Genomic DNA, 101,177 nt, shown 5'->3' with positions numbered 1-101,177 from the left:
AACTGCCCATGCTTTGGCTAGAATTTGTGAACCAATCTCAAACTTCTATAAAACACGGTCTTGTTTTCTGAGCTTAAGAATCTAAAGGGCTGGGAACATAGCTTGTTGGTAGAGCACTTGCCTACCATGTATGTCTAAGGCCTTAAATTCAATCCCTAATAATCTCTTCAGGGTTATCCAGGGTGGGGGAAACCAGTGAACACACATTTGTTTATCGTACAAGTTTTCTGCCCCAGAAAGGAAGAGACCCATAAAACATGCATCAGTGATATCCTTGATAACGATGTCCAAGGGGGGAAAGACAAGCAGTCAGAGGGAGGATTCCTCACCTAGTGTACTTTCTGTTGTTATTTGTCCAGGCAGACATCTCTTGGTCGGCACCCTGCCCAGATCGGGGTGCCTGCCATCCTGAATGCTTTAAGCAATGACAACAGACGTTTCCTGAAGGCCAGACACTCCCGACCTTAACCTGCCCTCGCCTGACGCTTCCGGCCGGCGGCTCAGAGCAGGTGAGTCCCGCGCCCGCCCCGCACGGCGCCTGCGGGAACGGGCGGAACCGAGGGCGGCGGCTGCGGGCTTGGCCTAGCCGCAGTCCCCATAGCCTCCCAGGCCACCCGCCCTCCGAGCCCCGGCGGCCAGCCCCGCAGCTGTACCGGAGCGAGCGGAGGCAGCTCACAGCCGAGATGCGGGGCTGGGGGCAGGGCGCGGGGTAGGTGACTTTATCCCGCCTCTGTTGCCCTGCCCAGGGGAGCAATGACATCACGTGGCTCTTTCCACGCGCCGACACAAAGAGCGGCTGCGAGAGGCCTCGGCCAGGGAGGCCGGCGGCCGCCGCTGCCTCTCAGGGCTCCAGGGTCCCTCCAGCCCGTCCCTCCGCCCGCTGTCCGCGCCCTTCTGCCATCACCGTCGCCCGCGTCCCCCGCGCACCGCTGAGCCCGCCCGGGCGCTGGCCCCTTCCCATGCGGGCTGCGAGGGCCCTGGGAGGGGCGCCCGGAGGCAGCCGCGCAGCATGCACTGGGGGGTTGGCTTTGCCTCGTCCAGGCCGTGTGTGGTGGACCTGAGCTGGAACCAGAGCATCTCCTTCTTCGGCTGGTGGGCCGGGTCCGAGGAGCCCTTCTCCTTTTATGGGGACATCATCGCTTTCCCTTTGCAGGATTACGGAGGGATCATGACAGGGCTGGGCTCGGATCCCTGGTGGAAGAAAACCCTTTATTTGACCGGGGGAGCTTTGCTGGCCGCGGCTGCGTATCTGCTCCACGAACTCCTGGTCATTAGGTGAGCCGCAGAGAGGGCCCCCGCACGCGGGTGCCCACAGAGGCACCTGGCCCGGGCAGGGCTAGCGCGAAGGGGAGTCCGGGGCCAGCCCCTCCACCCTGCCACCCAAAGGTCCAAGCGTCCTCTCATCTTCCCTCTAAGGGTTTCATGGTCACCTGGCCACTTGTGAGGGGCCGTTTAGAGTTGATGGGAGAATTAAATTGGAAGGGGAAAGCATTTGCCTTCTAGCATTTCGATGCTGAAAGCAAAGTGCTGTGAGTCACTAGTGTGATGGATCAAAACAATCTGTTAGAGCCCATAGGAAGATTCTAACTGCAATCAGTGCATTTGCAACAATAGAATGAAGGTGTGTAGGAACACGAAGGTACACTTTTATAAACGCCTAATTGGTTTATGGGCAATAATGCTGGGATACTAAGTATTAACCTCGTCTTAAAAGGTTAGTTCTCCCTTACTTCTCTCTAAATGTCAGCACCATTAAGAGGCTGCAGTTGCAGAAGCTTTGGAACCTTCAGTCGCTGTGAAAGATGCTTTGGCGAAGTGTAGCCCTGTTCAGTTTTGGTGCAGCCTTAACCTGCTCACCTGCCTATCTGGTATGGAACTGCAAGCGCTTTCTGGTTTAAATGCCATTGTTGTGTGAGCATTGTTCTGAGATCTGAGGGCAGCAGTAGCACATGGGGTACTTGACATAACAGGGAGTCTCCCCGAGCTGTAAACAGTTTCATGGCTGCCTGCTGCAGCAGAATGTGTACAGGGCAGACTTGAGACTTAAAACAAATGGAGACCCCTGCTGTTGGTACTGCGAGTCCCATAGATCTTTAGTGGAGTAGGTGATACCACAGGGTACGGAGACAGCCTTTGGTTAACTGATATGTCCGTTTGTGAAATTTCCATGCATTTGGGGCTGCAGTCACTGGAGATTATTGGAGGCAGAACAGTTTTCAGTAGTTTCCCTTATGCCTAGTATTTTCTGAAGGGACAAGGATGTGTTATCACCACATTTTCCGGGGATATGGTGAGTGGGATATAGTGAAGAGAGGTGCCTAGGTCTAGAGGTTATAAAGTGGCTGGTGACATCCAATGGGCTTGCAAGAACTCCAGTAGGACACTGTGATAGCCCTACAGTAGTCACTACTACAGTAGTCACATCAAACCATGCATTTGATGGTTCTGATAAAGTAAGGAACCAGCTAGGACAGAGAAAATGTGTTGGCGTTCATATTATTTAGCCACAATGGAAGACAGAAGTTTGTTTTAAGTTTGATACATCTCATTTAGCTCATTGCCTTGAATCTACTTGAACCAAATACCAAATTTTTAAAGTGAAATATCTCCAAGATTACTCCCCATTTGTGCCAATCTTAGAGGTTTCAGTCCACATAAACAACTCCCACATGGCCTCTGCAGTGTTTCGAACAGTAGCTAGTTGTTTCTGGGTTGTATCCAAAGCCCGTGAAGACTGTTCCTGTACCATGTGGCTGTCCAGAATTTTTCCAATTTGTGGAGAGTGAAGGATTCATGTGGCTGAATTCAAAATGTGACTTAGATGACCTTGCATAAAAAATGGGGCCTTAGGAGATCACTTTGGAATAGACCACACCCTGGAAGCTCTGGATCCTGGACACTCTTCTGCCCAGGCTAGGTCCTTCTCTGTCAAGGCGACCAGAAGCCTCAGCTCTGGATACTGTATCGAGATGTTTTAAGACCCGTGTTCTTTTCCTTTTGTTTCTTGACAAATGAATTGATAAACCTTATTATAATACATTCTGAAAGAAGGCTGCCCAAGTTTTGGGAACTTAGTAGGACTGTGTGTGTGTGTGTGTGTATGTGTGTGTGTGTGTGTGTGTGTGTGTGTGTGTGTGTGTGTGTGTGTTTCCAAGTATCTTTAACGACTGCCACTAAAGAGTAGAAGGAAGTTAAGTAACCTGCCTAAGATCATGTGGAAACAGGAGTAAGACTGAGGTTCCAAAGTGGAGCCTGGCTGCTTGTGAGAAAGTGCTCACTTTGAGGTGTTGTTGGGGGAGACAGGAGGAGGACAGGGACACTTCCTAGGAAGACAGGCCTGTGGCCAACACACAACTTTCTGCCAGCTTTCAAGAGCAGAGAGCTAAGGAGCAGACAGGAGCACCAAAGACAGGCTTCAGATGGTAAAAGATAAGAAAACTTCCACTTGCTACGAAGTTTAAGCTTCAAGTATCTGTACAGTTTAGGCAGAAAAACAAATCAAAATCTGAAATGTGGGGGAAGGAAATATAGCGCAAAATTTCCCCACTGTCTAAGTTCATTGGCGACTGTCAACTCTTCCCTGCCCTGCCTGGAATTTCTGCAGCCCAGGCTAACCTTGATCTATGACTTTATCTCATGAGAAAATGAAGTTGTCAGGCTACTTAAGAAGTCTAATTAATTAGTATAACCAGTGCAGGTATTTTTAGGGGGAAACATGGGTGCTTGTCTGGGGTATTATTTTGTGTGTTTGTATTTTCTCTACTGTTATATTTTTAAATAATTATTGCCTTAACCCTTTGTTTCCCCTAAGTGGAGATGGCCTGGCATCTATATTAAATTCACTCACATATCTGGATATTTGCTTGTAAAGTGAATAACTAAATAATGACTTCATTCCCCAGAGCTCATTTGTGCTTTGGGTATTCTAGCCGAAGGGTCCCTATCTGATCGCCATGGCTGATTCATTGCCTATTATAGAGGCATGATCATCTGTATAGAACAGGGGCAGGACCGAGTTAGTGTCTTGTTAGGTTATCCAGCTGGGCCTCTGCAGGTGTTCTTTCAAATCTCATTCTAAGGTCATTGTAAAATAAAACGCACAGGAAGCAACTCATGTGATCCAGACCCTAATCAAGGGGAAGGGTCCTGATGCATAGAAGGAGGCCTCCAGAATCAGATTATCTGGCTTCAAATTTGCTTCTGTGTTTAGCCATCCATGTACCTTTGATGCTAGCAAGTTCTTATTTAGTACAGAGTGGAAATAATAACAGTAGTCTTCCTTATCCAGTTGACTTGATGTTAACACATATGAACTACTTAGGATAGTTTGTCATATGGGCATTCAGTACACTAACTAGCTGAGTCAAACGGGTCGTATTAATAAAATTAACCAAGGAATCACCAACTTTCTTTTCTTTGAACTCTTGGGATCTGGAGTTATTTCAAACTTGATATATAACATTTAAAAAAAATTGTACTAGGGATTGGACCCAGTGCTTCACCTGTGGAAGCCAAGTAGCCTACCACAGAGCTATATCCTCACCTCACTCCACTTTGGGCATGAGTTGCCTAGGCTGGCCTTGAACTTGCAGTTTTCTTGCCTATGCCTTCTGAATAGTTGGGATTTGCTGCCAGGCTTGACCTGACAGACTTAATCTGAAATTGGTGTTCCTTGGGCAAGTTAAATTCTGACTTTCAAGTTTTCTGTCAGCTATAAAATGTCAGTGTGGTGTTCCCAATTTAAACTTTAACAATGCTAACTTTAGAGTGGGATTATCTGAATTAAGTGGGTTGATATAAGTGGTGTCTATAGTCATTGGCATATGTTGGCACCTCACCAGCATCTATGTTGACTATGAGAGACCTAAGTGAACCTTTAGAATTTGCCTCTTCTGGCCAGCAGAGCAGCGGACTTCATATTTATCTCATTTCAGGTCTTAAACTTTTGCCTTGTTAATTTACACAAAAACACCACTTTGTGATGTGACTTATTTTACTGGGCAATGTTTCGAATTGTAGAGTTTGTGTTGTCTAGTCACAGTCAAAGCCTTTGTTTTATTATAAATATTTTTAACTTTTGGGGCTTGTAATTTCAGAATGAGTCATTGTGAGTTCTTTAAATTGACTAGGTCCTTGGTTGGTAGACCTCAAGAGAACTTGTTTTACGAAGTGGAGATGCTGAAGCTAATGAGCACTGTGGTGAAGATGACAAGCCATTCCGGCTTGGCCAGATGGAGGTGTAGAATTAAACTGAAATTTGGAGAGGGAAGTAGAAGCTTAGGGAGGGTCAAGACCTGAGAATGGAGTTTATATGACTGGGAAAAGCTAGGCAGACAAAAGGACGGAAATTTTAGTAGGTTTCTGAGGAGTTTATTAGCCAAATTGGGAAGATTTTGCAAGTGAGCAAGACCATATCTTGTTGTGTAAGAATGTTTACAGATATTATTTTATTTAAACTAAATGTTTACAGATATTATTTTATTTAATCCTTGTGATTATCAATATATAAAAAGAACCTGAATGTTTAGTTTCATATTCCCTTTAGGTGTGCATCCTGCCACAGCAGACCGATTTGGTTATCTCCTAATCTTATTGAGAAGGGTATGTTTCAAAGTGTTGTATAAGGCAGGCATAGAGGCACTGCCCAGGTTCTGCAATGTTCTAGCAATGTGACTTTCTCTGTACCCAGGATTCTCTTTAGTTCAGGCAGTCCATAAAAGTGTGATCCTTCTGTTTCAGCCTCCTGAGAGCTAGTTAAAGGCCTGAAGTACCATGCTCACCTTTTAGTATTCGTATCAAATGTATATATATATATATATATATATATATATATATATATATTTCATAAGGCTGTTTTGAAGACTAAATGAGATACCCATGGAATCATAATGGTGCAGAATCAGGTGGAACACATAGTAAGCACAAAATGCCTGTTACAAAAATACCCCTCTTGCACAAAGGAAGCAAGCTGATTTGTAGTTACTTCCCAGAGCCACTGGATTATAGTCACTTCAGAGTTTGTAATGTCCTCCTGCTTGTCCACTATGCTTCTGTTCTCTAAGTACTGGATAAGGTATGACCTGTCACACACACTACTGATTATTCATAGAGGACTACAACCCTACAGGGTCCCTTTGAGGCCCCAAGGCAACAGAAAGCTAACGTGCAGGCTGTCGTTTACTTCTGTTTTGGTTTTGACAGGAAACAACAAGAGCTTGACTCCAAGGATGCTATTATTTTACATCAGTTTGCAAGACCTAACAATGGTGTCCCCAGCTTATCTCCCTTCTGTTTGAAAATGGAAACCTACCTGAGAATGGCTGACCTACCCTATCAGGTACTTGTTTGCAAATACGTTTTATTCTTATGGTCTCAATATCACATAGAGGGGGGTGTAGTTAAAGTCACACAAATGGATGTCAGAGTTGAAGACAGTACATAGTCTTTAGTAAGAGAAAGGTACTTGATTCCAGAGTCTATGGGTTTCTTTGTACATAAGTTTTAATGAAGGAATCATAGTATTTCTTTGAATGTATCCTTTGGTTGGAGGTTTGGGTAGTCTTACTGGGCAGCTGGTGAGAAATGTGAGCGTGCTACTTCCTGCTGAGACTTTTTCTTTTTAAAAATAATTTTTACTTAAATTAAAAACAGTCTTATTTTACATACCTATCCCAGTTCCCTCTCCCGCCTGTCCTCCCATGCCCCGCACCAATTTCTCATTCCACCCCCAATTCACTCCCAGGGAGGGTGAGGCCTCCCATGGGGGATCATCAAAGTCTGTTGTAGCAGATGCAACAGCCTAGGCCCTCCCCATGTGTCTAGGCTGAGAGAGTAGCCCCCCTTGAGGTATGGGCTCCCAAAGCCCATTCGTGCACTAGGGATAAATACTGGTTACCCAGGCCTCCCAACTGACACCCTCATTCAGAGGGCCTTGTTCGGTCCTATCCTGGTTCCCCAGCTCTCAGATTGGGGTCCTTGAGCCAGTTGTGGTGGTGCATGCTGGTAGGATTTGCTGAAGGAGGCAGAGGCAGGAGGATGATGAGTTGGAGGCCAGCCTGGGACTTTTCTTTTAGGTTTTCATTTATCATTTTGTCCTCCATGAATGTGAGGTTAGAGAGCACAATAGGAACTGGGTGAATATTTAAAAAAAAAAAGATTGGCAGTACTAAAGATTGAAGTCAGTGCCTCACTGTACTAGACAAGGGTTCTACCACTTACCTGTAGCTCTGGCCTTTGAATATATTTTTGAATTTTTCTATGTTTTGCTTAAATAGCTTTCAAGGGAGTAGCTGTTTATTTCAGCATTCATGAAACAAAGGATGTTAGAGCAATGCTCAGTGGTTAAGATCCCTGGGACTCCTGTAGAGGATCCTGGTTGGGTTCCCAACACCTACATGGTGGTTTATGACCATATGTAATTCCAGTTACAGGGGATCCCATGTCCTCTCTGACCTCAGGCATCAAGGCAAGCATGTGGCACACATAAACATAAAGGCAAATGACTGACAAATAAAGTAAATAAGTCTCAAAAAGCAATTCAAGGAAAAAGAAGGAAAAAGAAACACACATACCCATATATACATGCATACACATAGACGGACACTCATATGTAAGAAGTGATTGCATTTTCACCCCATGAAAAAGGAAAATAAGCCAAAATTTTAATGATAACTAATTACTGAAGTTTAGATTATTGGATACATATAAACATTTCCCCCAATATGGGCTGGAGAGATGGCTCAGGGGTTAAGAGCACTGACTGTTCTTCCAGAGGTTCTGAGTTCAATTCCTAGAACCACATGGTGGCTCACAACCATCTGCAATGTGATATGGTGCCCTCTTCTGGCACGCACTGTATACATGATAGATAAATAAATAAATCTTAAAAAAATTTTCCCCAATATAAGAATAAGCATTATGCCATAAAAAAGAATAAACAGAAGTATGTATTTGAAGGTATCCATTTTTCCCTCAGTAATGCTGGAGGCAGCTAACACATCTGATGTATTTTTTGTTGTTCTCATTTCTCTATGTAGCTTTCAATTTTTCCCTTATGTTTTCCTTTTTAACAAGTTCTAGCTGTATGGAAATTCACCAAAGCTTTGTTTCTATAATTGGTTTTGATATTATGGCCATAGAAAATAGTCTCTGTGACATCAAGTCCTTCAGTTTACTGAGACTTTATTCAAGTGTATGGTTATTATGTTTTAAATGGTGGCAAATAATTAATCTTGTCAGTATGGAGCTGTCTGTGTGTTTACTTGCTTGAAGATATTTAATGTGTTATTTAGCACTTCAATTTTGCTTTTTTAAAATGGCTTGCCTGTTAGTTTCTGAACTGGGTGAAGTGTTCATGTCTTTGTTGATTGGTCTCTTTTTGTGTTATATGAGGACTGTAATACTATTTATATGTTTGAGGTTATGCTATTAGGTACATATACTACAAAGGATCACATTAAAATGTTTTAATTTTCAAAGTACAGTGTCCTCTGGTTCTTTTTAAACTCTTTCAGTATGAGTTCTTATGTGTCTTATGTCTTTTTAACATTTTTTTTTCGGTTTTTTGAGAGAGGGTTTTTTCTGTGGCTTTGGAGGCTGTCCTGGAACTAGCTCTTGTAGACCAGGCTGGTCTCGAACTTACAGAGATCCACCTGCCTCTGCCTCCCGAGTGCTGGGATAAAAGGTGTGCGCCACCAATGCCCGGCAACTTTTTTGAATTTTTATAAATCTATTTTATTTCTAGCTTATTAGGTAAATGCTGTATTCTCATACCTGCTTTTACCAATATTTTATTTTGGTTGATGTGTGAAATTGATGAAGCAAATGAAACCCCACAAAGGTGCATAGTGTAGAAACAGAGAGGCTGGTTTGGGTTTTGATGTTGTTTTAGTTAGTGGTTTGTTGGGTTGTAAGTGTAACATTTTCTTACACATGTGTAATTATACTTTGCCTAATTTCACAGTTCTCATACTCTCTTGATGGTTCAGGTCTTCACCCCAAATAGTCTCCTTTTCCAGTCACGCAAGTTCCATTACCCTTTTTCTCCAACGATTTGCTTCAGATCTCTTCCCCTCTTGTGGTCCTTGTGGATGGAAATTTCTGTCCTGCCCAGTCCCACAGCTGTTTAGCCCCCAAATAAACACACAGAGGCTTATATTAATTATAAACTAATTAGTCTATTGGCTCAGGCTTCTTATTAGCTAGCTCTTTCTTAATTATTAACCCATTTCTATCTCCATGTAGTCTTGGCTTACCGGTGATGTCCAGGCCTCTTGCTTCCTTGGAAGCTACATAGAGTCTCCTCACTCTGCCTACTACCTTTCTCTATCCCTGTTTGGATTTCCCACCTGCCTAAATCCTGCCTGTCCATTGGCTGAAACAGTTTTATTCATCAACCAACAAGAGAAACATATATTCAGAGCATGTGGAAGGACCTCCCCCATCAGCTCTTTCTAGTCTTATGGCACAACAGTTGCATGCATATGTATAAAGTTAAATCTAGATTTTTGCATATGAAAGAAAATGTGGACTTGGTGTTTCCGAGTCTGGTGTGTTTCTCTTACCACAGTGATCTCCAGTTCAATCCATTTTCCAGTAACTGACGTAATTTTATTCTTCTTTATGGCTGAGTGAAACTCCACTGTGTATGTAGGACACATTTTCTTTATTCATTCACATATTGTCAGACACTTAGGCTGGTTTCTTGATTTGGCTGTTGGGAACAGTGCTGCATTAAACAAAACATACAAATGTTGATTTTGATTCCTTCAGCTATATCTCCAGAAGTGGTATAGCTGGCTCATATGGTAGCTTTTTTTTTGAGAAACCTTTATTCTGCATATTGGCTGCACCAATTTATATTCACACCAGCAGTGCCTAAGTGTTGTTCTTTCTCTGTATTTTTTTTTTAACCCGGCAATTGTTATCATTTGTTATCTCGAGAGAGCCACTCTGACTGGAGTGAGATGGACTGTGTGCTTTTTTAAATTCTGGGGAAAATAATGATCAATATTCTTAACATATTTCCTTTAATAATCTTCCCTGCTTGTTTCCTGTTGGCTGGATCTCTGCTTTTATTACCCCTGTCTCTGTGCTGTACTGTAATTCTCTGCTTCTATGTGGAACTTTCCTCTTGTTGAGCTTCCATTGCAACGGAACATTCTGGTTTTGCAACCATTTTTTTTAAGTTTTATTTTTTTTAATATTTAAGTATGCCTGCCTGTGTGTCTGGGAGTATGCACATGTGCTTGCAGGTGCTCATGGAGGCAACAGGGGATTCTTTCAAGTTGGAGTTACAAGTAGTTGTGATCTGTCCAATGTGGGTGGTGGGAATCACACTTGGGTTCTCTGAGAGAGCAGTAAGTATACCCTTAACTGTTGAGCCATCTCTCCAGCTCCTCATTGTGTTTTTCCTCTGTTGTGTTCTTTCTTTTTAAGATGGTTTCCCTGTGTTGCCTTGGTTGGCTTTTCCTCTTGCCTCTACTTCCCAAGTACAGGTGTGTACCTTCATCGTTCCTGCCAACTGTTGACTAAAGTTGACTTTTATCTTTTCTTAAAAAGTGTGTCTCCTCCGTCAATTTTCTTAATTTCTCCCTTTATCTGTGGGAGGATATTTATTGTGCTATCTAAAAGCATTTTGTCTATCCCAGGATTTCTGCTTCATGCTACCTGTATTCATCATGTTTCCTTTCTCTTGTGGTGGTCGTTCTTCTCAGAGGTCTAGTGTTTTGTTTTTAGATCTCCTATGCTTTCCTGTCCAGGGATTTGTACTGTACAGGGACTAAAGTCCTCTCCATGGTCCTCAGGCTTCACTTCCAGTGTGCTACTTATTTGCACATCCTGTCTTTCCATCTCTTTGGCTTTCTTTTTCTCACCTATTGACAACTTAAATGAATAGTAAATGAGCACCCCTGTCCTTTCCCACAGTTTCACTTATGGCTATTATTTGGCCTCCTTTGCTTAAGCTCTCTTTTTATATTCTTTTAGAAACATGTTTTGGATACATCTTTTGAAAGTACTGTGCAGAAATCATGGCACTTCACTTAAATATGCTTTAATATGCATATTTCCCAAATAAAGACAGTTTTTCTACAAAACTACAATATACATTAGAGACATGGATTTTTCTCATTGTGTTATAGTTTTCGAAAGGTAGTCAAATTATTTCAAATGTAGCCAGTGGGAGGTGTCTGGTGGTAGTTCTGGAGTGTGTTGAGTATTTACTTACTCCTTACATAGTGAATAGCAACCTTGTTAATGAACTGCTTACCCAGGGTTTAGGAGGCCAGGCTGTCACAGAGGATGGGGCAAGGGATTCCTATAAATGCTGGCGACTGTGCAGAGTGATCCAGTTGGGTGGGGAAGTTGAAACAGGAGCCAGGGAAAGACCAAAAAGATAACCAGTGAGGCTGGCAGGTGGCAGCTGCTGAATGTTGTGAGTGTAGATTGCCATTGGAATTTGTTTCTAGTGAGAGGAGGGTCCTGGGGTCTGCCAAGGGCCTATGTATGTGAGACAAGTGATCTACCACTGAGTCACAGCCTCAGCTTTTAAATTTTGTTTTGTTTGTTTTCATGTGTGCATGTGTGCTGTGCCTGTGCATGTGTATGAGTGTTGGGATGTGTGTGTGTGTGCCAGTGCAGGGGTGTGTATTTGGAGGCCCAAGGTTGATAATGAGAATCTTCCTTCATTGCTCTTCTATCTTATTCACTGAGGCAGGGTCTCTCAATCAAACCCAGAGCTTGCTGATTTGGCTAGGCTCACTCACCAGCTTGCTTTGGGATCCTGTCTCCATCTCCAAGGCGGGAATTACAGGTGCGCTACCATGTCCACCCAGCATTTACATGAGCTCTGGGAATATGAATTTCTGATCTTCTTGGTTGCATGGGAAGCACTTTAAATTGTTTCAGTTTTTGAGACAAGGCCTTATTGTGTAGCCCAGACTGGCCTTGAACTCAACTATGTCATCAAAGCTGACCCTGGATTTAAAGTGGTCCTCCTGCCTCAACCTTCTGAATGCAGGGATACAAGCCTATGCTACCATGATTATTTACCACTTGATGATTTTGAGGAAGAATACTTGCCCTCATTTGCATTGTAAAGAGTTCCTTCTGATGGCATTGTTGAAGCTAGACTATATCTGAAGCAATAAATCTGGAAGGGATATGTTAGGAGGGTACCAGTGCAGCAAGAGAAATCAGAAGCAGAGGCTGTGTTATGTGGTGAGTTTACATCTCTAGAATACAAGTTACATGAATGTCAGGTGTAACTTTCAGAGATGTGTGTAATGAGTCTTTTTCTGTCCCACCAGCCAACTCCCAAATAATGACACAGAGACTTACTTTTTTTAATATTATAATCTCACAAATGAATTTTTATTTTTTTATGCATCACTAGCACAGAGATTTACTTTTTAAAACTATTTATTTATTTATTTATTTATTTATTTATTTTGTATACAGTGTTCTGTCTTCATGTACACCTGCAGGCTAGAAGAGGGCACCAGATCTCATTACAGATGGTTGTGAGCCACCATGTGGTTGCTGGGAATTGAACTCAGGAACTCTGGAAGAGCAATCAGTGCTCTTAACCTCTGAGCCATCTGTCCAGCCCAACACAGAGACTTATATTAATTACGAAAGCTCAGTCTTTAGCTTAGACTTGTCTCAAGTAGTTCTTATAACTTAAATTAACCCATTTATATTAACCTATGTTTTGCCATGTGGTGTTACCTCTCTTTTATCTCGTACCTCCTGTTTCCTCTGAGTCTGGCCGGTGACTCTGCCTTTCTTTTTCCCAGAGTCCTCTCTGTCCCTGGAAGTCCTACCTAACCTTTTTCTGCCTAGCTATCGGCCATTCAGCTCTTTATTAAACCAATCAGAAGATGCCTTGGCAAAAACACATTTTCACAGTGTAAACTAATATCCTGCAACAGATGTGTGACATTTCTTTTAGTTAGCATTAGGGGAATGTCCAGGTAGTGGCCATGTATGATTGTGCAAGTTGTTTACTGTAGAGCAGTATATGACCAAAGGTTTTTGGCATAGAGTATACTACTAGAGGAGGTTCCATTTTCTAAATTATGCATAGACAATCTAGATTTAGTTATCCCTCATTTTCAGGCTAGGCTTGAAATTAATTGATAATTAAATTAAATGATGAAAACTGTGTATTATCATTTGATAATAAGCAATGAGATAAAGTATCAAGACTACGAACAGAGACCAGTTTACCCAAGGTAGTGGTATGTGGCACTTAACTACTTCACACTCTACTTTTGAGCCTTCTGAGAAGGTGAGACCACCTACCAATTTGAGAAGTTCAGGACCCTGAAACTCAGCTGAAGCTTGTGGGCACAAAAGGATGCCTTCCCTGTCACCATAACCCTGTGATCTCACTGAGATCTCAGAAGCAGGGCATATTCCAGTGTATACCATACACAATTTGCAAGAAGGGCAATGCCTAGACAAAGATTTGCCTTAGAGAGATGACATCTTCTGTTGTTAGCCATTGAGGTAACATTCCCCACTGGCTTCTGGGAAAGGCACATACAAATCTTAGTGTGACTTAGGCAAAAGCAAGTTGAATGATTTAAAAATACATATTTATCTATTTATTTCGTGTATGGGTGTTTTGCCTGTTTTTATGTCTGTGGACCGTGTATGTGTGTGCCTGGTGCTTATAGAGGTCAGAAAAGGGCATTAGATCCCCTGGGATTAGAGTTACAGATGGTTGTGAGATGTCAGATCCCAGAGAGTTCTGGGAATTGAACCCAGGTCCTCTGGAAGAGCAGCTAGTATTTTTAACCACTGAGCCATGTCTCCAGTCACAACATGATGATTTTTTAATACAATAATTTTTATTCATTCTTCAAGAATTTCACAAATGATTACAATGTAGTTGGATCATATACATGATTTTTTAATACAGTAATTTTATGAATTCTTTAAGAATTTCTCACACATGCTTACAATGTAGTTGGATCATATTCACCCTTAGCTCTTCCCCTCTCACTTCTCCCAGATCTACCTTTGCACTCCCTTCAATCTTTATGTCTTTTATAAAAAAATAACACACTGAATCCAATTTGTTTGGCCCCATTTACTCATGGGGGTGGAGTCACCCACTGGAACATGGTCAACTTCCCAGGGGCTACATGCTTAAAGAAAACTACTCTTCCTCTCCTAGCAGCCATCTCCTGTGGCTTCTTCTGTCCTCTTCTCCAACTATGATGTTGTTGACTGGCTTGTCTTATACAGGTCCTACGCAGACAACCACAGCTGGGGTGCATTAGTGAGTGAGGTAGCCCTATGATGTCTAGAAGACTCTGTTTTACTCTGGTCTTCTCCAACATTCCGGTCTTAATCCCAGTGTCCACCCTCCCCCAAATAACAAAAACCCCAATATTTTTTTCTGAAATTTTTGAAGTTTTAGGATTCCTAGAGAGAGTTGACTGCTCTAGAAAACTATACACCTTTGCAAAAAGGTGTCTTCTTGTCTAGGGTTGGGTCTGAATGTTGCCTTGGTTTTAATTTGGTTTCTCTAGCAGAGAAGGTGGGTAGCTGCTAGCCTTTGCAGCAGGGTTGTCATTGTCAGGCCTGAGAAGGAAGAAACATCTATAAATTTTTAAATAGAGGGGGGGAGTAAAAAATAATATTTGCCATTCATGAAGTTCAGATTTCAGTGTCCTGACTTTTTTTGGAAGCAGCAAAATTTGTTCACTTGTGACCGGTGCTGGCTCTTCTGCCTCTGCTGTAGTGTCGAGCTGTTAGTAGAGACTTTAATACCACATGGCTTTTTGTAGGAAGATTTTGCTGACCTCTAGAGATGCAGATATTCAGGACTGATATATTCCAAATTTTATCTAATACTGTCTTCCCTTAAAAAAAAGCCCACAAATTAGATGGCCAAAATGTTTTGCACATGTTCAACTGTAAATTTTGATAACTATTTTCTTTTTTAACCACGTGAGTACTTATGCAAGCATTGTCACAATCAAGAGTGAAAGTGTCAACCAGATGGTGGTGCACACCTGTAATCTTAGCACTTAGGGCTAGAAGCAGAAGGATCAGGAGTTCGAGGCTAGTCTTAACTACGTGGTGAATCCTAGGCTAGCCTGGACCGCATAAGACTGTCTCAAAACAAAATACAGTGAGAAGATCCATTTTCTTCTAAAAATTTCATGTGCCTCTTTGAAATTCACTTCCTACCATCCTTCATTGTCCTCAACAACTATGGATAGACTTTATGTCACCAGAAATTAGTTTATACTTTCTAGAGTTAAAAAAAAGAATTTACATTGTACTTCTGTATATGTGCTGGGCTGGAACTCACTATTGTAGAGCAGACTGGCCTCAAACTCACAGAAATCTGTCTACTTCTGCCTCCCTAGGGCTAGAGTTAAAGGTGTGCACCTCCACGCCCAGCATGTGTGTGTCTGTTCGTGTGTGGCATGTAGAAGTCATAGACTGTTGTTGTTTTTTTCCTCTATTGCTATCTTAATTTTCAAGATATGGTCTCTTACTGACCTTGGAGCTTGTCTTTGCCACTGTCCTACTGCTGTGAAGAGACACCATGACCATGGCAGCTCTTACAAAAGAAAGTGTTTAACTGGGGCTTGGATATGGTGTCAGAAGTTTAGTTCATGATCATCATGGCAGGACGTAGGCAGACATGGTGTTGGAGCAATAGCTGTGAACTTTACATCCTGATCCCTGGGCAGCAGGGGGAGAGAAAGAGGAGAGAGAGAGAGAGAGAGAGAGAGAGAGAGAGAGAGAGAGAGAGAGAGAGAGAGAGAGGGAGGCAGGGCCTAGAAGGCTTTTGAAACCCCCAATGACACACAACCTCCAACAAGGCCACACCTCCTAATCTTTCTCAAAGTGTCCCACTAACTGGGGACCAAGCATTCAAACACATGATCCCCATTCAAACCACCACAGAGCTCATAATTTTGGCCAGGCAGGCTGGCCAGCAAGCCCCAGTGTCCTGCTTCTCTTTCCCTCCCCAGTGCTCACAGATGCCTGTTCCACTTGTGGCTTTTCATGCGGATTTTGCGGCTTGAACTCAGGTCCTCCTGCTTGCAATGCAGGTACTTTAGTGACTGAGCTGTCCTCCCAGCTCTCTGTAGTCCTTTTAAGTCTGGCAATTCTACTCAGGCTATCACTGTCTAGTTTATCCACATTATTGGTGTATAAATAGTTGATTCTCCTCTTTTCTTCTTCCTGGAGTGATAATCCATTGTATATTTGTAGACTTGTTTGTTAATTTACCTCGGAATAATGATTTTCCTGTTTTGATAATTAAAAGCTGTGCATGAATTTTTAAAATATTTATTTTATTTTTATTCATTTGTATGTACATTGAGTTACAGGACCTGCTTTAGCCTCAGGTCCTCTGGAAGAACACTACCTTTTCTTAACCACAGAGCCGTCTCCAGCTCTGGCTTTTGTGTACATGTCTTTGCATGGCTACATGCTCTCTGGCTCTCACCCGTCGTAGGAGTGAAATGGCCAGATTAGAAGAAAGTTGTAGGGGCTGGAGAGGTGGATTTTTAATTAAGAGAACACCTCCCTTCCAGAGGCTCCTGGTTCAGTTCCCAGCACCCACATGAAAGCTCACAACTGCCTGTAATTCCAGTTCCAGGGATCTGATGACCTCTTTTGGCTTCTATTGGCACCAGGCATGCACAGCGCAGACATACATGTAGGCAAACACTTATATACATACAATAATAAGTACTTTTTTCTTTTTAAGAAGAGAGGTGGGTGTTTAGCTTAAGTCACTGTCAGAAGGTTTGAAGTGGTCATTTAACATCCCCACCATGTTTTTTGAGTACCAGTTTCCTCAGAGGTGCTAACATTTGCCATTATCTAAGTGTTTGCATGATTTATTTGCACAAAGTATGAGAAAGAGTTTGTGACAATCATATTAATTTAGGTTGTGTAGTCTGCACGACGGTGGATTCAGTTCTAACAATCAACTTTGAGGTTTAAGTGACTATATTTATTGAGAAATGTGGTTGAAGACATGAAATTCTCCAGAATCCTCTTCTCTCATGTGGTCTTGGTCTTTACTTTATATACATTGGAGAACACATGTTACTGTAATGTTAACTATAAATTGTGTGGCTTGATTTGCCTACTTCCTTCTGGGGTCAAGATATTCTGAGATACTGTGCCCTCCTAACATGCTTATAGATCAAAATATAGCTGGTCTGAACAGATTCTGGGTACCACCCCTAGGCTACAAATCAAAACTGGGAGCCTGCTGAATTTCCTTTAGGAGACACTGCAGTTGAGTCTGTTGTAAGTTCTTTTTAAACCTTGGAATGATAATTTAGGGGACTACTTGCTTATAGTGTAGTGACAATAAGCATCATTCAGATGCAACACATTAGATTTCAAGTGAGTTCTTTGGATACTGAGTTGGTACAAGCTTCTTTGTGGTTTATTTTCACTCTTTTGCTATTTGTGGGTAGTTTACACATTAAAGCTAGTTTTTCCCATTTTGAACCCACCCCTTCTCTCTCCTACTCCTTGCATCAGTGTCCCTTAACTCCCCTAATCCAGATAGAATTTGAATTCATGATAGAACCTATGGGAATAAATTAACACTTTGATATTCAGCAAAAGACTCCTTTTCTCCCCTTCTAGAGTAATGATCTTAAAGAGTTAATATGCTGAGTTCATTTGAGTAAATAATATGGACATAAGTACTCATGTGTTGGAATGTTTGTTTCTGCTAATCAGTGAAATTTATACATACATTGCTTTTCTCTTTTTTTTTAAAAAAAATACTATTTAGAACTATTTTGGTGGAAAGCTCTCTGCTCAAGGGAAAATGCCTTGGATTGAATATAATAATGAGAAAGTGTCTGGCACAGAATTCATAATTGACTTTCTGGAAGAGAAACTTGGAGTGAACTTAAACAAAAACCTTGGCCCTCATGAAAGAGCTGTCTCAAGAGCCGTGACCAAGATGGTGGAAGAACACTTCTACTGGTGAGTCCTTGCTGTGTTGTACTCTCCTAGTCAGCCAAAATTCTCTTGAGCCTTCTGACACACACCTTCTCAATTTTTTTTGTGAAGTTTTACTCACCTTTCTCAAAGGTTTTATTAGAAACAACTTTGATTTAGGGTCAAAATTCAGTCTGTTGTCTCCAAGTACTCTAGACCAGGACACCACAGGCCTTCTCAAGAGTCCATCTTTCACAGTCAACTCTGCCAAAGAGCCTGGAAATTTATAAGCAGACTGCATTCCAGCAAAACTATCTTGCAAACTGAAACTTGGATTTCCTTTATAATAACACAATCTTCCTTTGTTGTTTTCCCAAACACACACACACACACACACACACACACACACCCTTCATAGCTCACATGCTGCAATTTGCTGGATTTTAGGTAAGGGGGATATTTCAATTTGTGGGGCTCATTAGTATAAACTTCTGAATGAAAGTGCTGGACAGTGGTGGTGCACGTCTTTAATCCCAGCACTCAGGAGGCAGAGGCAGGTGGATCTCTGAGTTTGAGACCAGCCTGGTCTACAGAGTAAGTCCTAGAACAGCCAGGGATACACAGATAAACTCTGTCTAAAGGGAAAAAGGAAGAAGAGAGGAGGAAAAAGAAAGAAAGAAAGAAAGAAAGAAAGAGAAAGGAAGAAAGAAAGAAAGAAAGGAAGGAAGGAAGGAAGGAAGGAAGGAAGGAAGGAAGGAAGGACAGCAGACACCAGAGGAAGGCATGGAAGGCTATGTAGAGATTGGATTCCTCAGTGTAATCAATTACACATTTGTGAGATTATGTCACCTTTCCTCAGACAGCATTCTGCCCTGATTTCTGCATTCATAGTTCATAGTCCCCAAATTTGAAGTATCACATAAGTTTGAAGCATCACACAGTTGGGTTGACCAGTTGCTCTGTTTTGCTTTGCTAGCCCCAAAGCTGCTTCAGCACCATGTGAGTTAATCACATTTGGCTAGTCTTACTTTGCAAACCTATTTGTCTTGTGGGCTTTTCCCTCTTACATCTATTTTCTGGTGTTTCTACCTAGAAACAAAAATAATATATATATATATATATATATATATATATATATATATATATATATATATTAGAGATGCTAGGGAGTCTCTTCCAAATATTTGCAGACTTTACTTTGTCTCCAATATTTAATTAAACATCATTAATCCCACTTTATTAGCATTGGTGTTTCTTGGTTAGATGTTGGCCCGGGAGCTTTTTCTAACCACTTCCTCCCACAGGGGCCATCTACTCATAGGAATGAATGTGAGCTTCTTCCTCATTGGCTCACTGTTTCATCCATTTGCCCTCTTTATAAATGGAAAACTGGATGTTCCCATCTCCGAGATTTTAAGTGGCCCTCTATTTTTTCTTCCTATGTTTGATTTTTTAACTGTTTATTCTGGGGGCTGACCAGCATTCCACATCCTCTCCCTACCTCACTATAAAGATGAAGGAGGGCCGACTAAGGAAGTGCCATATGGGACAGTATAGACATATCAGTGTGGAAGAGTGTTTGCAGGAACCCAGGTACTTTCCATGTCATGCTGCTGGAGATGCCAGGTCTCTGCTTCATCACAGTGGGCATTAAGATGCATGACTGTCTGGCTCACTTGGCTTCTGGGAAAGGCTCGTGGAAAGGATCCCATCTCATTTGTTTGCCAGGTTTCAGACTCAGCTCTGCAGTGGCAGAGGAAAATGTCCTGGGCCACTGACTGTCAAATTACCATTTGACAGAGTTCTACTACTTTTATTCCCTGGTAGAAGCTCTCAGACAGTGCATTTCTGCCCTTCTTTTCAGTATCCCTCTGCTAACGTGGGAGGGAGGGCAGGCTGTGGATGTGAATGAGAGGAGCAGGAAGAAGACTGTTAATTTCCAAGAGCTTACTTTACTTGGGTGGTACATAGCCTCCTTAAAGGCTAGTATTGTCCCTCTAACTCACTTTCCATTAGGGAGTGAGCACTTTGATTTACAATATATATTCATTCTAGTAGCAAAAGGAAAATAAATCTTTGTCCTGTTTTTTCTCCTCCCCTCTCCCCTTCTGCAGAGACCCCCCCCCCACATCTACTAGGGAGCTTCATATCCCCACTCTCACAAGAATACTAAGGCAATGCCTCCCAGGACTGACTCTTCCCTTGGACTCTTCTCCTGTCCTGCTCTTCCCATCCCAGAGAGCAGAATGGAAGTGGCCCCAGGATAGGACCTGCCTCAGTGTACAGTAGTTTTCTGTGAGGTTCTCTTACATGTTAATAAGCATTGGGCTCCTAGTTTATGACTGTATTTACAGTGCTGGGAGGAAAAAGTCAGTAAACCCTCAGTGCTTGGCTCAGTTATTTGATGATCTGAGGTTTTTTTTTTTTGTTGTTGTTGTTGGTTTTGTTTGTTTGCTTGTTTTTGTATATTTTATTTTGGCCTGAAATTTTAAAAATGCTTGGGTACAATTTTCTGCAAGGCAGAGGTTTTGGAAAGCTGGCACTATTATGTATGTTGTGCCCCAGCCACAAGGATCCCCAAAGAGACCAGGGAGACAGACCACTGATACAAATGCATAAGGTTTATTACATTGTTTATCCTACACGGAGGGAGGGACCTCAGTGTAGCAAGCTCACGCAGCAGCCTCCAGAGGGGGTGAAGTTCCCTGTGTACTGTTGGGCTTTAAAGGCAAAAGTTACAGGATTACATCAGTAGGTATGGGTTGGTTTTTGATTGGTTGACATTTGGGGAACAATTAAGAAATTTCTCAAAGTTTTATTTTGGCATATTTTGAAATACCTGTGTATCAGGTATTCTCATTGGTCAGTGCTGAGATGGAACATTCTGTGTTTGTCTTGTAACTTGTAGGTGGCCTGTTGTTCATAGATACCAATAGTTTTCAGAACTGTATCCTGGAGACTATCAGGCAGGTTTTGGTCTCCCCTGGAGTTTCTTTTGTGGCCAAACAGTTCCCAGGAACCAAGTACCTAGGAGGTGTGTGTGTGTGGGGTCTGGAGTTTCTTTGTGTTTAGTTTTGACCCTAGGCTCCAGAAGGCCAGAGGGTCTGGAGTTTCCTTGTGTCAGAGGCCTACATGTCTTTTCTGTAGCCTGTCATGGCTGCTAAAGCAGGGGCCTGAGTGAGGGTCTGGTCCCTTTATTTTTAAATTATTAGAAGTGGAGCCTTTGAGTTTAGTTTTCCCCTTTCAATGTAACACAACATAATTTCGAAGCTCTGTTTTAGGTCTATTCAGATAAGCACAGTCAGCTGTAAAGTTGTTTTTCTTGTGCTTGGAATCTATATAATTATATCCCACTTGCATTATAAAAGCTATTATTGAAGATGAAGAAGCTGTTTTTTTCTTTCTTATCTCCTTTGTTTTATACTGAGTGCTTAAGTTAGATCCAATGCTTGGAAACTGGTATAAGAGGTTTCCTGAGACAGGGAATCAAATTACAAGAAAGAAATTGATTTTTTAATACCCATGCTTATTCAGTGATGCATACTGCCCCCTTGTGGCCATCAGTCAAGACCTTAAAGCGTCTTCTAACCCTATATAGTGAGTGCAACACTCAACATTTTCAATGATACAAATGTGCTTCTATGTTCCCATAATTTGTAAGTTTTAAGTTTCATTTTTGGGGGCACTGATATTGAAGCCAGGGTCATGTGAATGCTGGACAAGCACTCCAGTACTGAAGGCCATTTCCATTCTAAGCTTGGCTTTTGATATAATTTCAGTATTTCAGGGAGATGGGGAACTTTCATGAGACGGTTTACAGGAAGGTGTGTGAAAGCCCGAATGTGATGGCTGATTGCAATGGCACAGATTCATCCCACATTTCCTCTTTCTTATCTAGTGTTAGATTACGAAGAGCTCCTGTTTGGGAGGCTGGTGAAATTTGATGGTAGTTAGAGAAATACATCATAAGTTCCTACCCCTTTAAAATTGAATATAAATAAAAGACAGCAATGCCATAGCCCCATGGAGAGAGAGATGCTTCTTTTGAGATAGGGTCTCACTGTGTTATCTTGGCCAGCTGGGAACTCAGAGAGATCCTCCCACCCCTGCCTTCTGAGTGTTGGAATTAAAAGCTGTGTCACCATGCCTGGCAGTGAAAGACATCTTATGGCTTGGAAGGCCATGCTCTCAGATTCAACACTTTTTGCTTTCTGTATGCTGGTGTTCATTTATGTCTTGGGTCTGACTTCATGTTAGGGTATGGTGGGGATATAGCAGGCATACGATATTAGGTTTGATTCAGTACTAAAAATCAAATCAAATCAAAACAAAACAAACCCCTTTTGCCATATTCCTTCCCTCCACCCTGACTTTTTGGCCTCCTTGACATGAGATCTGTTATGTAGTCTAGTGAGTTATGTAAACTCACAATCCATCTGCCTCAGCTTCCTGGGTACTGGGATTACAGGTGTGGGCAATGACTCTTGACTTTTCACCTATTTTCTTGGTTTCCTTTAGAAATGTTTGAGCAAGTTTTAAATTTTTAAATCTTTGACCCCATTTTTGTCGGCAAGATTATACACATTAGTTGTGATTAGGAAAATGAGTATTTTAACTTTCTGAAATAGATTTTCACATGATAAATTACTTTAATTGCTTATGCTAGTCTACTTTCCCAATTGGCCCCTCTTGCTGATTCCAGTTAATAATTCATGACACTTTGTGCACTGGGCTTCTTCCCAGTGAAGATAAAGGTGCCATGAGCTCCTGAAGACACCAGTGGCGGCCACTTCATCTTCTTCCATGGATCCTTCTCTCTGTTTTTCTAAGTACATTTCATCCCTTAGAAACATCACATAGACAGCACTGGTTCACTGTCAAGTTGTTTTTCATTCAGTCAGCAATTCATTCTTTAGCAAATGAAGTCAATGACAACTAGTGTACAGATGGGTCTCAGACTGGAGAGAGCCTTTATGGACAAAGTCTTCCTTAAGCCTTTATGATTGGCATTGCTGGGGGAGAGTTTGAGGAACTGAGGGAAGGTAGTAAGCACCTACTGATGAGATGAAGGCAAGGATCCCAGAGGAAGTGGTAGCATGATAGAGTCAAGGACAACTGGAGTGGCAGGTGAAGGAGCTGATGGTAAGGATGATTGGGATGTTCAGGTAGAGGTAGCAGTGTCTGTAAATACTTGGAGCCAAGAAAGAGATGTTTGGGGAGTGTCTCAGTCCATCTAGGCTCCTGTCACTGAATAGCAATCTAGGTAATTTAGAAGCTTATATCTCACTAGTCATGGAAACCACTAAGCCTGAGGCAAAAGGTTTTAGTGTTTAGTGAGGGCCTGCTTTCTGGCTCACAGATAACCATCTTCTTAGTGTAAGGTCACATGACAGAAAGGATACAGAAACTCTATGGGGTCATTTTTATAAGGGCAGTAATCTCTCTCTCGAGGGCTCTGCTCATGACTTAGGAACACTGAAGGCCCTGTTTCCTAATGCCGCCATAAAATGGTTTTAATATAAGAAATTTGGGAACATGAATGCTCAGTCTGTAGTGGGGACAGGAGGTTCATGTACTTTTGTACAGCTAATATGAAGGGTTTATGGGAGGCCAAACTGAGAGATGGAGACTGGGAAGGACCAGCCATGGTGAGGGCGCAGGGGGTTCTGACATTGCAAAATGATGTATTCTACAAATGTGTTGGTCTGTGAGCATAGGCTGGACGAACCTGGGTGGGGGCCATGAAGACAATGCCCTGGGACTCCTGAAGAGTGACTCCTGGGATGCTTACAAGGGTGAGGTGAAACAAGCAATGAGTTCAATTTTGGAAATGTAGTTTGCATTTCCTTTAGTTTCTCCATGGGTCTCAGGACAGAGGTCTGGGTTAGGTATGGATTTGGTCATTATTTTGAACTGCTGGGTATGAATTAGATCAGCTCATGATTGTAGACTAAGTAGGTATGAAAATAGAAGAAAAATAAACAGATAAGTCTTTAGACCATGGGAGAGGTGGAAGGGAAAACAGATACATGAGCCGAAGGGGAGTTCCCAGAGAGGCTAATAGTGCCAGATACTGTAGGGTTGTGAGAGCTAAGTTTAGTGAAGAGGGGCTGGAGGGCATATAGCAAAATTCTGACTGCTGGATTGGATGAGAGTTGTTTGGGTGGAGTGATGGGATGGAATCTCTCACCATTTCTGGAATCCTAATTGAGAGGTTTCCTTGGCTGTAATAACATGGAAACACAAAATATTACATCCTCGGCCTGTCATAGCTGAGATGAGAGTATGTGATCCACACATTATCTTTTCTTTTGACACTTTTGACACTTTGTTGGAGTTGATCCCAAAAGAGCCTGGGTGGTCCTTATTTGACACTAGTCTGTAATATTGGGGAGAGTAGAGAAGCAAATAAATTGAATGCAGAGAGGGGCTAGGGAGATATTTAGCCACTACAGTGCTTGCAAGGCCTTGCAGGTGTGAGGATCTGAGTTTGATTTACGTATCCCATGTTTTTAGAAATGATGAGTTGGGGACTGGAGAGATGGTTTAGTGGTTAAGACTGCTTGCTGTTCTTCCAGAGGACCTGAATTCTGTTCCTAGCATACACCACAAGCAACTAACAACCACCTGTAACTCCAGCTACAGGGGATCTGACACCCTCTTCTGGTCTCTTGGGGCACATGCACATATGGAGTGTACTGCCCCCCACCCCTGACTCCCCCCAAAACCATGTGTGGTGGTGGTAACACACTTGTAATCTTGGTGCTGGGAACACAGGGGCAGGCATGGCTCTGGGGTTTACTGGCCAGCTAGCCTAGCTACATTTGGTGAGTTCTAGGTCAGTAAAAACCTGACTGAAAAACACTGTGGATTGCCTAACACGTGCTTGTCTGACCTTGTCTTGGTCACTAGGAGGTCAGATGCCTGCCTCGTGGCAAGGAACCAATCAGAAGTTAGCTGGTGGTGTTATGCTTTATGGCTCTGGGTGTGCTTTATGGACAAGTGCACAGCAATGACACGAAGAGCATAGCAACCACCTTGGGAGGGCCTATGGGCCATAACAACCAGTTGACAATCAACACAGGGCAAGCCCTCCAAGCCTGGAGGCACACCAATCCTGAACCTGTGGGTACCCCTAGACACTCCCCTTATGCTGCCCTATAAGATCTCTATGCAGACGCTTCGAGCCGTCTTTCCTAACCATACACCTTGGTGGGTGGATGAAAGACCCGAGCTAACATGGGGTTAGCAACATGGGGTTAGCTAACATGGGTTTAACAACTACAATAAAACCTCATGCTGTTTGCATCAAAAAAAAAAAGAAGAAGAAGAAGAAGAAAAAAAGAAAAAACACTGTGGGCAGAGCCTGATCAACCTCTAGCTTCCACACTCAAGTGCATATATGTGCTCTTGTGCCCTCATAACATGTTTACTTGTGTACATAGTGAACATACACTGTGGGCAGGCACACACATGTACACACATACTCGCACGCACACACACACACATCCACACACACATCCATACTTGCACACACACATGCATACACACACACACGCACACACACACATTCACACACACTTGGGCACAGATACATACACACATGAATACACACACACTCACATATGCATAAACACACACATAGACACACATGCATATATACTCATGCACACACAGACACAATACACACACACACACACACACACACACACACACACACACACACAGCAGGAAAGGGGAGAAAGACAAGTTTGTAAGACTAAGCTGCAGAGTTCTGAATGAGCACAGTTTTTCTTTTTCTGTGCCCTTCATTTAAGCTGCTCTTGCAGGGTAAGAACCTCACACCCTCGGCTATCACTGCTGAACTGTGTGGTGCAGACAGCTACTTGCTACTCTGTACCCTCTGTCGTCTCCTCACTTTCTGCACATGTCCACATGTATATTTCCTGCTATGGAGAGGAAAGAGAAGTTAATCATGAGGCAGGAATCTTAACCTCTTTGTACCCCTCTATCCTTTATAAGTCCTGTATTCCCTCCATCTTGGAAAATGAGATGTCTCTCCTCTCCATACCTTCTTCCAGCCTTACTTTCTTATCTTCTAATTTGTCTTCAAACTATGGTTTCCCTAACATTGTCCTCATTCTAGAACTTTTCTTAGATGATCTCATTCACCCTCACAGCTTTAAAACTTGCTAACAAGTCCCTGCCTGCCAGTTCTCCATGGAAAGTCTAAACTCTTCTCGTGAGTTCTTTCTACTTTCTGAATATCTTCAGTTGGCTGGCTCCTTGGAACCTTCAAAGGTTACTGGTTAACCTACCTTTCATTCTCCAAATCCATTCCACTGTGTTCGATCTAGCACCGATTAGCGAAACCTGTTCAAATGCTTAGCCAGGGAGAAACACCCACTTTCTCCCTCACTGGTTACTGGACTCTTCTACCCCAGTATTTCTCCATGCACCATGTGACACCTCTCTGTCACGGTCTAGTCAACACACCATTTCTTGTCTGTCTCACTCAGCCTGTCTCTTAGCCAGCCTGCCTGCCAGCATTGCCACAGGTCTGATTATGTTTCTTGTCTGGTTGAAATTTTCCAGTGCCTAACCATTTCATTTGGAATTAAGTGATTCAGCCTGGCCCTTGGCCTGCAGTGATCTGCTCTATAGTGCTCTTCCACCTTGGGTCTTACAAGCTTTTCACATGCATCCTGGAGCCTGCCATACTCCTGGACTTCTTGTAGGTCCAGGAGGCCAGTGTCATCAGGCAGGCACTTCTTGAGCTCCTCCCTGTTCCTCCTCCGGTTATGCCTAACTTGTGTGTCTGCCTGACACACATCTTCTCTCTTGTTATGTGCACTTTTTAGCGTAGAGTTGCACATTCCTCATCCTTGTGCTTTAGGTGCCCCCTCTTTTTGTTGTTTCCTGTTTTAATCTCAGGATTAATTTAGGATTAACCTTTCTCCTAAAGCCGTTGGCTTTTCAGAGCATCAAAGGCTGTGTAACCCAGTTGTTGTGAATTTAGATGATGTACAACTAGAATCTCATTATTCTGATGGAATAATTATTGCAGGTATAAAAAAGAGAGCACATTCACACTTATATAGAATTCAGTGGAATAAGTGTGAGATATTTCACATCAAAAGACCCATCACCTGCACCGTCTACGAACAAATATTGCTGTGATGTTCTTTTTCCTGTTTTCAGCAAAATTCATTTCTTCACTTTGAAGTACTTTATTTTGAGAGATTTATGAACACACACACACACACACACACACACACACACACACACACACAGCTTTCTACAAGAATTGTAGCTATTTTTTTTAAAAGATAACAGGGAAGAGTTCAATATGACTGTAGTATGGAGAATGCATTAAAATGAGGACTTTTAAGAGAAATTCAGGAATGATTAAATCTTTAGGTAAATCTATTTCTTGTATATTTTCATTTTTTAGTGGATAGGACCCCAACAGAGCATAGCTAAATACAAATGCTATAAATTTCAGGGCATTTTTTTTGGTGGTTCTGGAGATGGATGCCAGGGCCACACATGCATTTATAAAACAACATTTCTTTGTAGCTACAACTTACTGTCATTCTTTGTTTTTTTTCTAATAATTGTTTTTACATTTCTGACTTTTAAGAGACCATATCAACCCACATCAGGGATAGAGATGATGATCAATACAATTTTTTTAATATGAAGAAAAATTAAAATATTTCATGTGTATACTCTCACAGCTGTATTCTTCTCAGAAGGAACCCTTTACTTTATATTTAATAACTTTGTTAGTTATAAAAAACACCTTTTAGATTGTACATGTTTCTAAATCAAGTAAGGAAAAGCATAGGCATTGTAGCTGATAGGTTGCTTTACTGTTTACATGTGCCCTGTGGGAACACTGTGCATTTGCCACAAGTGCCACCGGTGGGAAAAGTGACTCCACAGTTTCTTGGATGAATGCTTAAAATCCTTGGAAACAACCTGAGGAAGAGAGTTGGTTTTCTGGAGAGCAAATAACTTACATATTCACAGCATATAATTTATGACATATAGACATAGAGAGGTATACCTTCTCCCTAACCTTTGTCCAAAAGACAAAAAAGTGTCTTAAAAAACAACCTAACCCTTTTCATCATGAAATGTGAAACACACGCACTATACAAAACAGAAACACAGAACTTAGCACCAAGCAGCTGCCGGAGGAGCCATCCTTAAGCTCCAGAAGGGAATGATGCTCTCTCCCTGCTTTCTACCGCCACTGCATGCAACCTAGAGCACTTGCCAGCTCAGCCGAAAAGCTACAGTTTGTTTCTGTGAGACAGCATAAGATAAAGAGCAGAGGAGTCTGAGGGCAGGTGCCTGGGAAGACTTGGTTAAACAGGAACATGGGATTCCATCGTTCTCTCAAAGTTTGTAAGTCTAGACGCCCACCAGAGCCGTTGCGGTAACACCCGTTGCTCAGGCTAAACACTGCAATTATTTTTCAGTTCTGAACGATGCTTTTGAAAGTGACTGCAGAGCTCCCCGTCTCTGATGCACGGTAGTAACTTGTTTCCACACAATTCCAGGACATTAGCTTATTGCCAGTGGGTGGACAATGTCAATGAGACCCGGAAGATGCTGTCTCTTAGTGGTGGTCCCTTCAGTAACCTGCTCAGGTGGGTCGTGTGCCACGTAACAAAAGGAATTGTGAAGCGGGAGATGCACGGCCACGGCATTGGCCGCTTCTCGGAGGAAGAGATTTACATGCTGATGGAGAAGGACATGCGGTCCTTAGCAGGGCTTTTGGGTAATGTATCACACCTTCTATATTTTCTGTGCTTACTGTTGCATGACAAATAAAGTGCTGCTGGTTTGCAAGCTTAACTTGGTTGGTTGGGGTTTTTGCTCCTGCATGTAGGTGTTGCTGTTGGTTTTCTGTCCCAGCTGGCCCTGCCAACCTTGGGCCCCAAAGACACTATATTAATTATAAAGCTGTTGGCTGATGACTAGGGCTTTTTATTGGCTAGCTCTGTCTTAATTACTACCCCTTTTCTATTAATCTAAGTATTTCCACATGGTCTTATCTTACCGGAGAAGAGTCCAGACCTGTTACTCCTTACATGGTGCCTGTTTTGGCAGGCCCTCTCTGCCTACCTTTCCCAGAATTCTCCTTGTCTCCTCCTCCCTCCTATCTTCCATTGGCCAGACAGTGTTTTATTCATCAACCAATAAGAGAAACATATACAGAAGGACATTCCCCCCATCATGTCCTCTAGTTTCCAGGGTAACCTCTGGTATTAGGTTTTAGTGTAGTTACAGAACACGTGGAGCACACTTCAGCATCAGGACCTGGCATTTCCCAATGTGCTGTGAGGATAGGGTAATTCTGAACCAGGAACCTCTTCTATTTATAAATGGCTCAGGCTGGTTGTGAGCACATCTGCCAGTATAGTTAGACTTGGTGATAGCCCAGCTTCTGCCTGTTTGTGTGTGTGTGTGTGTGTGTGTGTGTGTGTGTGTGTGTGTGTGTGTGTGTGCTGGCACTTGCCATCTTCTTATACCTTTCTTTTGGTGTGTATCCTTAGTTTTTTTCCTTCTAGTGTGTTTTATCCCAGATTTTGCATTTATTGCACACTGTAGGTTAAGTTGTGTCTGGGAGCTCTTTAGAGACATAGCATCTTAAATGTCCATGGGCTATCGAGGATGGACTTATTCTATTTACTGGCTGGCCACAGATAGCCCTGGGCTGCTGTGGTTCTCCACTGGGTGAGCGTGATTCTTGGCTATGACAGTTCAAATCGAGGCTGTTCAGAGTAAGGGCCTAGATGTGAACCGGTGTCCTCTAATATGGAGCAACTAAAGGGACCAAGTCCTCAATGGGACTTCTGGTTTTATTTTCAGAAGTTCTTTTTGTTCACCAGCCCTCCAGTGGGGGCACAGTTATTTCCAGGTCTGTCACCATCCTAATCTTAGGGTGTGTTAGATTCCTTGCCCCCATGAGAAAGTGGGGTGTGGGGCTTGTTTGTTGAAACATACCGATGCCTTATAAGTGGAGACTCTATGGGCATACCCTCTTTGGCAGAATCATCTACATTGACCGCTCTTTATTGTTCCACATTCCAGATAACTTGCTGGACCAGGAGTCCTCCCTTGAACTCCATTTGATGCCTTGCTCTGGGATCTGTGGGCTATTGACCTCAGGTGACCAGCCCTTAGTTTCATACTTCTTCCTTAACAGTGTCTATGTATCTGAGTCACTCTGCTTCCTCTCTATCTTATGCTGTAGGTAGCCTCAGCAAGTAAGGAGTTGGGTCCCAGAGTTATTATGGCAAAGATTATGCCAGTAAAAGCCTCTTAACAGTTGAACGGCATTGTCTTCTTGATGAGGGATGTCCTTCTGTATGTTTTTCTTATTGGTTAATGAATAAAACACTGTTTGGCTAATGGCCAGGCAGGAAGGATAGGCAGGGCTACCAGACTCAAGGAGAATTCTGGGAGAGGTAGACAGAGAGAGCCCACCAGAAACAGATGCATGTAGCCTGCCAAAGGTCCAGTCAATCTCTGGTAAGCTAAGACAACAGGGAAATACGTAGATTAATAGAAATGGATTAATAATTAAGACAGAGCTAGCCAGTTAGAAGCCTAAACAACCGGCCAACAGTTTTTGCTTGGTGTGTTTATTTGGGGCTGAGAAGGAAGGCAGACCTGGAGGGACAAGAAAACTTTGCAACAACTTTTTTTTTAATTATATTTTTAGTTCTTTTTGGTTTTTTGAGAAAGGGTTTCTTTGTAGCTTTGGAGCCTGTCCTAGAAGTTTCTCTGTAGACCAGGGTGGCCTCAAACTCAGAGATCTGCCTGCCTCTGCCTCTCGAGTGCTGGGACTAAAGGTGTGCGCCCCCACCGCCTAGTTTAATATTTGTAAATTTTAAGTCAGGTGCTGTTCTGAGTACCATGATGGATTCTCTTGGTCCTGCTCTGTCTAGGCCAGGACACTTATGAATCGTCTCTGTGTAGCAAGTCCACAACACAGCTTCTGCTTACTGCCACCTAGTAGCAACAGATGCACTGCTGGGAGGTGTTGCAGTAATCTTTATTTTACATCATTGCAGAAGTTGCACTTAACATAACTTCATTAGAAATATAGAAAATATCAATGTTTTCTAGGAAAATGTGTTTGGGAAAATGTGTTTGTTTTTTAAAAGTTCTGACTTTTAAATTTATCAATTATATAAGTTTGGAAAGGTTCAGAAAAGTACAGAGAAGGAAAATAAGTCAAAATAGTTTTGTAACCTGTTGCTAACCAAAGTTACCATTTGATGTCTAACTTTTAAATACTTTTATACATAATTCTGGATCATGTATATGTGTACATGCATTATTAAATTTTCTGTACAATGTGGCTACATGCCTGGTACCATACTTGATTCAGGAAAAACTTACCAGACAGATTTTGATTTGCCTACTGCTTGTCTTACACTTTTGTTCTGTTAGTTTCAAGTCACAGATACATTCAAAAAACAAACAGAAAATAAGAGAGCATGAGAATAATACTTGAGATCCCCTGCTGTGGGCATTAGGCATGCAATTAAAGTAAAAAAAAGACCATGGAACCCAGGACAAAGTCATATAACACGACCCATTCAATAGATGAGGAAATTGAAGCCTACTACAGAGATTAAGTAACTTTCCAAAAGCCACACAGTCAAGTAGAAGTGAGCTGGGGATCAAATCTGGAATATCAGGCTTAAGACATTATTTTCAATGGGCTAAGTCCAAAACCCTGATTGAAGTCATGAGGGAATAAAGAAAGGTCAGACACATAATAGAGGAAAGCTGAGGTTGGGTGGTGTGGCCTCTCTGATGCAGAAACTGCAGCGCCCCCAAGCTCAGTGTGTTTATTATATAGAGTTGAATAAGGAGTCAGGGTTATGGCATACAGCAGAGTCAAGGACACGGGGTCAAGGTAATCATGGTAGGACCAGTCTCTGTGGGGAAGCAGCCTCAGGCTGTAAATATTGAGTGAGGAGACAAAGTTACAGTAGACATTTTCTACACACAGTATCAATATCCACACACAAACCAGGAGGGAAGTCTTGGCCGTGACCACATTAACAACACACATTCCCTCAGGACTTCACTGGCTCCCTACTATCCAACTATGACCCCACATTTCCTCATGAATTGTGTTAAAGTGAATTTTTATTATGTCAGGCTGGCATCTTTAGAAAATTTTCTGAAGTAGACAGAGCTTGGACTATCAAATTAAGAAGTGGTCTCCAAAGTCATGTTTAAGAATGTTCTATTTGCCCACTCCTAGAAGTGGACTATGGAATGATTTCTGGTTGTCTGGGAACGCAGCTCTGTTGCAGAGCATTTGTCCAGTGTAAGACCGTGGGCTCCACCTCCAGGGCTGCAAACAAAACAAAGAAAACAAATATGAATATATCTGCAAACTGAGGTTGTATCCTTTCTCTGAGGGCATGCTTTTAAGAGCCTGCTCAGATAAGAGCCAAATGATAAATGTGACTTAAAAATGGAAGTGAGAAAGGCTGATTTCCAGAAAGCCTCACTTAATAAAAAATTTATTGTGCATTTTCTAGTGTGAAGTATTTCTTTTGAATACGAAAATAGCTCAGGGTTTCTTTGGTCTTCAGTCCTTGTTGACATCAGGTTGGCACATTTGTAAGAACTACATGTATTGGCTATTTTAGTATGTATCTGTGATCTTGATTATTTAATGAGTGGTAAATGATGCAAAGCAGTGAGTTCTGTTAGAGGCAGCTTCCTGTCACCTACCTAAGCATATGTAGTTATAATGTGGTACAGTTTTACAAAATTGCTATGTGGTGTTGTGGGTAAAAGGAATCATTTAACTCTGTTTTTCAAGTAAACAGACACTTGGCTGGTCACTTAGTTCAGGATTAAATCATATATAGAAGATCAAATATTAAATATTCTCAAAGAACAACATAGAAAAGCATGTATAATGAGAAATAGAAAATCCCTAGCCCTTGTGGGCTAACCACCACCTTACCTTGTGGTTCTCAGACTTTCCCAGTTGCAAGACTGCATTTTGATGCTTTTGAAAATAGATTTCATGGTGTTGACCACAGCTAAGTATTACTATGAAATGTGGAGGTGGTCAGTGTGCGTGTGTGTGTGTGTGTGTGTGTGTGTGTGTGTGTGTGTGTGTGTGCATGGAAGAGGCAAAGGAGTGGCTTGAAATAGGCTTTAGTTTCTTCTCTAGAATTTCTACTGGCTTCTAAGGCTGGGAATTGGATTTGGTGACCATCCGTCTGACTGCCATATGTGTCTCTGATTATGATGAAGCATTTAGACTATTCAATTATAGTGCCTCTTTGCTGTTAATTGGACATCTATAGGTCCTGGGTGGGGAAAATACCATAATTTCATTTGACCAGAGATGAGTAATTGATAAATGGAGTTTGTTTGGGAGATGGAATCACATATAGGGAGAATAATGAAATTAAGTTTCAGATATTGGGAGCAGCACTGCATAGGTGGTGGTTAATGGTGACTGCACACAGTTATCAGGCGGCCAAGAATAACCCTAGGATTTCTAGATCTAAGAATTAATTATAAGCAAAATGTTAAATTTGTGAATCTGCTTTTTTTCTACGCGCAGTTTGTTCTCAAACTCATTTGTAGCAGAGTCTGGCCTTGAATTCCTCATCCTTTTGCCTCAGAGTCCTGAGTGTTGAGATTACTGGCAAGTGCTATCATGGACAGATTAAATTATGGATACATTTAAAGGATGGGGACAAAAAGAGTAACAGAATCTAATGCCCCTAGAAGACACATGTCCATGGCTAGAAACAAAGTAGGAGAATGTACTTGTAAACATAATTCAGAGCTGTTTCTTTTATCAAAGAGACATGCACTGACCAGCATGCAGAGATCTTTGTGAAGGTCTTGAGAGTCAGTGATGAAAGAGTCTGGTAGAGCTCCGAGTTATCAGGGCTTCCATGAGAAATAAATATTGTTGGTAAGCATATATAAAATCACATACTTGTGAGGGGTGCCTCCATGAAGAATAGGATGCAAAGAGGGCAGGTTTCAGGGAAAGTGATTATGGACAAGGTATGGTCATTCCTGGAGATTTCTGGGGGCACGGGGAGGGTGACATTTAAACTGAATGCTGAAACATAAGCCAGAGTTAGGCAAGCATGTGTGTATGGAAGGAGGGCAGGGCTATTTTGGTGAATTGAATAGCATGTGTATGGAAGGAGGGCAGGGCTATGTTGGTGAATTGAATAGCATGGAATAAGAGAGGAACATCATGCCATCACAGAGCCTTCATCCAAAAGCTGATGGAAGCAGAAGCAGAGATTCACAGCCAAGCACTGAGTCGAACTCGTGGATTCCAGTTGTAGAGAGGGAAGAGTGATGAGCAAAGGGGTCAAGACCATGCTGGAAAACTCCATAGAAATGGCTGACCTGAGCAAGTGGGAGCTCATGTAACCCAGATTGACAGCTGGGGAACCAGCATAGGACCGAACCAGGCCCCCTGAATGTGGGTGTCAGTTGTGGGGCCTGGGCAGTTTATGGGACTTCTGATAGTGGAATCAGTATTTATCCCTAGTGCATGGACTTTGGGAGCCCATTCCTTATGGAGGGATACTCTCTCAGCCTAGATACATGGGGGAGGACCTACGCCCTGCCCCAAATGATGTGACAGACTTTGATGATCCCCCATGGGAAGCCTTACCCTCCTTGGGGAGTGGATGGGGGATGGGATGAGGGGGTGGTGAAGGACATGGGAAGACAAGAAGAATAGGGAACTGGGATTGGTATGTAAAATAAGATTTTTTTAATTTAAATAAAAAATTATTAAAAAAATAAGAAAGGAATGTCCTGTAGAAACATCTAGAAATCAAATGCAGCTGTGAACATTCAAAGACTGAAAAGGTGGCTGGTGTGCTAGAAACTTTACAAGAGAGGAGGGTAGTAGGCTGAGGTAGGCAGGGGCTGAGAGTATGCAGGTGTTATGCCACATAGGTAATTTTTGTGCTTCTTGTCTGAGAGCAAAGGAGACCGGGAGGAACTTAAAGTGGAGAGATGGGGACTGATGGGATGGCTCAGCAGAGAAAGGCAGCTGTTCCGAAGCCTGAGGAGATGATTGTGAGCTGCAGGACCCCCCTGGTGGAAGGAGAAAACCAACTCTTAAAATATTCCTTGACCTCTTTACATGTGTGTTGACACAAGTACCCACACATATTCATGCGAAGAGAGAAAATTTTTAAAAAAATACGAAAAAATAAAGTAGGAATGGAGCATACCGTGTTTTGTGTGTGTGTGTGTGTGTGTGTGTGTGTGTGTGTGTGTGTGTGTGTGTGTGTGTAGAAGAGGGTTGTTACTGTCCAGGAAAGGTAAGGGGTGTTAGGACTGCAAACAAGGTGGTTTAGTTGGGCAGTCAGTCATGGATTATGGCTGAGCTTAGAGACAGAACTGGGAAAGCTAGTTATTTGTGGAGGGAAGTGGTAGTGGTACAGGGTGATAAGGAATAACCAACGTATAGACATGAATGTAAAGGAAAAAGCAGTTGTTCACAGAGCCAGTGTTAGAGGAGAGGAATGTAGGCAATTTTTCTATCCCACCAGACAGCTACCAAATAACCACATGGAAACTTAATATTAATTATGAAAGCTTGGTCTATAGCTTAGGCTTGATTTTTAGCTAGCTCTTATAATTTAAATGAACCTATTTCTATTAATTTACTTTCTGCCTTGTGGCATTATTACCTTTACTCTGTCCATGTTGCTTTCCTGCTTCCTCCATGTCTGGCTGGTGACTCTGCCTTTTTCTTCCCAGCATCTGCTTTGCCCAAAAAATCCTGCATAGCTATTGGCTGTTCAGCTTTTTCTTAAACAAAACAGAATTGTATATGCTCACAGTGCACAAAAAGATTATTCCATGACAGGGGATTGGTGATTTTAGGTGTGGGTGTGCTGCGTCTGAGGCAGATACTTGAATAGAGATGAAGTATGCGGTGAAGGGAACTTGTTAGTGGATAAAAGGTGAAACATTTATCAAGTTGTATCAGAGCAGTTGTGTAACTTTAAATACATGCAATTCTGATTTCATGTGATGCAGATGGACAGGTTGGTAGATACAGTAGTGAGTGCTGTTCGGTCACACACACCTACAGAAACGATTGTTGAGCTGCAGTGTGTACATCTATGCGAGGAGGTAGGGATGAGTGGCCCAAGTGTGTGAGATAGCTTTAAGAGGTGAAGGATGCACTTCAGAGTTGGGAGACCCATATGAAAGAGGAATCCTGGAAGATTTGGTTGATTCCAATCTCAGTATGCCCCCAGTGTCAAGGGAACACTAACAACTTAGTCTGGTTGGCTGAGAGACAAGCTGGCTCAAAGTGAGTGATGTGTCTGCTTGAAAGCATCTTGACAGCTGAGGAAGGATCTTGCCATCCCACCTGGTGGGATGACCCCAGGTGATCTTGCCAGTTCTGACGGCTCCATGGTTTAATGTTTGTCCTCTGAGGAAGAAGAAAGTTGTCTTCCATGGAGGTCAGAAGACAGCTTTTGGGAGGTGGTCCTCACCTTCCTCCTGGCTGAGGGAGGTCACCCATGTTTTTGTCACCACCAGGCAGCCAGCCAGCTTCAGGCTAGCTGGACACGGAGCCTCCAGCCGATTCTCCAGGGGTGCAGTGCAGCTTGTCAGATTCTGTGACAAGAGCTTTCACTCGCCAAGCCGTCTCCCTGGCCCCTGAATTTTCTTCTTTTAGCTTTTTTTTTTTTTCTCAAAGGATTTTTATTTGGACAACTGAAAATTTTCGACTTTTAAATAAAAGTTTTGATCAATATATACTAATTATGCAAGCTTATGAGGTACAATGTGATTTTTTAAAAATGAGCCTCACATGTTCTTGAGCTTATGTTGCTCCTGAGCTTGCTTCCTCAGTAGCCAAGATAATAGCTTGTACTGCTGTACCCATATGTATATGTATATATATATATATTTAAAATTTATTTATTTTTATTACATATACAGTGTTGTTTGTATATTTGCCTGCACACCAGAAGAGGGCACCAGATCTCATGAGAGATGGTTGTGAGCCACCATGTGGTTGCTGAGAATTGAACTCAGGACCTCTGAGCAGTCCAGTGCTCTTAACCTCTGAACCATCTCTCCAGCCCCCCCATGTATATATTTTTAGACATAGTGTATTTTATACTTGTTTTTTCTATTCTATTTTTTTATTTGAATTACATGACAATCCCAGTTCCCTTCTCCCTTCCATTTATTCTATTTTTTAAAAATATATTTAAATTTTATTTTATGTGTATATGTGTAACCCTGCATGAACTCCTATGTATTTGTGAATGCAGGTGCCTGCAGAGGCCAGAAGAGGTGTCAGTTCCCCTTGAACTGCATAATGTATGGGTGCCGGGAACCAAACTGGATCTTTGCAAGAGCAGTAAGTTCTCTTGACTGCTCAGCCACCTCTTCAGCCCCCTTTCTGCATGTCAAGCAAACAGTACTTCATAGAAAGAAATACCTGTGCTACCTTCACATTAGGCCTTTATGCCTTGGCTGGCCACCGCTTGGAACGCATTGTTCCCAGTGAACATGATGGAGAAAGCCTCACCGCTGTTCTCCATGGGCCTTCTGTTTTGGAGAACATTTGGAACCTGCTTTATGAAACATTGCTTTAGGATTCCAGAACATTCCCTTTAGTATTTCTCCCTTTACTTGGCTCTTTCAGTCAGATGGATGTGCGTAATTACTTCTCCATCTTCACTATACCTTGTTCAGCTGAGGCAGCATGTAAGGTTCAGAGAGGCTGAGAAATGGGCGTGGGCCATTCAGCTGTCGACAGTGACATCCTGTGGTCTGGAGGGGTTGTTAAAATCACACGTAAGATAAGAAAAGCGTTGGTGAGGCCCTAGTTTCTCCTTGTTAATTGAACTCTACTGGAGCTTAGTTTGTCAAAGGACCACACTGGAAATCTGTGGCTAATGATTGAAGGGCAAAGGATTTGCTCAGATATGCTTTTTACATATCGACCACTGACTGTAAATTGGGTGCTGCCCTCTAGTGGAAAGGCTGCTACATCATATACTTCACAAAATCCTAACTTCTCATTCCAGACTTTCAAAGGGGGACAGGGGGAAGGGAGATAGCCGAGATAGCCTGATACAGACCCTGATCAGGCCCCATTTGTGCGCTTGAGGAGACAACAGAATTGGAACCTCATTTTGTGGTTTATATTCTCCTCCCCTGCCTCCTCTTTTCCTCCCTTTCCTTTTGTTGTTCTTCAGACAGGGTCTTGCTTTGTATTCCAGGCTGACCTTGAACTTGTAAAGTTTCTAGAATGTCCTTGAACCCATAGCCACCATTCTGCTTCAACCTCTTGAATACTGGGATAACAGGCTTCTTCCACCCCTCCCCTCTTGTCCACTTTTCTTGTTTGTATTTCAGTTAGTAACAATATGTCCGTGTGAAAAATAAGTTGATACACAGTATGCACACCGATATTTGATTTTAGAAGAACAAAACTAAATATGAATAAATACCGAGTTCCTAGAAATCTTTGTAATTATTAGTAATACAGATTATTTGATATAATTACGACAGACTTTATTTTATTTTGGAGCATTCTAGCTTTTTCTTTCTTAGAGAATAGGCTTAACTTTGTGTTTACATTTTGGGGTTCAATTCCTAAATAAGTCCACTTGTAGGACCTTGTAAACTATCAGCTTTAAAAACCTGTTTTTGGGCCAGGCAAGGTAGCACACGCCTTTAACCCTACTGCTGGGGAGGCAGAGCCAGATAGATCGCTGTGAATTTGAGGACAGCCTGATCTGCATAGGGAGCTCCAAGCCAACCAGGGCTACACAGTGCTCTGAAAACACACACACACACACACACACACACACACACACACACACACGCCTCCCAAAAAACAAACAAAAGAACCCAAAAATCTCCCAAAACAAAACAAAACAAAAACCCCCCAAACCAAAAATGTTACTGGTGTACATACTTTAGGTTTTTAGATTTTAGGTTTGAACATAGAATGAGACACTTAGTGCCTGTCTTAGTTACTTTTCCGTGATAAAACACTGCAACTAAGGTAACTCATAAAAAAATTAAATAGGTATATAGTTTATATGAGAGAGTCCATAATGGTGGAAAAAACACATGGTGTAGGAACAGCCGAGAACTCACATGTTAAAGCAGAAGGAGGCGGAGAGGCACACTAACAGTGGTACTTGTCTTTGGGAACCTCTTAGCCTGCCCCAGTGACACACCTCCTCCAAGTCCGTGTCTCCTCATCCTTCCCAAACCTACCAATTGTACCTATGGGAATGATTGTCATTTAGGCCACCACAGTATGACAATCCTCCTCCAAGATGACACTCCCTGTCTGTATTTTTTTGGGTTGATTAATTTGGATAAAATTTGAGAAGGAATTGATTTTTAGATAGGCGATGACCCATTATATCCTAATACATTTGTGAACATTTTTGGTTCTTGTTCAACCCAGTTTCATCTACATTTATTTAAACTATTTTATTTGTACTAAAAAGACAAGAAACTAATATTAAGACTTAGAAACAATTTCTGTAGTTTCCATGATTCTGTAGTTTTCTGGAGGCTTCATCTCAGCTCTGCAGCTCCCAGGTCTCCCGAGAAGGTGCTGGTTGATCTCCGGTTGTTGTGTATAATGGCCACTAATCCCCTGGGCTCTCTCTTGCCAAATGCCCCTCAGAAATATTAACTTCTCACAGCGGTGCTCTTCATGAGCAAGCTGGGAAGGAAGGTACCCAGCTAGGTAAACAGTAGGGCTTGGGTTTGAACTCGGCGAGTTTCGGAGAAGCCAGCAACCATTGCCGAGCACGTTTTTGCTTTATCTTACTTATGCATGCTCTCTGGCCCATCCTTCCTGTCTTTTCTTTACAGGGTCATTACATATTTATAGATTTGGATTTTTGTCCCCACCTCTGCTTATCTCTTACTGCATGCTCCCACACATTTACCTTCCATAGTGTTCTCTCTTGAATCTCAGGTGTTTTCTAGCTCTTCACTTAGATGCCGATAGCCTCCTCCAATGGAGTAGATCTTCAGTCAGGACTCATCACTTTCCTACCAAACCAGCACCCGCTGTGACCTCCCTTGGTGATTGGGAGCCTCTTCCAATCATTTGCTCAAGATGACCAGAAATTGCGTTCTCTCTATTGTCCGTCCCTGGGTTCAAGCCCTTTACTGTCTACTCCTGCCTTCTTTTTAATCTCATTTTTAAAATCCAGTTCTTTCTTGCTGCATTCTAACAGCATCTGTCTCCATGTTTCAAAATCATACCCAGCTTAACCTTCAAGCCTATGTCTTAGCTGTTTTACAACTTTCATTTATCTTCCTTTAAAATTTTGCATGTCTAGGTCTCTCTTAATATTTCTGTGTAAATATCATCTCCCCAGAGAGGCCATACCTAATCATTTGTCGAATACAGTTGACAGTCACCCCTCATCATATCACCTTACCTTACTTCTCTGAATGCTACTTGTCACTAGCTACTATTTTTTTTTATTTGGTGACTATTTATAGTTACTCCCTGTGATGGAAACCCCACGAGAATTTGTTTACTCTATCTCTGTATCTCAAGCCCCCAGAGTTGTGCCTTGTATGGCATAAAGATAACACTGTCAAGAGCTGTCGTTCATGCATCACACACAATGCATATAGGCAAGCAGAAATATGGGGTATAATACATACCTTCATAGTTCATTGGGCCTATGAAGTTTCTTCATGGGAGCACAGTTCAAAATAAATTGTGTATTGTGAATATATTATGTATGCTGTAGTATGTACAAAATACTGAATATTCAAGTTAGATATATGACCTGGTAGTGATGTAATGACAATGTTTTATGTAGGTTTGGTGAGAATTAGAGATTGTTTTCATTAATCCTCACCAAATCACCAGACAGTAGGCATTATTCTAATTATTATTAGCAGTGGTATAATTATGTCTGGTTTGTAGATGGGGAAGACCCTGGCTGTACAGTTGGTCGGTAGCTGATTGGTCACCCAGAAGACTGCTAGACTCCACTGCCAGAGTGCTCACCAAATTCTGTAGCCTCCTGCCTGCTTTCTGCCCTCAAGCTGCTGTAGAAGCACCTGGTGGCTTGCCTGGATTTGCTCTGGCTTCACGGATGCTGTCCCAAACTATAGTTTTATCTTTTCTAGAGCTGTTCATCTAAATTTTGGATTCTAAAATGTAAACCAGAACCAAAGACTTTTGCTGTTCTTTGCTAAAATTTAAGCTTCTTTCTTTGCAACTCTAACCATACTCTCATTGTATCCTTGTATTGTATTCCCATTTGTCCCAATAGGCATCTGCCATACTGTAGAACCCTTTCTTGCTGAAGTTCGGTGTTTGAGCTATCTCCCATGCCTTGCTTTGAGACTTATTTCTCCTTAGACATTTTCTTTTCTTCCAACCTCATGGAACTACTTAGGTTGTTTCTCCTCCGAGCAGTTTCATTTTATATATCAAGCCATTGTGGAAGCACCTCCTTTCATACCTGCTGATAGTAAGGGGTATTCCAGCTCTTTTGTGCCCCTCTCCTCCGCTTTATCCCAGCCTTACCTGTGCACATCATGTTTGGAAAAAAACATTTGCTGACCAGCTTTCCTGTGATTCTGGTATCCACTAAAAGGCCTAGTAAATAGTAGGTGCTAAGCAACTGTGGGGACAGTGAGCCCTGAGAGTATGGGCTAAGGCCAAATAATCCAATGGTTGGTGTTGTGGAGGTTCTTTCCAGCCTGGTCCCGCCTAACCCACAGCTGCTTCAGCCCCAAATGGACACTGTATTAATTATGAACTGTTGGCCAGTGACTAGGGCTTCTTATTTGGCTAGCTCTATCTTATTTATGAACCAATTTCTATTAATCTAAGTATTTCCCATGTGGTCTTATCTTACTGGAGAAGAGTCCGATGTGTCCTACCTTCCTGGTCTCACATGGTATCTGCTCTCTGTCTACACTTCCTAGAATTCTCCTCATCCCCTAGTCCCACCTATCTCTCTGCTTCTATTGGCTGCAGTGTTTTATTCATCAACCAATAAGAAACATATACACAGAAGGACTTCCCCCATCAGTTGGACTGAATACCTATGATGGCCCTTGCTCAGCTCCTAAGATCTAGACCTTATAGTTATGTGACATTGTATATTGAAAGGAATGATTTTTAATGTGTAAGATTCAAGGACAAAGTCTTGTAAACTAGTTTCTACTCATGTAAGAACAATTGTATTCTCTGAGTTTCTTTATGCTGGGCACGGACTAGTAGCTGTGAGATGGAGTTTGGGGCTGAGTCAGATCTCATTGTCTATGGTAGTTTCTGTCTTTCCTGAATTTATTCTTCAGACAAAACTACTAGAGAAATATTCTCATGGGACTGTCAGGGCATATTGGTACTAAACAAGTCACTCAATAGTTGAGTTTATTTGCCTGTTAGCATTGTGTGTGTCTGCTTGTTTTGAGGTAGACTTTTCCCATGTAGTTGAGGGTTCCCCCCCTTCAGGCTCTTGAGTGCTGGTATTACAGTGATATTCTTAATCACCCTGTCCATTAAAAAATGTTGTGAGAGCACTGTTTGTGTCTTAGTCAACATTCTATTAGTTCTGGAGTAGGAGCCAAAAATTCCACATCTGGGTCAGCAGGCAACAGGAAGTGAAAGAGACACTTTGCCTGGTTTGAGCATTTGAAATGTCAAAGCCCACCCCTATAACATAAGTCCTCCAACAAGGCCATACCTCCTCTATCAAGGCCACACTTCTTAAAAGTGCCACTCCCTGGTAATTAAACATTCAAATATAGGAGCCTATAAGGACCACTCCTATTCAAACCATCACATTCCACTCCTGGCCTACATAGGCTTGTAGCCATATCATAATGAAGAAATGCATCCAGTCCAACTTCCGAAATCCCCATAGTCTCTTTGGAGACTCATGAAATCTCTTAGCTGTAATCCCCTGTAAAATCAAAAGCAAAAAGCAGAACATATACTTCCAACATATAATGGCACAGGACATTCATTACCACTCCAAAATGGAGGAAAGGGAGCACAGTGAGGAAATACTGAGCCAAAGCAAGCCCAAAAACTAACAGGACAAAGTCTAAGCTCTGCATCTCCATGTCTGGTGTAAAAACTCTCTTCAGACCTCCAATTCCTTTCTGCTTTGTTGACTGAAATACACTTTTTTCTCTTGGGCTGGTTCTACTCCCTGTTAGTAGTTCTACTTGGCAGGGATCCCATGACTCTGTCATCTCCAATTTCTTGGAGTCTCCATGATAATCCAAGCTTCACATTCACGGCTTCACACAGGGCTTCTCAGGGTCTCCATGCAGGGACACCTCTGACACATGCCTGGTCTCAGTGGCTTTCCTTAGTCATGGAGGGAGATGCTATAACCCCTTATTTGTATCCTTGACTCTAAAGACAGAACTATGTGGCTGAAGCTGCCGAGTTCTGCTGCTTGCTGGGACTGCAACATGGCCCCTTCATTCAATTACATCTTCACCAGCTTTTTATTTCTGATGGTTTCCTTCATTATCTAAGATTGGCAGTCCTGGAACTCATTCTGTAGACCTGGTTGATCATGAACTCAGAGATCTACCTGCCTGCCTCTGCCTCTGGGATGCTGTGATTAAAGGCTTGTGTAGCATGATAAATAAAAGACCCAGAGACAGATATTGGAGTTTAAGCTTCAAGCTGAAGATCAGAAAAACAAAGCAGCCAGCCTCTAGCTCTTACCTCTACCTCAGTTCATACCAAAGGGGTGATCCTCAAACTGCTCCAGACTATACTGCTCCTCAGATTCACTCAGACTTCTGTGCTATCCTTAATGTGGCTAGAGACTCCCGAGATTTCAATAAAGTGGCTGGAGAATGAATGTTAATTCTGAGACAGTGTTCTTGTCTTAAATACCTTGCATGAGTCCTGGGATTGAAGGTGTGAGCTCTGTTACTCTTTTAGACTGATTCAATCTTGTGTAGGCCTGGGTGGCTTTGCACTCAGAGAGATCCATCTGTCTTTGTGTCCTGATTCCTGGGATTAAAGGTGTATGCCATCACTGCCTGACCTCTATAGCTTGTGGCTGACTTTGCTTTCTGAATCACCAGGCAAGATTCAATAAATCATAAAAATATGTTACCACAGGCTTTTATGACCACACCAGGCTCTAAACTTTTCTTTAATTCCTTTTTACAAGTTAGAAGGTTAGCTGTGTGGAGTCCTGAAATGAGGTCACCACTCCCTTTATTTCATTTAGCCTCAGGTTTTTCTTTAAACTTTTTATCTCCTTGAGCACCGGACTTGACTCCATTAAAATTCCTGGTGCTCCTTTTCTCCTCCAACTGAACGTTTTGCATTTTTCCTTGCTCAGCGTGCTCCTTTTAATTACAGATCACAATAAGCATGGCCACTAATAACCAACCAACCCAGTCAATATTAGGCTGTCTTGAAATCTCCTCTGCCAAAGCTGATAATCATAACTCCTCAATTTAGCCTCAGTCAGGTTTGTTTTAGACAAGGGCAGAAAGCAGCCATATTCTTCATCAAAATATCACAAGAATGGTCTCTAGGTCCATGCTAATAATATTCTTCTCCTTTGAAACCCCTTGAGCCAGGCCCTCACAGTCAAAATAACCCTCAGCACCATTGTCTTCCATGCTCATACTATTTAAAGTATTCAACTGCTTTCCTAATCAAAAGTCCCAAAGTCTACATTCCTCCAAACAAAAACATGGTTAGGCCTATCATAGCAATATGGTACCCCTGTCCCTGGCACTAACTTCTGTCTTAGAGTTTCTACTGCTGTGAATAGACACCATGACCACAACAACTCTAATACAGGAAAATATTTAATTGGGGCTGGCTTGAAGTTCAGAGGTTTAGTCCTCTTATCATACATGGCAGGGAGTATTGTGGCATGCAGGCAGACATGGTGATGGAGAAGCAGCTGAGAGTTCTGTATCTGAGTCAGCAGTCAGCAGAAAAGAGAGAGACACTTTGTCTGGCTTGAGCACTTGAAACCTCAAAGCCTGCCCCCAGTAACACACTTCCTTCAACAAGGTCATACTTCTTAATAGTGTCACTCTCTGATGACCAAGCATTCAAATCTATGAGCCTATGAGGGCCATTCTTATTCAAACCACCACAGTCTGCTTTAACATCAGAGAATATCTGTCAAACATTATCATTTAAGGTTGAATGTAGTTGATATATTCCCCACACCCTTAGTGAAGTGGTTTGCTTTATTATGAAACATTTTAAACACAGAAAAATAGAACAACACTGTTATGGAATTCCTGTCTGGGTCCTGTCCTGCTTTAGCCTCCAAAACAACACATGGAGACTCTATTTGTACAATATTGTTGGCCAATGCCTAGGTCTCCTTATTGGATAGCTCTGTTTTAATTATTAACCCATAACTACTAATATATGTATTTTTAAGGTCTTATCTTACGGAGAATTCCAGATTCATTCTTCCTCTCCTCCTGGGATCACTTGGCGACCCTACAACATTTCCCAGAATCCTCCTTCTCTCCTAATCCCGCCTATCTTGCTTTCCTATTGGACAACAGTGTTTTATTCATGAACCAATAAGAGAGACAACAGAAGGACTTCCCCCATCACAACACCATAATAAATACCTTTATATCTATCACTTTAAAATTTGGACACACTTGCATCATTGGTGTCTGTGTGTACATGTATGTGTGTGTTCATGTGTGTGTGTCTCTGTGTGTTTGTTTGTGTGTGTGTGTTGGGAACTTTTTAAAATGAATGACAGACACATTTATTTTTAAATGTTTTGAATGTGGCTCAGGGGAATAAAGATATTTCTCTTCTGACATAGGCACCTCTAGAAGGCACCAGTGATCCTGTGATAGATACCCTGTGAATCCTTCCTGGGGGAGCGTAGGCCAGACTTACTTGTTTGCTTTTATAACCTGAATTATGAAAGAAGCAATGGCATGACCATCCTAAGCTTTGATTACATAAGATGGTGGTTCTGTACTAGTCCTCCTGTCCTTCCCACTGTTACTTTCTTCATCACTTGCTCTGACAAGCCAGCTTTGCTGTATAAGGAACATGTACCCAAGGAGAGTTGTCCTTACCCAAGAGCCAGTGAAGAGACAAGATAAGCAGCTACATGAATAATTTGTTTAATAGATCTTCCCCAAGTGAGCCCTCTAGATAACTGCAACCCTGGCTATCGGTCAGCTTTCTGATACTATAATAAATAATGAAGACAATCAACTTACAAATAGAAAAGTTTTATTTTGGCTTACAGATACTATTCATGGTCAGGTAGAGTCATTGCTTTTACCCTTTTGACAGTGCTGTTGGATGGCAATGATATATAAACATGTCAAAGGAAAACTAGTGGGAAGAAAGAGGAGAACAGGGAAGGAGGGAGAGAGGAAGAGAGAGAGAGAGAGAGAGAGAGAGAGAGAGAGAGAGAGATCTAATATCTCAAGAGCATGCCTTTTCTGACTTAAAGTTCTCAAACTAAAGGCCTGCCTCTTAATTGTTTTGCTATTTCCCAGTAGAACCATCTAAGGCAGGGCAGGCCCTGTAACCCCTCCAGGAGCAGATCATTTAACCCCTCTAGGGTGGGTCCTTTAACCCCTTTAACACATGGTCCTTTGGAGAACATGTAAGATCAAAACTCTCACACCCGGCCGACATCTTATTCGTAGACTGTGAGAGACCCTGAGCCAGTGGCACCTAGATAAGGCTTCCTAGGTTCTGGGCCATAGACTCTAGCTCACTGAGTAAGGACACTTGCCACTAAGCATGGTAACCTAAGTTCTGTCACCAAGATCAACGTGGTGGAAGGAGAGAACCAATTTCTGCAACTGGTCCATTGTTATCTACAAATACTACATGGCACAAGCAAGTTCTCTCTCTCTCTCTCTCTCTCTCTCTCTCTCTCTCTCTCTCACACACACACACACACACACAAATAAATATAATTAAATATAGGGCTGGGCATGGTGGCACACACCTTAATTACAGTACTTAGGAGGCAGAGGCAGGTAGATATTTGTAGGGTTTTGTTTCCCATTTTTCTTTTTCTTTTTTAATTTAATTAGTTTATTTATTTTACATCACAACTACAGTCTCCCCTCCCTGATCTTCTCACACTCCACCCCCTTGTTCACTCCACTCCCTCTTAATCTACCCCTTCTCTGTATGTCTCTTAGAAACGGGTAGGTCTCCCACGGGCATCAGCAAAGCATGGCACATCAAGCTGCTGTAAGACCAAGCATCTCCCCCTGTATTTGGTCCCATGGAGGTTCCCTGGTTGTTGGTTCAGACTCTTGTGAATTACCATGGATTGCGGGGGGGGGGGGGGGGTCGGGAGAGTATGGAAACGAGCTGGGGGGTTGGTGGAGGGGGAGGGCATTGAGAGAGATGAGTGTAAAGTGGGGCTTTACAGAGTCAGGTAAAAGCCTGATGCTAGGGATATTTGTAGGTTTTAAGCCAACCTGGTCTACATGGCAAGTTTCCAGATACTTGTCTCAAAAAACAGTAAGAACAACAAAACGTTTATTGCTGGAACCTGCTAAGTTTGGGAGTAATTTACTAGCACCTTGTCTTTAATGCTCCAGGATAGCTTTAGCTCCATTAATTATGGTAGGCTCCTTTATTTGGCTGCTAAGCTGTTGAGAGTAAAGCCAGTTTGTCATCAGTCCTAAGAATGTTTATTCAGTCAGTTGATAGCAGGCACCAGACGTCAGAGATTTTTCAAGTTGTTTAGATAAAAGACTTTGCATCTTTTAGAAACAACATCTTATTGTTCAGTCTCTGAGAGACTACTATTGCCATGATTCTGAGCCTAACAGGAGTATTCCTATCTTGGCTGTGAAGAAACTGGGACTAATTCCAGGATTGCCTAACATGGCATGTGGAGGATTCTGTGTGTGGACTCTGTGCTTTGAAAAGGGAGTGTGCACTGCGGAAGAGCTGCGACCATTCTTAACTTTTTAATGGTCCAGACACAAGCAGGCAGAGCATCGGATAGGCAATAATGAAGTCTCCCATCAAGTGGGAGTTAGAGGTTCAGTACTCTACAGTAGCCTCATACAGAATTTTGGCATGGTGCCCAGACATCTGAGAAGGCACAATATTTCTGTGTTTGTTTAAAGGCAAGGCAGGAACCTGGGGAGACAGTTCAACTGCTTAAGTGCTTCTCATGCAAGCATGAGGATTTGAGTTTGACCCCAGAACTCATGCAGAAAGCTGGGTGAAGAGGAACATGCTTATATTCCAGCACTGGGAAAATAGATACAGGGAGACCCCTCCAAGTTCAGTTGTTAGACAAACTATTCTAATCAGTGAACCTTGGTCCCCTATGATAGACTCCAAAGTGGAGGATGGTTCCTAAGGAGCAATGCCTGTGATTAGCCTTTGGTGTCAACATGCACATGCACCCATGCACCTGCACATGCACACATATACCTGCACATGTGAACTCCAACCCTATGCACAAAGCAACTGGACTTCCTCCTCAGGGACCTGTACTTAGAGATTTGACTTGAATATGGTTTACCACTCCAGGCAGATCCAATGATGTTGATTGTTACAAATATTTACCAGTTTGCTGCTTACACAGATGTTGCAAGTGATTGAAGATCTTGGATTCCATTTAAGGTGACACATGGGGTCCAGGAGTATGGAGTCTGCTTGTAAAGCTGAGGTCTTCTGGCCCTGATGATCAAATACAAAACCATTTACCAGGGTCTGCTACTATTCTTTTTTCTTAATAGAAAAGCATGCTCCTTGTAGAAGGTTTGGAAACAAAATTTCAGCCTGACATTGAGTTCTGTGTAATAGGTTATCTCATTAAGCTAAATTTGGAGGTTGCCAAATGGTTCATGTAAGTGGGTTTCATTTGATGCCCCAAACAAGGCAGCCAAGGCAGAAATGAGGGAGCATGTCTTGATGAATTCAGTTGCATGTTTTATATTCTTTAGCTGCAGGCATGTATTTGGAAATTCAGAACTGAGGAGGGGGATTTGACTCATATGACTTAATTTTCTCTTACATTCATTCATTCATTGTGTGTGTGTGAGAGAGAGGGGGGCATATATGGGACAACTTGTAGGGGTTAGTTCTCTTCTTTCACCATGTAGGTTACAGGGATTAAACTCAGGTTGCCAGACTTGGCAGCAATTGTTTTTACCTTGAAAGCCATCTTTTCAGCCCCCTCATTTGGCTGTTATAGCTTTCAAATCTCCCCATTGCTACTAGATGAATCTTCAGACCCAGAAGCAATGATATTGAAGCAATGTGGGAACAGAGAAACAAGTCTGGTTAGTAGTGAGTTAGGTCTCTGTTCCAAATGCTAGCTGTAGACTTGAAGGCTGAGGAGCTGCTGTTCAGTGGTGCTGAATTGCAAGAAGTGAGCCTAGGAGGCAAGAGGTTTGTTGTGTTCGCAGCCACCTCAGAGCTTCCAAATAACACACGAGACACTATATTAGCAGGTGACTAGCATCTCTTCTTATAGGCTAGTTCTGTCTTTAATATTGACCCATAACTACTAATATATGCATTTCTATATGATCTTATCTTACCGAGAACGCTAGACTCACGCTCCTCTCCTCCCTGGATCACATGGCGACCTCTCTTTTACTACACTTCCCAGAATTCTCCTTGTCTCCTAGTCCCACCTATTTTGCTTTCCCATTGGCCAACAGTGTTTTATTCATCAACCAATAAGAGACACATATGCACAGAAGACTTCCCCCATCAGAGGTGAGCTTAGGAGACTTTTGCCCCTCCTGAGGAATACTTCCATCACCCAGAATTCCCACAAGTCTGATCTTTGTGCATGTGTGAAACCCTACACCTATGGTTCCTAGGTTTATAAAATATGTTTATGGAGCTTTGAGTGTGTGAGTCCAGAAGGTGCTCACTCAGACATGTCCAATAAGGAGAGAGGGAGAAAGCCCATTTCTTACAGTGTGTATCGGGCTCGCGCACTACCTGCTTATCCCCAGCAAACTTCAAGAAGTAGGATATCAGGCAAGAAAAGATTTGGAGGAAGGGTTATCGATGTTGGTGGTGAGTGGGGATGACACAAAAAATCAGAGTATGCCGGGTGTTGGTGGTGCACGCCTTTAATCCCAGCACTGGGGAGGCAGAGGCAGGCGGATCTCTGTGAGTTCAAGGTCTCCAGAGTGCCAGGATAAGCTCCAAAGCTACACAGAGAAACCCTGTCTCAAAAAACAAAACAAAACAAAAAATCAGAGTACTACCTAGGTATTTACTCTAGTGTGGTGACAAGGCATCAATAGCGACTTCTAGTCTGTTTCCTCCCCCTCCCCTTACCTTCCCCCAGATTTTGAGCTAGTTAGTGCAACTAGTTTGAGAGTTGTCAAAGTTGATGAGTTTTGCTCCGAGATTTACCTAAGAAGTGTAAGATAACCTCATCTGAGAGAAAAGCTCCTTATTATTGGAAGAACTATCTGTGTGGTGAGTATGGTATTCGCTGGGAACACCAACAAGGGCTGCTGTAGTGATATCTTGTTTATATTCTAACAAATAAAGCTTGCCTGGAGATCAGATGTAACACAAAAAATTAAAGACTGATATTGTGGTTCAAACTTCATGCTAAAGATCAGTCAAGCAAAGCAGCCGGCCACTAGCTTCTTACCTCCACCTCAGGCTGAATGGGCTGATCCTGTCTCCACAAGCTCCCACCAAGCCTCAGACTGTATCCTCTCCTCAGCGTGGCTGGAAAATGAATGCTCCTATCTTCAGTGTGATTGGAGAATGAATGCCTCATACTGACTATTGAAGTCCCTGCTTCTATTTTTTATGCTCCTCTAGTGCTGGGATTAAAGGTGTGTGATCTGTTACTCTTTTAGACTGATTCAGCCTCATGTATCCCTGGGTGGCCTTCATCCATCTGCCTCTTAATCCTGAGTCCTAGGATTAAAGGTATGCACCACCACCTCCTAGCTACTGGCTGCTTGGATTAAAGGTGTGTGCCTGGCTTCTGTGGCTTGTGGCTGACTTTGCTTTCTGAATCCTCAGGCAAGCTTTCATAAATTATAAACAATATATCACCACAATCAGAGGGCAGAGCTAGCCATTCGTTAACCATAGAGGTCTGGAGGTCTGTACAGACAGACAGGAAGTGATAAGGCGGGAGGAGACAGGAGCACAGTCTCTTTTTGGCTGGGAAGTTAGCGTGGTGAGGTGGCTGTGGCTTGCTCCTTTGTCTCTCTGATCTTCAGGAAAGCTTTCTTTATTGGAGTATAAACAAGATATCACTACAGGCTGCTGTAGATATTATTTCAAACAAAGAGAAGTTTGATCAGGAGTTTAAGGGAGAGTAGAAAGCAGGTTCTATTTTCCTATGGTGTTGTCTTTTGGGAGACTCAGAAGAAGCAGTTGAAGGCTGTGTTTTCTGTATGGAAGACCTCAAGACTACAGAGACTATGTTACACTCCAAATCTGTGACTTCTAATTTGCCTTTAATTCTCAGTTAATTTAAGGCAAGAGAGGGGCAATATGAAACACGAATGGCATCCACTTTCACTTCATTGGAATTGCCTGTTTGGAAATTATTAGTGTCAAGTACAGGGAACTCTGGGTGGGGGGAAGAATATAATTTCTGTTCACAGATTGGTAAAAATAAGTATGTGAAAATCTTTCTCTTTTGAAACTGTTTTTTCTTGTACAGCTATTCATTTCTGCTAGGCATAGTCTGGAAATTTTGTAAAGTTGCATAGATGTGATGAGAGTGACTATTGAAACTGGGAAAAGAATTAGTAAGGAAGGAGGGACATGCTCTCTCCCAGTGTTCTGAAGAAACTGTGCATCCCACAGTGATGTGGGGATGTGGGGAAACAGGTGATCAGTTCTTCCTTAGGAGCATGTTAGTGGGGATAGGAATGGATGCTGGGATATCATGCATGGGGCGGTAGAGTCTTTGTGTGGTCCCAGAGGAAAGAATGGGAGTTCTGAGGAGATGCATCTAGTTTAACATTTAAGAACTAGCTATGGAATAGTCTTCTGTGCCCACCGTGAAAGCAGAAGTCTTCAGTGGAGTTTGGACATATCTGGTAAGGAAGTTAGGAAAGGAATTTTTGTATTGGGATAGATACTGAACTGGTTCTTTCAGTAAATAATTACTTGCACTTATTAGTGATGAGTATAAAATAATTCCTCTTTAGGGTGACACCTCCTAATTTTAAAGTGCTTTTGCATTATACTTTTTAATCTTTACGCTAGCTCTCCATTCTAAGAAAGGAATGAGATAAACATAACTGAGAATCACTGTAAATGATGGTTTCTATTGGGATGGTTACCAAATAGACAGAAAAGTAAAAGAGGTTTCCTAAATCTCAAATGACTTAAAAACTATTTGAACAGATGGTACATATACATAAGTAAGACTACAAGATGGCTCATGTCATTAACTTAATGAGTAATTGGACTAGTGGTTTTCTTTCTTTTTCTTTATTTTTTTGTTGTTGTTTTGTTTTTCAAGACAGGGTTTCTCTGTGTAGCTTTGTAGACCAGGCTGGCCTCGAACTCACAGAGATGTGCCTGCCTCTGCCTCCCAAGTGCTGGGATCAAGGGCATGTGCCACCAGTTCCTGACTGGATTAGCCGTTTTAAAAATGTAGTCCATAGAACTGCAGTTATCCTCATTAATTTGGAATCTTGTTACAAATAGTAGGTACATATAAGTACCAAGAGCTAAACAGTTGTGAGAAAAAGTCATCCTGAGCGAGGTAACCCAGATGGAAAAAGAAAAACATGGTGTATACTCAGAAGAAGATATTAACTGTTAAATAAAGGATAACCATGGTACAATCTACAGACCCAGAAAGACTAGGTAACAAGGAGGGTTCAGTGGGGGACACTCGGATCTCCCTGGGAGGGGGAAATAGAAGAGATTTTGTGAGTGGACTGTGGGTGGGGTGGGGACCGGAACATGAGCAATCAGGATGGGGAGGGCAGACAGGGAGAGTACCAAAAGAGACTGCTGGAAAGTGGGGAGTATTTCAGGGTCAGATAAAAATCTGGCACAAGGGAATCTCCCAGGAATCTACAAGGAAGACCCCCAGCTGAGACTGCTAGCAATTGTGGATAAATAGTCTGAACTGGTCATCTACTGTGACCAGGCAAGGCTTCAAATGGAGGGAGTGGGAAACCAATCCAGCCACATACCCTTCGACTTACAGTCTGTCTTGCCTGTGGGATGTGCTGGGGTAAGGGTGGCTTGGAGATTGAGTGAGTGGCCAACCAATGACTCATCTAGCCTAAAGACCATGTCAGGAGAGTAAGCCTACCCCTAACATCCAGAGGTTGGATGACCCAGAGACCCAGCATTGAACCAAACATGACTGGAGGAAAAAAATGTCAACGTAATCGTGCCTAATGATATTCTGCTATGCTTAATAGATTTGTGCCTAACTCCATTGTCATCAGAGAGGCTTCATCTAGCAACTTATGGAAATAGATGCAGACCCACAGCCAAACTTTAGGTGAGCTCAGGGAATCCTGAAGAAGAGAGGGAGAAAGGATTTTAGGAGCTGGAGGGGTCAGGGGCACCATGGGGCAGCCCCACAATCAACTAACCTGGGCTCATAGGGGGTGACAGAGACTGAACTGACAACCTGGAAGCCTGTATGGGACTGACCTAGGCATTCTGTATATATGTTACAGTTGTGTAACTTTGTCCTCTTGTGGGATTCCTAACAGTGGGAACAGGGGCTGTCTCTGACTCTTTACTCTTACCGGCTTTTGGGACCGCACTCCTCATACTGGATTGCCTTGCATTGTCTTAATGCATAGGAGGAGTGCTTAGTGTTACTACAACTTGATAGGCCATGTTTTGTTGATACTCATGGGAGACCTGGCTTTACCTAAACAGAAATGGTGGAGGAGTAGATTGAAGGGTGGGAACAGAGGGGGTGTGAGGGGGACTAGAAGGACAGGAGGGGAATGTAAAGCAAACAAACAAATGAATAAATCTATTAAAAATCAAAACAAAAAGTAGGTCCTGGCCACTGAAGCTCCTGGGGTGAGACCCTCATCAGTGGGGGATTGTTATTGTTGTGCTGGAGGGGATGAGAGTCTCCAGGGCTTCCTACAGGCTGAGCATGACCTCTGAGCTGTGTCCCACTGAGCTGTGTTCCTACCCTGTAATAAGTGTTCTCGAGTTTAACATCACTGCTCCACTCGTATATCTCAGTGCTTCTCAAATTCTTTTTCTCAGTGCCTCTCACATTTCAGCATATATAAGAGCCATTCAAAAATTATTAAAAATGTGACCAGCAACAACAGGAGGTTCTCTAGTGATTTGGTGCCTCTTGAGACTTGCTCATCTGAAAACGTAACACGTACTCTCTTGTTCCCTACACAAGTATCTGTTGAATTTATTTGTGGGTTTTTGTGATTGTTTTGAGACATGTATCCTGGGATGGCTTTTAACTTCCTATGTAGCCGAAGCAGGCCTTTGCAATCCTGATCCTTGTACCTCTACCTTCAAAATGGTGGAATTATAAGTTCATGCCGCCGCACCTATCTTGATTTGTGTTTTGAATGATGCTGTCAGCTCTGCTGGGTGATTCTTTGATAGCTTTAGTATTGTTCTCTGTGATTTAGGAGAGAGGAAGATTCTGAGATAGTGGACCATGAGCTCAAGTCTGGGTACAAATGGCAAATATTATCAGGGCCAGTAATATTCTTATTACTCATGGTTCAGCATCTACTGTTTAGTTTTTGGTCATGCTTGGGTGCCCCTGTGGCATCTATATCTACAATATGGTCTTCCATTCGGAGAGGAGCTGCCTAAGTCATCCTGGACTACGTGGGGAATTAAGGAAGTCCAAAAATGCCCGAATCAAAGAATTACAAGTATTTGTTTGGGGACATTCACAATGAAGATAAAGAGCCACCGTGGTCTTCTGCCCTTGGATGCACCAGATGCTGCAATCCCATCCAACCATCAGCCAAGAGAGAGTTGCCTTCCAATCTGCATGTAGTATTTGAGACCCTGCCCCTGAATTAATTCCCACAACCCTGGACAGATAATATAACATTCTAGAAATAGCTGCCATTTCCTGACTCTTCAGCTCGGCCAGTCTATCCATACTCCTGCAGGGCCTCTCCAGAGTCACATAGCTGGTTGGTCATTGCTCTTATATTTCCTCCTGGTTTCTGCTTCCCGAAGATGCTTTAAGACACACTATGGAGGTCTGTCAGATCACCCTGAGCACCAGAGTCATCTGAAATTGTTGGGATGTGTGTTCACCTCATAGGCTGAAGGGCTTTGCCAACTTGAAGAAGCATTCCATGAGCTTGTGCACTGGCTTCATTTGGCATGCACTCCAGGTAGTCTGATGTGCCTTGAGTGTCTCACTTCCGGAAACTTCTGTGTTTCCAGCTTTTCTCTTTTCTCTTCTCTTGTCTTCGCTTGTCTTCTCTTGTCTTCTCTTCTCTTCCTCTTCCTCTTCCCTTCCCTTCCTTTCCCTTCTCTTTCTTTCTTTTCTTTTCTTTTTTCTTTTTTTGGCCTTTCCAAGGACAGAGTCCATATTCCCAACCTGGAGTTAGAGAGAGTTGAAGGTGCTCAGATACCCCCTGCTGCTTCTGTCCCTCCTCTCAATGTGGTCATGGTGGTTTACTTGACACGCTGAAGCTCAAGGTGTATCATCATCCATGCCTATTCCTCCATTGCTCTTCACAGACACCTTTTGTTTTGCCAAATCCCTCTGCCCTGGGATCTGGGACCACTTAGTGATCCCTGGGTGAACTGTATTAGTTGGCCTCTTTGCCTATAAGTAGAGTAAAATCTGGTTAAATTTTCCTTTCCTTTTTGGGGATTTAAGTTAATGCGTAGAGTGCTTATTTAACATGTCCAAGTTCCTGGGTTTGATACTCAACACACACCTGTATCCCAGCATCCTGAAGGTAGGGCAGGAGGATCAGAAATTGAAGATCATCCTTGAATATATAGAAAGTTCCAGGCCAGCCTGGGCTCGTGAGATCCTGTCTCTAAACAAACACCAGTAAATTAAACTATTGGGTTATAACTCATTGAACAAGTCAACTATCCATGAGTATATATTTTCATACATAGATAATTGAATGCATTAGTAAATGGGATGGAGGGATAGAAAGATTCTAATTAATTTGTTTTGAAAGAATGAGAGAAATAGAAACTCAGAAGCAAGTGCTGAATAAGAAGGAAACCCAGATATTTGTTTCAATGAATCTTTCCAGAGATTATTAATTGCAAATGGAAATACAGTAATTTTATGAGGAAGCCTGTCATAACTCACTTTTTCCATATGGTCAGAAGTACCATGGATAGTGATAAGACATAACCCTGTACCCCTTGATACACACCCTTAGGAGGGGGGTTAGTTAACACTCTCCAGAGAAACATAGCTATTAGGATGTAAGTAGATTTATTATATGGAACTGGCTCTCACACAGTTATGGATGCTGAGAAGTCCCCAAATCAGGAGAAAGAGTTAGCAAGTTATAGGCTCCAGAAACCCATGGCATGTTCTAGTGTGATGCCAAATGCCTAAGAACCAGGAAGAGCTGTTGCTTAAGCTTAGATCTGGAGACAATAGTTAAGACCCTCGAAGAGCCAAAGTTTCAGAGTGAGTCCAAAGGCAAGCAACAGCAAATCTGAAGGCAGTCAGGAAGACGATCAGCGTCTTTGTTCTGTTAGCTCAGCTGACAGAGAGAGGCCTACTCACTCAAGGGAGAGCACTTTGTTGTATTCAGTCCTCTAGCTCAATTGCTAATTCAGAGTACCTTTACAGACACACCCAGAATATTGTTTATTCAAACAGGCACTCCAAAGCTTAATCATAACATTATATAATTTTTTCCCATTAAGAATACAGGAGTAGTTCTGTGGTACTCTTGCAAAAAAATGGGGACCTCATCTAATCATAAGAAAGCCTCAGATAAATTCAAGTTGATAGATATTTGATAAAATAACTGACCAATTTTTTTGAGGCAGGATATCAGAGTTGAGGTCAGTCTGCTTCAGCTTCCTGAGTGTTAGGATTTATAGGTGTGTACCACCACACCCAGTTCTGACCATTGTCATTTAAGAATATCAAGGTTGTAAGAGACAAGGAAAGACTGAGGGACTCTCAGGTAGGACAGCTAAATGCAATGTGGGATCCTGAATTGGAAACTGGAACAAAAAGGGATGTTAACCCAAAACCCAATAAAATTAGAAATAAGTCCACAGTGGTCTTAATTATAGTGCACTCATGGTTAATTTCCTGGTTCTTGATTTTCATAAGCATACCATGATTATGTAAAACATTAATATTAATAGAAATCAGTCAGAAGACATAAAGAGACTTAGTTATTTTTGCAGCTCGTCCATGTCTCAACATATTTAAAATACAAGTTTATTTTAATTAGATGTATGTATGTATATATCTGTGTGTGGGCATAAGCAGATGAGTACAGGTGCCCACAGAAGCTAGAGGTGTTGGGTTTCCTGGAGCTGGAGTTACAGGTGGTTGTGGGCTGCCTGATGGCAGGTCTGGGAGCTGAACTTGGGTCCTCTGGAAGAGCACTGTGTTCTCTTAATCACCGAGGCTTCTCTCCAGACCTTCAAAACAGAAGCTTAATGGGAACTCTGGGGACTTTTTAATGACAGAACATGTTTTTATATCATTTAAATTTACAATTTTCCCATGATTGTGAACATACACAAGCAATTTTGTGTCTACCTTTCGATGTTTTCCATATTGCTAAATTCAATCTATATTTATTTTATGAACACCTTAAAAATCTGTCCAATTTCTACCCTGATTTCCTTTTTCTGTTCTGTGCTTTTCCTCTCTTGGATCTGCTGGCCTTGTTGTTTCTGGAGTCTTTGTCTCTGAGATGATGATGTGCGCATAATATTACGGAGACAAAGAACACTGGGCCAGAACCCAAGAGGCTGTGGTGCCAGCATCTTAGTCTGGTTCTATTGTTAATTTGATTTCTTTCCACTTGTAATTTTCTGAGACCAAATAGTTTTGGCTAACGACCATGTACACAACTTGGTGTATGAGTTAAAATGATTATATAGATATTATATGTATTATCGTGCTCTATATTTAGATTTTCTAAATGCTTTATCCATATGAATTTTCACATCTTGTCCTCAAAGTCTTTAATTTTTATCAAAGACTTCATAATATACACTCTAGCATTTTCCCTAGAATGCTTGTGTGTGTGTGTGTGTGTGTGTGTGTGTGTGTGTGTGTGTGTGTGTGTGTATGAAGAGCCAGAGGACAACTTCAGGTGTCATTCCTTAGATACTGACTTACGGGCCTACAGCTTGATAAATAAGCTAGCTTTGCACAAATCTTAAGGTCCACCTGCCTCTACATCTCCAGTTCTGGGATTACAAACATGTGTCACCATGCTCAGCCTTTTAAAAGAATTCCAAAGTGTGTTCTTCAGGCTGAATTCAGTTGTGCTTGTTGCAATACAAGCACTTGACTTATGAACCATCTCTCTAGTTCCTCTAGAATAATTCTTTCTTTTTTGCTTAGATTCCAAGGTAAGATGGAAATGGTAGAGACTGGTAGACAGTGAGACACATCTAGGGCTCTAACCAGGAAAACTCAGTTTTCTTCATCAGAAAAGATAATTTGGCTAGGTTCAGATATAGGGATTCTTTGGTTCCTATGGAATGCATAGTAGACATTCTCTCTCCCTCCTTCCCTCCCTCCCTTCTTCCCTCCCCCCTCCCTCCTACCCTCTCCCTTCCCTCCCTTTCTCCCTCTCTCTTTTCTTGAGACAAGTTCTCATTATGTATCCCTGGCTGGCCTGAACATCACACAATACCTCAAACTCACAAAAAAAATCTTCCTGTCTATGCCTCCTGGATATGGAGATTGAAGAGATGCACCCCCATGCCTGGCAGTAGACATAATTTTAAAAAATAATATCTCCTAATTTTATTTGCTTTTCCTGGCTTGTTTCCTTGTGTTGCCTCCTGTAGAAATTTCCCCTCTTACCTGGCCTGTGAATTGACATCACAGGTCCAACTTCCTCAGTGCGCCACTCAAGGATGCTTCTAGGATATGGCCATACCAGGAAAATAAAAGCATGCTGCAAGAGTTTGTTAAGTAAATATAAGAAGTGATCCTTCTTTCAGAGAGCTTTTCACCTACCGGAAGGATAAAATCCACTGATAAAAGATAACCTGGGCATGCACAGCAGAGGAAAAATACTATGTAAGGGGTCTGAGAGGAGGAAGCAGGGAGAATATATTTATTCCCTTTGTGCTTAGTTCTTGTCACCTCAGTCTTCTCAATAATTTGAAAATACACCCACTTTATAGTTGAGGAATATGGCATTATGTCATATTCCTTTATGTCCTGTGTGGTTACATGGATGGCAGTGAGACTGAGCTTCAGCTGTGTGAATTGAAAACTCCCATTATCACTGAGCAGAGTAAGAGAGAAATCTTTCAAAGGAAGCTGGTGATGAACCTCAAAGATAAATGGGATTGATGAGATAGAACTGGGAACCCATATAGGCTGTAGAGTGTAGTGTGTGAAGTGTAGCAACGGAGACACCATGTGCTGGGGAACAGAACAGTGGGATCAAAGAATAAAGGAAGAGAGGGGTTTCACTGGAGTACAGGTTGAGTTGGGAGCAGAGGACCATGGTCCTTGTCTTCCAGGTTGAGTTTGGACTTTATTTCCTAGCTTCTTTAATAAGCCTTTGAAAGTGTTTGTGAAAAGGAATGACATGATCTTATAAGATTACATTCATGTGGTAAGAAAGGGAGAGTGTCCTCACAAGAGCTAGTGGTCACTAAGTTACTAAAAACTGATGCAGAATGTTTTATAGTTTTACATTCCCCACAGTAGTTTTGAGGAACAGGCTTATTTGTGCTTGGCATCTAGAGGTGCCAAGCCTCAGGTGTCATTCCTTAGGGAACAGCCTCAGGTGTCATTCCTTAGGTGTTGTTCACCTTTCTTTTGAGACAGGATCTCTCACTCACCTGATACTCACAAAATAGGCTCAGCTTGGCTTCTCAGAAAGGAGGTTATGAAAGCATGCTGTCGTGCCCATATTTTTAAAATGTGGGTTGTAGGGATTAAACTTAAGTTGTTATCCTTACAAAGCAAACACTGTATTGACTAAGATATATCCCAAGCCCTGGGAACAAGTACTCCTAATGTCATCTCCTATTGCAGACAGGAAACCTTTAGAAGTTAGGTTATGGTCAGGACAGATAACCAGATTCCAGGATGTAACATGGGTGCATACACTTCTACTATTGCCTCTTTACAATACAGTACCCGACAACAGCCCAGAAGACAACTTGGGGTAGCTTTTATAAAAAAATATTTACTTATTATGTATACAGTGTTCTGCCTATATGTGTGCCTACATGCCAGAAGAGATCTCATTACAGATGACTGAGCCACAATGTGGCTGCTGGGAATTGAACTTAGGACCTCTGGAAGAGCAGCCAGTGCTCTTAACCTCTGAGCCATCTCTCCAACCCCATTGGGGCATTTTTTCTTCTCCATTACATGAATTAAAAAAATTTCACATATTTCCCTCTGACCTCTCCCAACTCCCCACATGCCATTGCCTCTCAAATGCATGGCCTCTTTTTCTTTCATTATTGTTGTGATGAGTATTTTTGAATAATGAAACCTGCTGAGGCCATTTACTTTTGGTTATGTGTGCATTTTTTAGGGCTGACCACTTGGTGTTGGATAACCTAGTAGGGGCTCTGCCCTGGAGAAGACAAACTCTCCTGTTCTCAAGAGTGGTTATTTGCCTATAGCTCTTCATCTAGGGGCGGCTCCTATGACATCCCCATCCATGTTGATATATTAATCACTGCTCAGGCAGTGTATAGACAACCGTATCATGGAGATTTCATGGCTGTAGCTTTTCTGCCATTTTCAGAAACAGGAGTTTCGGTCTGTTTGCTCTTAAAATATTTTTGTCCCTCTTCTGTGATGTCCCCTGAGCTGTAGGTATAGGGGTTTTATTATAGTTGTATCATATCAACTGTTCTCTACATTTTGACTAGTTGTGGCTTTTAGTTGCTTTCAGTCTGCTGCAAAAAGAAGTTTCTATTTATGCTACCCAGTACTTAACAGCAGCCCAAAACACAACTTGGGCAGTTCTTATTAGTCAAGTGTGATAGTCCATGCGTCAAGGCCTGAACTTAACGTCGGTGTTGTTTAAACAGAGATATGAGAGTTGTGTGAAACATCCCTGCTAGGGCCTGCTGCCAGGGATGAACCTTTGACCTTGTAACTTCTCTGTAGTTGAGGTTTCCCAGGGATGCTGGCATTCTATGCAAAATAGTTACCCTGCCCCTGTCCATGGGAGTATCATGAACAATCTTGCTTCAAACTCCTTAGCCTAGGCCTTTTGTTTGTTTCTAGGCAAATGTATTGATTTAGTCTCATAAACACTGAGGTCTTGGGTGCTTGGTATAAATTACTTTTGAGATAGTTGCAGTGAACTTCCAGGTATTGGTAAGCATCGGATGTTTTTGTTACCAGAGTTGAGACAAGGAGGTTGTCTGGAATTTAGTTGTTGATAAATAACTCCTTTTTTCTGGGAGCATCCTTATTCCCTTGTGTATGTGAGCATGCTTCCCTGCTTTGCTACTTTGGGAGTTGTTGTGTCATAGAACATTCATCTATATCTATCTATCTATCTATCTATCTATCTATCTATCTATCTATCTATCTATGGAAAGGGCATGCACATGTTTTGACCCTATAAAGATTTTTGGTGCACAGTTAAACAACCACATAAGGAGAATGTGTTTAATGCCTTTGTGATCATATTGGACAGTGGGGTCAATCTAGTTACCTTTATATTCATTTTTCTGCAGGTGACAAGAAGTACATCATGGGGCCCAAGCTTTCCACTCTTGATGCCACTGTCTTTGGACACTTGGCACAGGCGATGTGGACTTTGCCAGGAACAAGACCTGAGCGGCTAATCAAAGGCAAGTACCAAGGCACATGTGTAGAGGTCAGAGGACAGCTTATAGGCGTTAGTTCTCTTTCAATTATGTGGGTTTTGGCAGAGTTGGTAGCAAGCACTTTTACCTGCTGAGCAATCCCACCAACTTTCATTAAGACATTTTCTATGGTGTGTGTGTGTGTATGTGTGTGTGTGTGTGTGTGTGTGTGTGTGTGTGTGTGTGTTCGATAGTAGGCATGAATCATAGGGCTTTTCACATGCTGTCAAGTGCTTGGTTAGATTTTCAAATTAGGCAGTAATACATAATGGTTACAAGTTAAATCACAAGAGAATAGGTTAAAATATATTTTTAACTATCACTATTAAAATGTTAATGGTGACTGCTTGGGATTGATAAATGCTGTTTTTTTTTAATGTGTTTATGTGCGTGTCCACAGACTAGTGATCTTCCAGATTATGTTGTTTCCTATAACAGAAAAATAAACCAGAGTGTTTAGACTCCAACCAACAGCAATCAGTGCAGAAACAAGTGAAATGGCTTTGACAAGAAACTGGAAGAAAGACATAATAATAATGATGATGATAGTAACACACTGTGAGATAACCATGGTGCTATACTGTGAAACTCAGATCCTCCATGTGTGTTGTTGAGTAGAAGAAGCACAGGGGACAGACTATGTAGCAAATGCAAGTTTGTATAAACACTTGAAAGCACATTTCTATAAGAATGTTAAAAATGTTATCCAGAGTGGGGTTGCTGGCCAGTCTTTTATTTTTTCTTATTAGTGTTTCCTAGTTTTTTTTTTTTTTTTTTACTAATCATGGATTACACATACAGTAAGTGAAATGTTTATATAGCTAAAAAAGACACAGTCTTAGAGTAAAAGAGTTGGTCAAATTACTATCTATAAGCAACACTGCCATCTGGTGGATCAAAGGCAAAACTCATACAATTTCATTTTTCTTCTGGAATTTGGAAATGCTCATCAGATTCTATTTATAGTCGGTGTACAGCTATTTAACTTAAAATATTTAAAAGAGTAAAACCACAACTTTTATTAGATGTGTTTGTAGATACACTTATCTGTAAGGACAATTCTCCCCCCGCCATCTATTTATTTTGCATCCTGGCCACAGTACCCCTACCCCCAACCTACCCTCCCAGTCCCTCTCTCCCATCCCTTCTCCCAGTCCCCAATCCCCTCATCTTCTGTCTCCATCACAGGCAAGGTCTCCTGTAAGTATCAATAAAATACAGCATATCAAGTTTCAGTAAGACTAAGCACCTCTCCATGTACAAGGAGAGCCAGTATGAGGAGTGCGGTCCCAAAAGCTAGCAAAGAGTCGGCGACAGCTCCTGTTCCCACTGTTAGGAGTCCTATAAGAGGACAAAGCTACATAACTGTAACATCTATGCAGAGTACCTAGGTCAGTCTCATACAGGTTCCCTGGTTGTTGTTCAGACTCTGCCAGCCCCTATGAGCCCAGGTAAGTTGATTGTGTGAGTCTTCCTGTGGCGTCCTTGACCCTCTGCCTCCTACACTCCTTTTCCCTCCTCCTCTGCAGGATTCCTGGACTCCACCTAAAGTTTAGCTGTGAATCTGCATCTGTCTCCACCAGTGGCTGAATGATGCCTCTCTGATTACAATTGGGCTGGGCACCAATCTGGTCACAGGAGATAGCCAGTTTAGGCTACATATGCACTATTGCTAGGAGTCTAGGCTGGGGTCCTCCCCATACATTCCTGGGAGATTCCTCTGTTCCAAGCTTCAGCCTGACTCCAGAACGCCTCCCCCCAGCCATCCCCTCTAGCAATCTCATTCTCTGTGCCCCCCAACATGATTGTGCCTGTCCCCACCCCCCACCCGCCCTCAGTCCACTCACAAAATGTCTTCTATTTCCCCTTCCCAGGGATATCTGGGTGTCCCCCAGGAACTCTCCTTGTGACCTAGTCTCTCTGGGTCTTTAGATTGTAGCATAGTTATCCTTTGTTTTACAGTTAACATCCATTTATGAGTGAGTATATACCATGTTTGTTTTTATCAGTCTGGGTTACCTCAGGATGATTTTTTCTAGTTCCATCCATTTGCTTCCAAGTTTCCTGGTGTCCTTGTTTTTAACAGCTGAGTAGTACTCCATTGAGTAAAATGTACCACATTTTCTTTACCCACTCCTCAGGGAACATCTAGGTTGTTTCCAGGTTCTGGCTATTTCAAATGAAGCTGCTATGAACATAGTTGAGCAAGTGTCCTTGTGGTATGATTGGGCATCCTTTGGGTATATGCTCAAGAGCAGTATTGCTGGCCTTGTGGTAGGTTGAGTCCCAGTTTTCTGAGGAATCACCATACTGACTTCCAAAGTGGCTGTACAAGTTTGCCCTACCACTAGCAATGGAGGAGTGTTCCTCTTGCTTCATATCTTCTCCAGCATGAGCTGTCACATTTTTGATCTTAGCCATTCTGACAGCTGTAAGATGGGATCTCAGAGTTAATTTGATTTGCATTTCTCCAATATCAAATATCGGATATCAAATATCTAAGGATATCAAATAGCTAAGGATATCAAATATCTCCTTAAGGCCATTTGAGATTCTTATTTTGAGAATTCTCTGTTTAGATCTGCACCCCATTTTTAAATTGGATTCTTTGGTTTGTTGATATCTAGTTTCTTGAGTTATTTGTATATTTAGAAATCAGTCCTCTGTCAGATGTGAGGTTGGTGACGATCTTTTCCCATCCTGTAAGCTGATGTTTTGTCTCGTTGACTGTGTCCTTTGCCTTATAGAAACTTTTCAGTTTCATGAGATTTATTTATTAATTGTCTATCTTGGTTTCTGTGCTATTGGTGTTCTGGTCAGGAAGTTGTCTCCAGTACCTATGCATTTGAGATTACTTCCCACTTTCTCGTCTATCAGGTTCAGTGTATCTGGATTCATGTTGAAGTCTTTGATCCTCTTGGACTTGAGTTTTGTGTAAAGATGGTTCTTAACAATCCTCTTTACGGAAAATACGAGGCTTAGTTTTTAATCTTTTAAAAATTTATTTCCATTTTCCCTCTTATTGAAAATAGCTTCTTTTCTCATACACTATATCATGATTATAGTTTCCCCTCCCTCTACTCCTTCCAGTCGGTCCCTTCCCACCTCCCCTCCCCTCTGGATCCACTCTCTTTCTGTCTCTCATTAGCAAAGAACAGGTTTCTAAGAGAAAACAACCAAACATGACAAAGTAAAGTATAGTAAGATAAAACAAAAACCATCATATCAAGGCTGGACAAGGCAACCCAACAGAAGGAAAAGAGTCCTAAGAGAAGGGGCAAGAATCAGAGACCCACTCATTCTCACACTCGGTAGTCCATAAAAGTACCAAGCTACAAGCTATAATATATTCAAACAAGACCTAGTGCAGAAGCCTTACAGGCCTTGCGTTTGCTGCTTTAGTTTCTGTGAATTTATGTGAGCCTTGCTTAGTTGATTCAGAGGGCCTTGTACTCCTGGTGTCCTACACTCCCTCTGGCTCTTACATTCCCTTTAGACTCTCCATGTGATGTCTGGCTATGGGTCTCTGCATCTGCTCCCATCTGCTGACAAAAGAAACTTCTGTGGTGACCACTGAGTAAGGAACTGATCTATGATCTACGAGTATTGCAGAATACCACTAGGAGTCATTTTAGTGATTTTTTTTTAAACCAATAATGTTTGACCTTTATCCCAGGTCTCTGGACTATCTAGTCTCTGGTTCTTGGTCACTGAAGCAGTGCCAGGTAAGGAGTTTGCCTTCTGTCAAATCAGACATTAGTTGGCTACTCCTATAAGTTCTGTGCCACCATTGCCCTGACATGTCTTACAGACAGGACAATTTAAAGGTCAAACATTTTGTGCCTGGGCTGGTGTTTATAAATTAACTTAAATGTGAATGAATAGACACATTAATTCTTTTGCATGAAAGGTTTCAGTAAAGCCAGATGGTCAGAGTGTAACTGCCAGTTTAGGAAAACTGCTCTTCTGCTTCTGGCCACGCTCGTCTTTTTCTACTCAGGATGCTTGCTGAATTTAACTTTCCTTACTTTAAAAACATTTACTGTGTACATAAAAGTCCAAATATTTTGACAGTATCTCTGTGGAAAAAACAGGGGTAATGCCTACGCCACTTCATTCTTCCGCATCTCCCGGAAGGTCCAGTGACTACTTTGTGTCTCCATATCACAAACTGGGTGGATTATAAGTGAAAGCCATTTTTCCCCCTCACAATGCTTGAAATTGGTAGGTCCATGATCGTGGTGTGGAAGATTTGGTGTCTGAGGAGGGCATACTTCACAGTTCACAGATGCAGTGTGTCCTCACTAGGCTGTCACGTAGTAGAAGGGGCAGCTATCTCAGCCTTGTTTTGGAGCTTTTAATCCGGGTCATGAGATCTCACCTCATGCTCATCACCTCCTGGTGCCCCACCTCTTGGCATCTCCTCAAGAGTTCGGATTCCAGGGGCACAGACATTCAGACCGTATCACTGTTAGGCCACAGCCTTTGAGAACTAACGCTTGCTTCTCTGCCACATTGCAGGGGAGCTGATCAACCTCGCCATGTACTGTGAGAGGATCAGGAGGAAATTCTGGCCTGAGTGGCACCATGACGATGACAATACCATCTATGAGTCCGAGGAGAGCAGCGAGGGCAGCAAGACTCACACACCCATGCTGGATTTTAGCTTCTACTCAAGGACAGAGACCTTCGAAGATGAAGGGGCAGAGAACAGTTTTTCCAGGACGCCAGACACGGATTTCACGGGACACTCTATCTTTGATTCTGACGTGGACATGGATGACTACACAGATCACGAACAGTGCAAGTGATGTCCTGCCAGTGACTCTCTTCCTTAGGAGTTGCCACTCCCTGGGGTCAGTCTGGCTTCCCAGGTAGAAATCTACCTGAGCTGGGAGGAGATCTCCAAGCTTGGCCCAGTTTTAACATGCTAACTGGACTATAAGCCGCCTTATTTCTTTTCTTTTGTACAAACAAAACACAGAACCATTCAGATGGCTCCCTTTAAAACAGACAAAACAAATATCAGCATGGTACCTGAAATCCATTTTTGTTTTCATTAGAAAACCGATATTGTGTGGGAGAGCAGGTACACAAATGGATTGTCACTTGAGAGTTTATTTCGAGCATTTTCAAATGAGGACTTGGTTGTCAAGTGGATTCTTGAACATCTTTCATCTGCCAGGATTTCAAGTAATGAGAGATATCATCAGAAAAAACAATGTAGGAGATAATGTCCTTTGGTTGCTGTTGTACTATGTGTGTGTGTACTTGTTTGTTGAGACAGAAGTCAAATGAAGTCCACCGATATTCAGTGGACGGCTGTTATGTGTGAGGCGCTGAGTGGGGGTGCTATGCAACAGGAGTTTCATTCTAAACCCTGCCAGTGACTAGCTGTGTGATTTGGGGCCGGTCCTTTAACTATTGTGTGCCTCATTTACCCCACCTGCAAAGTGGGGATATGACAATACTCTCCACCTACCTACCTCACAGGGGTGTTGTGGGGATTCATGTGGCAGCATTAGTATGGCGCTTTAAACCTCCTGGAAGTGGTGCAACACGAACCAATTTTATTCTTCATTGGAGTTCATAAATGTTAAGATCTGAGGGCCAAGGGCTTCCTTGCACAGTCACTTGCAAAGGCTGTGCAGATGAAACACATAAAGTCTATTAGGATGGTGTCGTTCCTCTTTGTGATTTTGCTGGAAGAACTTTGGAAGTAGCTTTGCAAATCACCATCAGCTACGGGTGGTCCTCAGCTCTGGGTGTTTACAGAACAGCGTTTCTTTCATTGCCGAGTGCCTAGGCATGTGGCTTGACTGCCTCCCAAGTGCTACCTTGCCTGTTTTTATTTATTTGGAGAAGATGAAGATTAGGACCATGGCAGGTTAATAGAGGTGAAGGAAAGTATTTGACTTTTGTAGGCAGAAGCTTGTCAACTGTCATGACTTTTTGAAGACAAAGATGCATTGGAAAGAGAAGTATGAAGGTGTTCCTTGTGTCTGAATTCTCTGCAGTTTCCTTGATGCACCCTGTCAGGTGTCCCACTGTTGTTGGGTGAGAACAGGACAGCACTGACAACAAATCCTAGGGTTTCACCATCTCGCAACCGTTCCCATCACTCTTTTCTTTCCCTTTCCCCAGAGCCCCCGAACTGGTGGGATTTCCCTGTATTTGTATTTGTCTCCTGAAGACAGCTTTGGTTAGCTTAGTTCATTTTCCAGGCAAAGGTGGGACAAGGTTCTGTGTGGTGGCTGTGGATTTGGGTTGTAAGACTTAACTGCAAACCAATGGCTTTGCTTCTGATCAACTGGGTGAAGGTTATTCCTTATGGGGTTGGTGAGGCCCCACAAAGACAGAAGTTTCTGAGAAATTAATGTATTTTCCTTGAAAAGCAACCAATTTTTAATATAGCTTTTCCACAAAAATCTTTAAAGAGTTGTTCATTTTCAAAGAGGCAAAGAGGGAGCGTTTTGAAGATGTCTGCCGCTTAAGCAGCTGTAGGGCATATGGATTGGGAAGAATGTCAAACTCTTATGTTAGAAAGTCTTACATGTAGAAAACTTAGCAATGATTGTCTTGTATTAAAACCATTCCTATCTGCAGGAACTGATTGATGAGTAGTAATAGGATGGCGAAGGTGTGCATGATTAAGCATGCTTGTGTGTTGGTGTCATTTGGGTGTCCTGCCCATCTCCTGTTGTTCTGAGCACCTGTTGGCAGTTCCGTAGGACTAGGGAAACTACTGAATGGAGCATGGATGATAGGAAGACTGTGGACCTGAATCAGCACACGTTTCCTTGCCTATTCCCCTCTCTCAGTTGGAAAGAAATGCTTGCCATTTTGCATATAACCAACTTATTCTTCTGTTAGATGCCTTCCCCTGTAAGGATGTTTTGAGTATGAGTATGTGGATTGCTATCTGCTTTCTAATGCATTACTTGGAGGGGAACTCCATAGGTAGGCAGTGATGTTGTTAAGCTGTAGGGCAATTCCTTTCATACAGGCATCCCTCGAGGGGTGTAATGAGTGGGCATTACCAACTGGAGTCACAACTGGGTACTTTGCAGATACAAATTTGAGTAGAACCTGAGAGTATACCTCTGTTTCCCTCCTCCATGTGGGTTATTGAAGCAAAGTGAACAAGATAAAAATCATGACCACAAGGGTTCTTAATGGAAGGGCTTTACTCTTTTATGTGCTGCCCAGATGTGCAACCCTGGTCAGTTTGGTGAACCGGTGCTACTTGTAAGGCCAACAATAAGAAAATAGAGGACACTTTACTCATTTGCTCTAGTTTTTTTTTTTTTTCCTGGAAAGTAATGTGAGGAAGTGCACAATCTTTTATGTGAACAGATGCTTTCAATTGGGCAGAAAATCCAAGGACCATGTGTTACTTTTAACCCTTTATCATAGAAACGAAGCTTCTTATATGTCTGCTTCCCACTCCACAATCAGGAGTGGTGAGCAGTAGTTAGATGCTTTGGATCCATTGGGACAGTTAAAAGGACAATATGCATTTATGCAGAAATAGGCTATGCCGTCAGATTTTATGCTTTGTTATCCTATAGTCAGTTGTGACACTGCTAAGGCTATGGCCACCATATTGTTAATCACAGGCTTAGAATACTTTGGACTTGTATAAATATTGTGCAGAGTATTACAGATACTGTTTGGAAGAGTCGAGGCAAGGAAGTACTAGATTTGTTTGCAAGCATAGAACTGAAGAAAGTCTAGGACATAACTCTAGAGAGCCCCTTGCAAGAGAGCCTCAGAGGTCATTACTGTCTCCGTCACATACTGTGTATTTTGAGGAGAAAGACCCACCACTGGAGTCTTTCACCTTGCCCTAGAGGGCTCTTGCCATCACACCATCTTTGTTTTCTTTACAAACCCACGTTCTGAATAATTGCTCCATGTTTCAGTACCAGCACACTATGACCTCACTATGAGTGCTGTTTTCCAATTATATCTCTCTTGCCTCCCACATCCAGCCAGGCTTCTTCAGGCCAATTCAAGAGACTTTTCCTCAGTGTCTATCCTATGTGTGGCACAGCTAGGCTCTGTGGATCGCAACAAGCTGGATTTTCAAATTCAATACTCCCATTTCTGACTTTTATTATCTTGGAAATAACTTGTGTTCATTTAGTCGCTCACTGAATATGTACTGAGCATCTACCCTGTGTCTGACCCTGGGATGCACGCTAGGTGCAGAGTAGCTAACAAGGCAGATGTGACACTGATTTCAGTGCATCCTCTTTTGCTTTGATTTTTGTGATAACCTTTACATGCCCAGACTCTTATCAGATCTATCTCATACACTACCACTAGAGTAAACTTTGGAAAAAATGTTTGGTCTGTAGGGGTACCAGCTGCCTCAGGCTGAGGCTTCTTCCTTAGGGCCTGATACTCTGACTTTCTTCTCTTGTCTCCCATGGCTCTTCCATACACCCTCAAGAGTGCAGCAGATCCATTTATCACTGTCTATACATGCCTCCTGCATTCCAGCTTTGTGTTTCTGGTCATGCCATCCCCTCTGCTGAAATGCCCTACCCTCCGGCCCCAATCACCATCTCCTAAGGCCCAACTTCATCAGTTCCGCATGAAGAAGTCCCAATCTATTATCATCCCACTTTCCTCCAAAAACAAAAACACTTATCGTTTTCTTCCCCGAAGGCCAGATGGGAAAAGCATGCTCAGAAAGTGGGCCACATGCTATATAAAGTAATGGGTTTTTATTGTGTGTGTGTCAGTGCCTCCCTCCATTGATAATCTAATGAGAGTCCTAGGCTCTATTCCCAGAAAAGTGCATATATGCAAATGTCTAAAATTTAACATATAAATTCAAAGATTTGGAAAGTGGAATTGCTCTTTGATTCCTCAGGGGGTCCACAGACCCCAGATGAGGAGGTCTTGTTCTAAAGAGTCTCTAAACATCACCATTGGTGTTGTTCTTGTCTTTTACACATCCAGGGAGGAGAGAATTGGTATGAGATGTGCAAGCAAAAATGGTGTCTATTGTTAACCACACAGAATATGTGCTGAGTGACAGAGAGGAAAGAAAGAGCAGCTGTCTCACATTGTTTGAGAAAATATCTTTATTCAGACAGATTTGGGATTTTTATTTGTGTGTGTGAACTTGTATTTGGGGGATGTACACACCTTTGAGGTACACAAGCCAGTAAGGGGAATTGGATCCTGCCCAGCTGGAGATGCAGGTGTTTGCAAGAAGTGAATGCTGGGATTAGAATTCTGGTCTTTACAAATGAGCAGCAATCACCGTGAACCACTAAGCCATCTCTCCAGCTCTGGATTTGCAATTTTGAAAGTGACAGAGGCTCTTTTTGTTTGTTTGTTTGTTTGTTTGTTACTTATACTTAGCCACTTCTGAAGTTGATGTAACAAAGTAAGTTCAGGACAGCGTGAGTATTGTTTCTGTCCTGAAACCCACCACTTCTGAGTGGGTTAGCAGAGGGCTTGGAGCTGACGGTTGGAAAGAAGTGGTTGGATTTTTTTTCCCTTATGGAATAAGATTTATGTAACAAATTTCCCTGTGTTCTTTTTTTCCTGGGTCAGTTGCTGATTCTATTTTCAGTAAAATGGTGATTCATGATACAGGTAGGGAACAGCCCAGTTTCTTCTTCCTTTAAAAAATCAAATCAAAACAAAAAGCAGAACAAAGTTATCTTTAGTGCTCCTCCCTGACCCAGGTTCCTTTCTGGGTGTGCAGTGTTGTTGGAGTAGACCTAGGACTGATGTGTTTAATATAGTAGGAAAGCATAAGCATATTCAGTGGCAAATTTTCCCAGTTTGAAAGCTGAGCTCTGCTAGTCCATGGCTAGCAGACCCAGAGACCAATGGCGTGCAACTGTGACTTGTTTACCTTTCCTGAGCGCTTCTGTGAGCCACATGAACCTGTAGAGTTCACAAGGATCCCCTTGGTGGGTGGGGAGGACTGCAGTGCCCTTGCCTGTAGAATTTTTACTAATGCCATGGGCAGGTAACAAACACATGCTTTCTTTATTTCAATTCTTTACCTGGAGCTTAGGTTTCTTTCTGGTCTTTGAAGAATTTGCTGAAGTCCTGTAGCAGTGATTGCTGGAACCAGTCAATACCTTGACCTTCAGAGTACAGTTATGGGAGGCAGTGAAAAGTGGCTTAAGGAAAAGGAGCTCAGCTGTTTTAGAGCCAATAGGCAGTGTGAATTCAGCCATTCTGGCTTTTACAGAAGCAGAGAACTTCTCCAGATATGGAATTTCCAAAGGTCATCTTGCTAGACCATGACATCCACAAAGCTCTGGCTTCAGGAGGATCATTGCTCCAAGATAACTAGTTTATGGGCACAAGAAGGGGTCTTTGCACTAGTGAGACCAAGTTGTTCCAGTGCTTTGGAATTCTGTGCACAGTTAATTCCAGCATTGCTTCCTAGTACTTAAAAACTCTATGGTCCCTTATTACCATTTTAGCTATTTTAAGATAACCTACTGACTGCTGAGTAATGTACACATGCACTTATCATGACCAGTTCATTGTATAGAGAGTAGTAGTATTGCTAAATGAGAAAAATTTATCTCACATGCTCTGTCAGCAAGCATTTGTTTTCACTTATTTGCTTTTATTCTTTGGTTCCAGGATACTGCATTTGTCAGTAATATTTTAGTCTTTTTCTTTATTTAGCACTCACACTATCCTCTCATCTTTAAAAAAATGGATTTAGTTGTAAATTGCCATGTTTATTAGTGCTGGCCAAACAGGTAACAAAAAAGACAAAGTTTGTTTCAGGGCTAAAAGATAGGAAGGCTTTTTAGTTTGAAGAGTCTCCTCTTTATAATAGTTGTTCAGAATGAAAGTGGTCTTCCATATTTTCTTCAATCCTACTCCCTCTGATGGATCACTTTTGATTATTAACCAAGTCCAGTGGCTATATTTTAACTGTTAATTGTAGTTTTGCAGAAATATGATGATGGAAGACAACCTTTAACTGTTTGGCAGGGCTCTGTGTCAACAGGAGTGTCATGTTTCTGTGACTCCTGTCAAAGTGGTTTTGATTCAGTATTAAGCCTTAGACCAGATCATGCTGATTGTAAACAGGTCCCCCCCCCTTATCTGCACTGTATTAAATGACAACTCAAGTTTTAATTTGGGTGATGGTGGTTGGGAATGTGAGGTACCAAGACCTTTTCCTGGGATTCTTAGCCTTCGCTGAGACAGGAAAGAAAGAAATGGCAACAAATACCATGACTCGGACATCAGTGTGGTGTGGCTGGGCTGGAGATATGGGGTCATGGAAAGGTTTTTAGGTGATGGAATGGTAGGAAAATGATAAAAAGCACAGGCTTCCAAATGAAAAACAAATGCAGTCTGCACAGTGATGGATTTCCTAAGGATATACAAGTGGCCAGTGTGGGAAGCACAGAACTAATGTTTAATCATAATTTCTGACCATAGACATGGTCTCTGAATGCATAGTGCTATTCATCTCAATCTCACTGAGGCTGGGTTGGCAATTTGCAGAGCAAGTTACAGGTCCTGGTCCATTGTGTTTACTCCTTTGATTTTGCAACTTCATTCTAGTATCAAAAGTTATGGCACTTATGGAAAATATACAAAGCAATTATATTTTATTCGAGAAGTTCTTTTTTAAATGTCTGGAGACCATGAGTCATTTATATTTAGGCATCTGTCCAAACCATTGTATTTGGTTTATCTGTAGAACTTTCTGTGATTGTCTCTCTGTATTTACTTATGACAAATGCAGATGCATATGTGTAGACACTGCTGTATATGTGTATATGGCCCTGCTGATTTATAATGTTCATTTCAAAGCATCTCAGGCCTAGACATTAGAAAGTGAATATTCAGTAGAGTTTAAGGAATGGAGATGGTTACTTAACTAGCACCTTGAAGGTGGTAACTGATTAGAGAATGTGTCTGTAACCCGTATGGCAAGTGGACAGATATGGATGCATGATTTGGGTCAAATTATTTACTAATTTTTATGTAAAGTAGGTGACAAGAAAAATCAACAGTTAGATGTCATTTGTTTTCCTTTGAGGTAGGATCTCATGTAGCTAGGTCTCACTCCTACAAGAGCCCATTTTTATTCTGTTTTTGGGAACACTTGGTCTAGAATGCCTTAGTTACCAATACTAAGGTGAAAACAAAGAAATCAAGAGAGATGAACCCCAATTATTCAATAAAAATGCACTTGCTGGGAAATTTGGGTACTTTTCTGAAATGTAAGCTTTACTAATACCTGGTAATCACCATCTCATCTCACCGTGTATCCAAATGTATGGAAGTCTGGGCTCACCCTAAGAAAGCTGAGATAGCAAGGACCTACAAGGGCATGATTTCAACCCACCTTTCAGCTGCTTGGGGCTGATGGAGGACATTTACCTGTGTCACCTGTTTTGTAAACATGGTGAATAGAATCTCGTTGATTGAGGGCCCCAATATGGAGGCATCATACAGTGTTTATTTCTGGAGCCAAGAGTTACTTTAGCACAGTTGCTGTTAGTAGTTTATAAAGCCATACTTCCACTTGTACACTTGATTGTAAGATAGATTTAAATTGTGCACTATGTTGATTACTCTCTATAAATGTGGAAATTCTGTAATATTTGGTCTTATGCTGTATGTATTTGATGTGTAAATGATAACTAATGGATATGAAATAGCTTGCTGTGAATGTCTTCATTCCAATTCATTTCTCTTGAAAATTTGAATGTTTAATCTTTATACCTTTATATGAAAGATTGCATCAAATATGCTGCTAAGTGGTGGCCTCTTAGATTAGGGGAACATTTTAGTTGTAAGGCTGTTGTACAATTGGAACAAGGTAATGACTTTGTTAGGCATGTGACTTCCTGCTGGGATTCTAAATGAGTGTATGTCTTTAAGAAGAAGTACTGATCTCTGGATTATGTACTTCTCCCTTTTCTGCTCTTCTACCGTGCTCCATGTGGCCTCCAAGTACACTGAGGAGTGATAACCCTGGCCAAGAAGGAATTAGAGGGATAGCTAGGTGATCGTCTCAAAGCTTTAGCTGTGGCTAGACCCTGTAATGAACCCACTTCTTGTATGACATTGCCTCTCTTAGTTCCTATACTTCTTCAATAAAGTAACGGTACTTTGCATTTATAAACCAAGGGGGTGGGACTTGCATATGGCTAAAGTGTGTATATTAACATGGAGTCAGAGATGCACAGGTGAGGTTTTTGGAAAGACAAATCTTGTTACTGCATGTTCCACAGTATGTGTAGGGCATTGAACCTCTGTGAGTAGCTGGACCTATAGGCATGCCAGATTCTGTGGAGCTATACAGAAGCCTTCAAATGTGATACTCAAATCTGATCTTTTAGTAATCAAATAATAGTTTTAATTATTTAGGACAAATTACAATATGGTAATATCCAAAACCTACCCCACAATCAGAATATTTACTAAGTAGAAAATGACAGGAATCTCTGATCTCACATTCTAGGTAGAATGGTTTGAATTTCTGTCCTCTGAGAACTCAGATTGGGATGTAGCTCAGTGACAGTGTTTGCCTAGCATGCCAGAGTACACAATTAAGAACTCTGTCCTCTTCCTTCCTCCCCCCTCCTCCCTCGACCCTCTCTCATTTTTTTCAAGGCAAGGTTTCTTTGTGTAGCTATCCTTGAACTCAGACATCTGCCTGCCTTTGCCTCCTTAGAGTTGAGACAAAAGCCATGAACCACTACCACACCAGACCTAAGAACTCCACCCTTAACCATTCATCCACACTTAAATTTTAATTTTTTTAAAATATTTTTTGAGACAAGGTATTACTATGTAGACTTGGATTTCCTGGGGCTTGCTGTATAGACCAGGCTGGCCTTGAACTCACAGAGCTCCTTTTTCTCTGCCTTCTGAATTCTGTCATTAAAGGCGTGCATCACCATGCCCAGCCTCCAACAGATATATATCCTCATCAGATACATTTGGTGACAAATACATTCTACACAAATCTAAGTTGGTACCAGACTATAGCACAAATAATAAAAACCCAGAGACAAGCCGGGTTCAAGCTGAAGATCAGAGAATACCTCTACCAAGGCTGGGGAGGCCCTGTCCTCAACATGACTGGAGACTAATTGAATATGAGACCTTGCTCCTATTTTATATACCTCACTAGTGCTGGGATTAAAGGCCTGAGCTCTGTTTCTCTTTTAGACAGATTCAATCTCCTATAGCCCTCGGTGGCCTTGAACTCACAGAGATCCATCTGCCTCTGTCTCCTGAGTCCTGGGATGAAAGGTGTGTGCCACCACCTCCCAGCTTCTATGGCTGTGGCTAGCTCTGCATTCTCATCTCCAGGCAAGCTTTATTAGATCATAAACAACCCATCACACACAGGGCCCTTCTAGAACTTGTATGGGGTGGAGGAGGTGTATGCTCTAAACTTGGCACCTGACTTGTTAGGGAGGCATTGCTGTGCTTGCCGTTAGGACTCACTAGGGGAGAGACTGTTTGCCTTCCCAGCTTGTACTACTGGAAAGTGAAGATGAAGTCTTTGCTTTGTTGCTTGTTCTGAATGCTCCCTGCCTCGCCTATTTTGTCTTCCTTTCCTGCAAGGGGATAGATGGAAGAAGAGTCTCTGCGCTCCAGGACCTGCCTGCTTTGCCAGTTCCGGTTGAATGTCTCCCAGCTGGGCTGCTTCCTCTCTGCAGCAAGCAGCCTTTTAGAGACCTCCTGTGGACAAAAGGGAGCTCTGGAAAGCACAGAGGAAAGGAAGACAGTCCCTTCCTCGGGGAGTTAGCTTGAAACTGCTCTGTGTGCACGTGGGTGGGTGATGCTTGGTTGGTGGATGCTTAAACTGGAGGGAGCTGTCTGTAGAGGAGGCGCCCTGAGGTCTGAGACCGAGGCTTTCCCACCTGGGGGTGGGGGTTGGTTTTGCTTGGGCAAGTGTTCTGTAGTTCACACTTTGCGATTTATCCTGAATTCCAATTAACACCAAGACCCTCGGCAGTCTCAAGGAGGAGAGTCAGAGAAAAGGCAAAGGAGCAGGTGTCTCAGCCCCCTGCCCTGTGAGGCTCACGGTGATAGTGAATCATGCTTGGTTTCCTTCTCAGCCCCTGCAGGCTTCTCTAAAACTATCTTGAGGACTCAGGGAAGATGAGGTAAAGTTTATGCATTTATTCAGCGACGTAAAATAATTCAGATTTGCTGGTGGCTTAAGCATTGATGGGCTATGTGAGGAAGTAGGACCAGACTATTTGGAAGCCGTCTGCATAACTACAAAGGGGCAAGAGGGGCACTGTACTTAAATGAGGTTTACATGAATGCAGCCCGAGTGAAGGAATAACCAGAGAAGAGGTCATGGTGCAGAACAGCGGCACCAAATTTCCATGTTCTAGTGAGGCAAGAGCAGGGTATATAGGGCAGGACGTGTGGAGGAGGGGAGGAGACTGCTGAGGGAGATGAGAGAGATGGTGATGTTGAGGTGCCTGGCCTGATATTACTGATGTCAGGTGGGGGAAAAGGGAAGGAGGAACAGGGAAGAGTTTTGTGCTACCCACACTGAACCAATCCAATAGGAGGCTGAGTTCTCAATGTTCTCTCTCTCTCTTTTGGCAGTTTTAATTAATTAAAATTTTCATTTATCTTATATCCTGAGAGTTCTCAAACTTTTCAAGGTGGGAAAGCGAAACCTCCCTGATGAGATAATTGAAGCACAGGGGCAGGATAGAGGACAATTACTGCATTTGTGTGATGTTTAATTGTCTTTAGGATGGTATCAACCACACCTGGGCCCTTTTGCAGAAAATGTTGATCTTTGAAATCTTCCAGCCCAAGACTCCTCCCACCCTTCCCTGAAGCTGATTCCTTCTCTGTAAATACTGACTTTACCTCCTGCTTTGATACCTTTTACAGCACTGAAAAGAGGAGTTAATTGACCAAGTCAAGTAATTATAGCTAACATTAACAAATTGCTGTGCACCAAGTACAGTGTTCTTAGCAGCCTACACATATAACTCATTCAATCATCACCACAGTGCTAGGAGATATGTTTTGTCCTTGTCACCACCACAGCCATTATTGTAAGTATTCATTTCTTTAACAGTGAGTTAATAATGGTTTATTTTATTAACCATTACTTTCATTTTACGATGGCTAATTTTATGTGTCAGCTTGAATGGGTCACGAGGTGACTTAATGAAGCATTGCTTTTGAGTGTGTCTTTGAGAGTGTTTCTGAGCAAGATTAGCATTATAAGAATTTATATACTGTATGATAAAGTTAACACTGTAAAAGGCCTTTGGAGAGGAACTCGGCAACACCATGGGAAGCTGAGGACATACACACTCTGTTTCATATATATATATATATATATATATATATATATATATATATCTGACCCAAAGTAAGGATGCTAAACAGGAAGATGTGGAGAGGGAGGACTGGCAATGGAGAAGATGCAGAAGATTGAAAGCTGGGTCCAGGAGGACTTGCATGTGTTGATGGCTCATGTCAAGCAAATGTATTAAGAAGTTTTGTAAGAAGTGTTATACAGCATTTTATATACAGTTTTCTGGGAAAAGGGGAACAAAGTCAGCAGAAAGCTATCATACAATGGACAAAGTCAGTAGGAATCAAGCAATGTCTCACACAGTGAACACAGGGTAGGTATCTCTAGTGCATCACAGACCAAGCACTCAGCAGCCTTGGGACTGATAGCTGCAGATCTCTTTAGGGGGAAGGTCAGTTTCCCGGGAGTGGAAACCTTAATTCCTTTGAGCCCCCAGCCCCAGTCTGAACCTTGCTAACTCTGCCTGTCCACAAGGACACAGAACTAACATTTCCATTGTCCTCTCATCAGGACTTTTGAGAAAGCCTTGGGTCAGTCTGGCTCCCAACATATTCCAGAGAAGAGGAATTCACAGACTCAGCAGAAGCAGGCTTCCTTATCTATGAGGGTGGGCAAGGGTAGGCATCATTCATTCCACAGAGGGCCCAAATAAGACAAAGGTGGAGGGAGGGAAAAGGCAATCCCCACCTCTTGTCCTCCTTACCACTTCAGCATGGTGTCTTTTGTGGTATGTCCTCAGACTGGGATTTACGTAGTAACTCCCATGGTTTTCAAGTTTCTGAACTCAGGTTAGATTCTCCCACCTTCCACTGAGGGCGGGATCAGTGGTATTCGTAAAGATAAACTCGGTGGAAGGTAAGGCATGAACATTCAAATGTGATTAAACATAGATTCTGGGAATAAAATGGTCTTGGCCCCACAATGGAGCGAGTCCTTTAAGCCTGCAAACACATGCTCGAAGATGTCCCTTTTCCTCCATTAGTCACCTGCCTTCAGTTAGCACTGCCAGCTAACTTACTCTTCCAAGTCAAAACAATTCGAGAAGTGCCCTCTCTCTAGGAGAGAAGGAAGGAAATTTAGCTTTCTTTGGTTGGAAAAAAAATCTCTGTAAAACCAGATATTAGAAAAAAGATGGCTCATAGATTGACATGACCTGAATCCCCTCTCTCCCTTTTTTTGTCTTTGGACAAGATAAGAAACTTTATACATGTTCTGGTTCCTTTAAAATGTACCCAGAGGGAAAGGTTTGATTAAAAACAAAGACAATTTCTGCTAAAATCAAAAGCTCCTGGTAGTGTCCAAAAAACTGAAAAGTAATAGGAAGCAGCCACCAGAGGGCTAGACCCATGGACAGCAGACACACCAAATGCCCTTCGGCCCTTCAGCCTCTGCTGATTTTTGTTTCACAAGTTAATATGCATCTCAGGAATGTCCAAATTCTTATTTCTAATAATTTCACATAATAGTCTTTTATTTATTAATGCACTATTAGATAAGAGATTGCTTATATCCATAAAATACATTAAGCAAACTACTTGCTCAATGGAGCTGGCAATTGTAGAAGACATAACTTGGGAAATAATACAGAAGTCTAGGCAATGTTCCCTTGTGAGCTGGTACTTAAAGCCACATTTTATACCCTTCTATGTACAGGGGAAGTTCCCAGGATCACTAGTGAATAGTCAGTAATGACAACTTCTTAATCCATAGGGTAAGACAAAGGGTGTTCCCTTTTCTTCAAGAGGCATGTTTTCCATTATTCACTAGACATTCTCAGTAGGTGTCACTAGAAATATGACAACAGGGAAGAGAAGTGCCCAGTAATTATTATCCATAAAACAATTGCTAGAAGCTTTGAATTTTGCCTATAGAAGCTGAGTTTGGATGGCTTTTTAAAATCTTTGGACATTCAAGCTAGTTTATTTCTCCATTCTGTAAGGATTTCTGAAGGCTGTATGACAAAAACCCTGTCCATTGAGAAATGAGTTCTTCTAAGGAAGAAACTCCGCTAATAAAGCTTGAGGACTTCCTGCTCTGTCCTCCCACCAGAGGACAGTCTTGTGCTTTTTGACTCTGTACGGGTCCCAGAGGTTTCAGGGCTACCATGATGGATGTCTCTCTGAGGGAACTGGGCCTGCTGAACTTCTCTCAGTCCCTTTGAGTAGATTGTAAAAGTCATCTGTGAGCCCCTGAGTAATGTTGGGAAAGACTCTGTGGATATGATGCCACATGTCACCAGAGGTGGGTAATGACTCTGCTCCTGAAGTCATTGCAATTGTTAAGCCCAAGCAAAATATGCTTGGGGAAGGTGTTGCCCATTCTCTTCCAAGATCTCATTAGCTGGAAAACAAAGGAAATATCCTTCTATTCTGGGTTTGATAACTGATGTCACATTACCCAGGTCACCACATCACGCTAGCAGAGAGAAGCAAATCAGCTAGCTTGATTTTTAACCCTTCTGGGTCTCCAGGAGTGTCACTTTGCATCTTACAACAAATAAGGACGTTACTGGGTTTGATGTCCAGGCGTACCATACCATGCTGGAGGAGTGGATGTCCTTCAGCCTCAAGGGAATCTGCAGAAGGTTGCCTTTGAGTTTGGGCTCTTGGAAGTGATTACCAGATGTATGTAGCACTAGCATTTTTAAATGCAGCAGCTTTGGAGTTCCCACCATTAGTTTACTCATTTTGAGCAATCACGTGATCATCTTCTGCAGAGGAAGAATAGTAACATACCACATGGGTGTGATGGTTTAATCACCACATGAACACTAACTTTGTGCAAGTCCAAACTCTGATTTGATAATCCTGAAAAGGTTTTTGTAGAGCACTTTGTTGAATAAATGCATCCATCTATCAAGTCTCATAATGCATTTGTAGACTGCACCAAATTCCTCAACTCTGATTTTTTACACTTCCAAGAATTCTTTTTCATAGCAGGGAGCCATATTAGTATTTTGTAGAACACTTTCCTTAGCAGGTAGCCACATTCTGATTTGCCTTCGTCTTCTACAATTTCCTCAAGCTAGCTCCAGGTTTCCTCTTGCCCTTTGATTGAGGGAATATTGTTCTATCAGACTCTGGAGTGAATGGATTGATATTAATGGGAGTCAAAGAGGTCTTCTTATCAAGGCAAGTGGGCATGAATCTCAGTGTGTAGAACTTTGGGCAGAGATCATCTTGTTGAAGAAATCTCTGGTTGGCTCAGCACCTTTGGGAGGAGAGGGGTTGTCCCTGGACACACTGCTTGCTCTTGCTGTGTAGAACTGGTGTCTTCAGGCATTTAGGAGAGTCTGAAACTGGAATCTGGAAGTTCCAGGATCCCCATAGTCCTCATCCTCATACTTCATATATCTTTGCCTCAAGGTCTCCTTGCTGTCTTCTGCCCTTAATTTTGTCTCTTCTTCACAAAAGGAAAAGTTTAATTTTTGTATTCAGCCCCTGGTTAGACTCTCTGTTGGCCATCTCAGTGAAGGTTCTCACAGTGTGGTCAGGAAGGTCTCCGAGAAAGGAACACTGAATTCACAAAGGTAAGGAAAAAAAAAAAACAAAAACCCAAGCATCTTCCACAACTTTAGCCCACCCTTCCTTCTACCAGTCAGCAGCTGCTGACCTGATCCTAAATAATAAGTGTGAGATTCTGTTCTGTCATCAGCAAGGGTGACTCACACTGTCAAGGATTCTCCATAATCTGCATCTGACAATAATGTTTGCAATGAAGGGATGAATGATGTAACAATGCATCTTAAAATAGATATCAGTGTCTTCAGTAGGAGAGAACCTGATTTTACCCAATAGCATTCTAGTTGCTTGCAGGTCAGTGGATTGGACTTATTTGTGTCTACCTTATATTTTACCATCTAAATATTTTCTTCAAGAGGCTTCCTTAAGAGGAGCATTCTCAAGTCACTGTGCATTAGCTTTCTTTCTCCCAAGTAGAGTCCCGGGAAACTATTTAGCACCTCAAGGATGAAATGCCCTGAGAATCCCATCCTGAAACATTTGTAGTTCTGTCTTGAATAAACATTTGCTTTCATTTTAGATGTCAATAGGTACTTATTTTCTAGGCAGGGCTTCCTTGCTGGCCCTAGGATGTCTGATTTATGTGCTGGATAATATGAAGGACTTAGAGTCCACAGCAGCTGGAGGTCCAAACAGGACCACACAATCCACTTTTCCCCGCAGCATGACACACATAGTAAGTGCTCAATGGAGATTTGCTACAGACGTGGACAGATTCTTGGGTAAAAGACAAATCAGATTGCAGAGAAATATCCAAAGTTTGAAGTTTGACACAACATACTGTGCAAAGGGAGTCAGTAAATCACTCATAAAACAAACCACAGGTGGCTGAAATACAGGATAGTAATTTTTGTAGGCTCAGGTGGTTTATGCCGTCTTCAGCATCTCTTGATGGAATTATAGCCCCACAATTCAAAAAGCTCCTGCTCCCCTGAAACACATATAGCATGGATATGAATTCCAAATCCCAGCCATGGCTGGCACTGTCTGTCTTTATGGTTGAACCCTTCCACTGTCCAATAAAGTCTCTGTGTTAGGTGTCTTGATTTCAGATTAACAAAAACACAGGCACACCCAGAGCTTTCTTGTATTACCTCAATAAAGCTACACATAAAAATGTTATAGATTTCTCTGAGGTCTCAGAAGTTCATTACTGGGCTGGCAATCTTGCTCAGTGGGTAAAAGCATTTGCTGTACAAGCCACTCAGAACCCAGGGAAGGAAAGGAAAGAGCTGACCTCCACATGTGTGCTCTGGCATCAGTGGTATATGTAAACACACACACACACACACACACACACACACACACACACACACACACACACACCACACCCAGTATACTTACCTATGCACATACTAACAGTAAGTAGTGTAAAACTTATTTTATTTTTCCCTGTTTTCCCCCTACCAGCCCCTAGTGACTGCTAGTCTACTTTCTTCCCTGGTGAAATTGCCTATTCTAAGCACCCTGTGTAAATAGATTCATATGGTATAAAACTGTTTTAGAAGTAAGTTCATTCCTGTTAGCTCTTGGCTCTTGCAGCCTATAGGAAGTAGAGTGAGGTTAGTGATGCCCCTTAGGGTAAGTGCCTGTACATGTGGAGTCCCCTAATCTCTGCACAGAGACAATGGGAGAAATTCCCAGGTGGTAGGAAATAATGGACCCCCTCTTCCTTTTCCTCTCTTGTTTTTTCTATAAGATGAATTCCAACTCATAGGAATGTGGTGTTATTTTGGGTCCTCTTTCCTATACTATCTGATGTATGTAACCAGTATCTCACAGGTGCAATTCTAAAGTAGCTCTGTGGGGTTTGTTCCCCCACAGTGTTGGAGGGTGCACCAGGAAAGCCTCATTATGTGTACTATATTTGCTCTTAGATAACAAAGAGCTGAAAGGGAAATCTCTAGGCCCTCAAAATGGTTGCTGTTCTATTATTAACATGTCTAATCAAAGAGTTAACATGAACCACACTCATCTTCCATGCTTGAGTGAGTGCCCAACTAAAGAAGAACACAGAACTTTGAAATTTTTTCCCCTAGTATAAATTCAAAAAAATTTTTAAAAAATTTCTTTGTTCTATCGTTTAGGTCTCCGTCCTTCCCTGTACTACCCTATGCACACACTGACTACCCTCAGCTCTTAATCACAGCTCTTGAGTTTTCTCAAGTTAAAATAGAAGATTGTACTGAAGGAGCATCTCATTTGCATAACATCAAATGGTTGTAGATATTACCGATGTATAAGGATGACTTTCTGGGGGCACTTTCACAGCTCCCTTGAAGACTTTCCAGTACGGGAGATCTATCACCCTTAATAGAACAAGTAGGTCTCCCTTCATCTGGTTTCCCTGAGAGGCTGTTGCTGCTGGGTTTGGAGCAACCTCTTCCAGATTCCTTCTGGGAAAGTCTCTTTAAAGATGATGCCATTCAGAACTGTGGAGAAATAAAACATTTATTTAAAATTTGAGAAATAATGTCATTAAAAAACCTTTTGTTTCCCCCAAATAAGGATGGTGCAATTGATTTTTATCTATCTTAATGTTAAAACAAGAAATTGCCAAAGTATTAACTCTTCACCAAGCTTCAGTCACTAAACTGGGGATGAATCCAGCCTTTACCCACTTTTGGCATGTGTGTGGATGTGTTTTAAGGCCTTGCTGATGGGAGTGGGATTAGCTGGTATCTATTGTCTGCTGTTCTTAGCCAAAGGTGAGGTCACAGAACCAACTTTACATCTTATAAAATGAGCATGTGACAGGTAACCCAGTGCTTTCTGGGTGGGCCTCACAGTCTCATTTACATGGACAGGACTTTGGCACCTGTCCTTTCCAAGCTCTGTGTGAGAGGCAGCGAGGCCTCAGCTCTGCCAGTCCCGTTTCTCTCTTCCTCCTCACAGTACCTTTGGCTCTATTCACCATTGCAAGGTAATAGAACGAAAGTTTCCCATTAGTCTAAGTAACTGGTTACTGTGGTCATAAAGCATTTGTGTCTGATGTGGGATACAGAGTACTCTACAATTTCTTTAACAAATTTTCTAGATAGGGTTGTTGAGTCTGGTTCAGTAAGGCAGCCTGCTTCAGTAAATAAAGTAGATGGTGGCTAAGGAAGAGTCCTGACATTCATGACACCTGACATCTCTGTCTGGCCTCTGTATGTATGTGTGTATACATGTGGCCACCCATGTGTAACACAGATACATAACTATACAGATACATACATATATAATACAGGTACAACACACTCATTTACATACACTGAAAAAGGAAGAAGGGAATAATACTCTATGTTGTAAGTGGTGATAAATGCCTGTGAAAAATGCCTCCTAGCACTTGGGAGATGGAGGCAGGAGAACCAGTAGTCCAAATTCAACCTCAGCTACTTAGCAAGCTTGAGATTCTCAAAAAAGTAGTACTCTGTTTTTTTTTTCTTGCTTTGTGTTTTGATGCATTACAGAGATGAGCATTATGTGTGACATCCAAATAATGCTTCAACAATGAACTATTTGTGTGTGGAGTTTAGTGAACTGACTGGTTGAACACACTGGCAAGTTCTGCTGCAAGTAATTGGCAACTGAGTCTATAAATAGATGTGTGTAAGACTAGAACATGTGGGAGTAAGTTAAGTTTGACTGTACCATATGCATTGAGGACTTCTGAGAAGAGAAGTTAAAAAATGCAGCCAGGCTTGATAGTGCTGGTGTGTAATCCCCAACTGCTTGGCAACAGAGGCAGGAGGATTGTAGTTCAGGGCTTGCTTGGGCAACTTAGCAAGAACCTATCTAAAAATTAAAAAAAAAGTTAAATGAAAAGGCTGGGGGTGAAGTTGACTGGTGGTATGCTTGCCAGCATGTGTGATGCCCTAGTACCACAAGAAAAGGAAGATTACTTAGCAGTGTGAACCAAGAGGGAAGGGCAAGGTGTCCCAATATTTGTTCCCTCTTTTCTGTTTGCATTGCTGCTGTCAACTGGAGTTACATTGATTTACATCCATAGCCTTTCCTGTTGGTTCCTTTGCTGGCTGCTTACCATGTACCAGCAGGCTCAACTCCATAGCCCTCTTGTCAAATCTAATACCAAAGTTTTAGTTTCCATCCTCCTTATGTCCTGTGGGAACTTTTTTCACATGAACTTTGTTCTCCATCTGGATAACCGACTACTCAAATTTGTACCAGCCTCCTTTTTGCCAGTAAGTCTCAGCTCGGGGTTTTCATTCTGTGAGATTCTGTGCCCACACAGTTCATCCTTCTCCAAAGAGTTTTCTTGCCCCAAGCAATAGTCTCTTCTTCATGCCCAAAACAAACATAGTTCATTTGTTCGCAGTTAGCACCTAACCTATGTCTGCACACTTCCTATCCAACCCCAGTGGTAGATGTACTGCACCGCACTGCTCAAATTATATACTTTCAGAAAAAAGTAACTGAGTTCCTGAATTAAACTACTCCTTTGCTGGGTGTGTGTTTGGGGGCGGGGGCTGGCTGGGTGGGGACTGTCAATAACTATTTTGTGGAATGTAGGGACTTGAGAATATAAGGGAAAGGACACATGACTGAGTGATTTTCAGGGAGATAGGACGGTGATACGGTCTCACTATGTTGACCAGCCTGGCTCAAAATCTCCATTTCAACTGACCCTCCTTTCTTAGCCTTCCAGATAGCTTGTGCAGGCTTGAGTCATCACTCTCCCACTGCTTGAGTGATTTTGAAAGAAAAACCCATAGAACCCTGTAGTTAGTGACTTATCTTAAGTTATTGTTGTGCTTATTTTTGTGCTGTTCAAACTCTTGAAATGATGGGTTCCACATACATCCAGACTCCTGGGCAAAGAACTTCTTCCTTTTATTTGTTCTAAATTGCCCTTTATGCTGATGATCCTATTTAAAGCATAAGGTCTATATGCCTTTTAAAGGTTAGGGCACTGTTTAGCCAGACACCCAAGTATTTATACATAGAGATCTACAGGAGTGTTTCTGATTAATGCTTGTCTTCTTGAGAAAGCTATGAATAATGTCAACATGAACTACATTATTCCTGCTAGAAATTCACCCATTTAGTTTAACTTGCATGTAACAACACCCGAAAGCCAGGAGCTGTTTGCTGAGTGCTGTTGCAATACTGTTGTAGCTCATTCATTACGAGTGGTGCTGCTGACTCTTCCGCATACCAAATGGGGGACTTGGCATAAGTGGGAAGTTTAGGTGCCGCCAGAAATTTGTAATATGTGATGGATATAAAGGGGGCAATGCAACAAGTCTCAGGGAAATCCTTGTTTGGACAAAAAAGAACCTTTATTAATAAAATTGAATCAGAAGTTAAAACTATGGTCCTAGCCAAGTGACTTGCATTAGTGCCTTTGAGATTTCTTATAGAGCTTGGGATGGCATTATGAAGTAGGCCAGGAATGCTGGGGAGAGGCTGAGCTCCACTGTTGTGTCTGAGTACTTCCCCGGCTTCTCTTCTGACATTATTATCTTTTAATTTCCCTGCTGTTGCATGACTTTTGTTCGTGCATTTCCTTTCTTTTGAAACTTTCTCTTCCCTTGGTCAGAGCCTGTGCAGACCTCTTTCTTTCCATGCTTCCCCTTCCTGCTCTCTGCCTATAACTCCTCCTTGACAGATGTCCCTTTGCATTGTAAGGTATGGAACTCTGCAATGTGAGGGAACTTGGAGCCCTTACATTAGTCTTTTCTTTTTAGAGGTGAGGCTGAAAATCCCAACACAAAATCTGCTGTGTTGATTGAATCACTTTGGAAGAGAGACCCTCAGTTGAGCGATTGCCTCCACCAGACTGGCCTGGGGCACAGGAGAGAGCATTTTCATATATATATATATATATATTATATATATATATATATATGAAATATATATATTTAAAAAGAAAGAAAAGAAATAGAAATAGTGTACACACACATATATATATTAATATATATACACACAAAATACTTAAATTTAAAAGACTTGTTTTCCTAATTTAATTTTTAAAATGTTTTTGAGATTAATATAATTTTCCCTTTCCTCCTTCCAAACCCTCCCATGCAACCTACCCCTTGCTCTCTTTCAAATTCATGGCCTCTTTTTCCTTTTTTTTTAGCACATATATATGCATATATGTATATGTGTTTGCATAAACAGACAGTCACACATATTCCTAGATATATACATACAATATGCTTAGTCTATATAATGTAACTTCTATGTATGTTTTTAGGGCTGACCATTTTATATTAAATTGGGGAAGACTATTTCTCACACTCCCGGACAGAATTCATTCATTGCCTGTTCTTATTTGTGTAGGATTGACACCTCGTGAGATTTTCCCCTTCTACATTAGCATGACATTTTCTTAATTAATGATAAATGTGAGAGGTGTGTGGTCCATCCTTGGGTAGGTTGTCCTGGCCTGGTTGAGCAGGTTGAATAAGTCATGGAGAAAAAGCTGGTAGCAACATTCTCCTGTTCTTGTGTAACCTCTTCCTTCAGTATCTGTTTTGCCTTCCTTCTTGGATTAACTGTAAAGTATAAGATGAAATAGAGCTTCTCCAACCCAGGATGCCTTTGGTTGTGGTGTCTATCATAGCAACAGAACCAAACTAGAGCACTTGCCTGAGCCATGCAGATGATGAGTGTTAGAACCCTAGGAACCCACCACACCACATCTTAGTGTGGAAGGAGCCTGGGTGGCATCTCTGTTGCTCATCCTCCATGCAAGAGGATTTCCAAATATCCCAGCACAAACTGTTAGAGAAGAGTACCAGGAGCCATAGCCCATAGTTTATGTGTATCACTGTACACACCTACTATAGTTAGGGAACTTTCGGAGAGAGCTGCTGTTCTCACTGACTTTGCTACTATCTTCTGGAGCTACAATCAAGACTTTCATGTGAGTCTTTTCTTTTCTTTTTAAAACATTCTTGACAAGGTCTTACTACATAGCCCTGAAACTAACTATGTAGGCCAAACTGGTCTGGACCATGTCTCTCTAGTGTTGACCTCTCAGGCATGATCCTTCACACCTGCCTTATTTTTGTTTTTTCTTATAATATGTGACAAACAGTCAGGTTCTCTTATATTTTTCCTGCTCTCATCACTATCACCTTGGTTCCTCATGCCATGTGGTTTACATGTCTCTCATCACCTTAGAGCCCTCATCTGGGTGATCCTTAGCCACTGCTCTCCTTGTAGGGGGACAGCAGATTAGGGCACACTACATCAAGTAATATTTAGGCCACACAGACTGTCAATCTCTAGTATCTATCCTGATCTGGGTTTTGATCCTGTGTTACTCCTCATCACGTCAGTTCATGGTGTTGGTTTACACCCATGTGGGTTTGATGCACTTCTCCTCAAGCACATTCATGCTATTGGTTCATGCTGATCAGGCCCACCTGAAACCTCCAAGTCTCTTCATGCTAAAAAGCCAGATCCTGTGAACTTCTCTTGTTTAATTGTGTTGATCACAGCATTCATATAGGTCTTACAGGTATTTCTAGAAAATCTAATCCCTTTGACACATGCCTGTCATCCTATCACTTGAGAAGCTCAGTAGGTGGTGATATCAGGTGTTTGAGTCCAGTGTGCCAGATGCTACGAGGCTGAGTCTCAAGAAAATGGAACCCCCTGGATTTTGTATGATTTCCTCAGCACTCCGGGTGCTCTCTAGCTTACTTGTTCCACCCTTGTTCCTGTACTTCACATGCATGGAGAGCATGTGGATGTTGATCAGTGAGTAAAAATATTCTTGTGATAATTAAATCCCATAATTCTATAGTGGTGCCTGTGACAGAGTGGTGTGCTTCCAAGTGGGATGGAGTGCACCCCATCTGGTTAGGTTTTGTCTTACAAGCACTGGAATCATTCAGAAGAACTCTGCTGTATCTCATAAAGGTAGGAAGAATGTTGTTTTCTAAGGGCAAGTGACTGCCAATACCTACCATTTACCTTTCAAAAAACAAAAGGTTTTTTTTTTTTGCCTAGGACCATGAACCTAGTTTGGGTCAAGATTTGACTCCAGTTAAATTTGACACAGTTAAATTTCCTTTCTTCTAGATCTCTAATGTGGAAGAAAGAGGAGACTTACTTTTTTGGAAGAATCATTTCAACTATGGTAGGATTATGAAATCAAAGGTCACTTTATTTTGCAAATAATAGTTCTCCATTTTTACAAAGTAATATTAACAACCAAGAAAACATTTTTTCAATAAAATGCATATTATTGAAGAACAGCTAACATGTTTTGTTAGTTTATTTTGTGTTGCTGTAACACAATAACCAGTACTAGGTAACTTATAAGGAAACATATCTCTTTATTCTAGTGGTTGGTGGGTCCATGTGGAAAATCAGTAGACTGATGCTGAAACTCTAGTGAAGAGCTCCTAGCTATCTAGCAACATGGCAGAAAGGCAGGAAGAGGAGCAGCCATGTACCAAAGGGCCAGCCAAGTATGTTGGCTGGATTCATCTGTAAACATGTAGAGTTTTAACTCATTCACTCATTAATTGAGCATGGGGGTGATGCCCCATGACATGGTTACCTTTCACTAGGACCCACTGTTTGAAGGTTCTACCTCAACACCACCTTACTTGGGGACTAAGCTTCTAGCTGGTGAATCTTGGGGTAGGGCACACAGAAAAGTACTGAATAGTTTACATAAAACAAACATCTATGGAATTACTCATAAGAGACCCTGTGTTACTCATAGACAGACGGCCCTTGGCTTATCATGGCTCAGTCTATCATTTTTAACTTTGTGATGGTATGAAAGTGATAAGCATTCTGGTAAAGCCGTATTTTGAATTTTGATATTTTCTGGAACATTAATATATAGGCAATGCCCTCTCAAAATATGTTGTCCTATATAGTAGCCATACCCGCCTAACTAGTACTTAAAATGTAACTACTGCAAGGGGAGCATTTTGAAATATAAATGAAAAAAGATAAACATGGCTGGTGGCTTCCATACTGGACAGTCATGCTCTAGAATATGGGGGCTAGATCTGTGTCCTGGTAGGGACAGATACTATCAGGTATGACTTCCATGAATTCTCTATTTGAAGAATTATTAATATGAAGCTATTCCTATGCAATGCCAGTGTAGTTAACTGAGTAAGAAAAAAATGAATCAGCCAGCTTTTACATTTAGTAGATTTATGATCAAATGGTCTTGGGATACAGCATGCTCCCAAAGCAAGCTTTTCTTTTGTGAATATACTAGTGGGATCAGAGTGGATGTTCCTTAGGAGCCACCAGGCCAGCCATCGTGATATAGCAACCAAAGACAATAGTAAATAAGGTTCTTCTCTTCCCTCAGATTACTCACATATGCAGCTGTACTTTTTTGCAAGATTTCTGAAATTTAATTTACATTTTAAGAATGTAATAATTTTAAAATAGCCGTTCTGCTTTATTTGTCTGTCACTGGTTAAGTTGCAAATGATGTAGGAGCCAACAGAGGAATCTTAAATCTTTCATTAGCACAGGCTTCTCTCTAGAGGGGATGTGGCTTGCACTTTGGATTTATTCCAAGTCCAGGAGGATATTTTTCAACATTACTAAACACAAAACCAATTCTCTTAGCTGTTCATGGACCAAGAGTCTTGTCTGTACTCTTGAGAACAGGACTTGGGTTGCAGTGGAAAGGGACACAGCATCTGTCCCTGGCTTAGCCTTGCCTCCCTGCTATTCCTTGGAGCCCAGGTTGGTTTCACAGTTGATCTGATCCAGGATTTCATAATGGTAGCACCCTAGAGAAGGTATAACCTCTTGGTACAGCCTGGAATCCCTTTATCCTTGTCTTCCACTGGGCTGGGAGCCTTAGTTCGTGCCCTAGGAGAGTGATAGAAACTGTGACAAACCAGACTTTGTGTTTTCTCCTCCTTTTCATTTTCCTGAGGCTGAGGGACAGCGCAAATTTCCTTGGGGGTACTTTTAATATAGAAGGAACTAGGCACCACTTGGATGCTGATGAACCGAGGAAGCACTGTTTCCTACGTTCTTTGGAGCATGTTTAGACTCCCTAGTCAGGATAGGACTCCGAATCACCCACAAGAGGGCAGCAAATGATTTCTAATCTTGTTTGGATGCCTTTAAAAAAATCATTTTGCTTTGCTTCCAGAGAGCTTCTATTTAGTCAAGAAATAAAAATTTGCGGCTGCTGGGAGGAATGGGACCTGACTTTCATTTCCCCGCACATTCCTGTTAGCACAGCTTATCACTGGAGCGTGGCAAGTGTGGGCTGGTGGTCTCCAGGCCCAGAGATGGGCGGAGATGGCGCCTCTTTGTATGCTCAGCTTTCGAGGTCAGGTTTTATTCCCAGGGAAAGGGAGGCTGTTACACTGCATTGGTAGAGCCAAATACATTTATTGTTTTAGCACCCTTTGTTCCTAAAGATCCTTCACACTATACCAATTACCAAATTATTAGATGCTAATCAGTTGACAATTTGCTTTCCTAGAAGTATGAAGAAGATGTCTTGGAGGAGCCTTTTCCTTGTTGATCATAGGGTTGGATGTTGTCCTGCAAAAGTGAGTGTATGTCATTACTCCTGTGTTTCCATCATGGAAGACACAGACAGGCCCAGGATGAATTATGAGTTTGGCCCTTCCCTGACATCTTTTCATTTCCCCTCTCCATGTCCTTCTGTCTCATGGGAGGGTCCTTCTATAGCCTCCACATTCAAATCAATGAATATTTATTAGGTGATTCTACAGGAATATCACTGGGTACATGCCTTAAGGGACATAAAATAATACCCACAAAAACTTACGCATTAGATATGTGTGCTTAGTTCATTTGCTGACATTTCATTATCCCCAAAACAATCCTATAAAGTAGGTATTATTTCTAATATACAAATGGAGAGATTGAGGCAGTGGGACGTCAAACAGTTTGTCACTTAGATTGTCAACAGGAGGAGCAGGGACTTGAATGCAGACCTCACTGATTCCAGACCCCTAACCACACTGTTGTATTCCTAGAAAGGCATTTAGTACCGGATATCTTCTAAGTTAATGCAGTAGCTCTCTGATGTGGGTGAATATAAGAAGTATCTAGGGAGCTTTTAAATTCCAGTGTCAGCATCCTACCCAACAATGTAAGTGTGTGTGTGTGTGTGTTGGAATTTCCAGGCATTGGCATTTTGTAAAGGTTTCCAGATGATTTTTGAATCAGGGTTAAAAAGCCCTGCTTTGATAGACGGGAAAGGGTGTAGGATATGAAGTCCAGACATGAAAGAAGAGAGAAGTATGTTTATGTGTGTTGGGAATGCTGGTCAGTGTTGTTCAGTCTATTCTATGGGTAGGTGATTATTCCTATTAAGGTGGGCACTACCTACAATGGTACTCTCATCTGATATAAGTTGTAAATAGCTTGTTTTTAAGTGTCTGTCTTTATGTACCACAGTTCCTAGTCTACTTACTTATATTAACCCTTTCATAGTAAAGTATCATTATATGCTAAGCATATAAATGGGTTCATTGTCTATCTTGCCACAACTTAGTGTTAGAACTTACCTTGTCATTAAGCCTAAGGTATGGTATGTTCTAGGATACAATATATTTTATATATGCTAAGAGGTAAAAGAAAAACATAACTAACTATAAGTCATCTTATGATTTTTCAGAGATGTAAAATGTGAAAAAAACACTTATCTTAAAGCTAATGAGATAGAATGCATTCATTGGGTGCATGGCAGAATTTGTGGCCATTTTATTCTATAGCACATGCTGCTATACTGAATGAACATTTTTGTGAAATTAGATTAAGAGAGAGATCCAAACTCAAGGATTTGGGGGTATTTGGTTGCTTTTCTGATGTTTTGGTAAGGATGCCAAACGCCAGTGCGTTGACAAGAAGTTTCTGTGGAGAAACGAATGCATCAGTGACAAGGTGTACAGTGGTCTTACTGCTCTGGCCACTGGTCAACTAATTAAAGTAGAGAAAGATAAATTCACCATTTTTCTAATAATTTTCCTATGGTAGCTACAATTAGCTCAATGTGCTGTTTTGTTTTTGCTGGTAGAGCTCTTGTCCCAACTGTTGGTGCTCCTGGAGAAGGAACAGCAAGCCCACTGTTGGGACAAATGGCAAGATAGACACTGGCCTGACTGCATGGCAGATATTGGAGGACAGGCTCTGTATCTTAGCTTTTTAGCCAAAGGACCTGCTACAAAGCACACCAACCATGAATGTGGTGAACAGAACCATGAGAACAATGAAGGAGATGGGATGAGCCTAGGTAAGCCCGAATAATATAAAACAAAAGAAAAAAATAAGATCTTCTTATGTAGAGCTTCAAATGCAGTGGGAGATGAGGCAAATTGTGACAGGAAAAACTGGTGAAGTGAAATTATGACAAGCTCACTAAGAAAAGCTTTCAGGGTGTTAATAAATGGTGAGAGATTTAGGAATAGGGATGCTGTTGTCTGGAACTGATTACTTAGACATTTATGTGCAAGGAGATCCATGCACACAGGATTCTGAATAAAATATAGATTCTAATATCCTTCTAGGCCCAGAGATCTACATTTTTAAGAGAGTTCCAGCTGTTGTAGATACCTCCTGCCCCAGAGTAAGCTTGCAGAAAGGAGAGTCAGGAGATACATCTTATGGAAGAGAAGAGTATGTGGTACCCAGAGGTAGTGCTGATGGGCACTGCAAACCTGGTTCTGCTTCTTTAGACCTCACATTCAATTCTCCTAGTGTATTAGGACTCCATGTAACTAGCAGCCCCCTTCAGACAGTCTCAGAGGAAAGTTGGGAACTTTCTAATTTTTGAAACTACTCCGAGATTATGAACAGATGTTTCTGTCATCCAAAATTTGTTTAAAGATTGACATGATGTTGGAGGACCCCCAAAATGTGAACAAAGATGAGAAGTTCTTGAACATCCTAAAGAATATTCCTTGCTTAGGACTGTTACTTATTTTCTTTTTCCTTAAAGCTTTCATTTCCCCAGCTAAATATAGTGAGAAGTCTGAGCTTTGTGTGGTTGTTTCTACTCCTAGAATATGCTCCTAGACCTCCCTGTGCAACACCGCTGACCCGTGTGAATGAGAAACGAGGACATTACTTCTCCAAGGTATGGTTGAGGAGAAGGATTTTATTGTTGATAAGAGGGAGAGTACAGCCAGAGACATCTGGAAAAGTCTAGACTGAACCGGGCATTGAGAGAAGACAGAGAGAGAGAGAGAGAGAGAGAGAGAGAGAGAGAGAGAGAGAGGGAGGAGAGAGAGCTAGAAAAGAGAGAGGAGAGAGCCAAGAGGGCAAAAAGAATAAGAGTGAGCCAAGATCCAAGAAATGAGAGGAACCAAGAGAGATGAACTAAGAGAACCAAGAGGGAGTATAGCTGAAATGGCAGGGTTATAAAAAGAAGCCGGGGGAAGGGAACAGAAGCCCCCAGGCTGGAGGAGTTGGGTGGGGGTGGAGAAGTTCAGGGAGGGGCCACACATTGAGTAAGTGAGCCTGGCAGTGCTTTGGTATGTTAATAGGTACCACAGCCATTTGTCCCAGGTTTCCTTGGGACAGGACACTGGGCTCCAATGGCTCAGTGTTGGTGCTTCAGATTTCTGGCCTTTACTGTAGCTAAGTAGAGTGCTGTGTTTCCACCCAAGACTGCCAGGCCCCCTTCATGATGAGAGGTGTAGACAGGCAGTAACAGGAATGAAGTGCCTACAGACCTATGGGCCCTCCCCACAGCCAGCCCCAGCCACTGTTCAGAGAGCAGCTATTTCTTGTTGCCACATTTGCACCAGTATTAGGAGATGGCAGTTAGGATCTTTGAATGATATATTTCAAGCTCACTTGGTGGTCTTTGTTTCATAGTAGCTACCTACATGTTTGTTTCTAAGCTCTATGAACTGTGGTGTGGCATCTCTGCTGTATAGAAAGTGTTAATTTACAACACTCATTTGCCAGATAATTGTTTTCTTCAGTCTTATGTTGCTGTGAACCATGCCATGGAAAACTAATACAGTATCTCCTTCCTCTATTGTAGTCTAGCTTAGATAAGGAAACATGATTTCAGATCTTATCCAAAGCCTATGCAAACCACTCTGGTTCAGAAAATTGGTCTGTAAATCTTATGAAGTCCAGGATTTTCTTGGGCACTTACATAGTTTCAGGTGGGTCAAGACATATTGAGATTGTTGCCCTTAAAATTGCAACATGGGTTTCTGAAGCCAGCTGGTAATTGCAAACACTAGAAGTATTATGAAATGGAAAGGAGGGGTTCCAAGACACTGTGAGCTCTAACAAAACTTCTGTACTGAGGATTGAACTTCAGGACTTCCACAAGCAAGGCAAGCACACTATCCCTGAACTATGTCCCAGGCCTTTCAAATGTCGAAAACAGAGTCTCACTATATAGCCTTGAATTGGTGTCCTCCTTCATTGGTTTTCTAAGTGACTGGATACAGGCTTTTATCACTGTGACAGGCTTAAAAAAGAACTACTGTGCCATTTCCATTGAATTCTCTCTGATGACAAAGCATACCTCTGTCCAGCCTTCATAAGGAAAACTTGCTTTTGCATGTTCTACAGGGTACAAAGTTGAAGGCAGCTGGATTAATCTTGTGAACTGCTGCATCTTCTGTATTTGGTGGAGTTGAGTAGTTTGGGGTACTTATGGTAGCTAGAGAAAGCAACAGTAGCATGCACACTGCTGATGCCTTAACCAGTTAGGGATAAAACAGTGGTAAGTGCTCCCATTACTCTATGTCCACCTTATTCTTGGATTTGTGTAACCATTAGATCACATATTTCCCTCAGCTGAACTGGAAGTAGGTGTTCTCATTCTCATTGCCCAGAGGAAGAACCAGGCCCAAACAAAAGAGGTCTCTAATGTCTCCCACATTGGCTTTGGAAGGACTTGCCAGTACAGCTGACTTTAACAGTACCCAACATTACCTAGATGACCTCTACCTCCAGCTTGCTCTGTCCCCTTTTGCTCTTCTGTCTTATTCTCCAATCTTTTTTTTCTTTTAAGGGATTCAGAAATGGTGATAGGGATAGGAGAAGGAATAGAAAGAAAACCAAGAAAAAGTCTATGTAAATTCAGGCTAATGCAATAAAGTTGTTTCATCATGGTTTTCCAAGATCCAACCCACGTAAACATGAGAAAAATTTATGTGCATGAGTGTTTTGCCCGCATGGATTTTAGTCCACCCCATGCATGCAGTTAACAAGGAGGCCAGAAGACAGCCTTAGATCTCTGGAGCTGGAGTTACAGATGCTTGTGAGCTAAGCTGTGGGTGCTGGGATCCAAATCCAGGTCTGTTGGAAGAGCAGCCAGAACTCTTAAACACTGAGTCATTTTTCCAGCCCTTCATAAACATTTAAAAAAATTAAAATTATGTGTCTGTCTAGGGCTATGTGAACATGAACCCCCCCCCCCCCCCCGAGATCAGAAGAATGCCTCGGATCCTCTGGACCTAGAGTTACAGGTGTTTGTGAGCTGTCTGGTGTGAATTCTAGGACTCAAATTCAGATCTCCTATTGGAATCATTGATCCACCTTTCTATCCCCTAAAAATAAAAAAAAGTTTTAAATTGTGTGTGTGTGTGTGTGTGTGTGTGTGTGTGTGTGTGTGTGTGTGCTAGCATTTTTGAAGGCCAGAAACATAGGATTCCATGGAGCTGGAGTTGTAGGTATTTTGAGATGCCTGACATGGATACTGGGAACTGAAGTAGGGTTCTTTCTTTGCCTGTTCAAGTGTCATGAAAAAAGCAGGAGAAGGAGAGGGTATCTGGCCTTCAACAGACTGCAGTAGTGTGGATGACACAGGTCACAAGTGGTATACTTGTCTCCAAAGAAAGGTCTTTGTCTTCTGTTGTGACATTCAAACTTGATATGCATTTTGTCTTTTGTTTTCCTCAATTACAAGGATCCAGACTTCTGGGGAAGCACATCTTCACCTTTGTTAGTCCCATACTCTGCCTCAAGGACAAAGATGCTGCTGCAGCATGCCTCACAAAACTGTGGGCTGAGGTCACACAGACCCTGCTTCTGGAAAAGCAAGTATTCCCCCTACAATCTTCTATAGTAACTTTGTCTTGCAAGGCAGCTTGTCTCCTTTCTTTGAAACCGGGCTTATTTGTTAAGCAAAGGCAGCACCATTACATCTCGCTGATGCTTGAAGCAAACATCAGTAGCAAATGATCCTCTTAAGCAAGTGCAAGTGGCTGCAGGCAATGCTGGGGGCTAAAAGTACAGAATGGACTAAAACCAAAACAACTGCTCAACCTCAATGCCACCAGGCATCAGAGGGACCCTTCAGAATACTGATGTGAGGAAGGCTTTTCAGACAGACAGCTGATGAATTGGGAGAGGGGCTGCTTTTCATAGGAGCAAACTGCTCACATTTGGGGGCACCGACTCATGACTTCAGCTCTCCCCATTGCCTGGCTGCAGAGAGGCTCAGCTGCTGGGGATCTGGCTAATGGTGTCAGAGGTGTGGACCTGAGTTAGAAAGGGAAGTACCCTATGAACATAATGACAGTATTCCTGTGCCCAAATGTATCATTTCCCTTCCTAATGTGAAGTCCTTGTTGCTGGGTTATCTGTCTGTAATCCCAGCACTCAGGAGGCTGAGGTAGAAGGACCGATTCCAAACTTGAGGCCAGCCTAGAGTGTCTATATAAATATCAAGACTCTGCCTCAGATAAAACAAAGCAGAAACAAATAAACCACCATCAGCATTTTACTCTATGTATTGCTGGGGCAAAAATGTCTTTGTTTGGGGTTTGGAAAAGGAAATCCTTGGATAATTTCCATGCAATCCTTGATCTGTCTTAGCACTGGTGTCTGTTTCTTTAGGAATTCTCTTTCTAATAGAGGCCTAGGATAGGCCTCATCACACAGAGAGAAGTTAGGGAAGATGGGTGCCCAGCTGCACCTGTGTTACTAGGTTACTAGGACCAGTATAAGTGGGACTACACAGGCATCCATGCACCTCAACCATAACGTATCTGTGGAGTGCATGTGTTTCTGATGACTGATGTAATGGCCCATGGAACTTGATGTTTTTGCTCAATTCCCTTTTAAGTGGCATCATTAGGCTCCTGTTTCCTTCTTAGGCTGTCCGGTTTGCAGCACATGTGATCTCCCTTCGCATAGGATAGGTTCTCCCTGAACAAACTACCAGTTTCAGTTCCTGGTCTATTCCTACCTCCAGACAAGAGGGGTTCAAGGACTTTAATTTTCTGTAGAAGATTGCATTTGGCATGATTGTAGTCCTGACCTTACATCATGTCCCAATCCTGATAGCTGAAGTTAGATGTCCTAGGACATCTCACACTGTGCCTTAGGTGATAGTTGAGTTTCACAAGTCCCCTCTCCAAGGTTGCATGAGCTAATTCAGAATGTTCACCCATCATCTGCCCATGCATTCATTCATGCATCTGCCCATGCATTCATCCATGCATCTTTCCATGCATGCATCCATCCATTTGTCCATGCATTTATTCATGCACCTACTCATGCATCCATCCATTTATCTTTCTATGTGTTCATTCATGCACCTGCCCATGCATTCATTCATGTATCTTTCCATGCATACATCCATACTTTTGTTCATGCATTCATTCACACACCTGCTTATGCATCATCCATTCATCTTTCCATGCACTTGCCCATGCATTCTTTCATGCATCTTTCTATGCATCCATCCATGCAACTGACCATGCATTCGTCCATGCACCCACACATGCATCCATTCATGCATCTTTCCATGCATATGTCCATGCATACATCCATGCATATTTCAATGCATTCATCATATGTCTGTCTATGTATGCTTCCATTCATCCATGAGTTAATGAATGAGTAGCCATGGCATTCTGGGTATTATCTTCCGTGACATGGCCCTTCGGAGACTACATAATCCTGGCAAACTTGGTTTCCTTTCTGTGATTCTAATAAAGTCTGCCTGTAAACTCTGTTGAGAGGACGCAGCATACCTTTTCTTTCTGATGTCAATTCTTTCCAGCCTGCCTGCTGCATTGTGCCTTTACTGGGATTTGTTTTCCCACATGTGACAGAACCGTGATTTTAGTTTTCATTTATCACTTTGATCATTACCATGAATTCAATTATTATTGTAACTTCATAGAATCCCTTTAACTTTGTTCATTAAGACATAGGATCAGGTTAATATAAACATGATGCCATTATTCCAGTATGCTCAAATTACTGTACATTCAGTACAAATTACTATACATATTGTACTTTCAAGTAGCTGTACATCTATTTCTTATTATTCCCACTCTACTTTTGTCTTGATAAATTTTAATATTGTATTCCAAGAAATTTTGTACCATTTTCTTACAATATATCATATTTTCAAGACCTTTATGAATGGAAAAATGAGGTAAAGTTGTCTTACTAATTCACTTAAGGGAATAACAAAACTAGAGGAGATTGCTCAGTCCTCTGTCTGCAGATGGCTTAACAGGTGATCCTGCTGGAGCTTTGCATAAACACATTGTTATTTCTTGTGAAGTTATTGGTATTCTCAAACCAATAAAATAAAGGAAAAATGTGGAAAAACTTAAGAAACTTAATAAAACTATTTGGTTTATGGGAATAGAAAAAGACATCTGCTGATATGAAAATCTGGTGAAATCATTTTTTTTCTTTCTTAGAATAATAGAATATATCATATATTGGTCCAAATGCATCTGAAGCACTAAATTGAGTGTAATGGTCAAATGAGAAACATGGGAGGGGAAATTAGTACATTTTGAGGAAGATTATTGCAAGAAGGGTATTGTTCTAGATAAGGTTCCTAGGATGCAGTGAAGATTTGAGGACAAGCAGATCCCACAGGTATGGTCGACATTTTTCATTAAGTGTCTAGACAGAGTGTTCTAAATGAGCACGTGGATGGTTCCTCTGGGCAGACTTTCGAATGCCTGGCTGAAAGGCAGTCCTATTGTCTCAGGCCTTCCTTGCTCACCTCTGTAGCAGTTCACTTGATTTCCAAATGAAATGTTTCTCTCAGTCAGCCTTTGATCTGCATGCCAGCTTCACATTGACTGTGTTGGCCTCTCTCCTCTTCTTGTTGTAGCATCTGAACTGCATGTCCTTTCACATTTGAATGATTATATTTGAGAATGCTGTCTTGACATTTTCCCTATTGTGTCCTGTGCTCTCACTCTCTCTAGGATATGAGAATGTGGAGTTAAAGAACTCCAAGTGTTTATTTCAGGTAACAAGGTAAGATGAATTCCTTCTTATATGTAGCATGTATTAGGGCACACTTAAGGAGATACCCTTAAGTATATGAACACAGAGAGACAGGCAGACAGACAGGCAGACAAAT

General features: G+C 42.0%; 1 protein-coding gene and 1 pseudogene across 1 annotated transcript; one reads left to right on the top strand and one right to left on the bottom strand.

The window, feature by feature from the left end:
• The first annotated feature begins 1,009 nt into the window (after nucleotides 1-1,009).
• On the top strand, nucleotides 1,010-66,822 carry Faxc (failed axon connections homolog, metaxin like GST domain containing). The gene is made up of 6 exons (XM_027403451.2): nucleotides 1,010-1,275; nucleotides 6,202-6,337; nucleotides 17,801-17,997; nucleotides 28,524-28,744; nucleotides 61,880-61,996; nucleotides 66,533-66,822. The coding sequence occupies exons 1-6, from the start codon at nucleotides 1,010-1,012 to the stop codon at nucleotides 66,820-66,822; spliced, it is 1,227 nt and encodes a 408-aa protein (XP_027259252.1).
• A 13,624-nt stretch (nucleotides 66,823-80,446) lies between these two features.
• On the bottom strand, nucleotides 80,447-81,490 carry LOC100765243 (annotated as a pseudogene).
• Nucleotides 81,491-101,177: the final 19,687 nt, after the last annotated feature.

This window comes from Cricetulus griseus, chromosome 2, assembly GCF_003668045.3.
Source record: "Cricetulus griseus strain 17A/GY chromosome 2, alternate assembly CriGri-PICRH-1.0, whole genome shotgun sequence".
Classification (NCBI taxonomy): Eukaryota; Metazoa; Chordata; class Mammalia; order Rodentia; family Cricetidae; genus Cricetulus; species Cricetulus griseus.
Note: the sequence above shows the minus strand (reverse complement) of the source record. Positions and strands in the feature narration are given on the sequence as shown.

What these genes read in the sequence shown, in the direction of transcription:
- Faxc (XM_027403451.2), top strand. Translation starts at nt 1,010, where the DNA reads ATGCACTGGGGGGTTGGCTTTGCCTCGTCCAGGCCGTGTGTGGTGGAC. An exon ending in CACGAACTCCTGGTCATTAG is followed by an intron (nt 1,276 to 6,201) that starts GTGAGCCGCAGA and finishes TGGTTTTGACAG; the next exon opens with GAAACAACAAGAGCTTGACT. An exon ending in TGGCTGACCTACCCTATCAG is followed by an intron (nt 6,338 to 17,800) that starts GTACTTGTTTGC and finishes AATACTATTTAG; the next exon opens with AACTATTTTGGTGGAAAGCT.